At 42.6% G+C, this 123,306-nt stretch overlaps 1 protein-coding gene across 2 annotated transcripts; it reads right to left on the reverse strand.

Annotated features, from left to right (window-relative positions):
- Positions 1 to 8,365: 8,365 nt before the first annotated feature.
- On the reverse strand, positions 8,366 to 116,686 carry LPIN1 (lipin 1). Of its 2 annotated transcripts, XM_084624308.1 has the most exons (21): positions 116,582 to 116,686; positions 85,308 to 85,364; positions 49,260 to 49,460; positions 47,558 to 47,653; positions 45,192 to 45,517; positions 43,991 to 44,110; positions 35,256 to 35,385; positions 33,030 to 33,345; positions 30,756 to 30,849; positions 29,843 to 30,033; positions 28,567 to 28,660; positions 27,219 to 27,288; positions 25,656 to 25,748; positions 24,249 to 24,328; positions 21,670 to 21,814; positions 19,973 to 20,121; positions 18,835 to 18,921; positions 17,930 to 18,082; positions 12,522 to 12,636; positions 11,355 to 11,458; positions 8,366 to 9,766 (listed from the first exon to the last, which is right to left on the reverse strand). In XM_084624308.1, exons 1-21 carry the CDS (start codon positions 116,657 to 116,659, stop codon positions 9,607 to 9,609), a joined length of 2,859 nt encoding a protein of 952 aa, XP_084480434.1. In that variant the 5' UTR covers positions 116,660 to 116,686; the 3' UTR covers positions 8,366 to 9,606. The 2 variants fall into 2 exon arrangements, with proteins under 2 accessions (XP_084480434.1, XP_084480435.1); XM_084624309.1 differs by lacking the exons at positions 85,308 to 85,364; positions 116,582 to 116,686 and adding an exon at positions 65,819 to 65,891.
- Between the last annotated feature and the right edge of the window lie 6,620 nt (positions 116,687 to 123,306).

Raw genomic sequence — 123,306 nt, forward strand, 5'->3', positions numbered from 1 at the left:
TTTTTAATATAAGTCAGGGACAGGTCATGGCTTCTGTGAATTTTTGTTACTTGGCCGTGAACCTGTCCATGACTTCTAAAAATGTCCATGACAAAATCATACCCTTAATCATGACTTGATCACATTTATAATGTGCAAGCAAAAAAAAAAAAAAGTCCAGACCAGTTAGACGATTGATAGATAGAGAGATATAGTTGGTGCTTTAACAGGGAAAGTGGAAGCAAGTTAGGAATTGTAGAAAACTGCAGAAAATTCATAGGGGAAACCTAGGGACACAAGGAGAAATGTATGGCCAGCAGTGTTAAGGACAATCAGGAATTTTTATAATATATTAGGAACAAAAAGAATCCTGACAATGATGTTGCTTCATTAGTAGATTGAAAAGGCAGACGTGTTCAATAAATATTTCTGCTCTATATTGGGGAAAAACAGATGATATGGTCTCTTCATATGGTGATGAGAATGCTCTTTCCATTCTGCTAATATCTCTGGAGGATGTTAAACAGAAGCTATAAAAGTTGGATATTTTTAAAGCAGCAGGTTCAGATAACATGCATCCAAGATTTTTTAAAAGAGCTGGCTCAGGAGCATGCTGGCCCATTAACATGGAGTCTTGGAGCACTGGAGAAGTTCCAGGAAATTGGAAGAAAGCTAATGTACCAATTTTTAAAAAGGGTAAACAAGGATGTACCAAGTAATTATAGGCCTGTCAACCTGATATTAACCCTGGCCTAGCTAATGGAGCAGCAGGACTCAAGGAGGGTAATGTAATTAATGGAACTCGACATGGGTTTAGAGAAAATAGGTCCTGTCAACTGTCTCTTTTTGATGAGATAATGCATTTGGTTGGCAAAGGTTATAATGTTTATGTAATATATTTAGACTTCTGTAAGGCATTTGACCATTGATATTTTGACTGAAAAACAAGAATGATATAAAATTAAGATGGCACACATTAAATAGATTAAAAACTGACTGACTAATAGGGCTCAATATGTAACGATACATGGGGAATTTAGCGTCAATTGGGTTTGTTTTCAGTGGGGTCCCACAGGATTGGTTCTTGGCTCTCCACTATTTAATATTTTTATTAATGATCTGGAAGAAAATATAAAATCAGCACAAAGTTTGCAGGTGACACAAAAATTGGGGGAGTGGTAAATAGTGAAGAGGACAGGTCACTGATTCAGAGCAATTTGGATCATTTGATAAACTGGGACCAGGCAAAAAAAGATGTGTTTTAATACTGCTAAATGTAAATACATCCATCTAAGAATGTAGGCCATATTTACAGGATTGGGGACTATAGGATGGGAAGCAGTGACTCAGAAAGATTTTGAGGTTAATCGTGGATAATCAGCTGAACATGAGCTCACAGTGTGGTGCTGTGGCCAAAAGAGCTAATGCAATCCTGAGATGCGTAATCAGGGGAATCTTGAGGTTATTTTACCTCTGCATTTGGCACTGGTGCTGCTGGAATACTGTGTGAGGTTCTGGTGCCCACAGTTCAAGAAGGATGTTGATAAATTGAAGAGGGTTCAGAGCAGAGCTGTGAGAATGATTAAAGGACTAGAAAACATGGCTTATAGTGATAGACTCCATCTATTTAGTTTAACAGAAAGAAGCTTTAAGGGTGCCTTGATTACAATCTAGAAGTACCTACGTGGGGAACAAATATTTAATAATAGACTCTTCAATCTGGAAGAAAAAGGTACAACACAATCCAATGGCTGGAAGTTGAAGCTATACAAATTCAGATCGGAAATAATGTACAACTTTTTAATGGTGAGAGGAATTAACCATTGAAACAATTGACCAAAGGGTTGTGGTGGATTTTCCATGACTGACAATTTTTAAATCAAGATTGGATACTTTTCTAACGGATGTGCTCTAGAAATTATTTTGGGGAAGTTCTATGGCCTGTGTTATGCAGATCAGACTGGATGATCACAATGGTGTCTTCTGGGCTAGGAATCGATGAATCCCATGTTAATGGTACCAATTTAAATAGGATTCTCACCCTCCTCTGCCATACCTCTTCTAAAAGACTAAAACAAAAGCAGAAGTAATCCTCCCAGTTCCTCACCTGGTGCATTAAATTCAAAAACTATCTAAAAAGATTAAAAATCATGCAATTACAGGATCAGTCGCTGAATTAAAGGCTCCTTTAGGATAGTTCAATGTTTAGGACTGAAAATGTAGTTCTCAGTTACAGTTGTGTGAAGCTGAGTGGTAACCTTGACGGAGCTGCTCTGCTGTAACTGACATCAGAGTAAGGCCTTTGGTGTTTATTTTTGGAATACTTATTGGTTATAAATCAAAAGACAAACAATAAATATTGAGACAAAATCAATGAAACTGTCTTTTCTGTGTTAAAAGTGATGTTCTAAAACAAACCTATTTGTTAAACAAATCAGTTTGAAAACGTGACCTAGTTTCAGTTTGCATGTTTCTTTTAACTGTCTCGGAAAAGGCTGTTTATATAATTTTGTAAAGAAATGTGAACTGTTCTACTCCATTTACATTTCTTTGTTCCAAAATGTATTCTCCCTGTTAAGATTCCAGTCGACAAAGAAAAGCAGACATCGTGATTACTTTACAACTGTGAAACTTTAACCCACAAAACCCATACAGAAAACACAAAATGAGTCACAGGAAGGGGTCACTTGCTTGCAAAACTCATTAAAAGCAAGGCAAGGCAAAATGGATTTCCTGTATCAATAAATAGAGTGCTGGCAGTACACTGAACACCTGACATTGCTACAGGCTTGGAAACCATATGAAAGTGTAGCCATTAGAAAACTGAGATCAGTTAGTAACTCTCCAGGCCCCAGTTCAGTAAAGCATTTAGGCATGTTCTTAGGTTCTGATGAAGTCCATGGGACTTAAGTATGTCATTAAATTCTTTGCTGAATTAGAGTCACAATGCCTAGCCAAGCCTTTTTTGAAAATAGATTCATGTGGCATTATGGAGCTGTATACCCTACTTCAGAGTGGTGAGCTGCTATATGGTTTTCTAATTCTATGGACAAATTAGGAGGGTATTGTACTTAATTAAGATTTAAATGTAACGGCACCTGCAACTTTCCTCAGCTGCTTGCAATACCCTCTTAGACTCTTGAAAAACAGATTTGTCCTTGACCAGTTTTATCCTCTCCTACTTGGCAAACCAGCCAGAAAGGGCCTGTTCACCTCTCTCATGCAATGCTCTCAAAGCAAAGCCTGGCACGGTTTCAGGCAAAATGCTTTCAGGCCAAAGCCTGAGCCCAGTGCCTGACTCGAAAAGCCGGGCTCAGCACTGAACCAATGTGCAGTGATGAGAAGGGAAGATTCTACCTCTTAGGCCCCAGAGCAGTCATACAGGCACTTCATGGAGACAATGCTAAACTACTGAATTTGTCTCTGCTCCCCAAGCTCTGTTTTTTTCCCCTCTCCTTGCCCCCATTCCTCTCCTTGCTCCTGCGCCCATTGTTCTCATGCTAGACTTGAATGGCTAAAGTAGCCTTTGCAGGCCCTTCTGTAGCCCCCTCCCAGGCAGAACAAGAGGATCTTGCAGCACCATTCCCTGTGTGCTGTCACAGTGGGAGCCACAACAAAACTGGAGGGGTGGGGAGAAGGAAAGGGGCAATTTCCTGGGTGATCACCTACACTCAGCCCTTCCCTTGCATAGTTGAAGGAAGGAAAGCCAAGGAAAGCCTGGATTTTCCTCCAAAACTGAACGGGCTGTAGTCTGCTGTATTAGACGTCAGCATCATTCATGTGCATTTTCAATGCCATATCTTTACTGTGGATACACACAGAGAAGGTCTTTTAAAATGGTGCCCAGCTTGGGTGTACACAAGAGGGTGAGTTGAAGGCCTCATATTTCCAAGTGCTTATATTTGGTCCTGAATATTGAACAAAGTAGTTTCTTGTATTTGGTTTTACATCTTGCAAAAATCTCTCCCAAGGTATTTGGTGCCATTTGCAAAGCACTTTAAACACTCCAATTGTCTAGACCTGTATATTTAAAGGGAAATGTTCCTTCTTCCATTGTAACACCAGGAGGCAGTTTTAAGTGCACAGCTCCTCTGAAAGTTTGTTACCTCAAACTTTTTATGCATCCTTTGTTCACAGGATATCCCAGGAGCAATAAATAGGTCCTTACAAAGTCTGCTTTGTAAAGGCGAAGGTGTCATTTCTGTGATTATTAATTTGAAAAGCACCCTTGTTTCAAACCCATCTCCAGAACTTTAGGGTAAACTTTTACACAGGTCAGAGCTTCACAGACAACAGAGAGGCCTGGTGCTGCCATGCGTGTGGACTGTCCAAACCTGGCTTTTTTCACAATTTTGAACTGAACTTCAGCTGCTGTAGAACCTTCTTAACTCCAAACATTTTTATTTTTTAATCATCAACTAATGCCAGCCTGGCAGCATGGAGAACTGATTGGTCATTATTTTTTCAGCAAATCCAGCAGAGGAAGCGCAATGCATTTTTTGTGTTCTCATAAATAACAGCAATTAGTTTTCTTGTCTATTTCTCAGCACTGGAACAGAAAACAAAACAACCCTTACTGTGCAGTCCTGCTCCCATTGCAGCCAATGACAGTACTCCTATTGCCTTCACTGGGACATAACCAGACCCTTATGTATCCAGGGTCTCAGTCAAACTTGAAGGATGTGAGTTAGACACCCAGGCCCAGATTTTGAGCTGTGCTCAGGCCAGGACTTGAGGACAGGCGGGATGGATCGGGGTAGAGGAGCCAAAGATCTGGCTTTAGGCCTTTGCAGCTCTGTAATTTTGGATCAAGCCCTGGAGGCCTTTTTGGTCCCTGCAATAAGTTAGCATCAGAGTTGCTGTAATGCAGGAGTTCTCAAACTGGGGGTTGGGACCCCGCAGGGGGTCACGAGGTTATTACGTGGGAGGGTTGCAAGCTGTCAGCCTCCACCCCAAACACCACTTTGCCTCCAGCATTTATAATGGTGTTAAATATATAAAAAAGTGTTTTTGATTTATAACGGGGGGTCGCACTCAGAGGCTTGCTACGTGAAAGGGGTCACCAGTACAAAAGTTTGAGAACCACTGCTCTAATGTCTGCCTGGCTGTTCCAGAAACTAAAGTGCTTTTTGACAGCCAGGACTAGTGGGAGAACAGAGGCACTCTGGCCAGGCCACCTTCAATGCCATTAGCTTTGGCTCCCGGGCTCTCTGCAATGCCACAGGGTGAATACTACAAATGCTGGATGTGACAGCAGGTAACCCTGAAAAAAGACAAGCCATTACTAATGGACACAATTATCACACAACACAATATTCTTTCAAGTTGGCCAAAAGACACAAGGCCACAGCTGACCATTTTTAAGATGTCAAAGAACTGAAATGGCAGAAAATTATTTTTCAGCTGTTTGCATTTATTACAATATATCTTTAATGTCTTTGCATTCAGCACATCAAAATGAGGTGGTACAATGATTTCCATCAGTGCATTAGACAGAGCAAATCCTGTATATAAATAGAAATAGAAATGATGAGCCAAACCAAAATATAAAATAAAACATTCCCCCAACCCCGAAAGCTGTCAATAAATTTTGGCTTTGATATAACTGATAAGATGCGTATATTATCCTCCCCCTCCTACGACCACCCGTGTTGAGTGGGACAGTCATCAGATTCATGAAAATAAACAATAGTCACCACCCCACAGTCTAGTTTATAATATGTCTATTGTAGAAATAGAGCACATTGTGGTTTGGGTGTTTGCATTTGCACTATGTTAGCAAAAAGTATTCTTTCTGTAACAGAAACCACCATTACACTGAAAGCAGGCACCATTTTTCTTTCACGGAAAGAGTAAGAATTCCTTTAACCATTCCACTTTGTTCTTTATGAATGAATAATCCAATTTAAAGATGTAGGCAGACAACTGCCTGACAGCCAAAGCAAACTATAGCGTACACTTAAAAAAATATTATAAAATGGAGCAAAATCTTTTGTTACTAACAGAACAAGCTTTTGATTTTCCAAACTGTTCTCCCCATGAGCCAATTTAATAAATATTAGCTAAGAGTAATATATACCTTTGGGTGTTTAGACGGCTACAGTCAAACTTCGACAGAGCACAATGTCCCCTAGTGTAGTAGGGTCTTCAAACTGAAATGGTTTAGATCAGCTACTCATCTACATTGCCATTTTGTTTCCAATACCAAAAAGTGATTAAAACTGGATTCACTACTTATTGGCACATCAGCAAATAAATGCTATGGACCTGCCTTTCAGATGCGTTTCACTATGGGTGAGATCAATGGGAGTTCCAGTTGCTCAGCTCTGAAAGTTAGGCCCTAAGTACTGCAGGAGGGTAACTGAACTGAGTGCATCTTATCAAGTGGCTGGGAATTTTTTATATCATAAGTGCACTACAACAGGCCATTAGCAAAATAAATACAGACAGGCTATGGCTAATATGTTCATCCGGTAACTCAAGAGTTAATGACAGGGGGGTCATAAATAATATCTACAAAGAATATTTCATAGTTTCATACAGCTTAAGGACAGCAGGGGTCATTAGATCATCCATCCTGACTTCCTGTATATCACAGGCGATTAAATTTTATACCCCTGTATTGAGCCTGTAGTGGGTCATCTCCCCACTCTCGCAGAACGGCGGTTAAAAGCAGCCCTGGCTGCAGCTGGGAAATGGAGTGAGAACAGCTGGGGGAAGCTGAGGGAGTAGCTGACAACAAGTGTGGCCAGCTTATAAGAGGGCCGGGGACCAGGAATTGGGGGGGGTCTCACTCTAGCCCTGGAGTGGGAAAGGCTAGCTGCCTGAGAGGACAGTATCTGAAGCAGGGCAGTGCTGGGGAAAGGCAAGAGGAGCTGGGGAGCTCCAGCCTGGCAAATCCCCAGGCTGTGGGCCTTGCTAAAAGCCAAAGCAGGTACTGGGGTTGCAGAGGTGCAGCCCAGGGATAGTCAGAGGCAGCTGGTCCAACTCCTTGCCAATGAGTGGCCATGACAGACTGCAGTTTGCCCCAGTGAGCGGGGACTAGATGATGACTGGCAGTAGCCACTGAGGCAAGGTGGGTTTAGAGGGTGGGGGGTTTCCCTGGGAGGGGGTACTGCCGGGGCAGAACCTGGAGGTCAAGGGGCACCGGGGTCCAGGAGGGACACGAGGCCTGAGGCAGGTGAGCCACCAGCCTGCAGAGGGCGCTCTGGGCTGGACTCGAGCTAATTCCCAAGACGACCAGCAGGTGGTGCCACACCGGTGTGTCTCGCTTTGCTACAGAGCCTAATAACTTGTATTTGGCTAAAACATATCTTTTAGAAAGGCATCCAGCCCTGATTTCAAGATATCAAGAGATGGAGAACCCACACTCCCATGTTAAAAAATGGTGCCTTATTTCCAATTTGAATTTGTCTGGCTTCAGTTTCCTGCTGTTGGTTCCTGTTTTCCTTTCTCTGCTAGATTTTCTCCTCCTCATATACTGCAATTAAATCACCTCTCAATCTTCTTTTTGCTAAACTAAACAGACTAAGCCCTTTAAGTCCCTCACTCTCAGGCATTTTCTCCATTCCCTGAATCATTTTTGTAACTCTTTTCTGAACCCTTCCCCATTTTTCAACATCTTTTTAAAATGTGGTCATCAAAACCTGTATGACATATTGTAGCAATGGTCTCATTGAGGCTTTATACAGAGAAAATCACATCACTACTCCTAATCCCTTGCTTATACAGCCAAGAGTCACATCATATAAATTACAGTGTGGTTGTACTTAGAGACTGACTCTCTAAAATTGGCACCCTGAGGCCCACATTGATGGTGTCTCAGGGACTCAATACCAAATTTGTTCAGTTTACAATAAAAAAGATATTTGTTTTTGTTTAAAACTGCCAGCCCAGCACACTTGACCTACGAACTGAAAGTCAAAATGTGTTTTTCCTCCTTGTGCACTAATTCTGACTTAAGTACAGCATACATGCACCTGAAATATTCTTTTCGTGGGTGAGAGATCCAGTGATGCTGCACAAGAAGGAAAGTCTTTGGGCACTTGTGTAAATGATTTCTCAAGATGCAGAGCAATGTGAATTGGCCCCTTGACTTTAACATCCAAAATGAGTCAGTATGCAGGGCCAGCAGTTAGAAAAATCCATATTTTGGGGCACCAATCTATTTCCCACTGCCAGTGGCAAAACTTCCATTGAGTTAAATCAGGAGCAGGGTCTAGCCTTTCCTTTTACACTGAGCAAATTTAACACGGGAGAAACTGAAATACACTAAATATGGAATCCCATGATACCATTTTCAGAAAGCAATTATGCTTTGGACATACCCCCAGCCAAATATCTTTAAAAATAAAAAAAGATAATCATTTTATTATTTATCTCCAAACACAAATGTTTTGATCATTTGGCACATGGCCAGTTGCAGTTACAATTTAAAGCAAAGTACTGCAGTACATTATTTGAAAAATGCTCTCAAATGATCTGCAATATTGACTCCAATGCACACAGGTAAAATTTAAGGCATTGAAAAGTAAGTAACATAAAAGAGCAGTACCTACAACCAGTGTCTGTGCAAATGAGAAAAGAACTTTTCAGGTACAGAACTGAAAACAAAAAGGAAGATTTCATTGATGCCAAAGATGGCCAGATGTACTGCAAAGCACACACAACTGAAATCATGAGATGCATCCTTAACCAGCAGCAAGTTCACATTTTAGCCATAGAAAATGCTTCACAAAATACTTTTCAGTTTTGACAAATCCCTTGAAGCTGTCAGCTCCAGCAAAGTGCAACTCAGTGCAATCAATGGGTAAAATCTTGACCTTACTGATGGCAACAGGAGTTTTGCCATTTACTTCAACCAGGCCAAGATTTCACCTAATGGGTCGAATTCTTCCACTTGTATACTTACACTTTGCCTTAATCCAAATGCTTTTGGATTAAGGTACTGCTCAAGGTGAGTAGGGATGACAGAATCAGATAACATGTTTTTATTTCCCTTACTTTCAATTCACAGTGTGCATTATTTATTTCCCAGAAAAAAAAAAGCCAATTTAAACCAGCTAAAGTTTTGTCCCAATAACTTTATACAATCCTATGCTTGTTTGGGAGGGGATTACTGTCCGTTCTTTTAAATGAGGGATTTTTAATTTGACAGAGGTTGCAACCTGTACAGACAGACATACAAACTGGTGTCAGGGTGTTGAAACCCTGCCCTTCCCATCCTGCTAAATGGAAGGGGGTTGTGGCTCAATGGGAAGGTGGCTCATGGCAGACATGGTGTGGAAAAGGTTGAGAACCACTGGTGGGGTTTTTTAACTAAATCTTATCGTATTTTTAACTGAAAACCAGTATCATTGCACTTGTAATTGATCTTTTTTTTTAAGAAGACTGTTGCACATTTTGAGCATGTTGGCTGAGAAGTTGGAACCACCACTCCCATTCCTAATCATTGGAAAGGTGACTTTAAGCATGGAAACACAGTTCCAAATTTGCTTTTAACAAATGAATACAATGCTCACAATAGCACATATTCCAGCTGATCTGTCCAAGGCAAAAACCAAGCTGTGTCCTTTAAATACAAGATGACCAGTCCTTTGAACTGAGGCCAAGAGGCTGTAGGTGAATTTAAGATGAGGATGGAAGAATATCCTGGTTTTCAAAAGGTGGTAGTGGTTCCCTCCAGTACGTGAACTGACTGTAGGTATCAGAACAAGGGAAGTCTGAAGAATGGCTTCTTTTCAGCAAAGGAAACAGGTGATCAACCACCTCACAGAGTCTGACGTAACTGGGGGGGAAAAATTACTGTTTAAATCATCTCAGATTGTTTATTTATTTTGATTTAAAAATAAAGATGCCCACCTAAGGCTCTAGGAACCCTAATGCATGTTACCAATACAATTTAAAGCTCATCTGCATGAAATGATCAGTCCAACCAGCTGGCTTCCACCCCTTCATCGGCATTCATTTTGAGCAGTGATGTTCAAAGGGTTATGTGTTGGAAAGCAGAGTTTATCGCAGCTTATTTTGGAAATGGTTAGGTGGTGAAGCCCACATAGAAGAATTATTTATTAAAAAAAACCCAACCATTAAGGCCCAGATTTTCAGAAGTGACTAGAAATTTGGGGTTTCTCCTTTTCTGGGTCCCCAACTTGAGACATCCTAAAGAGGCTTCATTTTTTTCCAAAAGAGCTGAGTACTCACTCTCTGACAATCTGGCCCCTTTCAGGTGTCTCAAGTGGAGAACCCAGGATTGCAGGCACCCAAAAATCATTAGTCACTGTTGAAAATTTGGACTAAAATGTTTATGAGGTTTCAGTGTCTCAAACCATATTCTTTCCACCTGGCTGACTCACTGCAGCATCCTGACATTTATCAGACCACCACATTGTAACAATCCTGCTACTGTTCCAGGATTGCTCACGTGCAGTGACTGTAGCGTGATAACTATATGCACTATTTCTTTTTTTCCCCCCCTCTACCTGTAACTCTATAAAATGATTTTTTAAAAATGTCTTTGTAACCTGCTGTGAACATTCTGTGTACCTCTCAGATATAAGGAGTACGAACCTCACTCACACTAGTGAGCAGTTACTCACACAAGTAGTGTTACTGAGTCAATGGGAATGCTCTTGTGAATAACTGTCCACCAGTATGAATAAGAGGTTCACATTCTGGCTCATAGACACTAAGAGAATTAAAGGGACACACACATTTAAATCTACATTTGTCTGATTTTTTTTCTATCCACTATTGTTACCAGTTTACCCTTAGGTTCCTATAACTGAAAGAGAAAAATATAGTTATTTATATTTGTTCAGGGCCTGATTGTAGAACCCTGCTCATGTGAGTAGTTCTGTTGACTGTAATGGGATGTCTAGTGTGTGCAAGTGCGTTTAAACTCTGGAAAATTCCCATTAACTTCAGTTGGACAGGGATTTGTGTATAGCCACTTTTAGCTGTGCCCACTGTATAGTTAGTTTCAGCTTTTGTTTGCCCAAGTCTTTTGCATAGAAACCCTGACAAGGGGAAACTTTAAAGAAAGAATTATTTAAAGATCACAAAACATGGCAGAGGGACTCGGAAAACTACATTTAACTTATTTTTTAAACTGACTGCACTAGAAGCGGACAGCATCCCTATAAGCAAATTAAAAAAAAAAGATTTTATTTTATTTGCTGGCTCAGTGAGTATCTTTCTTGTTAGTTCAAATAATGTCAAGTGGAGACTTGGTATTAAAGTAATCAACTGTTATATCAATCCAAATATTTCATTTTAAACATTTCGAGGAAACCTTTGCTAAAATAGAGCCAAATAAATTCTTGGTTTAACTCTCATCGTCAACTGATGAATTTGGCCCATGAAGTACTACTTACGATGAGATGTTGGTTTTTGCATGCTCTTGTATAAGTTCTCCTTTGGGATTAACTGTGAATATTCTGTTTAAAGAGACCCCCACTTGCTTGTAGGAATAAACGTCCTGGCAAAAAAGAAAAAACTTAAACTTAAAAAAAATTAAACCATACTTCTGCCTTTGCACAATACATTTTATTCTTTATAGAATATATAGTGCAGAATAATATATAAAGAATACTGAAGTGCAAAGTATTGGTACTGAATATACGTGTTATCCTGCATCAGAAGCTCTCATAGCATGTTACTAACATTAACTAAGCCTAACAAAATCTATAGGAACTAAGAGCTTGTCTACATGGTGCATTAGTGTGCACCAGGGAAGTGTAAATTCTTGTCCAGCATGTCATACATTTAGTGGCCCATGTGGACCCTGCTGGCATGTACGACAAGTTCCCTAGTGCACATTAACATAGTGCTGTTTGTAAAATGGTTTCTGTTAATGTGCACTAGGGAACTTTTAGTGTAGGGCAGCAAGATCCAGATGGGCCTGTTAGCATGCTACACACTAGTGCAGATTAGAATTTACTCCCCACTGCTGTGCGTTTATGTATTCTGTAGACAAGCCCCAAGTTATCATAATTACTAGAGGAGATTAAACAGACACAGGGGTACAATTTTCAAAACTGGCTAAGTAACTTTGGAGTCTAAGTCCCCCTGACTTTCACCTGCCAAATTTTGCCTTGGTTTATACTACACCAACCACACGTTGCTCACTGGGGTTGTGCTGTGTGAATGGGAGTGGAATTTGGACACACATTTCTAACAGCGCCGAAGAAAAGCATTGTTCTCAGTGTTTTCAAACAACTTTACAGATTTTAAATACAGTTAGGCTGTCAATGACCTGGGATTGCTGGGACTGCTAACTTATGCAAATACATATGTCTCTACTGCTACCTTGCCCTCCATGTTTGTCTCTTTATTCACCTATTGAATATCATCCACATCCTAAACTGTGAAGTCTCTGACAGAGAGATACTGACTTTACATTATTCGTTTTTACAGGGCCTAATAAAATGTGGCCTTAATTCCTATTTGAAGTCTTGAGGCATTACCACAAAAGAAATACTGAATAACAACAACAGCACTTTTCCATTTCATCGTCAAAAATAATTGCAGCTATTACTTACGGCAGGTCTGTTTCCAAAGGCAGCATAAAAGGGTTCTGTGTTCGGATGAAACAAATGTTTGATGTCTGTCAGACACTGAACTTTAAATTTTTCTGGCTTCTTTTCTATCACTTCCCTAAAATAAAAAAGGAGGTATTTCATAAATACATCCCCTATTTTATTTTTATTTTATGTAATACATTTCATCTAGTCAGATTCTAGCACTGAAAACGTCCATACAACTTCATTTAAAGCCAGGGCTCCTATTAAATGTAGATGTTTGCACAGATAAAGTTCACAGTAAAAACAAGCCTCCTAAACAAAGGTACTTTTATTAAAAACAGTGTGGTAAAGATGTGGCTACTAAACAAGGGTAATGAAATATAGACAGCTGTCAAGGTTTCTTCCTCACTCTGAACTCTAGGGTACAGATGTGGGGACCTGCATGAAAACCTCCTAAGCTTACTTTTACCAGCTTAGATTAAAACTTCCCCAAGGTACAAATTATTTTACCCTTTGCCCTTGGATTTCCACTGCCACCACCAAACTTTATGTGGGTTCCTGAAAAAACGGAGTTTGGACACGTCTTTCCCCAAAAAATCCTCCCAACCCTTGCACCCCACTTCCTGGGGAAGGTTTGGTAAAAATCCTCACCAATTTGCATAGGTGACCACAGACCCAAACACTTGGATCTTAGAACAATGAAAAAGCATTCAGTTTCCTTACAAGAAGACTTTTAATAGAAGTAAAAAGAAAAGAATCACCTCTGTAAAATCAGGATGGTGAATACCTTACAGGCTAATTAGTTTCAAAACATAGAGAATCCCTCTAGGTAAAACCTTAAGTTACAAAAAAGACACACAGACAGGAATATTCATTCTATTCAGCACAGCTATTTTCTCAGCCATTTAAAGAAATCATAATCTAACACATACCTAGCTAGATTACTTACTAAAAGTTCTAAGACTCCATTCCTGTTCTGTCCCCGGCAAAAGCAGCATACAGACAGACACAAACCCTTTTTTTTTTTCTCCCTCCTCCCAGCTTTTGAAAGTATCTTGTCTCCTCGTTGGTCATTTTGGTCAGGTGCCAGCGAGGTTACCTTTAACTAAGGGGTTTACTCTTCCCTTTATATTTATGACAACAGCAATTTCTAAATAAAGATGTATGGTATATGTAATATAATGATATAAACTGCCTTACTGAAAACTACAGAATGGGTCTATAGATTATAATGGCCTTCCCTTTGTATAGCTTCTCTACGCTCTCTCCGGGATTTAAATTTCACCATGTACCAGATCCAAAGGACTACCTCCAATTAAGCTACTTCCACTGGCAAGGTCATCCATCAATGACAATTAGAGGTAAGTAAAGACAAATGCATCTTCTAATTCTCTTTAGTGCTTCATTACGGAATAATGAATAGAGGAGCCAGTTCATCTCTGGGCTGCAGCCCTTTCACAACTGCCTTTCTTGGCAAAATGGGACCAAACAGGTGACAGAGTTGTCCCCGAGCGAATTCCCATTAGAGAGAGAGAGAGAGAATCCTGCACATGCAGAGTTGGTGTAGCTGGCCCTGCATCATTCCACATAGCAGATCCCAGCCCAGGAGCACACCTATGGAATGCTACCAGGGAAACTGAGGCATGGCTGGAGTGCTGTTGGACTCTGGCTATTGGCAGTTGTATGGGCGGAGCAACAGGCAGCCAAGTACAAGCTAGGCCAACCTTCAGGTAGCTCTAAATTGTATCAGGAGTTGAAGCAGCTCCCCAGATGACTCAGGGATCAAGGAGGCAAAAAGGTGGGAGGAAAGCCACCTTTTCCCAACCCACACAAACCCTGAGCCAGAACTCCCCAAAAGCCATGCTGGTTAAATCTATCACTAAGAATGGATTAAGTTTAGAAGTGTGAGCAACAAGGGTGATGTCGTGGTGGGAGTCTACTATAGACCACCAGACCAGGGGGATGAGGTGGACGAGGCTTTCTTCCGGCAACTCACAGAAGTTACTAGATCGCACGCCCTGGTTCTCACGGGAAACTTCAATCACCCTAATATATGCTGGGAGAGCAATACAGCAGTGCACAGACAATCCAGGAAGTTTTTGGAAAGGGTAGGGGACAATTTCCTGGTGCAAGTGCTGGAGGAACCAACTGGGGCAGAGCTCTTCTTGACCTGCTGCTCACAAACCGGGAAGAATTAGTAGGGGAAGCTAAAGTGGATGGGAACCTGGGAGGCAGTGACCATGAGATGGTCAAGTTCAGGATCCTGACACAAGGAAGAAAGGAAAGCAGCAGAATACGGACCCTGGACTTCAGAAAAGCAGACTTTGACTCCCTCAGGGAACTGATGGGCAAGATCCCCTGGGAGAATAACATGAGGGGGAAAGGAGTCCAGGAGAGCTGGCTGTATTTTAAAGAATTCTTATTGAGCTTACAGGGACAAACCATCCCGATGTGTAGAAAGAATAGTAAATATGGCAGGCGACCAGCTTGGCTTAACAGTGAAATCCTTGCTGATCTTAAATACAAAAAAGAAGCTTACAAGAAGTGGAAGATTGGACAAATGACCAGGGATGAGTATAAAAATATTGCTCGGGCATGCAGGAGTGATATCAGGAAGGCCAAATCACACCTGGAGTTGCAGCTAGTAAGAGATGTTAAGAGTAACAAGAAGGGTTTCTTCAGGTATGTTAGCAAGAAGAAGAAAGTCAAGAAAAGTGTGGGCCCTTTACTGAATGAGGAAGGCAACCTAGTGACAGAGGGTGTGGAAAAAACTAATGTAATCAATGCTTTTTTTGCCTCTGTCTTCACGAACAAGGTCAGCTCCCAGACTACTGCACTGGGCAGCACAGCGGGAGGAGGTGACCAGCCCTCTGTGGAGAAAGAAGTGGTTTGGGACTATTTAGAAAAGCTGGACGTGCACAAGTCCATGGGGCCGGATGCGTTGCATCCGAGAGTGCTAAAGGAGTTGGCGGACGTGATTGCAGAGCCATTGGCCATTATCTTTGAAAACTCATGGTGATCGGGGGAGGTCCCAGATGACTGGAAAAAGGCTAATGTAGTGCCTATCTTTAAAAAAGGGAAGAAGGAGGATCCGGGGAACTACAGGCCAGTCAGCCTCACCTCAGTCCCTGGAAAAATCATGGAGCAGGTCCTCAAGGAATCAATTCTGAAGCACTTAGAGGAGAGGAAAGTGATCAGGAACAGTCAGCATGGATTCACCAAGGGCAAGTCATGCCTGACTAATCTAATTGCCTTCTATGATGAGATAACTGGTTCTGTGGATGAAAGGAAAGCAGTGGACGTGTTGTTCCTTGACTTTAGCAAAGCTTTTGACACTGTCTCCCACAGTATTCTTGCCAGCAAGTTAAAGAAGTATGGGCTGGATGAATGGACCATAAGGTGGATAGAAAGCTGGCTAGATTGTCAGGCTCAACGGGTCGTTATCAATGGCTCCATGTCTAGTTGGCAGCCAGTATCAATTGGAGTGCTCCAAGGGTCGGTCCTGGGGCCGGTTTTGTTCAATATCTTCATAAATGATTTGGAGGATGGTGTGGATTGCACCCTCAGCAAGTTTGCAGATGACACTAAACTGGGAGGAGAGGTAGATACGCTGGAGGGTAGGGATAGGATACAGAGGGCCCTAGACAAATTGGAGGATTGGGCCAAAAGAAATCTGATGAGGTTCAACAAGGACAAGTGCAGAGTTCTGCAGTTAGGACAGAAGAATCTCATGCACCGCTACAGACTAGGGACCGAATGGCTCAGCAGCAGTTCTGCAGAAAAGGACCTAGGGGTTACAGTGGACGAGAAGCTGGATATGAGTCAACAGTGTGCCCTTGTTGCCAAGAAGGCCAATGGCATTTGGGGCTGTAGAAGTAGGGGCATTGCCAGCAGATCGAGGGACGTGATCGTTCCCCTCTATTCGACATTGGTGAGGCCTCATCTGGAGTACTGTGTCCAGTTTTGGGCCCCACACTACAAGAAGGATGTGGAAAAATTGGAAAGAGTCCAGTGGAGGGCAACAAAAATGATTAGGGGACTGGAACACATGACTTATGAGGAGAGGCTGAGGGAACTGGGGATGTTTATTCTACGGAAGAGAAGAATGAGGGGGGATTTGATAGCTGCTTTCAACCTGAAAGGGGGTTCCAAAGAGGATGGCTCTAGACTGTTCTCAGTGGTAGCAGATGACAGAACAAGGAGTAATGGTCTCAAGTTGCAGTGGGGGAGATTTAGGTTGGATATTAGGAAAATCTTTTTCACTAAGAGGGTGGTGAAACACTGGAATGCGTTACCTAGGGAGGTGGTAGAATCTCCTTCCTTAGAAGTTTTTAAGGTCAGGCTTGACAAAGCCCTGGCTGGGATGATTTAATTGGGGATCGGTCCTGCTTGGAGCAGGGGGTTGGACTAGATGACCTCCTGAGGTCCCTTCCAACCCTGATATTCTATGATTCTATTCTATGATTCTATGAATGACTCACATGCAGTTATTTTGTGACAGCCTATATGTCACTGATACTAAAAGCATTTATGTGGGGAGATAGATGGGATACCCTTTGGCCAACTTTCTAAAATATATGCAGAAAGCAATAACATTTGAAGATATCTGAGATGGAGAGTGGAAGGCAAGGAAAGCTACTCTTTTATTATCCCTAGCTACAACATATCCAAGGTTTCCCATATTTAGAGTACACTGAGTGATACTGACTGACACATAGCAGATTGTCAGTAGAACATTTCAAAGAACATCCCATTAACAATTTTAGTGAAATAAACCTTTTCATAGCAGCACTTAATAACCCACAATATTTTCAGTAGTCACTTAACAAGCTTCATTGAAGTAGAAGTAGATATTAGTTTCACTATCTGTGTGACATGTTAAGCTATGTGTTTAAAAACTTATTATATTTGATTTCCGTGTCCACACAGTTTAGTTTCACAATCAGAAAGAACCACATTCTCTTTATAATATTCTGTGATACGGCTGAGTAAAATATGCATTTCCACATGAAACTGAATGTGACATTTTTGTTAAGCAGCTCGTCAAAAACCACTGGAATTGATCCAAAGTCTTCTGTAAAAAACAATTCACATAAAACATGTACACTGTCTGACAGACATTGCACATTGATTGCCATTAAAAAGTCAGCATTCATGAAAGTACCGATAACTAGAAATATCCATGGTAACTGTGTAGTGAACAGGTGGTATCTGTTGGCAAATGCTGATTTTTTTAATGGCTACCACTGTAAAATGAGACCTGTCTTAAGTAACCATCTAAGATACTAGCAAACTTTGGTTGCCTACTAGAGGTTGGTCTTCAACGAAAGGCTGCACCAACTCCTATTGGAAACTTTGAGAATAATTTAAAGTGGTCACATAAGAGGTGAATTTTGTATTGGGTACAAGCTACTACCTAATGATACCTGTGAAAGGCTGAGAACAAGCTGCTTGGACTTAACAACACAGGTCCTTGAGGTAGCACTGTTCCTCGTTCGTTGACCCAGTGCAAATATCCTCTCGTCATGTCTGCCATTCCTATAGCACGTGCCGAGCAATACAGAAACTTGTACCCATTTCTATTACACAAACAAACGAGGAAGAAATTACTTTAAATAATAAGCTGGACATTTTCACAATTGTGTGATATTTTATTTGCCTAGGACATAAGCCATGACTATTAGAGATTCAGATCTTTAACCTCTTTCAACCATAAGAACTCACAAATTATTACTAAGGAGTAAAAACATTACAAGCCAGACAGCAAAAATCTGCACAGCTCCAATGAATTCACTGATTTATACCAGAAGAGGAAAATCTATATCAGAGATTTGTATGGCCCCCACATAAAATCTGGCTCTGTGTATTTGCATCACATCCCTCACCATTTACTGAAATGAGTCCTCTTAAGAAGAGACATTATGCATCCAGCAACAATGTTGCATCAACCTTACTTTAAATGGAACCCACCTGTGGGGCTTTGTCATAGCAAAGGCCCTTATCTTGCATTTTGACTACCATAATCCTATCTCTGACACTGATGCCATCAACCTTCCCTCCTCCCCAACCCCCATCAGTTCTTTGCATCCCTCTACAGGTTCTCCCTTCATCACTGCATCGAGCACAAGCTTCTTGTCCTCTCTTTTAAGGTCCTTCACCATTTAGCCTGATCCTACTCATCCTGTCCAATTTCCTGTTGTGAGTGTAATTTACACATTTCCTATATTCACTATTCTTGTAAATAGTTGCTGGACACCTGGAGCTGTGAACAGGAATCTGGTTTTGCATTTAAATTGAGAGAAATTAACACAAATATTTGCTGAATACTTACTGGCTCACTTTATGGTACAACTTTGCAATCCCTTGGTGCGTCCAATCCTTGCCAAGAGTGGGCAAAATATGGCCTAAAGTATCTGACCTGAATAAAGATGGGGAAAAACAGAGCAAATGCACTGCAAGAAATAACTTCCAAAGAACAGGCAGAGGCAACTTCAAATTTTTTTTAAGGAAAAGGTGGTACTGATTCATGCCCTCCTAAGCATTCATTGGCTAGCAGAGCAGGCTGATAGTCTTTTGGCCTGAGATTCAAGAGATCAGGGTTTTAGTCCAAGATATGGCACAGATCTTTTGTGTGACCTTGACAAATAGCTTAATCCCTTTGGTCCAGATCCTCAAAGGCATCTAGCGCCCATTGATTTCACTGGGAGTTAGGGCACCTACATTCCTTTGAGGATCTGGGCCTCAGTTCACCATCTAGAAAATAAGGGAAATAGCTTTACTGGTTCCAGTGACATTCCCCGTTGTAAGTATAATGAATTTAGTATTACTATTTATGTTATGTAGCACACAGAGGCCCCAACCAAGACAGAGGGGTCCATTGTGAAAGGCATTGCACAGATACAATCAGACAGTCCCTGTCTTGACAAGCTCACAATCCAAAGAGAAAAGACAGACAGAGTGTACCATGGTGGTGGGATGGAAAACAGAGGCACAAAACGGTGAAGTGACATAGTCAATACCCAATCAGCTCAGTAGCAGATATAGACCCCAGATCCCCTGACTCCTATTCTGGTGTCCTGTCCACTAGATCACACTGCCTTGTCCCACTGGATTAGCTCTGAAATTTGTCATATCTCTAACACCAGAATGAACATCACTCCAGCGTGTCTCACAGATGGGACGTGACAATGAACTCATTAATGTGTGAGGTGCACAGATACTACTGTGATAAGCACCACAGAAAAGCCTATAAGTAACAAACAGATCAACAGTATGGCACATACCAGCCTTTAACAATCCAGTCAATGTAACAGGATTGTTTTTTACTTCAATGGAAAAGCAGGTTAAACATGAAAATTCAAAGCCTGAACACAATGGTCCCTTGCCCCAACCCTACGTCAATAACGATTTTTTGAGCCTGAAAGAGATATTGCCTGGTAGGTAAAAACTTGCCTCGTTTGTCATCTTACCTTGTGATAGTTCCATCGATGTCAGAAATAATAACCTTGTCATCCCAATTCCATAGGTAGATGGTGCCTTCACAGCGGCACGTGCCTTGATATTGTGTCGTAACACTAAAGATCACATCATTAGGGCCATTCTTGAGCTTTAGACTTTTCTGTGAAATGTTATTAGCAAGATCAAATTGTGCAGGTGAAATGGACAGAATAGTATAAACACAAATGGGAGAATGCTAATTGCCTTAGGCATGTGTTAATCTCCTTCCTGTCATGGGACTATCTACTGAATAATGGAAGCAGAGTTTGGCTGCAAGGGCCATGCTGTGCCCTTGATTCATAAGCTGAATTAAAAACAATAAGGAGTTCTGCTTTGCAATCAGTGTCACAGTACGGCCTGAAGTGATCATGGCAGCAAAAAAAGACTGGCTTAAAGCCCCTGCAAAACTACTGCATCTGAAAAATAAGCCCCCACAAGCTTTGTATACCCCTGCTCTCAATTTATATATCCCTGCTCTCAATTTGTTACAGAATATGACCAATAAACCATATCTGTCTCTTAAGGCAAATTCTGGACCTCTTGCCATCTACAGAGAACACTCTCACTTAGCCACATGGGAGTGGTGGGCTGCCTAATGTTGTATTCCACAAGTATGTTTACTTCTGAAAATTAATTAGTTGTGTGTGTGGATGTGAGAAAATGCATTTTCCTAAATAGCCATATTTTCCAAATCAAATATTAATACCCTGGGCTTGAACAGCAACAGCAGCATTTATCAGCATTAGTCACAATACCTCTGTGCAGAGGAACTGAAATTAATATGGTCCTGGTCACACTAAATTCATAAACAGCTCTTTTAGAAGCTGCTGTCTTCTGTGTGTGTGCATGTGTGAGGGGGGAGGGGGGAGGGAGAGAGAGAGAGAAAAATACACACACACACACACACACAGAGCGCCTGGCCCCTTTAAGCCAGGTAAAAGAGCTGGAGCAGCATAAAGGAGGCTTAAACGCCTCATTTCCAGTTGGTGGAGGATTCTTCTTGTACACAACAGCCATAAGGCTGTCCTCTGAGAACTCCCTTACAAAACTTGGCATGGGGGCATGCTGGGGACAGGAGTAGAGTCAGATGGACTGTCAGGGAAAGGACCATAGCACACATCACTGTGCTAATTCCTGGCAGCACTGCAGGCCGTCAAGCAGTTCAGGGACGCTGCCCTAACTTAGACAGTCCCCCAGCACTGTCTAAATTATTCCCAGGGCCTCTTCAATCCCAAAGGCAGACCCGATAGAGAGGGTACAAAGGTCCCTTAAAACCACTCACATCCACACCTGGGCTGCCAGTTCTGTGCCACGCCTCCTAGAGATACAGAATTTCATCCATGACACAGAAGATTCACAGACTTCTGACATGGGAACTGTTGGGTGCTAAGCAAACCAGGTCCCTTATTTTGGTGTCTTAATGCAGACTTCAGAGTTTAACTGTAGGCTGCATTTTGGAAGACCTCAATCTCCTGATTTGTCAATACAACACCTTTTCCATTAAGCATGAGATTTACTTCAAACATTAAGACATTTTTTAAAATTTCATAAGGCCTTGTAGTCAGCACAAATACTAAGAGTTTGTTAACCCTGTGCTAGCCTGAATAACTGCATTGTGCCTGTTGAGCTAGAAATGACATTTCGGAAGGAATATGTAAAAATAACTCACAAGCTGGTCAGAAGTGAGTCGAAGGGTCTTTTTGTAACTGATTCCTGATAATAATGAGAGATGACTTGAGTTTGTTTGTAATGACCCAATGTTTGGTTTTGCAGCTCTCGGGTCTTCATCACTTGAAGAAGATTCATCCTTTAGTCTGGAACATCACACAGACAGAAAACGATGCTATCATCTCTCAGTAAATGCATTTGGGTAGCCATTAAAAATACATTAGCACTGACACTGACTAAGTCAATTGATTCTCTGCTTCTAAGTACTGTCTCTTGGGAGGTTATTTACAACATGACTTTAGAAATATATCAATGAAGTACTGAATTCTCATTCACGCATGTCTTCCATTATTCATATTTGGGTTCTTCGAGCTATTCATTTGTCTGTATGCTAGTATTGTCACTTTAAGTTAACAGACTTAAATTACAGTCCATGTTGACTCATTAAAAAACTCAAACAAGGTATAAAATCGGTTAGCTAATGTGAGCAACTACAAAGAAGTTTCATTCTAAGGAAATAAAAGAGAAAAGAAAAGAATATATTTAATCTATGAAGAGTTCAGCAATTAGAGAATAAACCCAGAACATGATTAATGCAACTTTCTAATGGAAAATAACCTGCACCATCCATTCTTTGTGAAAGCCGCAATTTTTGCCAATGGGATTATATTTTTACTGACAACTCTGGCAGGATTGCCCTACTCAAAATGTTAAAATGAAATGCCAACAACTTTTTGTTCCTGCGCATTATATTAGTTTACGTATGCATCATTATAAAACTATTTTTCCTACCATAATTGTTTTTAAAAACCTGTCAAGGAAAATTTTTCACATAAGAAAGAATTTTAATGGTAAACAGAACTGTCATATTAGGTGGTAGTTTCAAATATTCTTAACATACTGCCAATGTGATCTTTAATATATCACCGTTCACATTGTTTTCTGTCACAGCTGGGTCTGCGTGTTGTTGGGAAGTCCTGACCCTGGTGTCATAAATACTGCATGTTGTGATGGGCAGCATTTAATGCTGTAGCCCGCCTGACTCTGTGGTTGCTATATCTGGCCTAAAAACTGCTTGCTACTCAATATTCTATTTACCATAGAATGGTTTTCAGCGACAAATCCTTCCTGATCTGTTTCTGAAGTCGTTAAAACTCAAACACGAAACAGTAATTAAAGAGTGAAGTGTGATTGAAGTTCCGATATTGCTTCAAGGCTGGGTCTCTAAACAAACATGTAAGGGACAAAGAACCAAACATTACTGATGAGGAATGTGTCCTCTCAGGTCCACTCATGGATCTTGCAGTTTTGGGATAATGTATGCTATTGAGGCAGCAGTGTATGTGCCACACATTTAACCTGCCAGTCTCTGGTCTCCAAAACAAAAGGTGGCTCCCAGTGCTTAATTTGTAATGAAAGAGGTGCTGGGGCTCAATCAATTTTTTTTTACATTAATAACTGATGCAGCAAAGGTGCTGGAGCTGTGAACTGCGAAGCCTAGAGGTGCTGGGGTACTGCCCTGGCACAAACTAACCACTGGTGGCTCCTCATTCCAGCTAGTTCTCCTGGATTGCAATGTCAGCCTCCAAAAAGCTCAAGCTAATTTGGCATGTGTAAGCTATAACTGAATCTGGATCTTACTACCCCCTCTCCAGCTCTGGCAGATCTGAGTGAGGACAGCACGGAAGCAGGCACTGCTGTGTTCATGGTAAGCCACTCGGTTGTACGTCCATGGGATTTGGGCTGTGCAAAAAGGAGACCAGGCAGGAGACAGCTACTGTCTGCTACTTCATCCCCATGGGACTTCAGCAGGTAACTTAATGCTGGCCCTGCAGAATCCTCCCTAAGTGGAGATTCAGGGGCCAGCAAGAAATACTACAAGAGCCGCATAAATTAGGAGGATCTTCTGGCTTTGAAAACCCTTCTTCTGCTTCTCCCTGGAAGAAGTAATAGAAAGCTGTGGAGTTTCCTGTCCCCTGCATGACAGAGATGGAATAAGAATCCCTCTGAAAGGAACAACTTATGCTCCTGAGCCTCCTCAGGTATGTAGAAGCAAACAGCGAGATGTCAGACTGCAAATCTTCATAAATCAGGGGATATTACAAGGATCTAGGACATTTTGATTTCAGTGAGGTGCAAAAAGCTTTGGAAACATCCGCCCGATTTTTATTTATTTGTAGGTGCTTCTAAACTTCCTGCATATAGCTAGGATTGAAAACAGAAGGGCTAACATATAAGGAGAGAGAGAGTAGTCATGGAGATGCCAGAACAAGAAAGTCCAGTTTTACAGACTTAAGTTTGGAAAAGGCTCATTAAAGTACTGCAGACCCACAACCTGGCCCTAGATAGAATCCCCCACACTTCATCGGCTTAGGCTTTATGGAGGTGAAGTGGATTTTACCATGGGTGAATTTCACCAACATTAAGGGATCAAATATAGAGATAGAATAGCATAACAGATTACAAATCTCAACCAGATCTCATTATTTCCCCTGCTCTGCCATTGAAAAACTTGAAGTATCCTGCTTTCATTTTTAAATGATCCAGAGTTACTTTGGCTACAACCCTCTTTTTGCGCACCTTTCTGCAATGCTCATTTGTGATAACTCCTCTTCTGTAGTAAGCACATTCCCACTCAAATCTTGTGTTGGCTTGGTTTCCTAAAACACAGTTATGAGAAGTTGTGAATTCCATAGTAGACAGAAAGAGGAAATATTTAAAGGAAATAATCTTTTTGGCTAAATCCTGCTTGCTTCACTCATGCAGGTATTCCTATTGCTTTCCCCAAGACTATAAATGTGAGAAAGGCAAGCAGGACTTGGTTCTGTGCATGTATATGATTAAAAAAAAAAATCAAGGGTTTACTGTACGAAAATTTTTGCACAGAGCACTATCATACTCGCAAGTATCAACCACAGCAGAAACTGAAATTTGTTTTTCTTTGGCAGATACAGAGAGAGGGCGGATTTCAAATGGCAAGAATTGGTGGCAATTGTGGGACCAGTAGACACTCACTGCTCAGAAACTCCATTAACAAAATCTGCTAACCAAACCTATTTTGGGCAGACTTAGCTCTGACAATTTCATCTCAAATGATGAAAGTTACAGGAGGCTATCATGGAAACAAATGCACAGCAATAACTAAAGCTTTTTCTATCTAATTGCAGCTGTCACAGCTCAGTTTACAAAGGAACACTTCCAAGGCGGCAGTCATAGAATTCAGTAAGTTGCAGAAGAATATGGCAAGAAAAAAAAATTATATGAAGCTCATAACTAAAGTTCACAAGAGTGTCTATTTTATGTAAACTTAGAAAACTCAAGTATCAGATATTTCAACTTTTTAAAAATTAAATGAAGACAGATTATCAGAAGTTTTAGAGATTAAATATGTTGAATGGGCAAGAGAACAGTGGTTATTATAGCACTTACACAGTGCTTCAATGTTCATAAACAGCTTTGAAGATATAATTAAAGCACCCAGTCCCCAGAGATTGTTGAAGAATGGGCTGTTGAGGGATTAACAAAAAGTGAGGAAACACATTTCTTTTATTTTTTCATCCAAATTTAGCTTTTGCTGTAATTTTCCAACAAGCTCTAGTAATAAATATTATTATCCTTCAAATGTGGAAGCAGAACTGTAGAAAGGGTGAGCAACTTGCCCAATGACATACATTAAGTTAATCGCACAGCCAGGATAAGAACTCAGCAGTTCTTGGTCCCCATGTCCCTGACTAATCTATCAGATTATGCTGCCAAAGGTAGATGCAGTGAATACAAATGTAGAAGTGAAATAGACAAATGTTTTAGCTAAGGGCCTTATCCACTGAAGTCAATAGGAGTCTTTCTATTGACTTATGGGTTTTGGATTAAATGCCTTTCTTGTGTGTGTCCTGTCTGTAGAAGCACAACCTCTAGAGGATGCATATGTAAGCTACATGAGATTCAAACCTCTGACAAAAACTACCTCCATCTGCTTTTTAAACTTACCTCTTTGACAGTGCTATTCCTTCCTCGCCATGAAAACCACCATCTTCCGCCTTTCTTGGGCATCTTATCCCTCATAATAGATTCCACAGTGGCCTGTGATAAATGGATGGTAACATAAATAATGGAACAAAAGAAAGGGACAACCTGACACATGCAAACAAAGGAAAATGAGGAACACAATTTCAACCAAGGATAAACAGAAGAAAAGGAAACATACTGTCTGTGGGCCATAAATTTTATAAAAGCAAAACCTAATGGCATCCAGAACTGCACTGAAGTAACTGAAGCACGAATACTTGAGGAGTTTTTAAAGGAAAAAGAAAAGGAGGTCAAACCAAAAAAGAAAAAGAAAGCATAAAATGGCATTAGTATAATGTCTAGCATGGGTAAATAATCGTCTGATTTGAGGTTGTTTAATGAAAATTGTAAGTTACAAAAAATATAAAAAAAACAGGTGATCAGCTTTTGGAAGAGGTCTCAGGTGCAAAGGCTACAAACTAAAGGGAAAGATGATGGGTTACTCTCTCTAAAATAAAACTAACATTTGTAAAAAATTTATCATCCCTTTGTGGGGAGTAGTGGGGTTACTATTTTTATAGGAATTTAGAGATGACACATGCTGGATTGACAAGGACTAGACCCAACAGTTATTTATCCAGAGATATAGTGTGGAGGGCAACAGCGCATACTTCCCTTCAATAACTCAACACCCAACGTGTCTGATCCATGATTTGAAGTGATCATTTCCAAGGGTGAAAGGATTTCGTTTGCACACCCATGAGCCCTTGGCCTCTCCACTAAAACTACAAGGGTGTCAGTGGTGTTTTGCAACCTGCCTATAGGACTACTAAGGGAGAAAGACATTTTTATGGAAATATATGATGGCCTCTCTTCATTTAAGGTTGCAACCAGCTTTCCACTGTAAGCCTGATTTTGCCCCTCCTCTCCAAAGATCAGTGCAAAATTGTGTAGGTGATAAGGGATATTATAAGACAAACCACAATCAAATCTAAGTTCTATTAGTGGTTAGAAAGATGAGAAGCAGAGTTCAGCTACAGCATCCATCTCTCTCTCTCTCTCTAAATATATTAGGTTTTTCAAAGGCTCCCCTTTACTGTTGCATCTAAAATGCATAAGAACATAAGAATGGCCATACTGGGTCAGACCAAAGGTCCATCTAGCCCAGTCTCCTGACTACCAACAGTGGCCAATGCCAGGTGCCCCAGAGGGAATGAACAGAACAGGTAATCATCAAGTGATCCATCCCATCACCCATTCACAGCTTCTGGCAAACAGAGGCTAGGGACACCATCCCTGCCCATCCTGGCTAATAGCCATTGATGGACCTATCCTCCATGAATTTATCTAGTTCTTTTTTGAGCCCTGTTATAGTCTTGGCCTTCACAACATCCTCTGGCAAGGAGTTCCACAGGTTGACTGTGCGTTGTGTGAAAAAATACTTCCGTTTGTTTTAAACCTGCTGCCTATTAATTTCAATTTTTCATGAAATGAAAAAACGCCACAGCTCATGCTTTCCCAACTGACTTTCATGTTCAATCTCACCTTTGGCAAAGGTTTCTGGAATGCTTGCATTGCCAGTAGAAGTGGAGCAGCTGTGGTCCAGTTGTAGTACCTGGAAATCAAAAAAGTTTGTGTACTGTTACATTTTGTAATACCATCGATCCCCATCCACAGCCTAACAGTAATTGCACAGTCAGTTAAAGCAATGGAGTTTATTTAAACTAAAGAATAAAGCCATGAAGTTCAGATTTGGATCTGCAAATCTATGTCCTACTTAGACTACTTTGGTTATGTCTACTTATTAAGGCAAAGTTCCAGTAAAATGTTAACATCATACTTTACTTATTCAGGATGAGGTTAATATTCAAAGAACCTGGTTAAAGACTCTGGCTTGCTGGCTGGGGAATCCTCCTCCTCTGAATTGGTATAAAGGGTGACCAAATTCCCAAATATCTATCCTCACCTTGGCGCTTCCGTTGTGTACGTACCTAGTGTGAAAGCTTTTCCAGTACAAGGACAGTGCATATTTACTATACCACAATTCCACAGGAGGAGAAGACACATAGGAGATCATGAAAGAAAAGCTAAGCCCCAAACAGAAACTGTAATTCTCATCCATTCCTCATATCTGCACCATAGCTCAGGGACCTACATTTTCTACAAGACACCTGTGTTGCTCTTTGCCCCTTCAAGGCACTGTACAAATGTTCAGGTTTGAGTTCTGTGAGGTGCTGACTTTCTTCAGTGGTGTGCTGAGGGCTTGCAACTCCTATGGCACTTAGGAAGCTAAATCCTCAGTGGTGCTGCCCAACTACCCATGAGAGTGAGGTCTGCACAGCATCACACTCGAGGTCTCCAGCATCTTACCTAATCAGAACTTCCCTAATTAGTCCTCTTCTCACTACACCCTTGTGAGGTAGGTAAGTGGTATTATCCCCATTTTACAGATCAGGAAATCAAGGCAAGAAATTAAGCAACTTGTCCAAAATCACAAAATGAGTCAGCAGAGAGATGAGGGAATAATATATTCAGTGAATGTAGGTTCTTTCTCTGCATATAGAATGGCCACAGGCCGATCATGATTTCCCCATAAGTATTCATCATTCAGTTGTACTGAATGAATGTCTTAGCAAGGTTTATAGTCCATTTTATTTTTACTCTAGGTATTGAGTGTGAACACTGTCAGCATTCAATACTAGCTCTTTGAAATCCAAATTAGTTACTTAATTAACTATAACTGGCTTTGAATCTCTCAGGGTTAATCTACAGTAGGAAAATGAGTACCCATTTGTTCAGCAATGGTGCAGCTGGTGTAAGCCCTAGGGTAGCACTAAAAATTTGCAAGTGCTTTTTCCACATTCCAGACTTTTGCCTGCTGAAATGTACTTACTTATTTCCAATCTTAACCACAAGGTTGGGGTCGTCAATGATAGCAGGATTGTCCACAAACTTCTGATACGTTACTGCTTGTTCTAAGAACTGATCTGTTGGAAATATTTAAAACATACTCCCATAAATACAGTATTTGCAACAGGACAACCTACCCCCCATAACTAGCATTAAAACATCCTGAAGAGCTAAGCTGCAGGCTCAGGATCAGTCCTTCACGACACGGGTGGCAGAGACTAGCAGTACTATGGAGACAGGGCTTAGATCTCCAATCTTGCAAGTGCTTAGTATTTCCTGTGAGCTGCTCAGTGCCCTTAACTCCTCACAGGAGGTGCTCAATGAAAGCTACGGTGATCAGCACATTGCAGGATCAGGCTTTTCACTCCTGGGAAAGGATGTACCTCTTCCGTGACCTTCTCTGGCTAATTAGGGAACAGGTGTTGATGGACTCGATGCAGAACTACAGCCCCAGCCAGAAACCTGATCAATACTTGCAGGGCCTGGAGGAAAATGAAAATTCACCCTCCTGGACAAACACCCCCTTCCCCTCCTTGCCTTCAAGAATCACAATTATTTGGATTATTAACAATATAATAAATAGAACTACTTTATCATAAATTACCCTCTGTATGGAATATTTTAACTTCTAGTTTCTAAATAGTTTCTAGTTTCTAAAAAAACTTCTAGTTTCAGAGCAGTGTCAGTCTTAGATATTTCAATGGCTCCCAGGACTCGTATCTGAGCACCTCAAGGTCTTTGATGTATTTATCCACACAACACTCCTAAGAGGTAGGGAAGAGGTGTTATATCCATTTTACAGACGGGGAACCAAAGTGCAGAGAAACTAATGACTTTTCCAAGATCACACAGGAAGTCTGTGCCGAAGCTGAAAATGGAACCAACGCCTTCTGAGGCCCAAGCTAGCACCCTAACCATTGGGCCATTCTACCTGTCCATGGTAGTGACAACTGTGAATTTATCATCAATTATACACCACAGTAATAGGCATAATAAATGGCAAATGCACCCTTTTATTACAGTTGCATGAAGTGAACCTGTAAATACAGTAATTTCCAAAATATATTACATTAAGTTAAAATCAGTAATATAGTATTAATAACCCCAGAACTTGACATTTTTATGCAAAGGAGAAGAGCTACATACTCCCTCAGCCTTAAATTCCTACCTCTAGCCACAAGAGGGTACTGTTTCCTTTTTAACAGGAGTTGAGAGTTGACTAACAACATGTAATCATAAGGTATAGGATCATTCTGTACCTTTTGTTATCTCTTTGTTGTCGCTAAGACCTCCACAGAGTGAAATGGCAATTGAAGGCAAGTCACTTATTCCATCTGAGATGCCTTCAACACCACTGTCAACACCTGAACTTCCACCAGAGTGAGGGGACTGATTGGCTGACCGTGGTCCATTTTCATTTGCATTCTTTCCGTGTGCAATATTATCACCGCTGTAGGGATGAGGAGGGGGAGAACAGTCTTTCAGTCCTCATTGTTTTCTGATCTGTATCATTCCCAAATTCTCTCCCTTCACAAGCCCAAACCCAAACTGTAAACACACTATAGTATGATCTGGGAAGAGGATCATACAAATGTTAAAAGAAACTCTAATGGAAATTAAACCAAAATGATAATGATATATCTGGGGAGAAAACACATTGTCATAAATAAAGGCATCATATGTGTCATCCAAAAATAATTTTCTATCATTTGTATTTCTAGGTGGTCAATCACTATAGTACAGTTAGAGTAATATAATGATATTAATAATACTAAACTTTAGGTGATTTCAGGTAACAAACAAGGTGAAAAGCATATTGTGTATATATCTTTTATGCTAAGAGCCATATATTCATGGATCAAGGGCAGTATAACACCCAATAACGTTAACGGAAATTGCACAGCAGTCTGAGACTAATATATAATGCTTCGCATTTTCTATCACATTTCTTATGAACAAGTATAGATCTGTTACAAAGTTTCAAGAATCCCATCTTTTCTCTGCATAATTTTAGGTATCCTTCCCAACATCCTTTTTTGACCTAGACTCTCATTTAGCTGAATGTTACTTACAGCCGGTATTCCTATAATCTTGGCACGAGACCTGCTAAGAATCTGATGGGAGAAGATGGAGATTTAACTAATATAGTCTAATCCAAATAAATAGTTATACTTTTTGGGGAAATAAAGAGCAGCAGCTGCTGGATCCATGTCGGTGAGGTCATCTAAATAGACACCATCAGCACCAAGATGCCGGCTTCGTTTATCTGTCAAACACAGAGTAAATAAATAATAAATTGGTGTCTTCAAAATACACAACAAGAATTAAAAAAAACCTTACATCTTAAGGAGCTATAAAGCACATAAAGTATGTGCACACAATTCATAGTTAAAAGAAAAAAGGATTATTTACAATGAGACAAAACTGCAAGGCCAATAGTTTCACAACTGGCCACTGATTTTCTATGCCTTAGTGAAACACCAAAAGGCTGATTTTCAGAGGTGCTGAGCACCCACAATTCCAACTGAAGTCAATGCCGGCTACACGTGATGTCTCATTGGGATACCTAACCTGGATACCTCTTTTTGATACCTAACAGGTGAGGGACCAAAAGAAACTTTACAATGGTGTGGTTTTGCTGGAAGAGGAATTATTTAAGTTAAGCACCAATGTTGACACAAGGACAAATGGATACAAACTGGACATCAACAAGTTTAGGCTTGAAATTAGATTAAGGTTTCTAACCATCAGAGGAATGAAGGTCTGGAGCAACCTTCCAAGGAGGACAGGGGACGCAAAAAAATCTAACTGGCTTCAAGACCGAGCTTGATAAGATTATGGAGGGGATGGAATGGTGAGGTTGCTTACAATGGCCTGTGTCTCATCTGTGACTGCTAATAGCAAATATCTCCAACGGCTGGAGATGGGATACTAGATGAGGAGGGCTCTGCGTTCCTACAGAGAATTTTTTCCCTGGCTGGTGTGTCTAGCTGACATGCTCAGGGTCTAACTGATCACCATATTTGGAGAGGGAAGGAATTTTCCCCCAGGTCAGAATGGCAGAGACCCTAGAGGGCTCCTTGTACCTTCTTCTGCAGCATGGGACACGGGTCACTTACTGGTTTAAACTAGTGTAAATGGTGGATTCTCTGTTATGAGTCTATTACAAGAGTGGATGGATGAAGTTCTGTGACCTGCAATGTGCAGGAGGCTAGACCAGATGATCACGATCGTCCCTTCTAGCCTTAAATTCTAACAGTCTATCTTAGGTACTTATATGGCCCCCATCACCATGTTATCTGAGCATGTTACACACTCTAATATATTTAGACTCGGAACATATCTGTCCAGGTAGAAGTGCTATTGTTCACATTTTTCAGATGGGAAACTGAGGCACGGAGCTGCTAAGTGACTTGTTCCTCGTGACAAAGGGCAGGGACTGGAACACAGGTCTCCCAAGTCCTAGGTCAGTGACATGGCCACTGAACCATCTTTGCTTTCCTGCTGTAGCCACTTCTATAAGAGTGACTGCACAGAGGGTGAAATCCTGAGAGTCTTACTCAGAGCTGTGACCTCCAGTTTGCATCCTTTACTCAAAACACACAATTCACTCCCTGAATTTCTGACGACTAATCAAAGGAAGGCAAGTGAAGGACCACAAATGATTGCATACTAGATGGAACACCTCAATCTTACCTTCACAGACACGGAACCCCTGGGGAACTGGTTGAGAAATGTATCTGTAATAATGTCTGCTCATGTAAAGACTCCAGCACCCTGGAGAATTTGGGATCTACCAAAATACATATTATGAATGTGTAAACTTCACATGGAGATTATATCCCTTATCAGAAAACAATCTAGCATCATCTTTGGAAATTAGAGAGGAATAAAATGGACACAGTTATATTCCAATTGAAGATTATGTGTCTTCTGAACACAACAGAAATTCCTTGTGTGTGACTGGACCATTCTGCTTTGTGGTATGTGTGATGTTTAAGCAAAGGACATGTTGCAACTTTGTTTTGCGGCTGAGACATTCCACAAGCTAGCAGTGGCACGGTTTAGCTGTAGGGCAGACTACTGGTACAGTTGAAAAGGAAACCTGTAGCTCAGACCACAAAATTCTGCAACCCGTGGGTTTGTAAAATAGGGAAGAATTTACTACAAGTTTTGCAGCGCTGCTTATCTGCACAGATCTGCTAAGTACAATAACCAAGGAAGAAAATTATTTCTCTCGCTGTCATTCCAGCTCTCTTTGAAAAAACCCACTCCACACATACATGCTCAACTGTTGTTTATGTTAAAAGGCATATTGCTCTCATTTCAGGCTCTCCAGAAATGCTCTGATCTTATGGATTAGTTCATCTGGCTACAAAGTGCCTAATCACTGTGGGATCTTGGTGCAATATCATGTGCATGGATTTGCAGGAGCAACTGCTTTACCTTTCTTTCTAGAAGGGGAATCTATTTTGCTTGCTTGCTGGACTAAGCAAGCTGCAGCTTGTTTGATTTCTTCATTTGCAGGCAGTGATGGTGCAGCTGCTCCTAGAGCCTCTATCTCTGGTTCATTTATCTCGGCTGGCGCTGGCTGGGAGTCATTTTCATCGGAAGTCGCAACAGCTGCCTGTCCAATGGTAGGTAAAGCAGTCAAGCTGCTTATCTCCTCTGCAGACTCACTTTGAATTACCCGAAAATGAGTGCTTTCCGAAGGATTTACATTCACCATGCTGGATTCCTTTGCCTTGAGTAGAGAAGTGGACTAGGAGAAAAAATGAACAGATCAGTATAATGAAAGCCCTTGAGAAAAAGAGAGAACCAGACACAAAATACAGGTTTCAGAGTAGTAGCCGTGTTAGTCTATATTCACAAAAAGAAAAGGAGTACTTGTGGCACCTTAGAGTCTAACAAATCTATTTGAGCATAAGCTTTCGTGAGCTATAGCTCACTTCATCGGACACAAAATAGTCAGAGTTTAGCCTGGTCTATTCACACAAAGCTCTACTTTCCGCTGCCCTGTATGGTTTTGATTTCAATGGGAGGTGAAGGCATTCTGCATCTCCTAGGAAGCGGAATAGGGCCCGTAACACTTATCATTTCCATGCCCACTAAAACCTGATTCTCAAGTAAACCAGCTACAGCTGGAAATCTCAGTTAGTTGAATCACTCATTCTTAACAGCCCAATTAAATAGATGCTCTGTCTGCAGAACTCCTGTTGATTTCAGAAGGGGAGCTGCACTCAGTGGTTACAACCCTAGGACTTTAGTGAACAAACACTTCTAATAAAAATGGTGGCTCCTAGTGATTCTCTGAGAAGCCATGCTCAGAACAACTCCTATTAGCCTGCCCAGGAGCTAAGCCCCGTTTTTCTTTACTTGGTAGCGCTGCTGCTTAGTAGAGCAGCTGCCAACAGACCACCCGGATCTTAGTTTGAGTCTTGATTATGATAACGTTCAAGGCATACACACCGCAAGGCTGTCATGTCAGAGTCAGCCTATTGGTTAGAATATGCAACAGCTAGACATGCACCATCCGCTGCCATACCCCGAGTGCCAAACGCTGCATTTACTTCAGCGCTCACTCACTGTTATGCAGCTCTAATACTTTACATAAAATTAATAGTTGTTACCCATATATCCAACTAAGAGGCATCTTTACTATGGCTTTGTAAGCATATGGATCACATTTTCAAAAACCTCTTAAGTGACTTTGGAACCTAAGTCTCATTGACTTTCAATGGGATGTAGGCTCCTAAGTCACTTAGGAACTTTTGAAAATTTTATTCTGCATCATCTGTCCATAGGGCAATTGTGGGACATAGCATTTTTGTACCTGGTTGTTTCAGTCACTGATGTCTCTCGCTATCTATAACCAGTTACAGGTGGGGCTATGAATTTCAAAATCAACTGGTGACTTTGGGTGCCCATCTGCAGACCCCTTGAAAGGGCCTGACTGTCAGAAGGTGGGTGCCCAGAACTTTCTGAAAATCAGCTCCCTTTAACATACTTCAAGATGGGCACCCAAAATACCTAGTCACTTTTTTCATGAAAACTTGGCCAGGAATGTTCTCTATTTCAGTCAGTAACAAATATGAACAACATTAAGTACCTTTAATTCTGTGCACAAAGTGTTTACATGCAAAGTCTTCCTCATTTAGCAGAAATGTTTGCCTACATAAATATTTCCTGTCTAGGCCAAGCCCCTAACTTGCCATTTCTTCCCCTGCAATACTTTAAAGATCCAAACCTTCTACTCTGTTCCAACAGCTAAACTCTTGTCCAAGTTGTCATCATCTCCCATATCAATCAGTGCAACCTCATCCTCTTGGACATTCATTCCAAAAGTCCACAATGCCCTCTCCAGCCCATCCCAACTGCAGCCTCTAAAGCAATCTTCCTAGCCCATCCATCAAATCGCATCACCATCCCCTTTTGAATTCCTCACTGGCTCCCCCTTCTCTATCTCATTAGATATTAATTTCTTGTCCTCATCTTTCAAGACTCAACATAATTCAGCTCTTAATCCTGACTTTGATTTGCCTGTATGAAGTAAAAGCCTAAAATCAAACACATATATCAGCTATGTGAAATACTGCACCTGCATGTACATGTGCCCTATTAACAATACACAGTAGATATTGGAAGGAATGAAACAGGAGTGATGTTTGATACCTTTGCAGCTTGAGGTAGTTCTCCCCAGGCCCAGTGCATTTGTGGGTTATTCTTCTGCATCCCCCTGTCCAAGGATTTACTGACTAATTCTGAATCGCTCTTAGGAGTGGGAGGGCGTGAACTTGAGGGACTGGAAAACAAAACAAAACAAAATGGTACTTATTAAACAGCTAAGTAAAAGCAAAGCATAGGCCAAGCTGCATTATGCAGCATTCTTGTTGTATAGTATCTGTATTACAAATGTCACCACAATATGCTAGGCACCTTCCAAACAGTCACTGACCCAAAGAGTTCAAAAATCTAAGGAGCTTAGCAGCAAATCAAAGATGTGGAAGAACGACAAACCATTTCAAAATAACTATCTCAGACTGGCTCTCTGTGCACCCATTAATAGCTGTCAGGTTTTGATAGGCATCGGGGTCTTGAGGAGGAATTTGAAGGTGGTGGGGGTACAGACTAGTTCAGGGAGGGCATCCCATGCATAAAAACACATGGAAGAAATAGTGATAATTAGTAAATTACTACTCTGTGGCACCACCAATCATCTTTGTTTAATGCAATAAAGTCAGTCGTCAATAGTACAAATGGTCAAATCAGCCACTAATCAGTGACGGTTCATAGACTCTAAAGCCAGAAGGGATGACTCTGATCATCTAGTCTGACCTCCTTCATAGCACAAGCCCCTCAAATTTCATCCTGAATTCCTGCATCAAGCCTGTAACTTCAGGTTGAGCTAAAGCATATATTTTAAATACACATCCAATCTTGATTTAAAGACTTCAAGTAATGGAGAATCTACCACATCCCTGGGAAAGCTGTTCCCACAGTTAATTACCCTCACTATTAAAAATGTGCTTTTTACTTCCAATCTGAATTTGTCATGACTATGACATTTCTTAACCTTTTCTTAGATCAACTAAATAGATGCAGCTTCTTTAGTCTGACTGTTTTCAGATAACAATTACTTTGCACTAACACAATGGCAGATCTTAAAACTTGACAGTTTTTCCTCTGATAAATAGACAAGGTTACCTAATTATCTGCATTTTGCCATTACAGTTTCCTGTGCTTGCTATAGGAAATACCTTAAACACTGCAAATGCTAAGTTCCTCCAGCTACAAGTAATTAGTTATTTAAGAAAATCAGCACATTTGTGGGTCCTTGCTGTAGAAAAAAAATTTCCTATTGATTTCCAAGCTCTTTACAATCATTAATCAATGCTCACCACAATCTCATCATTTTACAGATGGGGAGATTAAGATTTTTAAAGATATTTAGGTGCCTAAAGATGCAAACAGGCATCTAGTGGGATTTTCATGGGAGTTATGCACCTATGTACTTTTGAAAATCCCACTGGGGCCCACATCCACAAAGGTATTTAGGCTCCTAGCTTCCATTGATTAAGGCCCAGGTGTCTATCTGCATCTTTAGGCACCTAACTACCTTTGAAAATCTGTCCCTAAGTGACTTGCCCAAGGGAACACAGTAAATCAGTAGCTGGGTTAGGACTTGAACCAGCAATCCTACTAATCCACCTTTGTCCCCCACCCAAAAAACCAAGAATGCATATTGTATCTACATATATATATTCACTATTTTGTTTTGTAAATGTCTGGCTTTGCTTAAATGCAATTTAGATATAATAAAACTTAAAAATGTAGAAGGCAAAAGATGTCCACATTCCGAAATTCTTTTCTATAGAGCTCCCCTTGTAGATTAACACACAAACACTAATGTCACTTTAAGAAGTGCATAAGAATTATAATTAGAATGTTTGGAATGTCTGGGCCTCTTAAATTAAGTGCTGTAATATCAAATCAGAAACATAAACATGCACCAGGAGGCAAAGGAGAAGAAAAATTGCATTTGCAAAAAAAAAAAAAAAAAAAAAAAAGATATTAAAGCATTCCTACTATCCTACTACTTAGATTGCTTGGAACATGATGCAAAGGTTAGTTTCCCATGCCATCTACAAATAGCGAGCTAGGGTTGGTGTTCTTACCATTCCGAGGTGAGCTGTCATTTCCTTAGAGTGAAATCTTCTGACCCTCTTCCTGCCCACAGAAGTCCCAAAACTACCATGCACTGGGAAGCAAAAAGCTACATAGTGCAGCTCTGCAACACACCGTGCCTTTGGAGCCATCGCAAAAAAAGACTTTAGGAGACTCCAAGGCTGAGAAAGAACGTGAGCAAATAATGCAAATGCACTGTCTCTTTGCAGCATACTACTACTGCTCTGCTTGGAAAGGATTTTCTCTTCCATGGATGTGCATAGTCTTTTTTGGGCCATAAGGTTACTCAACTGAAGAGAGAACTCTTCCCCCCATGGGTAGGGATTGAGCCTGGCAGAATTCTATGAAAAATCACCAGGAATTTAAATACCCTGATCTGTGATGTGGGACTCCTCCTGCCTCAGCGCTTCCCCTGGGCTTACAATGAGAAACTCAAGGACTTTTTTCTTTACATACGATGTTCCCTTAATAATGTTAAACCGCTCCTCCCACTGACCAACACCTCTCTGACCCATGGTTTATTAATGAAGGCACTAGCTATGTTTATGAGCTCATATGCATATACTTCTGCCTTCACACCTCATGTATATTTCTGCCATGCTGTGGCTGCTTAAGACAGTGTTCACTGCACATAGCTACGGTCAAAATCAATTTTGATAAAGAACTAACAAAGCTCATGATCACATTGCACATTGTCTTCAAAGATTTTTGTTTTGTTTTTTACTGAGTTGGGACAAATTACGTGCCAGAGCAATGGAAGAGTTTTGCATGCTTCAATCAGGGATGAGCGGGACTTATTCAAGATCAAGACCATGTAAGACTGGTAATCTAGTGATTGTGTTCTGCCATGTAGGAGACCTTCTAGATTCATTTCCCACTTCTAATTTCTTGCTCTGTGGCTTTGAAGGGGTCGGGAATATTCTTCAGGTAATGTACTAAACTCCTGAGGAAGGCATGTCTTGCATCAGTCAGTAGCCTCAAGAATATTAATGGCTCCCAAAGGAATCCCGATCATGTTTTAAAAAATGGTGATCATGACATGAACCTCAAGGCTAGGAGGTATACGTCAGAAGGGAAATAAATAAATGGAAGGGTGGGATGTCAGTGGGAGAGGGGTGGAGATTAGAGAATGATGTTGTAGACTATGGGGGGGATAAATTATAATCCCACAAAACAGACTGAATTTAGCCAGAAGAAACTGTTACAGAATCTATGTAAAAAATACTATGCTCTTTCAGGCAAAGGGAACCATATAGTATGATCTGAACTTCATTAACGGAGTAAATATTTGGAGAAGACTGAGAGTTCTCAAAATAGTCCACTTACCATCACAGCAAGGTGATGTGCACCGACAGGTCAGGCAGTATAGCAAACGTGGGAAATTCCTCTGGCATACAATAAACCCTAGTGAAATTATTATTATCTTTGACATTTGTTATGTGCACTGCAGTAGCGGCATGAAGGCAGGACCCTATCATGCTAGGTGCTGTGCTAACAGATATCAAAATAGAGTCTCGGCCTGAAGCTCTTACAATCTAAGCTGTGATAAGAGGTGGGGGATATGACAAACAGATGGAGAGACCACAAGGAAACAGTGTGATGGTTGTGTACAAGGGAATAAGCAGCATTCACAGCACACAAGCTGGCTGATCAAATGCTAAAAGGAGCTATCTATCTGTTTCTCGCTGACACAGAAAAGATGCATTTGAGCACAGGAGGGAGGTGTTTTTGGTTATTTAAAGTGGTGTTGTGCTTGGAAAAACGACACTGTAAAACGGCATTGAGAGCTTCCATCTTTATAACCACCAACCCGGCAAAGACTGCCTGAGATCTGAGATTCAAACCAGGCTCTTTCCTTCTCTCAAATCAACATCAGTAATAAAAGTTCTATAGGTTGAATTAGGCCCTGTTATCACTGGGCAACCCCACTGTTTTCCAATTAAGCCCTTGGTGAGACTTGTGAAATTCCATTGTCTTCAATTAGTTATTACAGATTAAACCATGATTGAATCATATCCAGCATTCTGTTGATGTTACACAAGAAGGAATGGAAACCTTTAGTCACTGTCATGTCAGCATCCTTTCGTCTACAAGAGACAGTGGGAATTGCCGTCTATGATGTAGATGGTTTGCAATGTCTCATGTGACTGAATAGTCCAATCCAAGATTTGCATGATCTTTGGCAGTTATTGCAAATGTATGTATCTTGATTGGGAACTGCTTGCTTCTTACAGGCTCTTTTGTCTTCAAGCTGTAGGAGCCAGCTTCTGTCATGGACTTTGATACCCTGATGGAGACGATGGTGCCACTTTTTATGATCACTTGCCAAGATTTCCCATTGGTCAGGATCAATCCCAAATTCCTTTATCTCTCACTTGCATTTGTCTTCGTAGTGAAGCTTGGGATGTCCTGTTGTTCTTGTTCCCTCTGATAGCTCTCCATATATCATGTCCTTGGGTATGCATCCGTCTTCCAACCTACTCAGATGGCCCAGCCAGCGCAGTCATCTTTGCTTGAGTAGGGCTGTCACAGCTGGTAAATTTGCCCTTTGAAGAACCTCTGTGTTGGTGACTTTATCCTGCCATTTGGTGCTGAGTATGCGGCGTAAACAGAATAGGTGGAAACTGTTTAACCTTTTCTCCTAATGAGCATAAGTTGTCCATGTTTCCCCACCATACATGAGAATGCTGAGGATACAAGCTTGGTACACTAGCATTTTGGTCTTGATCGTAAGCTTTGAGTTGTTCCACGCTCTTAGTTAGTCTGCCAAAGGTGATGGCAGCCTCTCCAATGCGAACATTTAGTTCTTCATCCAGTAAGAGGTTGGTGGTCACTGTAGAACCTAAACAGCTGGACTTTTGGACTACTTCTAGCTGGTTTGCATTTAAGGTGATGGAAGGATCTTGTGGAGCTACCTGTCCTAATACAACAGTTTTCTTAATAGTGATGGTGAGAGTAAATGCCTGATAAGCACTTGAAAGGTGGCCCATGATTTCCCGTAGTAGATCTTCATCATGGGCCATGCGGGCAGCATCATCAGTGAATAGAAGTTCCCTTATTAGCACCTTTTTGACGTTGGTCTTTGAGTTAAGTCATGATAGATTGAAGAGTTTCCCATCCGATCTTGTGTGGAGATACACTCCATCTTTCACGTACTTAAATGCACAGTTCAAAAGTACTGAGAAGAAGATTCCAAAGAGTGTAGGGGCAAGAACACATCCTTGCTTCACTCCGCTTTCCATCTCAAAGCTGTCTGAAGTGGACCCGTCAAACTGGACAGTTGCTCTCATGTTGCTGTGGAATGAACATATAAGACATGACAGGGCTGGTGGGCATCCTGTCTTTTCTAGTGTTGCAAATAGACCTGCTCTGCTGACTGTGTCGACTGCTTTGGTTAGGTCCACAAAGGCCATGTACAATGGTCAGTTTTGCCCTTGGAGTTGACTCAGAGAAAATATGTCTATAGTTGATCTTCCAGCCCTGAATCCGCACTGTGATTCAGGGTAGGCACGATTCGCCAGCTGCTGTAGGCGCAATAGGATGACTTTTGGAAGTCAGAGCTTATACACACAAGGAAGAAACATCACCAGCGAATCGCTGGGCCAAATACCAGCTCCACAGGTCCCGCCAGAGCTAGGTGCGGAGCCCACGGTAGGGGAGCGAAGCAAGGCCACTGATCTGCTGTCCAGCGGCCAGGCTCCTGGAGAAGACGGCACCCCGGCGGAAATCCTCAAGTGCGGGAAAGACAGCCTGCTACACATCTTCATCAGCTGTTATTTAAATGCTGGAAAGAGGGTGAGGTACCACAAGAGATGCATGATGCAAACATCATCACTCTGTATAACATTGAAAGTGAAAAGGGCGACCGCAACAGCCAAAGGGGTGTCTCACTAGCTACTAAGTGTAGCAGGAAAAGCTTTCACAAGTCATCTTTTAGTCACTAGAGTCAGCAGATACTACTCAAATGCCATATCCCTTGAATGTTATGCAATCTATCGTAGATACTTACTGTGGTGATAGGAGGGTAAATGCACTGAAGATTGTGAGGTGCTCAGATACATGGTCCCCAACGTCTCCGTGAGGTAAGGAGGTGCTATTATTCCCATTTTACAGATGGGGAATGGTGGTGCAGAGAGGGTAAGTGACTTGCCCATAGTTACATAAGAAGGATGTAGCACAGTAGAGACTTCAATCTAGGTCTCCTATGTCCTCTGCTATTGTCCTATGCACTGGATCATCCTTCCTCTCTCTAGATGCTCTCTCCCAAACAGTCCAAAGTACAGAAGAGCTTCCACCCCCGACCCAAAGAATGAAGATCAGAGGACAAGAGAAAAAGGCTTCCTCACTCACGCCACCCCCTCTTTTGTCTGATTAAGCATCATCTTGTGCGGGGTTTTAGATTTTTCATTTTAAAATACTCTGGTATCACAGAGGGAAAGCAAACTCTGCAGGAAGGCCCTGTGTTCTATGAAGTGGAAATGATTTTTGTTTTTAAGCTACAGAAAGCCCGAAAGGAAATATCTGTATTAATTTCAATAGAACTACAGCAATTGACACCAGCCGAGGAGCTGGATAATTTGTCCTTGGATGTTTCCTTGGTCTTTTTTTCCATTTTTCTAATCCTTTTTCTCATTATACTGATGTTATATTACCCATCATAGTGTAATGCAGGGCTTCTCTGTGCAACTTACCTACATTCAAAGCCCAGGTAGGAGGTAAGTAAAGGCAATTCTGCTATCTTGCATTTTCCTCCCAAGTGTCTAGGTTAGTAATAAGCAGCTTTGTAAGTTAGGCAAAATTTGCATATTGTTAATGCATTAAAGGATTAATCACACACCCCAAAAGGGGAAGAATAACTCCTCTACCTGTCTATAGCAGGGAAGTGAGAGGATTGATGAGGACAAGAACTAGATAGGCCTCCATCTGCTGGAACAGTGAGATGGGAGGATGGCCCTGTGCAATCAAAAGGCTTACTGGATAGCACGATATATTGAAAGAGAGAAAAACTGGGTGTCATTATTCAAAATAGGTGCTAATTAACACAAGCTCTTCAGGCACTCAAAAGCCATTTGAAAACAGGACTGTACATCTCAAGTTTTCAAAATCTAAGCATTGCAGTCTAGAAGCACAAAGGTAGCATACAGTTCAAACTAGCCACCAAGTCTCCACACAGAAATAGACTTCATTGGAACCTCACTGTGACCTGTGGAAAGAGGACTTGTCTGACATCAACTGAACAGCTTTGAGGCTGTTCCTCAGGAGGAAAAAATGCAGTCCAAATTGACACACTTTGATTCTAATGTATGCACACCCACACTGTGTGTACACAAAGAGTATTAAACAAGAAATGCATAAGGAATATATGTATATAATATGCTGTATGTATATGTGTATTATCTATAATGAACATTCCATGTTACAGTCACCTTTGTCACTAAAGAAATAGTTTTTTGAAATAGACATAGGAAGCTTATTTTCTTGAATCATAAAGAATCTTGGTTTTTTATATATTAGGGCCCAATCTTGCAAGTCTTGGAAGGATCAGGCCCAAAGTAAAAAAAATACAGTTTGAGCGTTGGCCTGCTAAACCCAGGGTGTGAGTTCAATCCTTGAGGGGGCCATCTAGGGATGTGGGGCAAAAATTGGGGATTGGTCCTGCTCTGAGCAGGGGGTTGGACTAGATGACCTCCTCAGGTCCCTTCCAACCCTGATATTCTATGATTCTATGAAAATAGACTCATGACTAAATTCACTAAAGTCTTTCTGTGTAGCATGGATTCAACTTCCACTGAATGTTCAGCCCTCTATATGGTAATTATACAAACCCATTGACATCAATATTACTGCACATGTGAGTAAGTGCTGCAGGATTAGATCATTGTTTCTGGACAAATGAATTTTTGGTTTAGGGCAGCATGATTCCCAACTTCAAAGATCAGCACTGGGCATGTGATCAGATTAAGGCAACAAATATTCCACACAGCATATTCCACATTTGAAGACTGGAAGTGAGAGCAGAGTTGCCCTAAAGCTGTTGCATACTGTCTGAATTCAAATGTAGAGAGACAAGGTGGGTGAGGTAATATCTTTTATTGGACCAACTTCTGTTGGTGACAGAGACAAGCTTTCAAGCCACACAGAGCTCTTCTTCAGGTCTGGGAAAGGTTCTCCCAGCGTCACAGCTAAATGCAAATGTGACATTGGGAGTACCTTTCCCAGACCTGAAAAAGAGCTCTGTGTTGCTCAAAACCTTGTCTCTCTCACTAACAGAAGTTGGTTCAATAAAAGATATTACCTCACCCACCTTGTCTCTCAAATATCATGGGACTGACATGGCTACAACTATACCACATATTCAACTGCAGAAGGTATTCATCTAGTAGTTGATAGTGATAATGCTTGACTCAACAAGACTTGAGAAGGCAGCAAGTAGGACTAAGGGCACGTCTTCACTGGCAACATTGAACATGGCTTGTGTAGTCGCAGCCCATCTCCATGAGGGGAAACGCTCCCAGAGCTGGGAGCACGACTCCCAGCGCTGGTGCACTGTCTATACTGGCATGTTACAGGGCTGAAACTTGCAGCACTTTGGGGGGGTGTTTTTTCACACCCCTGAGCAAGGAAGTTGCAGCGCTGTAAAGTGCCAGTTTAGACAAGCTCTAAGTGAGGAAGGGGAGATTGTTTAAAAAAAAAACTATATATTCTACTTCTATATACTGTACCTCTGAAGGGGTGACCACTCTCCATCTGAATGGGTGTATGGTACAGACTGCGAAAGCATACTGATTGCAGAAGCATTTATCTCAGACACTTCTTCACTAAACATATCCGTAACAGATATCCTGAGCACAAAAACAAACAAACTGGAAGTTAAAATAATGCCTGAATATTAATTTTCCTCATATCTCAGTTAATAGAATAACGGAGACATGTTCTAGTAAGAAGACATGCAGATGTTGGTACAAAATCAAATAGTGGGAGAAAACCACAGTCTCACTCATACCCTGTAGTTCCACAGATATCATTCTTCTCGTCACTCTGCTGTCAATTTCCTAGGTTAAAACTCATTCTCAGGACCAGATGCTCTTCAGCCATGTGTGCTGCTGGGGCGGGGGGGTGGAGGGGGGGAGCTGAAATCTGAAGAAGTGGAAGGGGGAAGCAATGACTCTGCTACATGCTACTCTTGCCCCCTGAATCCTCAACATCCCTTCTGTACAGACTGTGGAAATGGGGCTTCTCTGGTTCAGAGTAGATGCATGGGGGATGGGAAGTGCGTACAGTAGGAGGGGACAAATCCGAAGCAGCAATCACTGTACGTCACAAGCTTCCCTCCTATTCTGCCAGATTTCAAAGCAGAAATGCACCCATGAGCTACTGTTGCTCTAAAACACAGGTAGGGAGAGGAAAACAAGGGAGAGCTAACTGCAGAGCTGAACAAAGGGGACCAAGAGAGGACCCACAGAGAGTTTGGCTCTCCATGCTTGTAACTCCAGGATCTATGGGGTTAGCCCAATGATAGCTCCAGTAATTAGTGGATCTGGATATTCTGGATTAATCATCAGAATGTTTTTTATCCACTGTATGGACACAAAATATAGGTCAAATTATCTGCTGGTATATATCAATGCAGAGGAGAAATGCTAATTTACACTAGCTGAGGCTCTGGTCCTGGGTATCTATTAGACTCCTGTACCTATACATTACCAGGGAGTAATAACCAAACTAAAAACGGGTTTTCTCCATGTTGGTTTCAGATCAGAAGTCTCTTGGATTTCATAACTAGTTTTGAGGGCTTGGTTATTAATTCAGAAGGACATCTTTACACACACATCCAAAAAACACCTGAGTCCCCTCTCTGTGCAATACATGCAAGAAACATTTAATCCTTTCAATCTGGCATTAGATCTGCATTATAAATGATACCTCATATTGTCCATGGGCTCATTCTCTTCCTCTGAACTAATCTGTATAGAAAACATTTCTTCATCTTCTGATGTGTCTTCTCTTTTTAAACTGTCAAGTTTATGGGTAGATTTCCTCCTCCTCTTCCTTCTTTTCTTCACAGAGACACAAATCGAGGCGCTTTCTATAGCAGACTGGGAAGCAAGACTGGGGATTGATACCTGTGAGGATCCAGTGGATTCCAGATTCCTCACCCTGTCTATCAAGTTCCTCTTCAGCTGTGATTCCATCAGAGCAGCTCCTTCTGATAGAATGGGGGATGTAGCGAGGTGGTAAGGAATTACCTCCTGAAGACAAAGAAATCAAAAACAGGGGATATATTATTCCCCCCCCAGTCAAAAATATAGGTCTAGCATCTGAGCCGAATGGTCTGTCCATTAACCCAACTGACTATCAAAACAACTCAGGCCCAGAGTGCCCCTTCTCCATGTGGGCTCTCTAGGCTTCAAGCCAGGGGGAACTGTTTTCAGGGTGGCAGCTCCTAGAGGAAGCAAGGGAGGGTACCTGCACTAAGGGGTTCTTCTATATAGCTAATACTGGCCCATCAGTAGCTCTAGTCTCTAGCCAGTTGATACTAGATATAGGCCAGAACCAGAAGACTGGGTCCAAACAACATAGAATTTTGGAGTAATGGCTTAATGGCTCAGCACCCTCTGTCTCTCTAATGGACCTGAACCAGAATCCTAGATCCAAACCTCCACAGACTCTGCTCTGGATCCATACCCAAAGCTTGTGGTTCAGGCCCATCTCAAATGTTAACACATCAGAATAGAGACATTGGGCTAGACTGTGCCAGGCCTCAGCATGGATGCAAGGAGAGGCCTGAGAAGCCTCCCCACACTGTCCCACCCAGAGGCACAATTACTGTCCCTACACTCCTGGAACACAGAGACTGTTTCTGCCGTGTGCCCCAACAAGCTGTAGTCTCCCTGCAGGGCTAAAGGAGGGCAGGAAGGGAGGAGGCAGAGCCACACCCACCCAACAAAAGGCTCATGGAACTACCCAGGTGCACAGCGGAGCATATGCTGCACCTTGGAAGGTACATTCACTTCCACACTCAGTTAGGGCTCTGCCTTGTAACACAATTGTTCCTTTCGCTTTTCACACAACTTGAACATAAAGTAGGTGACTGCTTAGGTTCCAATTGAATGGGAGCTTCGCAGGCGCTGTGCACATCCCAGGGCAGAATTCAGTGCTTATTAAGTGATGGAACCACTATTTCTTAAGTGAAGATTCATAACTTATGTCCTGGTCATGCCCCCGTGATCTGCGTATAGATCACACCACTCTCAGGAAACAGTAGGCTAGTAACCTCTGCATCAGTGACAGGTATGACTTGAATCACACAATGTCAAGATTTCATGGAGACCAGAAATTTCCCAAAGATTCTGTTTATGAGGTGGTTATATACACTAAATAATATAATATACACACCCCAGTTTATTCTGTATTTTATCTAAAACACATTTGGAAAGTTTCCTAGCAATCTTCTTTATCTGGAAATGATTGCTACCATCTAACATATTTAGATGTAAAGACATGGGGAGAAAGAATGTTCATGGATGCAATTCTTAACTGAAGTTAATGGGACTGAACTGGTGCATCAGGGTTTAAAATTTTTCTCATGCTGGAGAATCAAAACAATTGTTGCATACTCCTAAAGCAAATACCTTTAAAAGGTTACCCCTTCTCTACCTTGTGGGAAGTGTCATCAGCATTAGTGTGGGCCTCATTTAAACTGCATAGCAGTTAATCACAGAGTCTCACAACAGGAGTTCTAATTTAAGTAGTATTCAGTGCGAGTAATGGGTGCAGAATCATACCTTTAATGAGTAACGAACACTTTAAGACCAAATGTTTAAAAGGACACATGCACTTTTGCATAAGGACAATGCTCAGTGCACACACACACACACACACACAAATCAGAGATTTGTGCAAGCATAGGCCTAGGCAGTGTAAATCACTGATTTACAAGTGTGCATTAGGCAATGTATTTGCAGATATTTGGAGTGTGTTAAAGTGGGTGTATTTTTGTACCTGTGTGAGCATACACACACACACACACACACACACATATATATATTTGGGCCATACTTATTATTTGACAATGGGCTATGCCAAGCTGTCAAAATTTAAACCTGAAATGCTAATTTAATCCAGTACCAAACTCCTCTATGAGTTGCTGTGCATTTTTCTATCAGAATGATACAGTTACACATACACTAGATAGAGGCATATTTTTAAACAAAAGCCCTAAATTCAAAATCGCTGCCACAGTGTATGCATCAGAATTTTGACAAATGAAAATTATCTTTGGACATTACCTGATCATTATCCATTTCCTGTACAAAAAATGCCTCTCCGTTGTCCCCTAGTTTCATGTGCAAATCTACAGATTCTCCATTAATTTCTATGTCAACCTTGGGGGAAAAAACAAAACAATAAAAATAAAGTAATCATAGGTACAGAGGAACTGCCATATCAAGTCCATCTATTGCTCTAGCCTGTCCCGGACATTGGTCAGATGCTTCAGAGGAAGGTGAAAGAAACCTACAGTAAATAATTATGGGGAAAGCTGCCTATTGGGGTAGTATCTTGCTAACCTCTGTTAGTTAATGGTTGACTTGCACCCTGAATCATGAAGGTTTTTATCCCATATTAAAAAAATTCTGTATTTTATCTAATGTAACTGTAGATGTTTCATTAGCCACATAAATTTCTAATCTCTTTTAAATCCTACTGAGCTCTTGACCTCAGTGATATCTTGTCATCAAAAAGTATCACAGACAAATTGTACATTAAGTGAAAATGTATTTCCTTTTATCAGTTGTAAATGTATTGCCTTTCAAGTTCATTAAATGCGCCCTGTCCTGCCACTATGATAAAGGAGAAATAGGAAAACCTGATTTGCCATCTCCATACCATTCATTGTTGTTCAATCACTGTCATATCCCCTTTCTAAATAACCCCAATCTTTTCAATCTCTCCTCCATGCCAGAAGTATCTCTATGCCTCTAATCATTTCAGTTACCCATTCTATTTGTTATATCATTTTTGAGATTAGGGTGACCATAACTGAACACAGTATTTCAGGCCAGGGCACCCAACTGATTTACATAAAGGCATTATCCAATATTATTTTCTATCCACTCTTTATACACATTTTCCCTTTTGACTCAGAAAAGTAGTGAGCAATAGTTTTCACTCAGCTATCCACAATGACACTCAGGTCTGTTTCCTTAGCGATTTCAGTTAACTTAGAACCCAAAATGTGTATAAGTAGTACAGATTATTCTGCCAAATCATCATGCATTTGACACCAGTGGCTTTCATTTGACATGAGGCTGCCAGTTCTCCTAGCTTTGTAGGTTCCTCTGAAGTCCCTGACAGTCTTCTCTAGCTTAGAATAACCTAAATAATTTTGTCATCTACAAATTTTATTACCTCACCATTCACACCTTTTTCCAGGTCATTAATAAACATGATGAACAACAAGGCCCTAGTGTAAAACCATGAGAACTTAATGTTAACATAGGTCTGTACTGTCAACCTTTTGCCATATTGAAAAGGAATTTTGCAACAATTATGGAAAGCATTCATCATGAGCATGTATAGATTATTATTTAACAGAAACTACAGCAAAACTTTAAAATTTAGCTATAATGAGAGGAATCTTGAGATGTACCTGAATTAAAATATTTGTCAAGATTCCAACACTATCCTATAAATATCATTCCAAGTAAAAGTCTAAATGTAGACATGGAAACTGTATTTTCAGTCAATAAATTTGCCTAACTGTAGTTTGGTTCGCAGTTATTATGATCAACTGTCTACACATTATGCATTAAAATAACGTTATCAGTATCAACCACTTTAACTGAACCTTGAAAATACAATTTAGGCTCTTTATAAAGACCATTTAATGAAAGCTTTGACTGCTACATTGTAACATCTTCTGTACCTACATGCAATGAGTTCACACACTGAGAAAACAAGAGAAAAGTAACAAGATTTCTGTTTTCTTACCACTTTCTCTCTAGAACGCAGAACCCCCATTTTCCCAAAGCGCACATGGAAAGGGGAACACTGAAGATTTCCATCTGGCTGACGTACAACAATTATATCAATACATCCAGATAGCGTGGCAGGATTTAATCCCTTGTAGAGCTCCTTCACAGTAACAAATACTTGGCCTGCTAACTGCCCAACGTAATTCATGGTTTGTGCCTGGAAAGAAGCATACAGAAGATACGTGTAGTCAACAAAATCTATGGTATTGTCAAGACTTCTGAACAATCCAGAAACCTTTACATTCCAGCAATGGATTATTTTATGTTAGAAAAGAAATGATTTCACACAGAATGAGAATACCCAGTCTAATTTATTTACAGTGGCTGTACTTTTGAACAGACACTAAAAAACAAAGTACAGCTCAGAGTTATAACTACTTCCAAAACTCCAGAGAACAGCTGTGTTCTAAACCACAGTCAGACCTTGAGACTCTGCAACTCCCAAATATTGCTCCAACTGTATCTAAATTGACAAGCTTTTTTTGTTCCATATCCCTCCTCCACAACATCACTTTCTTTCGTTTTCAATATTGAGTATGCCTTGCCTGTATAGTTGGTCTGGGCAAGTGGGTTGCCCCTCAGCTGGTCCATTTCTCCCACCACCATTTAAGTCAAGAGCAAATCTCCCACTCCAGTACAAAGGGAGAGAGAGAAACTTCATAAGACTTTTCCTGTCAAAAAAATAGTATGTGATCATGTAATTGGATGTTTTTCTAAAAGATCTGCTCTAGCAATTATTTTGGGGACGTTCTTTGCCCTGCGTTATACACGAGGTCAGACTAGATGATCACAATGGTCCCTTCTGACTTTGAAATATGAATTAAACACTATATCATAATGCACACATACTAGGGGGGCCCAGCCTGTTATGCACCCACTTTAAGGTATTTTCATCTAAACAGCACCCCTAATTTCTTATGAGAGCATCATGTGGGACTGTGTCAAAAGCCTTACGTTCCAGGTATCAAAGTTAGGTGGACTGGTCTACAATTTCTGGGTCCTCTTTTTTTGAAAATAGTACTGTTTGTGCTCTTCCCTAGTCCTCTGGGACCTCACTTGCCCTCCAACCATTCTTGAAGATAATCACTAATGATTCATGGATTACTTCAGCTAGTTCCTTGAGAACTGGAGGGTGAATTTCATCTGGCCCTTCTTACTTAAATACACCTAACTTATCTAAATATCCTTTAACCTGTTTTTCCCTATTCTGGCCCAAGAATCTTCCCCCTTGTGTTAATACTAATTGTCTTAAGCATCTGGTCACATTTAACCTTTCTAGCGAAGACTGAAGCAAAAAAGGCATTAAACATCTCAGCCTTCTCTGCATCACCTGTTATTTGCTCTCCTTCCCCATTAAATAATAGACCTAGATTTCCTTCCTCTTACACCTAATATATTTATAGAACCTCTTTTTATTGCCCTTTATTTCCCTTGCTAGGTGAAACACATTTTGTGCCTTCGCCCTGTGCCTTCGCCTTTCTAATTTTGTCTCTGTATGCTTGTGCTATTCTTTATACTCATCCTTAGCAATCTGTCCATGTCTCCATGTTTTGTATGATTCCTTTTAGATTTTCAGGTCATCAGAGATCTCCTCCACAGCATGTGCAAATTGAGATTTTTCAGAGGATTATAACTTGATCAAATTTTGGTGGATATCACAGGGACAGCAAAAGGCAAATCCCTAACAAAAAGGTCACCAACTTGCCAAATTTCAAGTCCCTGTTCCAAAGAATGTGGATACTACAGCTTTTCAAAGGAGAGGTTGTCAGCATTTTTAACATGGGCAAAACAGTGTATTTTTCACTAACTTCATTCTTGGAAATGGCTTCCCATCCCCTCCCCTGAGCCTGCCATGCCCTCGCTCCTCCCACTACCCCCCAGAGCCTTCTGCACACCACAAAACAGCTGATTAGGAGGTGCAGGAAGGGAGGGGGAGGTGCTGATCAGCAGGGCTGCCAGTGGGTGGGAGGCGCTGGGAGTGGGGATGAGGAACTGATGGGGGGCTGCTGGCGTATTACTGTGGCTCTTTGGCAATGTACATTGGTAAATTCTGGCTCCTTTGCAGGCTCAGGTTGGACACCCCTGATGTATAACATTCTCTGACCATGAGGAAATCCTCTTCCATCTTTATGTGTATTTTCATACATCCTCATTCATTTCCAAAATGAAGTCCAGGCAAACTGGATCTGATACTTTTTAAACTGCTGGCCACCAGCTAGAGCTGATGAAAACTATGGAAAAGTTTTGGGATTGTTTCAAACTTCTAACAAATGCTGTAGTGGTTGTACGTTCAGGGCATGAAAGGGGCACAAGGCTATTTACAGCATGAAGTAATTCAGAATTCTGACTGAGATTCCCAACCACATTTAATTTTTAAAGAGCAATACAACCAAGAGTTATAGTCTGGGACCAGGGTCAGTTCCAGAGAATGTCAGCATTCCAGGAAACATTCCTCAATTCCCAAGGAGGCTTCATGTGGGCTTGACCATGTGTTTTACTCCAGTTGCTCCAAGAAGTCTTTTACTCGCTATCCAGGCAGCAGTTCCAAGAACAAACAACTTCAAGCTCAGGGGATATAACCCTTAGTATTCCTCACACTGAATTTAGTGGCCCTCTGACCTCCATAAGAACACACTGTACAAAGACATAATCTTTCTCTGTATGGTAGTGGATGTCATACCATATGAAAATATTGTTGCTACTGGGAAAATATAAAGCCATTCCGCTCCAAGCTCATTAAAAAAATCAAAGAGAAATTATGCTGACTATCTGCACTGCTTCTGTTAGAATTTCCCAATTTCTGTCATTTTGTTCTTTGTACTGAACTAGAATGTACTGGCAGATCTGTACCTTGGGACAACAACATGTAGCTACAATGAAAATAAAAGCACTTAGCCAACTTTTCCAACTACCTGGTATCATTTTCAACCTGAAGAAACATGAGCCTAATTCTGAAAGCTGCTGAGCATTGTCATCTCGCTTTGACTGTAAGGCACATTCAGCATTTTGCATTGCAAAACTGGGATCCCAATGAAGACACTTTTTCTGGTAGATGAATAGGTCAAAATCAAATGGTTAGCTGTCATATTAAATATTTTAGTAACCTACACCAGGCTGATCTACGTAAGCCACCACCACCACCTCCTCATTTAAATCTCTTCTAAAAGTTCACTTCTCCCACATGCCCACAATAACTAAGTTCACTGTCTTAAATCTTTTTTCTCCGTTTTATATATAACTATAACTATAAAATGAAACCTTTAAAAGGAGCCACCATAATGTCCACATACTTTTAACTGAATTACTTTATAACCATGTTTCTGTATCCTTTCTGTGACCCCAATTCCCCACCATACTGTTCTTCACCCTCACTCATTAGGTCACATCAAAATGTAGATTGTAAAGTCTTTTGAGCAGGACTTCTGTTCCTTCTGTAAGGGGCCTAGCACATCTTCAGCTGGTCTCAAATAATGGATGGGATTTTTCAAAAGCACACAAATCACTTAGGAATACTAGTCCCATTAACTTTCAATGGGAGTTGTGCTCCTAAGTCACTTGGTGCTTTCTGAAAATCCCATGCAATAACAACTTTGATAAGATTGTGCCGGTACCCAGGGTTCTGAGGCTCTTACCACCACCTGTACTTAGCGCAAAGTAGTTTTATCTATGCAGGCTGTGGATTAGCTCCCCGAAACTAATAACCTCTGGCAGCACAAGCACTACCTTCCAGGCCTTCACAGACCTCACTCTCTCTGTACAAGTAGGGATAGGCACACACCAAGTCCTCTGGGTGTTCCCTGTAGTGTCCAGCCCCTTATCTAATGAACACTCATAGAATTATCAGGCCTGCTGTTCCCAAAGGAACAGTACACACCAGCTTGTAAGAGTCAACTCCTGACCAGTAATTTGCTTAACACCAAAGCACTTAAGCTATATTTATAGTGAGCACAAGGATAAGTTTATCAAAAAACAGAGATTCAGTGAATAAGAATATTGGGAACAAATGGTTATATATAAAAACACAATCATAACATGCTTTCTAGAGACTAAACTTAGCTAACAGGTTAACCTCCTCTCTAAAGAAGCTTATCTCACCCAAAGTTCTTTTCACCGTTTTTAGCTAACTCTAGTTGAGACCACTTTTTCACGAAGCAAGTCTGCCATCCATTTACTTCCTACGTAAGGAATGCCCAGGCATCTCCTTTGTATCCCCAAATATACTCAAGCAAACCTTTTATATGCACCTCAAGATAAGGTTCTCTTCCCCTGCTGTGTTCCTCTTCCTGTTAGTTTAATTCTTCATTTGCATTCATTTCAGATTGGTGGTAAGGGACCAATTGTGAATGGGGCAATAGTCAATGTATACATAGTGAAGAATGCAAACTAAACCAACTAGAGGCTATCCACTGCATCCAGTGCATCCACTGGAGGGGTGCATGGTCGGTCACAAGGGTAAACTGTTGTCCCAGAAGGTAATAACGTAGTGTTTCCATGGCCCATTTCACAGCTAGGCACTCTCTTTCAACCACGGCATACTTCTGCTCTCTCGGGAGGAGTTTCCTGCTGAGGTAGAGGATTGGGTGTTCTTCATCTTCGATAGGACAGCTCCCAATCCTACTTCAGATGCATCTGTCTGTAAAATTAATTCTTTGTTGAACTCTGGGGCTATAAGCACGGAGTTTCTGTAGAGGGCTGTCCGTAGATACATGAATGCTTTCTCTGCGGCATCTGTCCACTTCACCATGTCTGGACCCCAGACTTTTATCAGGTCTGTCAGGGGACTCGATCTGGTAGCAAAATGGGGAATAAATCATTGGTAGTACCCCACCACACCCAGGAATGCGTGGATTTGCTTTTTCTGACATGGCCAGGGCCAATTTTGGATAGCCTCTAGTTTGTTTAGTTTGGGCTTGACCATGCCCCTTGACCATGGCTCTTTGGGCTTGACCATGCCCCGAGGTATTTAGCCTCAGCTAGCCCTATAGTACACTTGGCTGGGTTGGCTGTGAGGCCAACCCGTCTTAATGTGTCCAGAACCACTTCCACCTTTTCCAAGTGAGTTTCTCAGTCAGGGGTATGAATAATCACATCATCCAGGTATGCCGCAGCATAACTGGTATGGGGCCATAGGAGCTTGTCCATAAGACAAAGTGGCAGGTGCCCCATGCAGTCCAAAAGGAAGAACAGTATATTGAAACAGACCCTCTAGGGTAGAGAATGCCATCTTTTCTTTCGCATCTTTGGCAAGGGGAATCTGCCGGTATCCCTTTGTTAAATCAAGGGTGGTCAAAAATTGGGCATTGCCCAGGTGGTCAACTAACTCATCAGTACGGGGCATGGGGTATGCATTGAATTTGGATATCTCATTCAGCCAACAAAAGTCATTACAAAACCTAGTGGTGCCATCCAGTTTGGGCACCAACACAATCGGGCTTGACCACTGACTGTGGGACTCTTCGATGACTCTCAGCTCCAACATCCTTTTTACCTCTGCCTTGATCTCCTCCCTTTTTGCCGCTGGGACCCAATAGGGCCTTAAAATTACCTTTGCCCCAGGGTCTGTGATAATGTGGTGATATGCTTCGGTGGTCCGACCTGGTTTGGTTGAAAACACATCCTAGTATCGGTTGATCATCTCAGTTACATCCTTCTTCTGGTTTGGTGTCAGATCAGTGGATATCCTGATCTGCCCCTGCATGTTATTTCCCTGGATTGGGGTCTCTTGGGCCACTACACACGCCTCTTGTTGGCTTTAAGAGGTTAATGTGATAAATTTGTTCTTGTTTCCGGCGTCCTGGCTGCCGCACCTTGTAGGTTACTTCCCCCATGGGTTCAACCACTTCATAGGGCCCCTGCCATTGGGCCAAAAGCTTGCTTTCTGCCGTGGATACCAACACCATTACCTGATCCCCTCGTTGGAACTGTCAGACTTTTGCCTGGCGATTGTAATGGGTTCGCTGGACCTCCTGCGCCTTTTCCAGATGTTCCCGTACAAAAGGGGTGACCTGGGCTATACGTTCTCACATCTGCAACACGTGGTCAATTATATTTCTCCCCTCATTGGGTTCCTCTTACCAGATTTCTTTTGCGATATCTAGTATGCCACGGGGGTGGCATCTGTATAATAACTCAAAAGGGGGAAAACCCAGTTGAGGCCTGAGGTACCTCCCGGATTGCGAACATAAGGTAGGGTAGTAGGGTGTCCCAATCCTTCCCATCCCGACTTACCACTTTCCTTATCACTGCCTTGAGGGTTCGGTTAAAACTTTCTACCAGCCCATCGGTCTGCGGATGATAGACTGAAGTTCTCAGGGAGGGGATATGGAGCAGCGTACAGAGGTCCTTCATTAGCTTCGACATAAATGGGGTACCTTGGTCTGTTAATATCTCCTTTGGTAGCCCCACTCGGGTAAAGATCCCCACCAACTTAACTCTTTAGCCATCATTTTAGAGGCCGCGTTCCGCAGGGGGACGGCTTCTGGATAGCGAGTAGCATAATCCAGAACAACAAGTATATATTGGTGGCCCCGAGCTGTCTTCTCCAGGGGTCCCACTAGGTCCATGGCTATTCGCTCAAAGGGGACCTCTATGATGGGAAGGGTACTAAAGGTGCTCTCAAGTGGGGATGGAGACTGTGCAGCTGGCACTCTGGGCAGGAAGCACAGTACCTCCGCACTTCGTCATATACTCCGGGCCAGAAGAATCATCGCAGGACACATGCCAGGGTCTTCTCTACCCCCAAATGCCCCCCAAAAAGAGGACTATGGGCAAGACTTAATACTGCATTCTGGCGTTTTTGAGGTACTAGGATCTGCTGTACCTTCTGCCTCTGTACTGGTGCAACGTGGTATAAGAGATTCTTCTTTGTTATGAAGTAGGGTCGTGGTCCCTGGGTTTTCCCTTCCACGGGGACCCCATCTATTTTGGTCACCTTCTTCCTAATGTTGTCGTACCTCGGGTCTTCAACCTGGTCCCATCCAAAATTTCCTCTCCCAGGGCTAATCTGCCCAAGTTCTAGGGGGCCAGTCTCTGTTGCCTCTACTGGTTCAGAGGCATTAAGGTGTGGGACAGACTCGGGTGCTTCTCCCTCCTGGGTGGCCTCCTTTTCAGCTGCTCAGGTCCACCTACCTACAAGAGCGACCCTCTGGCTTTGGGTCAGTATTCGGGTTCCCAAGGCCTCAGCTGCCATCCTTTCCCTTTTTGACTTTCTACCCTGTCTGGGAGTGGAGAACAGATCTGGGGATATTTCAAAGAAGATTGGGGGTTGACAGTCTACTGTGGATGCCTCACTGACTTCAGGGTTTCCCCCTTTCTCCAATTCCCCTACCGGGAGTAAGTCTCCAAACCCTGGGAAGTCCCTCCCTATGAGCACCGGGTACGGGAGTTTAGTGACTACACCTGCTGCTACCTCAGTAGTGTTCCCCTGAATCTCGATTTTTACTGGGATGGTGGGGTAATAACCAACTGTCCCAGGGACGCATGTTATCCCCATACGCTTAGCCCACAGCAGCAGATTACGCTTCACGAGCTTCCCCAAGACAAGCATGATAGCACTCCCCAAATCTACCAGTGCTGTGGTCGCTACCCCATTTAGCTTCACTGGTCTGGTGTACATATGTGGGGTTAGTGAGACCCCCACAAGGTGGATTAGGGAGCATGTGTCTGCCCAGTTCCCCAGGTTATACTGCATAGGCTCCTCAGCATTGGGACACTGTGCAGCTATGTGTCCCCACTCCCCGCAGGCGTAACATCCGTATGGTGCCCTAGACATTCCCCGGTCTCTCGGTTTGGGCAGTCTAACATCATGACCCTCTTCCCCCTCAGTGCTCCGACTCTTTGTGGATTCTGGTGGGCCTTCAGCCCCTCTCTTTTTCCACCTGAGCTCTCCTGGTGGCCCAGTCACCCGAGCTCTAGGGCTTGGTGCTGCTAGTTTAACCCGGGGTGCTTCTTCCTCAACTGGAAGGGTCAGCTCCCTCACCGTCCTTCGCCTCTCTACCAGTGCGACAACCTCGTCGTAGGTGGAGGGTTCGTTCTGGCTTACCCAGGCACGAAAGTCTGGCGGTAGTCCTCTCATGTGCCAGTTGATGACCAGAACCTCAAGTATCTCCTCTGGATTCCGGGACTCAGTTCGCAACAACTTTCGTGAGAGATGGATGAGGTCAAACAATTGGGACCACAGGGTTTTGTTTTCCTGGTACCTCCACTCGTGATACCACTGGGCCTGCATTGCGGTCGTTACCCCAGATCTGGCCAGGATCTCTGCTTTCAGCTGGGGGTAGTCTGCTGCAGCTTCTTCAGGCAGATCATAGCAGGCCTTCTGGGCCTCCCCACACAGGAATGGGGCAAGGATGCCAGACCACTGATCTTGAGGCCAGGCCTCCCGTAGGGCTGTCCTCTCAAAGGCCAGGAGATATGCCTCTGTGTCATCCTCCCCTGTCATTTTCTGCAGGCAATTGCTGGCCCATATGATCCGGCATCCCATCATGGCCGTGATTCATCTCTGTAAGGGCCTTCACTTGATTTACCAGTTCCCGCAACATAGCCCAGTCTTGAGCAGCCTGGTCCATCAGCAGGCGATTAGTCTCTTGCTGCAGCCACACTGCATCCTGCTGCCTGGACACAGGTAGCCTCCTGCTGGGCAGCCATGGCTTGTATCAGTGCCCGCACTACCTCGTCCACTGTGGTGGAAAAAAACCTCCTTTTTTTCTTTTTTTAATAATAATAACGCCCTCCTTCTTCCGCCACGCTGTGCACACTAAATGCCACTTCTTTCACCAGTTGTGACAGAGTTCCTCCTCTGCCTTGGTGGATCCTGCGCTTATTAGCGGATTTTCTCGCCAGCCCTCAGATTGGCCACTTTCGTGGCTCAAATCTGCCGTTCACTCAGTTAGCCTCATCACCGGCCAGCATGGGGAAAGGAAGAAGAACAATCCCCACAGTCTCTGCTGATCCACCTAGTGGATCGGAGAACAGGCCAGAGACCATCCCCTCTGGTGGAACCCACAGTCCAGTTCAACTCCTCCGGTATCAAGTAGGGAGTTGGAGGGATGGTGGGAACCTGGGCCCGCCCTCTACTCCGGGTTCCAGCCCAGAGCCCTGTGGATTGCAGCTGTCTACAGTGGCTCCTGTAACAGCTGTGTGACAGCTACAACTCCCTGGGCTACTTCCCCATGGCCTCCTCCCAACACCTTCTTTATTCTCATCACAGGACCTTCCTCCTGATGTCGGATAATACTTGTTCTTCTCAGTCTTCCAATAGTACGCCTTCTCACTCTCAGCTTTTTGTGCCTCTTCTTCCCAGCTCCTTGCACGCACCACAAACTGAAGTGAGCTCCTTTTTAAACCCAGGTACCCTGATTAGCCTGCCTTAATTGATTCTAGCAGCTTCTTGATTGGCTGCAGGTGTTCTAATCAGCCTGTCTGCCTTAATTGTTTCCAGAAAGTTCCTGATTGTTCTGGAACCTTCCCTGTTACCTTACCCAGGGAAAAGGGACCTATTTAACCTGGGGCTAATATATCTGCCTTCTATCACTCTCCTGTACGAAGAAACAGCATATCATAGAAACCTTAATTAGTAAAAAGCAACAGATTGCTCTGGCTACTCAGATGGTTAGAATGATTCTAAAGATTGATGATATTCATAGGCTAGGAGAATCTGAAGAATGAAGGCTGAAAAACAAGGAATAAAATGTAATGGAGCCACAGCAGTAACAAAAATTAGTGGGATCTCAACAGTTCATCTTTTATTTCTTGACAACTTTTCTTTTTGTTTTAGATATTTTAACTGCTAGTTTTAAAGACAATAAAGTACCATTTAGCAAAAAACAAAAAAAAATCACTCTCCTGTAGCCATCTGGCCCGACCCTGTCACAATAGATAGATGGTGTGACAAAGTTCCTCCTTTGCCTTGGTGGGTCCTGCGCTTATTGGTGGATTTGCTTGCCTCAGAGATTCTCGGCAGCCCTCAGTTTGGCCACTTTTTCTAGTGGGTCCAACTTGCTGTCCACTCAGCTAACCTCATCACTGGCCAGCATAGGGAAAATGGAGAACAGTCCCTGCAGTCTCTGTGTCCCACCTAGTGGGTCGAGAACAGGCCAGATCCCTTTCCAATTTAGACCTTCCCTTCTGGTGTTTCTCACAGACCAGGTCAACTCCTTCTGTGTCCAATCAGGAGTTGGGGGGATGGGGGAAACCCAGGCCCAACCTCTACACCAGGTTCCAGCCCAGGGCCCTGTGGATAGCAGCTGTCCACAGTGTTCCCTGTATCAGCTGCGTGACAGCTACAACTCCCTGGGCTACTTCCCCATGGCCTTCCCCCAGCACCTTCTTTATCCTCACTGCAGGATCTTCCTCCTGAAGCCTGATCACGCTTGAACTCTTCAGTCCTGCCGCAGCATGCCTTCTCACTCCCTGCTCCTTGCGCGCCCCCTACTAACTGATGGGAGTTCCTTTTTAAACCAGGTGTCCTGATTAGCCTGACTGCCATAATTGAGTCTAGAAAGTTCTTAATTGGCTCCAGGTGTCTTGATTAGCTTTCCTGTCTTAATTGGTTCTAGCAGGTTCCTGATTGCTCTAGGGCAGCCCCTGCTCTGGTCACTCAGGGAACAGAAAACTATTCATCCAGTGGCCAGTATATTTGCCTCCTACCAGACTCCTGTACCCCACTCATCTGGGTCTGTCACAATGGCTAAACATCTCTTGTCTGACAGAAAACCTATTTTCTGGTGACTAATGCCTTGAAATAGACTTCAGTAACATATTCTCAGTATACATACATAACTCCTTACATAGTATCTGCACATACATTTCACAATGATATTGATGAACCAGAATATACAAAGCAGAATCAGGAGATTCCTATAACCCCTCTGCGCTCCCTGTTGCCATTAACAAGTTCTTGAGTCAGAAATATGTTGCACTCAGAGTTGTCTGGCAGGCTGTTAGAAGATGATCTGTAGCACGTTAAAATGCAAAGCAAACCAAAAGCTCAATAAAAAAAAAACAACACACATCTACAGAGATGTCTTTTTGCTATATCTGTACAACACCTAGCACAGTGGACCGTCACCCATGAATAGGGTCCCTAGAAACTATAACAGTATGAATAATAAACAACCGTTAATAATAACGTATACTATCCCTTTAATAAGTAGGAACTTTTCACTAAACCAGTGCAATGCTGGAAGGGGCCAAAACCTGAGGACAAATCCTCAGCTGATGTAAATCGTCATAGCTCCATTAAAGTCACCGGAGCTGTGACAATTCCAGCTAAGGATCTGCCCCACTCGTCTCAGTTGTAAGGATGTAAAAACTACAGCTCACTTCATCGGATGCATAGAATGGAATATATATATATATATATGTACACATACAGATAAGTTGGAAGTTACCATACAAACTGTGAGAGGCTAATTAATTAAGATGAGCTATTATCAGCAGGAGAAAAAACTTTTGTAGTGATAATCAAGATGACCCATTTAGACACTTGACAAGAAGGTGTGAGGATACTTAACATGGGGAAATAGATTCAATATGTGTAATGACCCAGCCACTCCCAGTCTCTATTCAAACTCAAGTTAATGGTATCTAGCTTGCATATCAATTCAAGCTCAGCAGTTTCTCCTTGGAGTCTGTTTTTGAAGCTTTTCTGTTGCAAAATTGCCACCCTTAAATCTTTTACTGAGTGGCCACAGAGGTTGAAGTGTTCTCCTATCGGTTTTTAAATGGAGAGTTGGGGTAGGTTAAATACCAGTGCAGATACACAGGTTCTCCCAAACAACAGCTTTGGCCTCCATAGATGACAAGCGATATGCTCATTTGGGGGCGGGGACTGGAGTAAACTTCCTGGTATCACCACAAGGAAGAAGAGGAAAAATCCTGCTGCCACCCACTCAAGTGAAGAATAAGGAGGAAACTCCACCTGTTTGAAGTATGGATCACTCACTCACCTATTCAGAAATACACTATGTAGGCCATGATGACATGACCTTATAAGCTCCAAGTATGGTATGCCTGGCTTTAAAAATTAATATCTCATTGCCAGCATGACAGATAAAAGAAGTTTGCTTTAGACTATTCTGTAAATAAGATTAAGCAAGAAAAGCAACAAGAAAGGCTGGGATATTAAAAATACGGCTTAATCATAACATATTTTAATCACATACCTATTAGCCAAAGCCAGTACCAAAGGCCTCCCCAGCATGGTCCAGGGGCAACAGCCTAGGAGAAAAATCAGGCCCACCAACTTCCTAGCTGCTGAAACATGCCCCTACCACACCCACACACTTCTGTTGTGTTTGTCTACCGGTGCCTAGTAATCTGCCCTCTGTTAATGTATTAGGCCCAACCATTATTTTTCAAATATCAGAAATATTCTGCAGTTCAACCCTAGTAAATAAAGTTCCCTAGTTCACTTCTGCATTTCCATGTTTGAAATGCAAGTGTAACCCACACACCTTCTGGGTGTGGTGTTCTGTCCCATCTAGTGGCACTGAGACCACTTAGAGCAGGGGTGGCCAAACTTTTTGGCCCGAGGGCCACATCAGGCTGCGAAACTGTATGGAGGGCAGGTAGGGAAGGCTGTGCCTCCCCGAACAGCCTAGCCCCCGCCTTCTATTCGCCCCCTCCCACTTCCTGCCCCTGATTGTCCCCCTCAGAACCCCCGACCCATCCAACCCTCCCCCCCCTTTTCCCCTGACTGCCCCCTCCTGGAACTCCTCCCCGCCCCAAACTGCCCCCCCCCCAGGATCCTACCCCCTATCCAACCTCCCCCCCAGCTCCCTGTCCCCTGACTGCCCCGACCTATCCACACCCCCACCCCCTGACAGGCCCCCCCAGGTCTCCCAGACCCTATCCAACCCTTCCTGTTCCCCAACCCTTGACCACCCCAGAACCTTCGCCCCTAACCACCCCCTGCTCCCTGTCCCCTGACTGCCCCCTGGGACTCCCTACCCAACCCCTTTACCACCGCGTGTGTGCGCCGCCGCCACCCCCTTACCATGCTGCTCAGAGCAGCAGGAGCTCGCAGCCCCGCTGCCTGCACAGCGGCGTAGCTGCAGGGGAGGGGGAACAGCAGGGGAGGGGCTGGGGGCAAGCCTCCCAGGCCAGGAGCTCAGGGGCTGGGCAGGATGGTCCCATGGGCGCGGGCCGTAGTTTGCCCACCTCTGACTTAGAGAGAGAGAAAGAGAGAGAAAGAAATTAATGAGTCTGCTCTACAGCCTTTGCTAACAGCCAGTTGGCCTTTAGCTCATGCTGTAGAGGCTCATACACTGAGGTCCCAGGTTCAAGCCTGCCTGCCAAAAACCAGGGTCTGCTGATGTTACACAAGCACATATCAAACAAGAATGCCTTTGTGCAAATACTTGTATTTCTTTATCTTACGCAAACTGTGGATCAAGACCCAAAAGTGGGTTGCAACCCCATTTTAATGGGGTTGCCAAGGCTAGTGTTGGCCAAGGGCCCCAGCAAGTCCCAAGCCCAAGCCCCACCACCCATGGCTAAGGTTACATGCCCCCCACCTACAGCAGAGCCCTTGGGCTCGGTCTCCGGTCTCCTCCTGGGGTCATGTAGTAATTTTTGTTGTCAGAAAGGGGTCACATTGCAATGAAGTTGAAGAACCACGGCAATCGTTCATTGTAATAATGTCCTTTAGCTTGTATGGAGTTGCCATCATTTTCAACATCGGTCATTCCAAAAGCCCAAGAAGTCCTTCAGTTTGAAAATGTTGATGTTATATAAAAAATGTAGTACTATGTTAGTGCAGTACTATGTTTAGTTAAATAAAAAATGCAGTACTATGTTAGTGCAGTACTATGTTTATAAAAGCACTTTAAACCAAAAAAGCGAGCTCAATCAAATTGGAGAGTGGAAGTTTGCTAGTGATGAAACCTCGTGTGCAAAGACAGGAAGGAGGGTCAGTGGTTAGCATGTTAGCCTGGGAGTGGAGTGACCCAGGTTCAACTGCCTCCTTTACCACAGAGGCCTTAGGCACTTAGTCTCTCAGTGCCTCAGTTTCCTATCTGTAAAATGAGGATCAATGTGGATATTTCTCTTTCTCTCGGGGCTGTTATTGGGATAAATACAGTAAAGATTCTGAGGTGCTCACATACTTTACCAACGGGGTCAAAATAAATGCAACAGATAGACAGCAAAGTACAAATTAGTACATGAGATTTAGAAACTTTTAAAATAACTGGAGAAAATACAGCAGGCTATATTCTGGTGCTGATCCAGGCTATTCCACTGAAGTCACAGGAGTTTTAGAAAGGTAAATCAATGCAGAATGTGGTCTGGTGATCCAAGAATAGAGCATATTCAACTCTGAGCTGGGACCTCTCTGTGGCCTAGTGTCCCTTTCTTTCAATTAAGTTGTATGGTTTATAATAATACAAAGTAAGATTTGTCTCTTAGCCTTTGACTCTATATTTTCTGGATTTAAAGAGTTTCAGATCAAACCCTTATTATATTTTGAGTTGTTCTGGTCATCATTTTGTGTGTGTGCATATACACACACATACCTACACAGCATACACATATGATGTATGAAAAAAAGCCTAGTATCAAATCCTGTTCATCTTCCTGACAACCCAATGTCACACTGAAGTGAATGGGGTACTCACATGAGTCAAGAAAGCAGATATTGGCATGCAGTTCACATCCTGGGCTAATAACATGAAGATTTTAGTTTAAAAACAAAGCTATTAGAGATCTAGGAGCATCAGAAATCCATTAGTGTTCCACTGCTCTTATGTTTCGCACCCTTACTCTTGAGATTGTCAAATAATTTTGCAGGGGATTATTTTTTACTTGATTTTCATTTTTAAATTCACTCCAAGAATTTATGCCACTTTTAAAGCAAGCAGAAATTTCCATCTGACTTTATAATTGAAATGCTGACAATGACAAATCCTTATCTACAGCTATTTAAAAGTTGCTGACATATATATTTTCTGCCATGGTAATGAAAACAAGCAAAGAAACAACAAAACAGAACAAAGTGGAGTTTAAGGGGTCTGTTGGTAGGCCAATGAGTTTACATATGAAAGAGAAAATCAACTCCAAAGCATAGTAGTTAAGGTTTATCACATATCAGTGGTGAAAACATCATCTTGGTTATCTAAGTATTATTAGACAGGCTACTACATAGTAGTGAAGCACACTCTTGTTTTATAATAAAAACATAATTCGCACAAAATATAGCATTTCTTCAAAACACAACACAAATTCTTCTCACGTAGCACAGTCTCAAAAATGAGGGTGAATATAATGACATTCATATAAAACCTTATAATAAAGTACATAATGAAAGTTTAAATCCCTCTTCTTAAAGGACAAAGAGGATCTATCGCTCAAAACAACTGCTAGTTGTTACAGAAGGAAAACACCACAAAACAAAAATTGAAGTTCAGTTTTACACATTCCACTACACAAATTCCACTACCCTCAAACCAGCTTTTACTTACCTTAAATCTATGCCTCACCTGGCCTGGTTATCCCCCTTTCCTTTTCCCCTCTCATCTAAAGCTGGGATGTAGTCTAGTGACATTAATGTAGCATGTTTCTTCAGTAGATCTCAAAGGCAGGTAAAGACATATGGGAAAAGTGAAGCACGGACGGGTGAAGTGACTTGCCCAAGGTCACACAGTTAGTCAGTAGCAGAGCTGGGAACAGACTCCACGTTTCCTAACTCCCTGCTCAGCTCACAGCTGCCTATAGGGGAGTCGGGTACACTTTGCCGAGAATAAACAACTAAAGAGAGAAACCCAGCTCTCTCCTCTCCACTCATTTTTTGACTGAGGCAGACAGGGAAAGAGGATTTCTCATCCTAGCCTTTTGGGGATCTGGTGGAGCACTTTCTAAAGCCTAACATTGATGGTTCCAGCAAGCCAATTTAAAATTAAACATTCAGATGAACCTGAACACAGAATTTAGCTGGAGGAAAGTAAGCTATATCATTTCTTCACAAGAATTATTATTTTCACTAAAATTGTTACTAAAACCAGACCCAGAATTAAGAGAAAAAGCTAGTGCTCCAGGCAGTTCAGACCATCCAAGGCACGGATCTGAATCCAAGCAGGTGAGAGAAGGGACCCCCAAGGTCATGGCACCACATGCCAGAGGAGGATGAAAAGCCTGCCTGGTGATGCTAGCTTAAAGCTCAGGATTTCAATACCCCAAAGCAGTTAAAAACCCAGCTCTGTCTTTCCCATTGCCCCACCCCAAATCCTCCTTGTGTTTTATAAACTCCCCAATTCCTCCTTTTATCATCGATTCGCCGCACCTCCCCCCCCCCCCCCAAACAGAAAGCATCAACAGCTCCCAGGACCACAGGAAGGCAAAAACACATCACACATACACAACACCCCACCCTCACCCCTTATTCTCCTTTAGGGCAAAGAAGGAGGTAGGGAAGAATATCAAGACAAAGCACTGAGTAGCTCCAAAGCTTGTCTCTCATCAACAGAAGTTAGTCCAATAACTGATATTATCGCTCCAAGAGGAAGCTCAGTTACTTACTGCCTTGTCCTGGGACTGTCCTTTGTGTGCAAACAGCTTGCTGCAGAGATGTCAATTGACCTCACTGGCTGGCTAGTGCCCGCCCTAGAGGAGGGACCCACAGGATACAGACATGGATAGGTGGGGGGGGGCGAAAGGGGAATCAGGAAAGCTTCAGAAAAGCAGCCTTCAGCCTACACCGCAGCAGACCTATCACGTGTCAGTCGCTTGGGGCCTGATCCTGTGAATGTCCCGGACACCCACTGCTGCATGCAGTGTAGATGCAGTGTAGTGTGGGCCCCAAGATATTAAAGAGACAAGACACAGAGCTCTGCGTGGCTCGAAAGCTTGTCTCTCTGACTGACAGAAGTTGGTCCAATAAAAGATACTCCCTTACTCACCTGGTCTCCCAAACACCCACTGACATCAGTAGGAATTAAAGCAGCCCAGCATCTAATAGTAGGGACTCAGCATCCCACCGGATAAGGCATTTGGGGGCTGATCCAAAGCTCCCTGAAGTCAGTGACTCTTCTCGTTGACTTAATGGGTTTTGGATCAGGCCCTAGGTAAGGAAACTGCCTCCATGGGTTTTTAATGTTCACTCGGTTTTTTTTTGTTTTTTTTAAATCTCACAATTCAGGGCAGACAGATTTTGGTGTGTGGGGTGCATTTCAAATCTGCCTCCCCTGCTGGAAAAGTCCTACAGAATGTAATGGGATGAATTCAACAGGGTTCATTAGAAATTAAACAGAGGTCTACAGGCATGACGCTGAAATCCTATCAGTGGGATTATATCAGGGACGTCTTTGGCCAAATATACCAAAAGGGGTTATACTAAAAGTTACATTCTGTGCAAACACCGCGGGGGAGGGGGGAGCAAATGCGGGACCTAATTTTATACATTGCCCAGACATAAAAAATGAAGAGCTCAGGAGAGAAAAACCCCAAATTACAGTTCACCCTCAACTGACAGTCCTGGGGGGACCAGCCAAAAAAAAAAAAAGCAGTCAGCAAGCCAACAGGCCGGGGCATTAACTAAAGGGGGGGAACCCCTCTGTATCAGAAACCTGGGGCGTTCGCCTTTTGCAAGTGCAGTTGCTCATCATATGGCGCCCCTGCCAAAGCGACCAGATTAAGGGCCCAACCCTGCTAGTTTTCCACCCACAGGACTAGCCCTGGGAATCACAAGAGACAGGGTGGGAGATCATGTCTGTGACTGGACCAGCTTCTGTTAGTGAGAGCCACACGGTCTGGAGTCGCACCGCGCTGTTCTGGGAATCAGGGCACGTCTGTGCAGGAGGGTGCAGCCTCTAAACGGGCTACCCTGACTCCTTTCTCCACCAAGAACTACCAAGGGGCTTCCTTTCGGGGGGAAGCAGCGTCACGTAGCACGTCACCCGCGCTGCTCTCACACCCCCATGGCTCCCGGCGGCCGCCGTCTGGAGTCCCCCTGGCGGGGCCCTCGCCGCCCAGGCTTGCCTCCGCCTCTCGTATTGTGACTCAGCGCTAGGAGGCGGAGAGCTGAGGTGATCCCGCCGGCCAATCAGGAGCCTGCCTGGGCTCAGCCCAACGCAACTGGGTGGGAGGTGGCAAATCGGCGTCAGCTGGCCGGCGCCGGGAGTAGGGGGCTGGCTTGGCATGTTGTTTGCAGGAGGGGGTTGTTTGGTTTGGGTTGGGTTGGGTTGGTTTTTTTTGCGGCGGGGCTATGTCGTGTAAACGGACTGTTCCCGAGCGGATGGGGTGGGTGGGGGTGTTATATAACCATTGGGGGGGGCAGAGCTCAAACCCGAAGTTGCAGCCAGTGGCGTGATTTAGCCGTAGAGTAAAAGTATTGTGCACAAGTTCTGAGTGCTTCAGTGGGGTTGTTTGTGTGAGTGAGTGTGTGTGTGTGGGGGGGGGTCCTTTGCAGATCCATGCTCTGTGACACACTGATCTCTCTCACCCCAGCAGCACTCAGTAATTAAACCGTGGCCAGGTCCTTTCCCGGTTTCCCAGGACGAGCCCAGCTAGACACGTGCATCTATCCTAGCTATCCAGTGCGAGAGCTGCGGACACCCCGCGGGTGTGCGCCTTCGTCACCTCTGCTAAGTGCATCTTCATAGCTCTGTGATACGAAGATGCAAATCATGCAAGGGGCGAGCCACAAGTTGCTAGGCTGCGGGGGAGCCAACCAGACAGGATTGGGCAGAGGCCGGGGTGAAGAGTCACGAAGGAGATTGAGAGCAGAGGAAAGGAAAAGGAAGATGGGGACAGAGAGAGGAGAAGGAACTGGCAGTCAGCAGAGGAACACAGGATAGAAGTTGCAGCGTTCTTCTCTGTGTACCAAATACAGACTCTTCGCATCACCAAGGACCTCAGGAATCAAACTTCCAAAGTTGTCTTTTGAGGGGAAGGAGCCTTGTGGCTTAAGCACAGGAGAGAGTGTCAGCAATCTGTGTTCTATTCCTGCAACAGCCACAGACTTCTCTGTTACTATCACCAAGGCACTTACACTTCTCTGTGTCTCCATTTTCCCATCCGTGGAATGGGAATATTACTAATTGTTGGTTCAGAGAAGTGTGGTGAGGCTTAATTCATTAGTGTTTACAAAGTGCTCCAAGATCCTTGGAGAGAAAGCAAGATAACTTCAGAGTGTTATTTATAATCTTACCTTAATGAGATTGAAGGGGGGGGGAAGAATTTTGAACTGGAAGAACTCAGAAGTCTTAGAAGGCCTCGAGGAATGAGGTTCTCAAAGTTTTATCAAGTTTAGACAACATTCAGAGATGACCTCATGGATCTTCTATTTATGACCATGCAAGGGACTTTCCTTCCCATTCATGATCAAATAACATCTCTGTGGCAATGACAGCAATTGCTTACACGAAGAAGTAATATCAGGGAAAAGATTAATGTATTGTAGGCTTTTTGTAATACAGTTTATCAGTTGGAAATGAGGAAGAGAATCAGCATCACCACGTGACCAGCCAACTCTATGTGGGCCACCAGTGGACCACATCATTGATATTCTAGGGGGAAAGGTATGGAATCCTAACATGCATAAATCTTCCTGTGATACCACCGGAAGGGAGTCGGTTCCAAGAGCACAGGTCAGCCAAGCTAGTCGTCCTTAAAGGTGATCATTAGTATTCACACTGTCTGAGCAGACACACTATGAGAAGATTGTAGTGTGGTTGAGAAGTTGTGGGGATATATACAAAAACAGTCCACGCATCAAATCAGGTTATTTTTCATAAATTTTTCCATGTATAATATCTATTGTTCTTTTTTGCTTAGCCTATAGTTTTGAGAGTTAGGAATAGTAATAATAATAATTTAACAATATCTAGTTCTTATATAGGGCTTTTCAACAATAGATTCCAAAGCACTTTACAAAGGACATCAGTATTCTTATCCTCATATTATAGACAGAGAAAACGGAAGCACAGAGAGATGAAGTTATTTGCCCAAAGTAATTTAGCAGACTGCTGGCAGAACTGAGAAGAGAACCCAGTCTTGAGTTCCACTCCAGTGTTCTGTCCACTAGGCAACACTCCTTTCAATTCCACCCCACGCTAATCTGATGATTTACCATCCTTATTTGTAATGGAATATAAAGTAGAAGGTTTTAGCCTAATAGTGATTCCATCTCATTAACCCACTATTGTAATATATAACAGAGAGAAAGTGTGAGAGAGCCCTTTATGCTGAATTACTTATACATTCAAAGTAGGGGGTTGCTAACCATGGTAAACACATTTAAATGAGGTTTTAGGAAGAATCCCAAATACTGAAGGTCTGTTATGGTGAGCTGGCTGTGATAGTATGCAAAGGAGAAATTAAAGGGGAAATGGAGCAATGAGGATGAGAGAGTGTCCAGAAAGTAAGGAGAAGATAGACTATAACAGTTTATACAGAGACAATGAGGAGAGTAAACAATGGTGCGTAGCAAATGATAGCAGAGAAGAAGGAGAAAAGAAGAAGAGAAAAACAGTGTTGGGGAAGACATTAAACTGAAGAGAAGGGTTAGAGGCACTGTCCGCACATCACACACATATGGACATTTTGTAAAGGAGAGACAACTTTAGGTTTGAGGAACAAGAGGGTCACATTACCTTTGGTATTCTAGGGCCAGATTTCAAAGCTACTATTTTATATGTGCAACTCCCTTTGCAAGCACAGAATCCAGGCATGTGCAAAGTTCGCCTTCAAATAACTACTCAGTAACATTTCAAGTTTTTCTTAGTTTTTCAGTTACGTTGGGAAAGCACCTGCCTGCTCTCTCCCCTAACCCCTCCTCCTAAAGGTTTCAAATTCTAATCCGTCCATCAGACTCATCATCTCTGGCAGCACGTCTTTTTCTTTCCACTAATCCCTTCCCCACCTTTGCTAATCCTGAGGGAGCCGTGATGCTAGTGCTCAGACAGCTCACCACCAAAACTTAATTGCTGGATGTCACTGGACCCTGTGCAGCCTTCCAGACTCCCTCAAACTCTTGTTTATTTCCTGCTCCTGCACTTCCCAAATTAAAACTATGCCATTGGTTATATCTTTGTTAAAAACCAAAATGAATCACGATTCACACAAAGAAATAGCTAAAAAGCTTATTCATTCAATGTAACATTCAAGGAAAAAGCCCTAACAATATCTTACTGTTCTCTGAAGTTAACTCTTAGTCCTTTTGGTTTTGTTTCCCACTCTTATCCAATCCTTTACCAATAGACAGTAGTCATCCCAGGCCTTGAGACATACCAGTACATAATTCCAGCACTGACATAGATGTGATTAGATTTTGGTCTGCACTCTGCTGTATCAGCATTTAGAATCTAATCCATTATTGGCCTGTCCTTTGAGAGGATGGACATCATGTAACTCCTCTGTGCCTCAGAGGCCAGGATTCCTGCTAGTCTTCCAATCCTATAGCTTCCACAGGGATGTAGTGCAGCAAAACTTCTGTCCTTCCATGATCTCAATTCACTGCTCCTTTCTACTTCTTCTCTGCTATCTTTTGCTACACACCATTTTTACTCTCCTCGTTGTCTCTGTTTGACCTCTTATCCTCTATCTCTTCCTTACTCTGTGCTCTCTCGCTTCCTCATGATCTACTTCTCTTTAATTTCTGGAATTCTAGCTTTGGGAATTATGGAGTTATGTGCTCAAATATTTAACATGTCTAGCCATATGCTGCTTGGACTGGGATAACCTGACTGTGACTTCCACATTTTTTAAACACAGTCCAACCATTACACCATTATGATGATGTGCTTTGTTAATATTTGCACTTCCTACTCTTTAGAAAAAATATAGTCCTGATGCAAATATAATACTGCAGAGACAGCCACGTGCTTGCAAAGCATCTCTAAATTTACATTAACAGCAGAACAGCATCCTGGTTCTTCAACCTACTGTTTTCTGTTCTTTTTGGCAGTCCCTTTGTCCTGGTTGTTCTGGACTTTTCAGGCTACACCCATGGGACAAATTCTCCAGTAACTGAGCGTCAGATTCTGATGCCCTTACTCATGTTGCACAATACATTATTGAACAAGTAGTCCTACTAGTTTCAATAAGATTTCATGAGTAGTAAGCTATTTTGCTACCTGTTTGAGTGAGAGTATATGAATCTGGCTCTTAGACCACACACAATCCATTGCCAGACTGTAAATCAACACATAATTGGCTCTGTAACGCTGCTGTTCCCCAAGATTTATTGTTGAAGGTGGTAAGAGTGGTAGTGACATGGGTTTGTGTCCCAGGATTTGAATCTGAATTCCCCCTACCACAACATTAAAAGGCGGTTCACATTAAAGATACTGATGTTGGCCCATCTCTTGTTCTGACAATAAAACTGTTACAATTTTTAAGGGCACAAGAAGGTTAAGAACACTCAGTCACAGATTCCTACATGGCAATAAACATATTCATTTACAGGGAGATGTCAAAAATTTGGATCCAAACCTGGGTCACTATACTTTCCTGGAAGGTGAGCAAAATCCCAACTCAAACGAAAAGACTCTTTAATTTTTATAATCGATAATTCCCAGCATTCCTCCCCTCTAAAGCCAGAGCTCGCCTTTCAGTTCACAAGTTTCTAGCTATTCGTGGATTTCCAGATGTTACACTTTTAATATGCATACTGCACATGCATTAATATTTTCATTCACTACACAGGGATGCTTGGCCTTCAGTAAATTTATAATGAATTCATAGCCAAAGATGGAACTAGAATCTGCGGCTAACCTTCTCTCTTACTCAGACCAGTATATAAATCCAAAGTAGCGAAGCTGATGTCAATGTATATGGTTGCTCTAGTTTTACGTTGATGTAAGCATGCAAGAAGAATTGGGCCCTGGACTGCAGATTTCCTAGATAAATGCTCCATCAATTGAAAAAAAGGAACAGCTAGTCTAACTCGGATAGGTTCAAGAGCAGTTGTCTAATATCAGATTTTGTCCCTCATTTGATTTAGGTCACGGCAGCACCTGTCGCTGCAGTATGTGAATCTTGGCATTTAATCTGCTTCTCAAATGTCTTATTTATTTGAGGACTGCTTAGAAACATGTTTCAGTAAAAGCTATTTAATTTTGCAGGCTTCTAAAATGTTTTTCCCTCTTTTCTTTAGTGCCTTGTTATCAATTTTCATCCCCTATCCTTAAAAAAACATTGCTTTGTGGACCCAATCCTACTCCCATGGATTCCAATTTCAGCTGGCTGGAGCCCTAAATAGTAAACAGCTTGCTTTTAGAAAAATATATAAAAAACATTAGCCCTGCCCCATCTTAATACAGTATTATCTTTTTACCTTATTCCATAGGAAACCATCTGGTCTTCTGTGTTGTGTCTAAATTGTCAAATACTAAACAGGCTAAACCAACCACTCCAGATCTGCTTTGTCTTTGTTTGAGATCCGGGCACTCCATGAATTTTAGCTTTTTGACTTTGTTTTTCATATAGAGACATTTCTTACATTGTACATTGTAGTCTCATAGCCTGCTTCATAGCAGACGTATTAGACCAGGCTCTTCTGTCACCCTCTCTTCTCTTCCTTGTTTCCCTCACTTCTTTGGTTCCCCATATCGTCCCTATGTCCTATGAAGAGCTCATTGTTGAGAGGAGTGATTGTGACATCACCCTCAGGGGGACCATATCATCGTCAGAAATATTGTAAGTCAGAGTGAAAGGGGGTGGAGGAGAAGAGCCAAGATAAAAAGGGAACAAGAGAAGAACATTTTATCAAATTAAAAATTATAGTTACTTTCCCAGGAGCTGTTAAAATTGGAGTTAGCCACAGGACCAGAGCAAGATAATGTGTACAAAACAAAATGCTCCCCTACAGTCATACTAAACTTATTTCACTCCCATGTGGCTCATATTTCAGAACAATATGTGTTTTAGCACAGTCAAATGTAAAGTCATACATCTAGGAACAGAGAATGTAGCCCGTATAGAGAGGATGGGGGACGTTATCCTGGGAAACAGTGACTTTAAAAAAGATTTGGGAGTCGTGGTGGATAATCAGCTGAACATGAACTCCCAGTGTGATGCTGTGACCAAAAGGACTAATGCAAACCGTGGATACCATAAAGTGGGGAATCTTGAGTAGAGGGTATTTGTATTTGGCACTGGTGCTACAACTGCTGTCATATTATGTCCAGTTCTGAAGTCCACAATTCAAGAAATATGTTGAAAAATTGGAGATGGTTGGGAGAAGAGTCACGGGAGTGGTAAAGGATTAGAAAACATGCTTTATAGTGATAGACTCAAGGAGTTCAATCTATGTGGCTTAACCAAGAGAATGTTAAGGGATGAGTTGATCACAGTTTAAAATTACCTATATAGAAAACAAATATTTGATAATGGTTTTTTTCAATCTGGCAGATAAAAGTGTAACAAGATCCAGTGACTGCAAGTTGAAGCTAAACAAATTCAGATCGGAACTACGGTATATATTTTAACAGTGCAGGTAATTAATCATTGGAAAAAATTACCCACGGTTGTGGTGGATTCTGTATCACTAATAATTTTTAAATTAAGATTGGATGTATTTCTAAAAGATATGTTGTAGTTCAAAGAGGAATTATTTCAAGGAAGTTCTGTGGCTTGTGTTACACAGGAGGTCAGGCTAGACAGTCACAGTGGTCTTCTGGCCTTAGAATCTAGGATAACCAGATTAGATTTTGCACTGTATGATGAGGGATTTTCCTTTCCTTTTTTTGCCCTTGCAAAATAGTTCCACAAAAATTATCTATAAGGAAGCTAATGGGCCACTTGAGAAGTTACCTGCTCAGAAAGTTACATGACTTGAAGCTACGGGTTCTCAAAGGAAAGATTCTGAATCTTCCCCCAGCTCTGCCACTCAGCTTAGAATGTCATGCAAACCTCATTGAATCATTTATCTCTAGCATCCTTAAAGAGGTTTCACACCAAGAAATGTCTTTAAAAACATCATGCTCCAGCATATTTGATTGCTGGAACAGGAAAACATAGTCAAATTTTTACTTCTGTGGTCCACAAATGACCAAAGGAAATTGTCATAAATATAAAGGGAAGGGTAAACCCCTTTGAAATCCCTCCTGGCCAGGGGAAAGCTCCTCTCACCTGTAAAGGGTTAAGAAGCTAAAGGTAACCTCCCTGGCACATGACCAATGAGGAGACAAGATACTTTCAAAAGCTGGGAGGAGGGAGAGAGACAAAGGGTCTGTGTGTCTGTCTATATGCTGGTTTTCTGCCGGGGATAGACTAAGAATGGAGTCTTAGAACTTTTAGTAAGTAATCTAGCTAGGTATGTGTTAGATTATGATTTCTTTAAATGGCTGAGAAAATAGCTGTGCTGAATAGAATAACTATTTCTGTCTGTGTATCTTTTTTTGTAACTTAAGGTTTTGCCTAGAGGGGTTCTCTATGTTTTTGAAACTAATTACCCTGTAAGATATCTACCATCCTGATTTTACAGGGGGGATTTCTTTATTTCTATTTACTTCTATTTTTATTAAAAGTCTTCTTGTAAGAAACTGAATGCTTTTTCATTGTTCTCAGATCCAAGGGTTTGGGTCTGTGGTCACCTATGCAAATTGGTGAGGCTTTTTATCCAACATTTCCCAGGAAAGGGGGGGTGCAAGTGTTGGGAGGATTGTTCATTGTTCTTAAGATCCAAGGGTCTGGGTCTGTAGTCACCTAGGCAAATTGGTGAGGCTTTTTACCAAACCTTGTCCAGGAAGTGGGGTGCAAGGTTTTGGGAAGTATTTTGGGGGGAAGGATGCATCCAAACAGCTCTTCCCCAGTAACCAGTATTAGTTTGGTGGTGGTAGCGGCCAATCCAAGGACAACGGGTGGAATATTTTGTGCCTTGGGGAAGTTTTGACCTAAGCTGGTAAAGATAAGCTTAGGAGGTTTTTCATGCAGGTCCCCACATCTGTACCCTAGAGTTCAGAGTGGGGGAGGAACCTTGACAGGAATGTTTAAATTAGAGATGAAAAATCAACACTGATGTAATTCCACTTGCATCAGTGGAGTTGCACCACGGATGAACTGAGTCTCAGCACTGTAAGTAATAATGCCCAAGTTACACAAGTGGCAGCTGAATGCTTACAAACGCTTTCTGAGACTTGATAAAAGTCAAAGCATTGCATTGCTCTGGTTTGTTCTCTTCAACCATAGCTCAATATTCCTGAGCTCATAAGTCCAGTGGTGTGCCCGCTCAGACAAAACACCTATTGACATCTATAGAGGTTTTCAAGAATGCAAGATCAGAGCCATTGGGTACATATCTAGCAATGTCATCTCAGTCCTCTTTTAGGAAACAATGTGGCATCTTCCACAAATGCTGTTCTGGCCAAACAAAGTGAAGGAAGTTTCTTTCACAGGTGTTAATCCCACGCATGAAAAGTGAAGCATATGCCTGGATATACTACATTTTGAAAGCACAGCATAGCAAATCAAAAGTAAAACAACATTTATACTGTTCATTAAACAATCTACAAGAAAACAGTACAAACCTTTGTTTGTGGGCCTTCAGGGTTAGACAAAGAGACACTATACTTCAAGGAGTATAATATTTGCTTTACTCTTCCCATGTCTACTCCCACCTCTTGAATAGTGGGTTTAATGCTGGAGGGCAAGTAACATTTGATAACTGACTCCCCTGAGAACCTTGCTGCTTTTATCTCTCTCATGCCCTCAATTTCACTGGGCAGTTCTGCTGCTGGCACTGAATTAGCCTACCCAGCTGCTTCTAATATTTTGTTTAGCTGACTGACAAATAGTTTCTGTCACCTGTGCATGGTTTGTTCACTGTTTTAAATCATCATTATGTAAAACAATATCCCTTTTCAACACGTTTTAGTAGTAGGCAAGAGTTTAACAGCAGTAGCCAATTTAAGATAACACGTAGGTCTTTTGTATATTCAACCTTTTCTTCTATTGTAATCGGCTGTGCATTGTTAAGGATCTAGTAGTGCTCCCACTGAAGTCAATGGTAAAACTCCAATGGGACTTTCAAATGACGTCCCTGAGTTTTACAATGTAAGACTCCCAGCCTTTTTTGCCTTTTGCTCTAACACTAGCATTCCTTAGCTTCTTAATACAGTCGAGTACACAGACATGCATGCTAAGTGTAGTAGTATCTAGGAGAGTGACTTAGCTCTGTCCATTGCTTGCCCATGTCTGGGCGAAGCAGGCTTTCTTCTTCTACAACAGACATCTAATGAGCTTGTCAGGTATATTGCACGTGTGCCACTAGTGGTAGGATCGGTAGTATAGACAGGACACAGGTGCTTTTACCATCCTGCCGTCTAAGGGGGTAGGAAAGGACAGCAGGATTACTGGGCCTCTTGAAGATTCCTTGGGTTTGTGAAGAGACCTGAAGGAGGGATGACAAACCCTTGTCCAGGGAAGAATTCGGAGATGTGACTTTCATACAGCTTTCCTCATCCTCAGCCCTCTTTTATGACTTTTACTGCGAGAGTGGGGGCAGTCTGGCCCTCTGTCAGTTGTGCATGGTTTCACCTTTCCCTCACACAAAAACATCTTAAGAAATTTTGCTCAATCGAAAATAAATAAATAACCGCGCACACCCCTCAGGGCATGAGACTAAATATGAGAGATTTCAACTCCAAAGAAAAGTCTGCTTCATCCCTGCCCCAGCACAGGGGGAAAGATTAGGTAGCTTGAAGCTTCCTTCTTCACTGGATGTGGGGATCAATGCACCCACTGGTGTAGGCTAGAGCAATCCTCACCCTTGCTTCAGTGGGGGTTTGCAGAGGCACGGAATATCCAGGTTGCAGGTCTGCTCTGGCCACAGCCTTTCCTACCCCAAATCTCCTGTAGTCTGACATCATTCCCATACTCCTCCCCTAAGCCCAGGGATGATACGGAGGTTCTACTGAGCTGTCATAACTGGCTTTTGCAGCTGGATATAGATTAGAAGTTGATCTAGTCCAATATCTTGTCATTGACAGTGTCAGAACCAGATGTTTCAGACACTGGTGCAAGAAACCCTGCATTAGGGAGTTTAGGGATACCGTAGAACCCTTATTTTACAAACTAATTGGGGTTTGAGGAGTTCATAAAAATCAAAAATTTCACAATGCTGAACATCTCAAAATTACAGCAGGTCTGGTGCATACATTGCCAGATGGTGAACATCATTGCTTTCTTTTTGTCCTTCAAACCATTGCCAAGCAATTTCCAAAGCATTGAGGGTATCAGAATGCGTAGTTATGTTGACTTCTTCTTTATCAATCTCACTTTCATTGTGTGATCATTTTTTCCCAATTGGGAAAAATGGTTCATATAACTGGTTGTTCGTAAAACTTGCGTCCGTAAAAATCAAGATTCCTCTGTAATTTGCCTCAGTGAAATCCGGCAGCAGTGTGTTCTACAGGCTATTTATCCATTTTGTGAAAACGTATTCGCATGAAAAAGGATCTTAGGCCTAAATATCTGGTCTTTTCTTTTTGGTCCTGCCTGAGATCAAAGCTAGCTTCATCCTACTGTTCCTGAGGTCATATGTTTTAGAAAACCTATGATTATTGAATAAGATAATTATCAGAATTATGCTGCACTCCTAGAAACAAGTCTACACATGGTTCAGACACAGAATTAGGTCATCCAAATCTCAGACATGGAACAATAGGTGGAGTCAACAGCTCTTCACTAATTCTGAGGAATCAACTAAAAGACAACTAAAGACCTTTTCTAATTTGTTCTTGTCCAGACATGTTCAATCTCCCGCTTTAGCTTGGAGACTTGCTTAGTTTCTAACAGTCACTGGTGACTTCAGGTTATATCTGCAGCACAGAGTTCCCTGAATTTATCTATGCAGTTCAGCAACTGGAGAAAAGGTGATTGGATAGAATGTACTGGGACACTGTCTACCAATTCTATCTAGTCTAAAAAGCAGAGGTGGGGCAAGCCAGACTTGGCTTTGTTATTGCAGAAACCCCATTGTCATGTTTTGATTTTAGAAATCCAACTGTTGATGCTAAACCCACAGGTTATAGGAATATAGAGAACTTTACCCTTTCCTAGCTTTTCTTGCTCACATGTGACTAGAATTGAGCAAAAAAAATCAGAATTTTCATACCACTGGAAATTCCAGAATTTCAGCATTTGAATTGGGACAAAGTTGAAATATCAAGTTTTTTTTCACAGAACAAAACTTTCAGAAAAATTTTAATTTGGAAATATTTGATGCACTATGTCTCTAGGTCGGGGTGGGAGACTGTGTTGCACCATAGGAAATGTAATCTGGCCACGAAGCCTGGCCCACAGGAAAGAAAGGGCCATCATATATTCAAACAACTCCTATAAGGCAATGTGCCACCATAGAGAAATGCGTTTTAATGTTGAACAGATTCTAAGTGAAATGTTTTGGGTCAGTTCAGCAAACTGAAATATTTCAATTAGGTCAAACTGACCCAAAACAAAATATGCTATATCAGTTTTCCCAGGGGAAATTTTTTAAAAAATCTGCAACATACAATTTTTTGCATAAAAAATTTCAATTTTGCAGAGAAACTGCATTTTCCATCAAAAAATAATTCTAATGGAAAATTCCCAACCAGCTCTATTTGTGATCATAATACTGATACAATACCTCCTCTTTGTAATACTTGCCCATCTCCTAGGAACGTGATAAAAATAAGACTAAAAACACATAAGCCCCATCATTCACCTTCTGACTATGCCTTTGAGAGCAAAGAGCCAACCACACTCACCACAGACAAAGACATAACTGCACCCAGAACCCTAAGATCAATATTGCAAACAACTCAGTAACAGCTGGCAGTAAACCAGCACCAGCATTCTAAACAGGCAGAGTGTTTGGGGAAGCTCAGTTGCTTTGATGTGGATAAACTTTAGACAATTACCCCACTAAGCCCTGCAGCCCTTCATCCACATCTCCAACGTGCTCCATAACAGATCCTTCTTCTCTCCTCAGCAAGCTCCTGTCCCCTCTAGTTCATTGGCATAAACAGCAAATCTGCTCCTTCATCTGGCAACTATTAAGAACATATCACCTCTTGCCAAGAGGGCCTCTTGATCTTTTCTCTGTCTCACAACAAATAATTCCCCACTCATCCAGCTGGCTCTCAGGCCCCCAACTTCCTAGAGCCCTGTCCAGAGTCTTCAAAGTCAGAATGGGAGAAGAGAAACCTCTCTTAGAGGACCCCATCTCCTCAGGTGAGAGGGAAGAAGAGGCCTTCACAGCTGGGGACACATCCTGAGGGAGAGAGGAAGAAAGAAAAGAGAGCCCCACCCAGAGACCTTGTCTCCGGGTTATGATGGGAGAAAAGAGTGGAAGAGGACTCAGGCTCTCAATCCCACAGTGTATTAATTTAGAAGACCTATAGGTGGCAGCTCATTGGTCTTTAAACCTCCTCATCACCACAACATCTTCTGGAGAAGATAGTCCATAGTAAAGGGGCAGTGTGCAGTGACTCTGATCCAGGGAGAGGACTACAGAGGGCTGGTCTGGGGGGGAACATGTCCCCATTTTCTCCCCATTTTACCCTCCAGGACCCCCTAGGAATTTTCCAAGAACTGCAGTTCTGCCTGCTGTGCAATAAAGAAAAAGGCTATGCAATGAGGAAAAAGCTTCCCCACAAGGGTCAGGCATAATTGGCTCTGGGTCTATTTAATTCAGTACATAATTAAAAAGTAATTGCAAGCACTTGCACGTAGACACAAAAATAAAGAATATGGATGTCAACATTCTTAGTGAGGAATGGGAAAATATTTACCACTGATGCCAATGACTTTGAGGGTGTTTATTCTGATGTGCAAGCATTTTTCTCAGAAAGTACACTTGTCAAGGTTCCTCCCCCACTCTGAACTCTAGGGTACAGATGTGGGGACCTGCATGAAAAACCTCCTAAGCTTATCTTTACCAGCTTAGGTCAAAACTTCCCCAAGGTACAAAATATTCCACCCGTTGTCCTTGGACTGGCCGCTACCACCACCAAACTAATACTGGTTACTGGGGAAGAGCTGTTTGGACGCGTCCTTCCCCCCAAAATACTTCCCAAAACCTTGCACCCCACTTCCTGGACAAGGTTTGGTAAAAAGCCTGACCAATTTGCCTAGGTGACTACAGACCCAGACCCTTGGATCTTAAGAACAATGAACAATCCTCCCAACACTTGCACCCCCCCTTTCCTGGGAAATGTTGGATAAAAAGCCTCACCAATTTGCATAGGTGACCACAGACCCAAACCCTTGGATCTGAGAACAATGAAAAAGCATTCAGTTTTTTACAAGAAGACTTTTAATAAAAATAGAAGTAAATAGAAATAAAGAAATCCCCCCTGTAAAATCAGGATGGTAGATATCTTACAGGGTAATTAGATTCAAAAACATAGAGAACCCCTCTAGGCAAAACCTTAAGTTACAAAAAAGATACACAGACAGAAATAGTTATTCTATTCAGCACAATTCTTTTCTCAGCCATTTAAAGAAATCATAATCTAACACATACCTAGCTAGATTACTTACTAAAAGTTCTAAGACTCCATTCCTGGTCTATCCCCGGCCAAGACGACTACAGACAGACACAGACCCTTTGTTTCTCTCCCTCCTCCCAGCTTTTGAAAGTATCTTGTCTCCTCATTGGTCATTTTGGTCAGGTGCCAGCGAGGTTACCTTTAGCTTCTTAACCCTTTACAGGTGAGAGGAGCTTTCCCCTGGCCAGGAGGGATTTCAAAGGGGTTTACCCTTCCCTTTATATTTATGACAACACTGGAATCATTTTCTTTAGTGGAACTATGCCAGGGAAGGCTTTGGCTCTCTCTATGCAACAAACGTTCAGTTTGATCCATTTTACATGATTCATTTAAACCAGGGGTGGCCAACGTGTGGCTCCGGAGCCATGTGCGGCTCTTCAGAAGTTAACATGCGGCTCCTTGTACAGGCACCGACTCTGAGGCTGGAACTACAGGGGCCCATTTTCCAATGTGCTGGGGGTGCTCACTGCTCAACCCCTGGCTCTGCCACAAGGCCTAACCCCACTCCACCCCTTCCCACCCCATTCCCTGAACCTGCTATGCCCTCACTCTTCCCCTTCCCCCCCAGAGCCCTCTCCATGCCACAAAACAGCTAATCGGAGGCGCGGGGAAGGAGGGGGAGGCACTGATAGGCGGGGCTGCCAGTGGGCGGGAGGCACTGGGAGCAGAGTGGGGGAGCTGATGGAGAGCTGCTGACATATTACATTGGTAAATTCTGGCTCCTTCTCAGGCTTAGGTTGGCCACCCCTCATTTACACTATGAAATAATTGGAAGCTTATCAGAGACTTGTTTCCATTCCTGCTGCACTTCCCTTGGTTCCCATGTAAATCTACCAGCTAGGAACAACTCTTTGTCCTTAAGAACTTGATTTTAGTTATAGAAGATAAGCTTGTTTTAATATTACTTGCTTAGCGCTGCCAGTATGATCAGCACTCTACATCACATATAAATAAAGATAGTCTCTATGCTGAAGAGCTAACAATCTAAAAATGTTTGAGCCAGATTCTTAGTTCATGCAAATCAGCATAGCTCCACTGACACAAGTCAAGTTCTGCTGATTTACATCAGCTGAGGATCTGGCCCACTATTTTGAATATTTTGTACAAGTTACTTTAAAAATGCATGTTTCTGTATTTAACACCACATTGATAAAACAATAGAAAAACAAGAAACAGATGCAGAAGTATCTACCTCTAGAGCACCAGAATAACACAAAGGCCTTCTCAGAAAACAGAAAGAAAATAAAATTAATAGAATAAACAAACAAAATCTTATCCACAGATAGCTCAGAGTCATGACAGCATACATGACTGCCTCTGAGCTACACTTTTTGGACATCCAGGTTTTCCCCATCACACTCACATTCTGCAATATGGTCATAACAAAACAAAGCTTCCTAAGTACTCAGAATGGTGATAGCAGATGTCAGTCCCCTACAACCATAGATGACAGCCCAGCTCCTTCTCAGAATTTTCATTGAAATATTCTCCGGTGTGGATGGAATCATGTAATCCAATGACTGCACAGGGGCCTGGGCCAAATTACAATTTGACTCATTTAATTCTGTTTACCTTAACTCCCCTTGTGAATCCAATTGTATATTGTGTTCTTCCCTTCCTGTTCCAAGACATTGGGTAGCGTCGTGGTGTGCTTTTAAGCAGATGACATGTCTCATTCCAGGATCAGGTGCACTTTAGTGTACAGAGTGATTTTTTGTGTGTCAAATGTTTTGAGATCCTCTGTTTCCTAGAGCAGAGTGGGGTTTCCTAATCTCCTATTATTTCATTTCAATGCAACATTTAGAAGGCAGCTATTCTTAAAAGACCACTTCTCCCCTTCTGTTCCATTTTGCTATATATAACATTCCAGTAGTACACAGGACAAAAGGTGAGGAGTCTAGCTATATGGAACAACAATGATACCAAAGAAAGAGGAAATCAAAATCTAACTCAGACAAAACATACATTCATAATGTATTCCAATACTACATAATTATAGAAACGTAGGGCTGGAACAGACCTCGAGAAGTCATCAAGTCCAGCCCCCTGTGCTAAGGCAGGAACAAGTAAACTTTGACCATCCCTGACAGATGTTTGTCCAGCCTATTCTTAAACACCTCCAATGACGAGGATTCTACAATCTCCCTTGGAAGCCTATTCTGGAGCTTATCTACATTTATAGTTAGGAAGTTTTTCTAACCAAATCTCCCTTGCTGCAGATTAAGCCCATTACTTCCTAGACTACCTACAGTGGACATGGAGAACAATTAATCAGCCCTTCGCATATTTGAAGACTGTTATCAGGTATGCCCGCCTGCAGTCTTCTTTTCTCAAGACTAAACATGCCCAGGATTTTTTAACCTTTTATCATTTTTGTAGCTCTCCTCTCCAGTTTGTCCACATCTTTAAGTGTGGTGCCCAGAACTGAACACAGTACTCCAGTTGAGGCCTCACCAGTGCCGAGTAGAGCAGGACAATTCCCTCCTGTGTCTTACCTACAACACTCTGTTAATACACTCCAGAATGATGATAGCCGTTTTTGCAAAAGCATCATATTGTTGACTGATCTTCAATTTGTGATCCACTATAACCCCCAGATCCTTTTCTGCGGTACTACAAACTAGCCAGTTATCCCCTATTTTGTAGTTGCATTTGATTTTTCCTTCCTAAGTAAAGTACTTTGCATTTGTCTTGATTGAATTTCATCTTGTTGAATTCAGACCAATTCTCCAATTTACCAGGGTCATTTTTAATTCTAATCCTGTCCTGCAAAGTGCTTGCAACCCCTCCCAGCTTTATATCATCTGCAAATTTTATGCTTTGCACTCCATTATCCAAGTCAATAATGAAAATATTGAATAGTACTGGACTGACCCTTGTGGGACCTCACTAGATATTCTCTTCCAGTTTGACAGCAAACCATTGATAACTACACTTGGAGTACAGTATTTCAGTGTGCAGAATAGCAGAAATAAATTCTCCATTCTTATAGACCAAACAAATATGGGCACTGATGAGCTGCCAAAAGCTGAAGAACTGGTTCCTTCAGTCACTCTGGGTCTTTGGCGGCACTTCGGCGGCAGGTCTTTCAGTCGCTCCGGCTCTTCGGCGGTACTGAAGGACCCGCCGCCGAAGTGCCGCCAAAGACCTGGAGCGAGTGAAGAACCAGCCACCAAAGACCCGGAGTGCCGCCAGTTGAGTAAAAATTAAAAAGGGATTCTCAGGGGAGCCTCCCCAGCTGAGAGCTCAGGCAGGCCGGACAGGACAGTCCTGCGGGCTGGAGTTTGCCCACCCCTTTAACAACTGGTTCTAAACCAGCTTCAAAATTTAACAACTGGTTCATGCGAACCGGTGCAAACCGGCTCCAGCTCACCACTGAATATGGGTGCATATCACAAGTGCAGGTGAGATTGTGTTGGAAGGTTTGGAATCTCATCTGGCTGCAGATCCACATTTTTCCAGAAACTTACTTCACTTTTGGGGTGAAGAGGTTAGATCTGGAGCATTGATTCAGACTTTCTTTAGTTACCAGTAATCTGATTTCCAGAAGCTACAGTATCGTCTGAGCTTCTCTCTAGCATCTGAGCTCTTTTCCTGACTTGTTCTGCAGGAGTTTTGGATTCCCAGGTCATTGCTTTGTTTACCTAGCTCATCCACTGAGATGAAGGTCCAAATCTAACCCATTCCAGCTCTGGTCCACCTTAAGCTTTCTTTCTGTCTATTCCAGTCATCCACCTGTCCACAGCATCTTCATTCCATTGTCAATCCCAGATTAAACATATAGGGCTAAATCATCAACTGGTGTAAATTGAAATCCTGACCCCAATCTGTCCTGTCTAAACAAAAAGGCTGCTGGGCTGTACAAGCCATCTGGCCTGCACAGAAGGGGCATCGTGAGACAAAGATGAGTCAGCCACAACACCCGAGAGCAGAGTTGTTCCCTAGTAGCTCTGGGTCATGGACTTCCCATACCAGATTTCAGACAGTCCTGCCTCTAAGCTTCCTGCCCCTCAACCACAGTGAGAGTATTTCCCAGCAGCATTTTATTTTTCTTAAGAAATATATTCGAAAGACACTGACAGAATTCTTCCGTTGTTGCCTCGATCTTCCTGTTTTAACGGATCGCTCCTTGTAATGGCAATGCAATGGTGGCCCTGACCACGCCTATGAAGTGGAACTCTCCCCACATCATCCCTGTTCAATGGTTCTCGTGTCTGATTCTATTCTCCTCTCTCAGGGCAAGTTCTTCAAAGTTTCCCTGCTGCTGCCATTTTCCCCTCCCCTGCTAGTGACAACCACATTAGGGGGTCACCCGTTTTTGCACAGCCTCACCAACCAGCAGGGCGGTGTTGGTATCTCATGCAGACAGCTATGTTGGGATATGGGGTGTTGGGATAATGGAAGCTGGGGCAGGAGCTGAATGTGGGCCTGTGCATCTTACTGCAGACTGAGCCACACAAGGCCCAGCACCAGCCCCACCTGTAGGTACTACAGTTAAAATAAATAGCGGTAACAATTGAAATCACACTCACGTTCAAGTTACAAGTCCAAACGTTTCGGATCCAGCCAGGATCCCTCATCAGTGGAATCTAAAAGAAAATAAACAAAGAGAAATGGTGAGAAATAAAACTTAGCAATTAAAATGGGTTGGCACATCCATGCATCAACGAACTCTCTTTGGAGTCTCTCTGCTGTAATACACGTCTCCTCCTGCATCTTTCATGGGGTGTAAGACACTTATGTTGCCATCGTGTCCATTATAACCTTTTAGCTACATTGAAAACAAGTTTCAAAAACTTCTGCTTTTTTCTCTAGCTCTAGAAGTCCATTTTCGCAACCAGTGTACAATGGCAATGTGCCACACAAGTCAGAGTACCTGGGAGCACTGGACCTCTGGCCTAATCAGACACCCTACTCTTTTGTAGGGTGCTCTGGCCAGTGCAAAGGGTAGAGGCCAAGCTGTGAACCCACATGCTTTGCTTTTGCATCCCATTTGAGGACAATAGGGAACAGATTCGTTCCTCCAACCCAGCCCACATTCACTGCTCTGGCAGAATATAGGGGCCACTAATGCACCCCAAGGGGGCAAGGAAGAATTCCCCCAAAGCAGGCACAGCATAGGACTGCCATAGGTATTTCAGTCCCCTTGGAGCAGCCCAGAAACCAGAGGGTGCAAAGGTGATGTAAAGCCATCTCTGCCCCTCATCCCCCAGGGTTGCACCTTGTGTTCTGTGCCTCCAGGAGGTGCAGCACAGAATTGAACCCGAGGACTGTGTCTAGCCCCAGCACAGGAATACAAGAGAGTGGGAAAGGTTCCTGGCACCCTAGCTCACCGCCCCCCCCCCATCATCTAGGCATCCATCCATGGCATTTAGCCCTACATGTCCTAAAGATCAAATGCAAAAATGTTGTTAATGTTTATTCAGCTGATGTGTTGGATTGCTGCTTATTCCACAGTTCATAGTTTTCTCCCTGTCTTGGTCCACTCTTCATTGTCTTGGTAGGTTGGCACACGTAATAAAAAAAAAACAAAAAACAAGGAAAGAACTCACATTTAGTCCTTCAGGGCTCTGATCAGCGTAAGCATTAGTGTGGTTCAATAAACTTAGCCCCTGATCCTACAAGGATTGATGTATTCACTTAACTTTATGGACTGTAGGTGAAATCCTGACCCCATTGGTGGCAGTGGCAAAACTATGATGGTACGTCTCATACTGTGTAAACTTAAGCAGATATGTTAGCATCTGCAGACTCAGAGTCTTAGGGTTGCAAACAGCATCTGTAGCTTGGACTTCTTCTGCAGGAGTAATATTTTTAAATTAGTGTAGAAAATAATCATTTCATGTATAAAGCACACTACAGCAAAACATGATACAATGAATTAAAACGTAATCAAAATATTTAAAAGCCTCCCACTTTGAAAGAGATTAATAGAAATGAGGGAATCCACTAAAAAAAGAAGGGAAAAGGGACTGGAAGGAAAGGCACTAATCATATGGGATCCATAAATGTGGTGTTAACTGAAGCTGAGCAAATCCTTTACAACATTTTTCCATCAATATTAATTCAAAATCAAACATAGCCGAGTTTGCAGCCTTTGTGTGTTCTGCAAACATTCAAATTCGCAAGCTTCTGACGCATGAATGCTTTCAAAAAAATTAATATTACCCTTTAATAACATTATTTCGTTATACAACGCCCAAAAGTGTGCTAGGAACCTTCCAGAGCAAATAAAAAGGCATGACATGATTCCTGTCCTAAAGAACCTAATTTGGACATGCCTACGCAAGTAAAAACAACAATAGGGGGAATCAGAGACAGAAGAACAAGAGTCACAGTAAAAGTTCACCCAATTCTGGGTAGGTGCCATTCTTAAAGATTCCATTAAACATGTATGGGTATTACAAACACATTATAGATAGATACATATATTTGGATAACACAGCCTGTGGGTGACCGGGAGCAGGGAAAGTGAAGGAGAAGCTGTTGGAAGGGAGGTAGTCCATTTGCAGCTTCTGGGGACAGTGAGCACAGGGGAAGGGTTTGGGCTGTGGGTAAGATCCCAACCAGGAGAGTAGGGGGCCTGACACTTTCCCCTCCCACACTCCCTGTTGTGAGGGATGACGGCTACAACAACGCCCCAAACTGAAGGCGGAGGGCGGCGGGTAGGAAGTGGCCCAGGGAGAGCTGGTCAGGTGCACCAGAAAGAGGCGTCTGAGACACTCCATGCCCTCTCCCCCTTGGGCCTTGAGCTGGGACCTGGTGGAATGGTAGAGTCTGGGTCCCTCTTCCTTCCCCTCCCCCTCCATTTGGGGAACAACGGACTGCAGTTTGACTGCTGGGCCCACTGACCATCAGGCAAGTCCATCCCAGGACTTTGTGGGTAGAAAGACAAGCCGCAGCCTGCCCACTAGACCTGCTGGCCTCCAAGTGAACCCTGCTCCACATAGAAAGTGAGTTTTAGAAGGGATCTGAGTGATGAGAAGGTGGTGGCTCGGCAAATAGCTCTTTGGTGTGTATAATACTACCTTGCACTTCCAGAGGAATCGTCTATTTAAGGATTACAACATGATGTTCTCGCATCAATGTACTGAACCCCAGAACATCCATGTGAGGTCAGTAAGTAGTATTAACCTCATTAACCTCATTTTCCACGTGATGAAACTGAAGCACAGAGAGATTAAATAATTTACCCGAGGCTACACAGAAAGTCTGTTTCAGAAGTAGAAGCAGATCTCTCAACAACCAGTCCCTGCACCTTAACTATAAAGCCTGCCTTCTCCTCCTGATGCTGTGTAAACACTATACAAGATGATAGGAAAGAGAAGGTTTTTTTAAACAGCATGTAAAGATTAAAAGACCCAGCTCAGCATCTAATACAAAAATCAGGGAATTAAAAAAAACATGTATTATAGACAAAAGAAGATGAAGCTATAAAACCCATTCTTGATTTGGCTGATGATGCTTTTGAATGAATGGAGAATACTAATATAAGTAATTTTAGTGAACTTCGCAAAAAGAAAAGGAGTACTTGTGGCACCTTAGAGACTAACCAATTTATCTGAGCATAAGCTTTCGTGAGCTACAGGTCACTTCATCGGATGACGTGAGCTGTAGCTCACAAAAGCTCATGCTCAGATAAATTGGTTAGTCTCTAAGGTGCCACAAGTACTCCTTTTCTTTTTGCGAATACAGACTAACACGGCTGTTACTCTGAAACCTTAGTGAACTTCATAATTGCCCCCTGTGAGAGGGGGAGTTCAGACTTGGTCTAGTGGAGCCCTGTCCCTGTTTGAGAGGCATTGGCAGGGAGGCCATGCCCTGTGTCCTTCTACTGCCTTTTCTGGACAAAGTTTCTGCCATCTCTCTTGATTTTCTTTCCCTCCCCTTTGCTACAGTTCTTTTTTCCTTCTCAAGCTTTTTCTTCTCTGGGTTTTTTTAAGTGATCTCGGGGTGTTACTTTCTTTTCACTCTTGTTTCGTAGCTCTCCCTGCCCTATTTCCCCATTCTCCAGAAGGTTACACGCTGTGTGAAGTGGTGGATCAGTTTGTGCCTCCATAGGGCTAGGCTACAAGGCTCATGCCACTGAACTGAGTTCTGCAAAAGCTGAGAAATTTTGGGGTGGCAGATTGCTACCTCCACATGTAGCCCATTCCAGAGAAGTTGCTTGCATGTCTGAGTGCATTAGGGGCTCGGGTGGGACCAGGGAGGGAAGGCCGGTGGCTTGCACGGGGCTGCCTGCTTCGTGACCCAGAACCCAGGACCAAGTATACAAGGGGTGGTTCCTGAATCATGCATATTTATCCACCCCTACTGTCCTCTTTCTCTGCCCTGAACCTACTGGACTAGTCTGGGGCCTAAATAGCTTAAAAACACTGGTCAGTTGAGTTTAATTATTTTTAAAATAAAAAAATGTCTGTACTTATTAATGGGTTAGTGCTTTTTACCAGCAGTAATGTTAAAAAAAAATGTTCTTAATAAGTTAGACAAGCCATGAAGTAAACACATTTCCGAACCCCTGTAGCAGGAATTGCCACTGGCAAACATAATTGTTCATTAGTAGAAGTCAACAGTATGTTGCAATCAAGTGAGTACAACATAGTACATACAATAGTACCAACTGCCTTCCAATTCAAATCCTATGAAAAACATGAAGTAGGCACAGTCCTGAAAACATTCTGTGTATACAGATGTATCAATCACGTGGCAGTCTGGGATCCCCGCCTCTAGTTTAAGGGCACAGTTCAATACCAGTTGACAATCCGTTTAAAAGTCCAAGCAAATAATGTAACTTTCAGATACGAAAATCATGTAGCTTAATATTGTGGTTGAGTATTATTTGATATCTAGGTCCAAAGATTTAATCAAACATAAAAAATGCTTGGCTTATATCCCAGCCAGCTTACATTTCAAAAGCAACACTAAAGCAAAGATTTTATTATTATTATTATTATTCAGCACCGCCACTAGTGGGGAAATTTCGCATCTGCCAAGTGGAATCTTGTTGGCTCCCCTCTTTGTCAAGATATAAACCCACCACCTAGCTTTCAATAGGCTGAGAAAATGAAATAGATAGAAATAAGAATGATTTTAAAGAAGATATGATGCATCAGATTCTGTCTTCAGCTACACCAGAGTAAATCCATGGTAATTCTCTTGATTTCAGACAAAGAAGAGTGATTTTGTGCTTAAGGCAGCAAAATGGGACACAAGAGATCAGGGTTCTGTTTCCAGCTCCTCCTCTGAATTCCTCTGTGACCAGGGGCTTGCCATGATCTCTCCATCTTTCAGTTCCCGACCTGTGAAAAGGCAATAACTCTCCCCTGTCAACTGGTATGTTGTGAGGATAAATTGATTAATGGACATGAGAGAAATCTATAAATACTCTGTGGAGTACTAGAGGTGTGACAAAGCAGAATTTGTCCTGGTGGCCCTCATCCTGCCATCCACTACAATGGTGCAGCTGAATGGCTTTAACACCTAGTCCTATGTAAAGAATATTGCAGTAATCCAATCTCCAGGTGACAAAGTCAAGGATAACTGTAGTGCAGTCCTTGTTCAAAAGGAAAGTCTACAGATAGGCAGATATGGTGGTGTGGGGCAGGAACCCTTGACCTCTGTTCTTCCATGGGGATCCAACAACATTCCCTCTAGTCATTGTTTTCAAAGCAGATTTATATCAGAAGAGTGTTATAGGTGGGGGAAAATAAGAGTAGGAAGGATGCTATATGTAACACAGGTGATGTCCTGCTTATGCCATATAGCATGCAGGAAACTACCAATATTTAATACATCCCTACATATTTTCATAGCAATAAAATCAGATACCTAGTTCTTTGAAATGTGTCCATCTACTAGTAGTTCCCTGCCCTTAGGCCAGATTTTAATTCATTTTGTCAACCTTCCTCCTCTTTCATGACACTGCATTAGTCACTCAGATAGAAAATGCTCAAATGGCTCACTAAAACGTCTGTGAATGACACATCTATTCGCGTGTGATAGTCAGCATTTCCTCATCCTCCCCAAACCATTTTGGTTATACAGTGATTTTGAAGATGCAGCTAAATTGTCAGGCTTAACACCTTCCCTGCTACATCCATCTGCTTGTTTCTTGGCTACCATTTTAAACAGTGGCGTCAATAGAATGCTACTACATACCAGGTATACAGGGCAGCACAGGAAATGAGTGAGCCGGATGTACTGTACGCGTACCTGGTACTATAGCATTTAAAATCTTTATAAACCTTTTGCCCATGGCTCACCTGTCTGTCAATAACTTTAAAAACAATTTTACAGCTTTCCAGCTCTCAGGGATCCTTCCCCGCCCCCCGCCCCTCCCCCATCCCCCAACATGCACACACTCATACGCCTCCATTCACACACATACACAAAAAATGCAGCTATCCCTTCCTGGAAACTTTGGGGAGTACAGAGAAGAAAGAGCTGCAGAGCCACTGGCAAGAGTGAGGATTAGCCAGTGGAAGGCAGGAAGAACTCCCACAGCAGAGCCAATCTGAGGAAGGGGGACAAAGTGACCTTGGTGAGGTGGAGTAGGGTGAAAATGACAAATAACTACATGAAACAGATCATCTCAGAAAAGGTTATTTTCTTCAAGTCAGTTGATGCAAATAAGTGAACCGGGCTGTTTCTAAACACAGTAATCGTCAAACCTTTTATATACAGGTTCTGGACTAGAACCTCCACAGGTGTAAGCTGGTGTAATACTACTGAAGTCAACAGAACCATATCAATTTACACCAGCAGAGGATCTGGCCTTATGTAGCCAATCTGGAGAATACATTTATTTTCCCTGTGCTATTTTATAAACAGTGTGGACCAAATTCATCCCTGCTGCAATTCCCTTGGCATCAGTGCAGTTACACCAGGGGGTGATTTTGAGCCAGTGCCTTTAAGATTGTAGAAGGAAAAACAAGACATCTTGAGAAATATCAGGTGACTTAGGGACATACACTCTGGTCAAACAGGCCAAACAGCTGAGCTAAACCTAGATCCGTGTTTATGTTTACAAGCTTGAGAGGTTTGTGACATCCCCAAGCACCATAGCATCCTGATGTAACAAAAGAATTCATCACTGTAATGCCGATACTTAGTTGTACTGTTCTTGAAATAACACAGTGCACTGTTTGTTTATATATTCAGTCTCTAGTAAATTTTATCATAGGCAAAGCACAAATGCCTTATGGAAGCTTGCTGGGGCATGTAAAATAAGAAAAGGGGCATTTCTCTATATTCATCTGTTTTTCATGTGAATCTGGGCACGGGTTTTAGCACTTGCTGAGTCTGTGCATGGGATCAGGAGCGAAACAGCAGGAGGCTTTGTTTCACACAAGGGAAACGTGAACAAGCCTTTAATTTTGTGAATGGAGCCCTTTGTCGTTTTGTCGATTGCACCTGTTTCCATAGTGCTGTATAAACGTGCTGGAGGCACGTATGAGGTAATGGGCCAGATTTGAGCTAGGAATAATGGGGGTGGGACAAGCTGCTGGAACACTTTGTCTGGTTGCTGGTAGAATTTTAAAAAGACAGTTTTCCTATTCACTTTGGTCTGGTAGTGATGTTCCCTCTGGCCTGTCAGTAGAGCACCTGTTTAGCTGGCCCCAGATATGACAGTTCATACGGTATATTAGTAACCACAGTTTCTTATGCCTCCCCGCCTCCCAACCAGGGAATGAATCCAGTAGATCTTAGGTTGTAGACATCCTGGCCATGTCCCTTCCCTCCTGGCCTGTCTATCGACCCTTATCAGTGTTCCCATGTATCTCACACTCTTGTTCTGTTTCTCCCAAGACTACAGAAAATCCCTACTTGGTGTCCTAATTGCAGTTTATCGTCTTCATGTTTCCAACAAACCATTTATAGGGTATGTATTTCTCAACTGACCATAGTTTGTTCCATCCAGTAGAGGACAGTGGTTCACATAAGCTATCCAGCCACACTGCAGTCCTCTGCCACACAAAACTGCATGAGGGATTTTGAGACCACAGAATGTAGCTACCCAAATTAGAATCTAGCCAAGAAACCAAATGTCAAAGTGTTAAACAATTCCCAATGATCATTCACATTTTTCTGGTTAAATTCTTCTTCCCATTTGATTTGGCTCACAATTATTTTCAGCTTTGTGAAAGTGGCCCCTTTTTAAAACACCGAGTATGTATGTAACTTGTATGGACTTTATTATGTTTGCACATTATAAATGTGATCAAGACTCAAGCCATTATTTTTTAGTTCTGTAATCGGTTCCTCTTTATCTGTTGCGACAAGATATAATATAAAATTCCCCCAATTTGGATGCAACACCTTCTGAGTTGGGAAATTCTCATCTACAATATTTAGAAATTCCAAGGATGTTTTAGTGCTGGCAGCATGAGACCACCAGCCTATGTCACTCAGATATAAATTCCCCTTGATCATGAAGCTTCTTTTCCTACACGTTATAGAGAGGTGTACAAGGACCCCATCATCTGGTTCTGAGTGTGACTTGGTGATCTAGTGAAGTGTGTAAAAGAAGGCGAATATTTACTGAGGGTAGCATGAGCGGATGTAGTTTGGAGCTAGGGAGCAATATTTTGTAAGGAAACATACATGATTTTTTTTTCTTAATAAAATCTCAGACTAGGAAATCTCAGACTGAGAAATATTCTTCGGGAGATGTGGTGAAAACCCTATCAGCTAAAACATTTAAAATTAGACTAGAGAAAGTATGTACATATACTGTAGGAAATAATGCTGCACTAGCCAAGGGATGGGCTAAATGACCTAATAGGCCTTTTCAGCCCTAATTTCTGATTCAACTGTTTCAGACATCAGTGCAATGTAGTGACTGTATGATGTCGTCTGGACACTGACACTGAGTAATTCAGTACTTTTCTGACAATAGATGCAATAAACAAAATGATTCATTCATGAAGTAATCAGGTCATTTAAAACTGTGCTAATAATTAATCCCTCCCTATTTATTTAGGAACAAAGGGTGCGGCCCCCAAGTCCTTCTGCTTTTCCATTGATGCCATCTGGGACAACCTTCCTTTCCTTCTTTCACTCCCACCTCCACTCCCTTTCCCAGGCAACCCCTTATTCACAGACTGTTAGATTCAGAAGAACTCAGGAAACGGATGCATATTTTCAGGAAACATCAGGCAAGAAGCTACACGCTACTAGTAGTTCCCTGCTTTTAGTGCAGATTTTAATTTGTTTTGCCATGTCATGAAGAGCTTTCTCAACCATCTGTTGGGTGATGCAAGCATTGTAAAGCACTTGCCACTGCATCAAACCGCAAGCCTAATTTTTGTTAATATCTTTTTTCATTTTGAATTAACCTGTTTGTTTCACTAGCTTTTGATTTCTGAGCTATTTAACTGTATTGAAGGTCTCAAGTTTTACAATCAAGCTTTTGGTAATTAGAGAAATTTAAAATATTACCCACTTTGCACAATTTAAATGTCATATTTAAGCAACTGTGGCTAAAAATTATTTGATCAATTGCCTTCAAACTTTCCAATGCCCTCTGTCCCCCAGATGTTTAGTATACCTTGAAAGTAATCACAAAAATACCTATTCCATGCAAAGTTATCATGGTAATGAATATAGGGCTTTTACTGGAACTCTGGGAGCAAACTTAACTATGGAATTATTATTGAGTGGTCCATATTCAGGGTAATTTTTATTGCTCTATAACTCAAAATCAGCTTGAACAATTTTCTTCAGACTTTTCTGAAAAAATCGCAGTTGAGGTGCCATTCTGAGAAAAATCCATTGCTACAAACACAGGCAGAATAACTGAATAAATCAAACAAACATGCAAATTTGGACTTCAAATCCTCTACATAGTGTAGAGCTAAGAAAAACCATCTGTCACAATGGTGAAGTTTAGGACTCTTATGTTCTCACTATGCTGCGACTAGACACCAGAAGGCAAACTGCTTAAAAGTACAGTATAACTGCTGTAAATAGATACAATAATTGTTAATTACTTTGCTTAATTAATCCTATTTTCCTGCAATAGAGTATGTCCAGAAGTGTTTAGAACTTGACTGTGTGGAAAGTTTGGAAGGGTAGTAACAAGCCATTTTTGGAGCTAGAGGGAAACAAAAAAATTTTAGACAAGTGAAAGTATCAAATCAGAGTGGTAGCATTAAAATGAGTTTATTAATGTTTGCAAGGAGCTTTGAGTTCCTTGGATGGAAGGTACTATAGAGATGTAAGTATTGTTTATTATTTAAATACTGTATAAATAATACTAGATGATTAAAACCAAATCTCAACATTTTTGAAAAAGGAAAGTACAAAAATTATAAAAAATATCGGGTGAGAACCTGGGAAAACTTAAAAACTTGAAAATAAGCCGAGCCAAAATCTGGGAAGCAAGGAGGAGGAGGAAGCCCACAGTCTAATGAGAGTTCCAGCTCATGTGATGTATTTCTCTCACTACAGTTGTGCACTATGCAATACTATTTCTGAGAAAAGGAAGGTGATCGATATGAACCAATCAAAATACAGTACAGCTCTGCTGACTATTAAAACATACATTCACAACAACAGGAGGACCTCTGCCCTCGTTTGCTAAAGTTCTCAGCCAACAGTATTTCAGCTCATTGAAGAGTGGTGACACAAATCTGCATACATGAATATGTTTTGGAAATCTTTAAAGACATGTCAATAAAATGACTGTTTGGGGAAGAATATAGTAAGTGAAGCAAAAGAAAAACAGGTGCAAATTCTGTGGTCTTTACTTGCTTGTGTGTGTGTGTGTACAAAAAAATCTAATTGTAAATTAGGCAAAAAAAAACCAGAAAACAGGCTACGTCTACACTGCACTCCAGGACAGAGCATGGGGGTTTGGAAAGCAGTGCACACCAAAATGCTTGTCTGTAACTCCCAGGTGTGGACATTGCAGGCGTGAACTAAAAGATTCCTAGTTCCCGTCAATATAGTTCTACTTGAAGAGGACTATGGTGCCACAAATTAAGACACTTTTAGTTGACTCCCTCATTGTCCACATGGGGAGTTACAGAACAGCACTTTGGTGTACACTGCTATTTACACCCCCTGTAGTCTGAACTGTCGGGCAGTGTAGACGAGCCCATAGAGTTTTACTTGTTATTCAAGTGCCTAGTCTAGTCTATTTTACATGGTCAACCTCCTATCATTTCTCTTGTCAGGCTATTCCACACTTTCCAGCCCAATATTTTCCTTCAGTAACCTGAGTCCCCTGCATCATGGGTCATTGGTCGGTCCATATCACTTACACTGGTATCCATCTTTGACATCAATCACCATCTAGTGTTGTGTCCACACTTGTCTTTGGGGAAATATCCCACCATTGATTTATCAGGGGTGCAGCTCCACAGGTGGTCACGCCAGCAGGAGATTTTGAGAACAGCAGCATTGACAATTTGGTATTTCTACCACCTTGCTACCTACAGCTGCTCAATGTGGGCTTAGTAGTAATAAGAAACAAAACAAAACACAACGCTGAGTGGTACCTTGTCTACTCTAGTGCTCCTGTTGCTGATTGAGCCACGACAAAGTTGGTGAAACAGTGCCAGAGTTTAAATAGTTGGTGTACTTAAGGCCAAATTGTGTCACATGGGATATCTGGCTTTAGGAATGTCTTTGGGCTTTTCATTCCCTAGGCTTGGCTGCACCATGGAAATGAAAGGTCTGGACTCCTGAACTACAAGCCTACTGTAGCTACCGGTGAAGTGGCTTTGATGACAAGACCAGAGACCTACCTTCTTTGCCAGAGGATACTGCCACAGCCTCCACTGTGGGTGTGGGTGGAGAAAGAGAGGAGGTTTGCATGCATAATGAAGTCACAATGGTCTTCAGGACTCCTTCTGAATCAGCTTTCATTCAGGGATTTGCAATTTAAGGGAACACCCATTCTCAGAGGAATACAGGAGTAAACAGCTCAGTGAAAAAACAAACACTTCCTAATACTCCATGCAAATATGATCTATTTTAAAACTAGCTCAGAGGACCAAGAGGCTTAAAAAAGAGCCTGCACAGTGACAGCAAAAATATTTGCTTAACCCAAGCTGTAGCATATTTGTTCTCATTTTGCTCTTTCTTTGTGTAATACCTGTAATATAATCCTCCTTATGTGAAGAAATTCCCGCAGAAGGCAAACACAGAGATCGAGTGGCTCATGCTTTATTTCCAGCTGACCAAAGAGGACCATACTTTTGCACCCCTTATTATGATGATGATGCCAAAGATTTCATGATGTTGACCAAAAGTGCTATCAATTCAGTGGAAATGGACAAAATGTTTCAACTGTGCTGAAATTTGTTATTGTTGAAACAAGTCTGACTATTCACAATGTCACTAGTGCTCATAATACAAAATATCCAATGTATTCTTGTAAAGAATTGAACATAAAGAGCTTGTTTCTCTGCTTCTACCAGTGTACAGCCCCAATTCAGTGAGGTGCCCAACTTTAACTATATTGGTAGTTCTATTAACTTCAGCAGGGGTATTCATATGCTTAAAGTATCGGGGGTAGCCATGTTAGTCTGTATCCACAAAAACAACAAGGAGTCTGGTGGCACCTTAAAGACTGACAGATTTATTTGGGCATAAGCTTTCGTGGGTAATAAACCACTTCTTTGGATGCATCTAAAGAAGTGGCTTTTTTACCCATGAAAGCTTATGCCCAAATAAATCTGTCAGTCTTCAAGGTGTCACCGGACTCCTTGTTGTTCATGTGCTTAAAGTCAGGCACATGTTTAAGCATCTTGCTGAAGCAGAGTTTAAGCAGAAGTAACTCCATTACAGGCAACGGAATGACACTGGAGTAAAAGTGGTGTAAGTGAGCAGAGCATCAGAGCTGGAGATTGGCTTCAGTGCTTTGGCCAATGAAGGAACCACCGAAGACTACGCTGCAGTAGAGATGGGTAGAAACACTGATTGTGGAACATCTGATGAGGCTTTGCCCGAAGTGGTCTCCCAGGGTTCAAGAAGGCAGAATACTCAATCCTCACAACAGCCTCAGAGCACCAGTCGTCCCCATTGCCACTGTATCCACCCACCCAAGCCCTGTGGGGGCATGAGGTGTCAGCCTCAGTCTTGGATCAACCAGCTCAGCTTCTCCCTCCCTCAGTCCTCCCTTCACAGTTGTATTCAGGGTCCCTTAGCCCCTAGAGGTGGGGTGTCCTTCCATGAAGGGTCCCTACATTTCCCCTCAGGTCAGGGCAGGCTCTTCCAGGCCTCTGGAGGTGTGGCGGGATTAAGTGAATCAGAATGGGGATTTATACACTATTACATGAATACCGGTGCCACCCATAACACTGCCTGGGCAACCTGTGACAGACGTACTTCTGGCCCAGCTTGTGACGTGTTTTCTGTAATATCCCACTACTTCCTTTTCCGGAAGTTATGTCCCCTTTTCATTTTCCTGCTCTGCATGTCTCCTCCTTGCCCGTAGGCCAAAGCACTCTCCCCAGGTGTGGGAGTGCTGCCCGTATGACACCGAGCCAGCCCCCTCTGAATAGCACTACAGCATGGAGTGGCATGAAGGTGACAAACCGGGCAAACACAACATGAAAGTCAGTGCAGATAATCAAAATGCAGTTGGTTTTATCCTAATTATTAGAGCTCATCATCAGTGTGTTGCTTACAGAAGAAAAAAACAACCAGTGAGGCTTATGTTCTATTTTATTGTTATGTATTATTTGTATTACCGTAGCTCCTACGAGCCCCAGTCAGGGGCCAGGACCCCAGTGGGATAGGCACAGTGCAAACGCAGAACAAAGAGACTGTCCCTAGATCTTCCTTCTGTGTAAGTGTGTGGTTCCCACTGTCCAAGGAAGCTGGACAGACACACTGAGAGATGTACAAGGGTTAGCACGCAAATGACTGCTGCTGGTCAAGCGATTCCCTGGCCACACTGAGTCAGCAGTTTTACTAGCCAATTCCAGGGATCCCTGGTGTGACAAGAATTGGGCAGTCATTCAGGTACGCAGCCTGACCCCTGAGATACGTAGAGTGCTGAAGTTGAAAAGTTCACTTGATCCCGTGAGTTCATGCCTGGAATGTACTGTCCCTTTGCAGTGAGTCAGTGAAGCCGTCAGGTGACATGTGCTCACTGGCACTGGGTGGGTTCTGGTTACACTCAGGCTGATTCAAATGGGAAAATAAGTCCACCTTCAAAAACAGAAAACATACCACCCACATTACTGAGCAAGTCGTGTCTGTGTTTCCCAATAGTTATAAACTGACATCATCAGTTTAAAGAGAGTAACAGCTCCACTGATGCGTAAGAACATTGCAATAGGGTTCCTAATGAGTTAACTTCATTTAGTGCCCGGGCAGCTGGTGCCACTTTAATAGCACATGATGCTGCTTCAGAAGGTTAAAATAGATGCCTTGGTGTTGACAAAAAATGAGGGGATGGGGAAGGGGGTCATCATTAAACTCATTGGGCGAGAACAAGGGGTGCCCTGGGATAGTGCAGCACAGCTTTGGTGGAAAAAAAGATGTGGCTTTCCATCACCTTTCTGCCCCCCAGTTCCTACAACTATCAGGAGATGGTTCAGTCCAGGGCACACCTTAGAGCATCCTCAGGAATCTTCTAAATTACACTGGCTTGTAACGGCCCCCGAGGAGCCATTATGCTGGCAGGGTTCTCCAGAGCACAGCAAGTGTACTCCAGACACCTCCATCTGCCTGCAACACCTCCCTTATGCCTGGGAGGTTTGGGCAGGTTTAGCAAAGAGCCAGCTTAGCCAGCTTTGTGTCACTCATGGATTTCTCCATGCCAGGAGAAGCCCCAGCTGCCCATTTAGGATTGGCATGAAAGGATGATCAGGCCAAAGATCAGACCCATTACTAAAGCTGATAAACATGACAAATGATTTACAGAAAATCAGACATGCACAGTACAGCTGAATAGAGCATAGCAAAGGGGATGATAAAAAGCTATTTTGCAAGGGTAGGGGTAGGTATGTGAGAGCAAGTACTCCCTTCTGTTTCCTCAGCAAACAGGAGCACAAAAGCAGTGGATCTAGGCGCATGCTACTGTCTTAGGCCTTGTCTACATGGCAAAACTGTACACACTAGAAAGCTACTTTTAGTGGCAAAACTCAGCTGTTTTACCGACAAAATAAAGCCACCTCAATGAGAGGCATAAAGTTAAAGCGACAAAGCGTCAGTTTAGAAACACTGCTGTTTGTTTTGTCAGTGGAACTGGCTTTCGCCAGTATCCCACAATGCCCGCCATGACCACTCTGCTCACTGTTTTGATCTCTGCTGCCCTGCAAGCATGCGCCCCTCCCTATCAAAGCCCGGGGAAGTGTCTGACAGCTGAGCATGCTGTTCCGTTTGGAGAACAAAGAGCAAATCATTGGAATGCTCCTGTTCTGCCCTACACTAGGGACACAGGGGCAGGCAGGCTGCCGCTGCAAGGAGCAGCGTGTGCGTGTAGGAGTGGGTGGGGGATGACACTGTGTGCTGCTTTGACATTCCTCAGCATGGAGAGCTCAGAGCTGCTCCCCACAGCTGAGGAGGCTGTGGGAGAACTCGCAGGGAACCACAGAACCATAGGCAGGCAGGCAGAGTAGGCTGCTTTGGGAAAGACTGCTGTGCCAAGCAGAGCTGGGGGCTGATGTGCCTCAGGATAGGTCAGTCAACCTGCTGTCTCCCCAGAACCAGACACACCACTCTCCTCTCCCTCACACACTTGAGTTAAAAAAAGCAGCTGTCAATCTACTAGGATGCCCCTGGAACGATGGGATTGAGAAACCTGCATCATGTGACCCTGTACCTGCCCCATGAGGCATTGCAAACCCTTCCCAAAGCACCCTGAGGCCAGTTGCATAGTGGAATAGCTACCACAGTGCACTGTTCTCCGTGTTGCTGCAAGAGCTGCTAGTGTGGATGCGCTCTGCCAACACAAGGAGCTAGTGTGGACATGCAATAGCGGTTTTTATTAAAGCGCTTTAATTAAAGTGGCATAACTTTTGCCAGCAAAACTTTGTAGTGTAGACAAGGCCTTACTCTAAATCCCACAGAAACCACCACAATAACAAGTGCAATATCTGAATAATAGAGTAGACTAGATATTGGCCTCTGTGGTTGGGGACTTGGTACATTGGGATGGCTGCATTGACTGTATCAACTTCCGCAACTCCTCGGGGATATACTGATAACTGATTTCAGTTAGAACTGGCTTCACCAGCTTAACTTATTCCATTTCCCCAACTGCATCATAAAAAACCCATTTAGGGCCCTATCCAATTCACATTGGTTTGAATAGGAGTTGGATCAGGCCCCTTACAAGAGATCACCAGGACTAACCACAGCTGGGGGAAGCAGGGGAGAATGGCTCTTTCCAGACCCAAGCTGCCACGTGAGCCAGGCATCAGGGCCTGTCTCTGACCTTTGGCAGATCACTGATAAAGTTTGCAAATGACACAAAAATTGGGGGAGTGGTAAATAATGAAGAGGACAGGTCACTGACACAGAGCAATCTGGATCTCTTGATAAACTGGGTGCAAGCAAAAGCTGGGCATTGTAATATGGTGAACTGTAAATGTATACATCTGGGAACACAGCACATAGGCCATATTTATAAGATGCGGCAAGCAATGACTCAGAAAATGATTTGAGGGCCATGGTGGATAATCAGCTGAACATGAGCTCCCAGTGCAACACGGTGGCCAAAAAAGGTAATGCCATCCTGGGATGCATCAGCAGGGGAAGCTTGAGTAGGAGTAGAAAGGTTATATATCGCTGTATTTGGAGATTGGTGCAATCACTACTGGAATACTGTGTCCAGTTCTGATGTCCACAATTCAACAGTGATGTTGATAAATTGGAGTGGATTCAGAGAAGAGCCATGCGAAGGATTAAAGGGTTAGAAAACGTGCTTTATAGTGATTGATTCAAGGAGGTCAATCTAGATAGTTTAACCGGGAGAAGGTTAACAGGGGACTTGATTGCAGACTATACGTACCTACATGGGGAACATATACTTGATAATGGGCTATTCAATTAGCAGGAAAAGGTATAACGTGATACAATGACTAGAACTTGAAGCTAGACAAATTCAGACTGGGAATAAGGCATAATTTTTAACAGTGAGTGTAATTAACCATTGGAATAATTTATCAAGGGTCATGATGGATTTTCCATCACTAACAATTTTAAAAGATCTGTTCTAGGAATTTTGGTGGGGGGTGCGGAGGTGTGTGGGAGTCCTATGGCCTGTGTTACACTGGAGGTCAGACCAGATAATTACAATGGTCCCTACTGGCCTTGAAATCTGTGAATCTTCAGATCCACAGGTTTCCAGGACACAGCAGCATTCCACTTCTGACAAAAGCCAGGCTAAAGGAACATGTCACCTACAAACCCTTTTCCGCTTTTTTCAAGTTGCCCAGCCAACCTCAGCATGCCATAGCCAGCATGAAACATGATCCTTTGGAGAACGGAGGTGATGTGTAGGAACAGTAAGTGACATTACTAACATAGTGTGCCCATAGTCAAAGTACTCCTGGGGGAATTCTACACCACTGCACACACACAGAAATCATGTCCTCTTTCTGAGGGGGGAGCAAAAGGAACTTCAAGAACAGTCACACACCCCTCCCCAGCAGTACGGGTGTGTAGTTTTGGGCACCCAGAGCAGCTGGCAGAGAGGTAAATCACTGGTGGGGGGATGGGGATGCCCCGGCCGATGCCAGTTCAGACCCACCCTCCCCATCTGCCTAACTCCTGTGCATCCCCCTAAAGCACACCTCTTTGCACCCAGAACTCCCAACCAAGTTCCATGCACCCAGTCCCACCACCAAGCCACCGAAAATAAATACAAATTGGGAAACATATCAAAACCTGATTTACCAGATTCTTAATGGGCTTTACCAGTTTCACGCTACCGCAGGGCTTTATGACAGCTGAGATGCATGATATGGTGCGTGGCTGGTACACCACGACAGAACAGAAACAAATAATCGAATAGCAGATTGTGACCTTTCCCAGCAACCTAAACATTCTAGATCATGAATCTAATTGGAGAACAGAAAGAAACCCTCTTATGAACAAGTGGCCAATGTACTGTATGACCAAACCCAGAAAATGTGCTAGAAATATGACTATTGCATAACGGTATGTGATTAAATGACTTGGGCCCCGACCTAGCAAAGCAATTTAGCATGTGCTTAACTTTAAGCATGTGAGCAGTCCCATTGACTTGAACAGGCCTACTCAGATGCTTAAAAGGTAAGCAGATGCTTAAGTGTTTGCTGAATTAAGACTCAAGTCACTGAATCATGTACTATGTAAGGACTGCAGAATTTACTAGTTCTTTTCTGTATATTTGTAACCTGCTTTTCTCTCCCCTTTCCGAAAAAAAATAAAGAAAAACAGGAAAATATAAAAACACTCTTTGGCATTAATGGGACCAGGATTTGCCTCTCCACGCACACAAACAGCTCCAAGCCTTTTCATTTGTAAATTTATCTCATTCACCAGCACTGCTATTGTCAAGGTTCCTCCCCCACTCTGAACTCTAGGGTACAGATGTGGGGACCTGCATGAAAACCTCCTAAGCTTACCTTTACCAGCTTAGGTTAAAACTTCCCCAAGGTACAAATTAATTTTATCCTTTGTCCTTGGAATATCCACTGCCACCACCAAACTCTAACTGGGTTTACTGGGAAACGTAGTTTGGACACGTCTTTCCCCCCAAAATCCTCCCAACCCTTGCACCCCACTTCCTGGGAAAGGTTTGGTAAAAATCCTCACCAATTTGCATAGGTGACCACAGACCCAAACCCTTGGATCTGAGAACAATAAAAAAGCATTCAGTTTTCTTAATAAAAGTAGAAGTAAATAGAAATAAAGGAATCACCTCTGTAAAATTAGGATGGTAGATACCTTACAGGGTAATTAGATTCAAAACATAGAGAATCCCTCTAGGCAAAACCTTAAGTTACAAAAAAGACACACAGACAGGAATAATCATTCTATTCAGCACAATTCTTTTCTCAGCCATTTAAAGAAATCATAATCTAACACATACCTAGCTAGATTACTTACTAAAGTTCTAAGACTCCATTCCTGGTCTATCCCCGGCAAAAGCAGCATACCGACAGACACAGACCCTTTGTTTCTCTCCCTCTTCCCAGCTTTTGAAAGTATCTTGTCTCCTCATTGGTCATTTTGGTCAGGTGCCAGCGAGGTTACCTTTAGCTTCTTAACCCTTTACAGGTGTGAGGATTTTTCCTCTGGCCAGGAGAGATTTTAAAGGGGTTTACCCTTCCCTTTATATTTATGACAGCTATGAAATTCTTTCCTGAGTAGGCCATGACCACATGTCCACCTTTCCCTGTCCATACCAGGCTATGCTTTCCATGGGAGTGTACACATTCATCCCTCTGCAGAGGACTAGCGCAAGGCCAATGCACTAGTTAAGTGCTTCTCAATTGCATTTTGAGGGCTTAATTGGGAGGCAAATGTTTCACGGATCTTATCTGGGCCCTTAACAACATGTTCTCTGATCTGTCACCCCACCCACCCTCAAATCCACTCACTGGCTTCTTCTTTTCTGCCTCAGATTCAAGGTCCCCATCATCACTTTTTAAGCCTCTATTCTACACTGTCCCTGCCTCCATTTCCTCCTATACCTTCTCTCAGACTCTACCCTCTGTCCGAAGCCTCCATCTTTAACACAGCCTTTCTCCCAGAAACACAGTTAGGCTCCTATTCAGCAAAGCACGAGCTCACCTTTAAACATGTGAGTTGTCCCATTGACTCCAGCGGGATTACCAACAGTCTCAGAGTCAAACACTTCCTTAAATACTTTGTTAAACTGGGTCCTCAGTCCACAAACCTGACCAGGCTCAATGTGCCTATAAAAATGTTCCTTTCTCCTAAAGCTGCCACCATGCATAAAACACTAAATATCTAAAATTGACTATTTTGTTCCCCTTCTCTGTTAACCTATCACCCATTGGGCAAGTGGTGCCAGCCAGAAATTAGAAACATGATCTAGTCTTGTTCTTGCAATCATAAATATTGGTACAGTATGTCTGCCAAACTTCTATTAATAAATCACCTCTCTCTCTCTGCCACTGGGTTATTCTATGATAAAAGGCCAGTCCCCTCCTCCTCCTCTTCCCTCTTGTTTGTACTTCACAGATTCTCAGGGACTGCTTTCAACACTCTGCTAGCTCCTAATCTATTGAAATGTGTCCATCATACCCACTCTCTAAGCCAGTATACATCAGAGGAGGAGGAATGTTGAAATCAATGGCATTACTCACATGAGTGTTACAGGATCAAGCTCCTTTGAAATGTAATGCTGTGGGCAGAATATGTACAAACAAGCAAAAACATCGTAAGATTTGACATCAACAGGAATTGACCTATGTACACACAACAACAGAAAGAAGATGACTGTGTATATTACAGGAAAAATACATCAACAGTAAATTGTTAACCAAATAATTCCTAATCTAAGTCAGCTATTATAAAAAGACTAACCTACATCTCACAGAAACTTAGAACCCTCTGGAAATTTCTTCTAGGTTTCTTTCAAACTCTATGTGCGAGAATGTTCCGTGCTCTCCTTTTAATCTTCCAAGTACTCTCAAGGAGAGACTTCAAAAACAGAGTAATCAAGTTGTCCCTTTTCACTCCTGTCACCGCTCACCAAGTCTCAGCACCAATAACCTTCTCAGTGAGTTCCCAGCTCCACATTGAACTTGAGAGCAGTTAGTCTCGCAAATGAGTAAAGCATGCAGTACGCACGTGTACGCACACACACAACTTGAAAACAGACTCACAAATGAGTAAAGCATGCAGTACACACACACACAGGAGCGCGTGCGTGCTGCTGTAGAGATGCTTTGTGGACATCTCTTCAGGTTCTATTCTATCAGCTGGAGTGCTCCTACATCACAAATCTAACACAGGAGTGCTGGATGAAAGCAGAGTGGGCAGTGAATTTGAAAATAATATAATTTCTTTTTCACTCTTCCTGTTGCTTTATCCTAATGTTAGTTTTTATACTTTTCCATAGGGGATGGGAGTTATTTTGCAATATACAGTATATTTAATCATCATCCTCATCCCTAGCTCTTATATAGCTCTTTGCATCAGTAGGTCTCACAGCACTTTACAAAGGAGGGCAGCATCATTATCCCCATTGTACAGATGGGGAAACCGAGGCAAGAGAGATGGCTGACCTGACCAAGTTCGACCAATGGTTGAACCAGAATAAAACCCAGGTCTTCTGAAACCCAGTCCAGCATGATGCTCACTAGGCCACATTGCTATTGTTTACGTGTCTGTGGTACCTGAAAAGCATCTCTCTAATATACACACAAATGAAAAGCTTTAAAAGAAGGACTTTGTAAGTGCTCGGCCATTTTTTGTCCACACAAAAATGTTCCATGAATAACAAGTAGAACTGACTTTCCAGGAAAGATACAGGCGGACATCCTCAAGACAGGATGACTTGAAAGCAGAAGTTGGCAGAGCAAGAGTGAGTTAAAAATTTACCCTGAAGTGAGAGCCCCTCACTGTCTAGCTAGCTATCTTAGCTACTAACATGGCTCCCATCACTGTTGCATCAAGCGTCTCACAATTTTTAATGTGCTTATCTGCACCACACACCTGTGAGGTAGAGAAGTGCTATTATTCCGTTTTACAGATGAGGAACTGCTGTACAGAGAGACTAAGGGCAGACTTTCAAAGACCCATAGGAGGGATTCACAAAGGTATTTTGACACCTAATTCTAATTGAAATCAAGGCTAGTTTAGTTGCCCAACCAGCTTAGATGATTTGAAAATCCCACTAGGTGGCTAGCTACATATTTAGTTGTCTAGGGACCTTTAAAAATCTTACCCTAAGTGACTATTAGTTCCTGCAGAGAATTTTCCCAAATAATAATAAGATATTAGTAATAAATAATAAGGTTTTAATAAAATTAAATATACAGGAGAAGGCAGAAAAAGTGGCAATACTTTCATTTTATAGTTTTATTACTGTTTTGACAAAAAATCCACAATTGGAGCTTGAATTTGTGTGTACAAATTCACCTTTAGAACCCTGCATCTGATTCTTGACAGGATAACTTCTCAGAAATTATGACTTAACAGGGTATTTCACAACTGTAGTAGCTTGCTACTTGCATAGCTTCAGCAGTGCAAGGTTTTACTGCACAGAGTTAGCAAACTAGGCCTCAATCCCGCAAAGAGAACCGTGTAGAGGGAACCTGGCATCTGTGCAGAGTTCCACTGATTTCAGTGTGGCTCTGTGTCTGGTCAAGGGTCTGCCCCCATAATTCACCTAACAGGGTCAGAGCTCAAGTGTGGAAGTTGTATATCTGTTAGATAGAGACACTGATATTAAGACTTTGTAAGATTGTTTTGTACCCTCAGTGTTTTTACTATGAATGAAACACTCATATCCCAAAACATCACTGGGATTCTACTCTTTCTTCTAACATAGTGGTTTTCAGCCTATGCTCCATGGATCCCTGGGCGGGTCTGCAGACTTTGTCTAAGATTTCCAAAGGTGTCTGCACCTCCATTCAAAAATGTTTAGGGTCCGCAAATGAAAAAAGGTTGAAAACCACTGTACTAACAAAAAAGAAGATAAATTGACATCAGCGAGAAATAATACATGTAGCCACTGGAGGTCACTTTTGTTTCAGCTATATTGAGCTTTAGAGCACTTGGTCTATCAAAAGAGTATTAAAAAGTCAGAAGGGTGCATATGGAACTTTATCAGGCAATGTTCATTTAATTCCAGGCCATTTTGTGACCCACACATTTGGTTTCTTGTGAACCATTTTTATAAAAAGGCTATTTTCATCAAAACCATTCCAGCTTTCAGAGGTTTGAAACATAAATTTATTTTTGCTTGAAAGCCATTTTGAAATTTAAAAAATTAATAAATCATATTTTAAATTCAAACATAGGAACAGTTTAGATAAGTGGTTTTCAACTTTTTTTCATTTGCGGACCCCCTAAAAATGTCAAATGGAGGTGTGGACACCTTTAGAAGTCCGCAGACTCCTAGAGGAGTCCATGGACCACACTTTGAAAGCCACTGTTTTATGGTAACAACAACCTTTTGCAGATCCCTTACACATAATCTGCAGACCCCCAGAGGTCTGGGGACCACAGGTTGAAAACCACTGGTTTAGAGTGAAAATGAATCTATGTAAAAATTGGTATGTGCTTTTCGTGGAAGTGGATCATTATTGAAAATCATTAACAAAATATTAAAATCTCATGCTTGGTTTGTGCATCAAATACTGTACGCACATCTACCATTTAACTCAAAGGCTACAAGTGCAAGACTGATGCTGCAAATGAGGAAGAGAGGAGAAAAAGTAAAACAGTAATACAGTGTATACCAAAATAAGAGTCAGATCCTGCAAAATCATACCCCTACCAGTAGTCATTATTCATGTGATGAGTGTAATTGACTTCAAGGAGATTACTCACATGAGTAAAGTTCTGCTGGACCAGTCACTACCATTTGGTTAGTTTTCTCTCCTTTGATTTTTATTTATTCAGGACCTCATGAATAAAAAATATCTCCACTACAAAAAAATTAAAACAAGGGGCCCTTGTGGCATCTTAGAGACTTAGGCCTTGTCTATACTATGAAATTAGATCGATTTTATAGAAGTCACTTTTTAGAATTTTATACAGTCGATTTCATATGTCCACACTAAGCGCATTAAGTCGGCGGAGTGCGTCCTCACTACCGTGGCTAGCATCGACTTACAGAGTGGTGTACTGTGGGCAGCTATCCCACAGTTCCTGCAGTTTCTGCTGCCCATTGGAATTCTGGGTTAAGCTCCCAATGCCTGATGGGGCAAAAACATTGTCACGGGTGGTTTTGGGTACATGTTGTCAGGCCCCTCTCCCTCTCTCCCTCCGTGAAAGCAACTGCAGACAATCATTTTGCGCCTTTTTTCCTTGGTTACCCGTGTAGACGCCATACCACGGCAAACATGTAGCCTGCTTAGCTCACCATCATCGTACGTCTCCTGGGTGCTGCTGGCAGACACGGTACTGCATTGCTACACAGCAGCAGCTCCTTGCCTTCTCGGAAGATGGTGCAGTAGGACTGATAGCCATCATATGTCTCCTGGGTGCTCCTGGCAGACCTCAGTGAGGTCGATCAAGGGCGCTTGGACAGACATGGCTATCGTCCTCTTGGAGTACCGAATGGGAGCCAGAGACTCCAGGTCATTCTCTTCTTTAAGTTTCGTCTCATGGAGATTCAGTCCTGCCTGGAATATCATGCGAGCTGGAGGCTTCTGCCTCAGGCTGCTCTTCCAGCTGGCAGCACAGCGTGGTCGCACCTACCCCAGCCTACCCCTTGCTCCCATGGCTCATGAAGCCTGGACAGTAGTAAGGAGCAGTTCAGCTATAGGCTGAGCAAGTGCAGAATGGTGGCAGAATGTGCCTTTGGACGTTTAAAAGCTCACTGGCACTGTTTGCTGACTAGGTCAGACCTCAGCGCAACCAACATTCCCATTGTTTCGCTGCTTGCTGCGTGCTCCATAATATCTGTGAGAGTAAGGGGGAGACGTTTGTGGTGGGGTGGGAGGTTGAGGCAAATCACCTGGCGTCCGATTTCGAGCAGCCAGACACCAGGGCGATTAGAAGAGCACAGCAAGGCGCGCTGCGCATCAGAGAAGCTTTGAAAACAAGTTTCATGACTGGCCAGGCTTCAGTGTGACAGTTGTGTGTGTTTCTCCTTGATGCAAACCCACCCCTTTTGTTGATTTTAATTCCCTGTAAGCCAACCACCCTCCCCCCTTTGAAATAAAGTAACTATTGTTTTGAAACCAGGCATTCTTTCTTTATTAATTGAAAAAAAAGGGAGATAACTGACAAGGTAGCCCGGGTGGGGTGGGGGAGGAAGGAAAGACAAGGCCACATTGCTTGTTGTAGCCACACTACAAATCAAATTGTTTGAATGACAGCCTTCTGTTGCTTGGGCCATCCTCTGGAGTGGAGTGGCTGGGTGCCCAGAGCCCTCCTCCTCCCCACCGCATTCTTGAACATCTGGGTGAGGAGGCTATGGAACATGGGGAGGAGGGTAGGCAGTTATATAGCGGATGCAGAGGGGGGTCTGTGCTCTCGTTGGCTTTCCTGCGCTCCAACAGACGCTTCATCATGTCCGTTTGCTCCCCCATTAGCCTCAGCATCGCATCCTGCCTCTGCTCTTCATGCTCGCTTAATTCTTTCCTGGCCTCTGCCACTGAATACCTCCATGCATTAAGCTGTGCCCTATCAGGTATAAATACACAGCACCTGAAAAGATGGGAGTTGCCTTTCCGCGTGGGGGGTCAGTGGAGGCCAATTTAGTTAGGGTGGAAGTGGCCCATTTCCAATAGTTGACAAGAAGGGGAGAATATCAGCAGAGGGAAAATTACTTTTGTAGTGACCCAGCCACTCCCAGGCTTTATTCAGACCTAATTTGATGGTGTCAAGTTTGCAAATTAATTCCAGTCCTGCAGTTTCTCGTTGAAGTCTGTTTTTGAAGTTTTTTTACTGAAGAATGGCCACTTTTAAGTCTCTTATTAAGTGTCCAAGGAGATAGAAGTGCTCTCCTACTGGTTTTTGAATGTTACAATTCTTGATGTCTGATTTGTGTCCATTTATTTGTTTGTGTAGAGACTGTCTGGCTTGTCCAATGTACATGGCAGAGGGGTATTGCTGGCACATGATGGCATATATCACATTGGTAGATGACTGGGAGTGGCTGGGTCACTACAAAAAGTAATTTTCCCTCTGTTAATACTCACATCTTCTTGTCAACTGTTGGGAATGGGCCACATCTACCATGATTGAATTGGCCTCATTAGCATTGGCTCCCCACTCAGTAAGGGCTAGTGCTCAATAGGATTGGGATTAATTCTTGTATGGTGTTTTACAAAATAAGCCACTAATTACATGAAATAATATTAAATAATAAGCAGTGGTACAAGTCACTGTTGCTGTCCCATCACACTGATGAGGAGTTTATGGTGTGTGTCAGGAAATAATATTAGTGGGGAAATAAAGTTAAAATCCAGATGTAACCTTTCCGCCAGGCGGAGCTAGCAGCAACAGGGCCGGGTTCAATACCTTTCCACCGATACAAAACAGAACCGGCTTAAGCCCCCCCCCAGTAACCTGGGAAAATTACACACCACCCCTGGGCACCTCTGAGAGGCAATACTTCCCCACTCACAAGCATAGAGTCTGAGTGTATAAAAGAAACTTTTAATAAAAGGAGGGAAGTAACTCAGCGTTAATTTGGAAAAACCCACAAACAGAGTTCATAAACATAAACCATGAGCAAAAACGCAATCCCAAGTAAAAAGAAAAGGAGTACTTGTGGCACCTTAGAGACTAACCAATTTATTTGCCACAAGTACTCCTTTTCTTTTTGCGAATACAGACTAACACGGCTGTTACTCTGAATCCCAAGTAAGTTGGGCAGTGCCCTTTTCCCTCAGGTTCTTAAGTTCAGCAACCCAAAAGTCCCTTTAATGTACCCGTCCCTTCTCTACACCCTGCATAATTGCTGTCCTTGGTCAGTGCAGACCCAGAGTTAAGAGGTGCACCTGCAGAGTTCACCTCCCACCCTGGGTAGAGGTAAGGAGGCACCTTACTTGCTCCACTGATCAGGCACTCGACTGCAGGCCACTCGCTGTGCCTCTCCACCAGCCACCCTGCTGGCCACTCCCTGAGCCTCTCCAGCCACTGCTGTGACCTCTGTACGTCAGTCTCTTAGTGATTTACAGCTCAGCTCTTTGCAGGCTGAAACACTACCCCATCTCAAGTGATTTCAGCTCTGATTGAGCATTTAAAACAACAAAAGAAGCTCCTAATGAAGCCTATTTAGCTCTTTCTTTGAGCATTAAGGAGGAACAGATTAAACCAGACCAGGGGTACCCTTGGAGAGGGTTTGCAATCCTCCTGGCTGGAACACCTGTCCCCACCCCTCTTACCTTCACTGTCTTAACCAGGTCTTTTCAGCTGAAAGTGTCACCCCCTCATTTGGAACAGGTTAAGCACAGTCTTGCTTCCTTGTATTCCTACAATAATTACAACATTTTGGTAACAGCATTTCATTACCCCTGCATTCAGTACTAAAGTGATTTGTAACCCAGCACCAGCCAAAGTTGATTACTTTGAGCAAAACACTCTATTTGCTGGATATTTAAGCAGAGCAGGAGCAAACTGTATTTACATAAACACACCCAAAGTCTCTCTCTCTCTCTCAGCTAGCTGTCAGGGAAAAATTCATTCCCTGCTTACAGAGATAAAACTTTCTCCGATTCTCTAAAAGTTTCAATGATATGTTGGAAAAAAGTGCCAGGGGAAAATTGACAAGGGTAACAGATATGCCTCTCAGAAGGAGTGTGTCGAATCCCTGCCACTTCCTTTCTCCTTTCTTCAATTTGTAGATGTGTTGCATGTAGACTATAAGCTCTTTGAGACAGAGAACAGATCTATTTGTATCCCTGTAAAATCCCAATCCAATGGAAACCATTGCATTGATCACAATGTGGAAAAGACCCTAAAGCAGCGTACAAAGTTTTGGTGCTCTATAAATACTGATTAAAACATCAGGTTGCAAGACCTTCCTGAAAGCAGGTGTCTCTATAAACATCTAAATAAATGCATCTATAAAATACTTCCTTGCCTTCCTCACAGAGTCCTGAGACTGTGCTTGTAAAATGCTTGTGTGGTATACTCAGTTATTGCTAGTGATCAAATCTACCTCCAGTGCCCAGCCACAGTGACTATAACCTCCTGCTACTCAGTGACCACTGCAAGGGTTCTCCATTAGCTCAAGGGATAAAGACCTGTGGTTTGGTACTTGAACATTCTTGCACCACTGCCAGCCAAGGTGGCTGTACAGATAAAGCTGCAGTTTGTTACGCAGTTTGTTACGCAGTGATGATTCAAAGTGTGGTAACTGGGTTCTTTAGTAAAGTATTCTGAAAGTATTATGAAAGAGACTGACACAACTTCGACATCCCTTCTGCCCCAACACCTTAGGAGCCAAACAAAGAAAATACGAATAAAATGTAAAAACAAAACCAACCCCACTGCCTCACCCCCAAACAGAGCTTTTACCCGTCAATGCAAAGAGCCAGAGACTCTGGGACATCCACTAGGGACCGTGCTGTTGATTTTATGTGCAGGGTGCTCAGATACTACGATGATGGGCAACAGGATAAAACCGTGAAACCAGATGTACCCTACACACTTATATCGATAGAACTACATCGCTCGTGGGTATGAAAAATCCACCCCCGTGAGCGACACAGTGAGACCGATCGAACCCCTGGTGTAGAGAGCATTATGTCAATGGGAGAGCTTCTCCCATCGACACAACTACTGCTTCTCCTGCAGGTGATTAACCACGCTGACGGGGGAGGCTTTCCTCTCATGATAGGTGCATCTTCACTTATACACTGCCGTGGCACAGCTGCATTGGTGCAGCTTCACTGAGGCACCATTTTAAATGTAGACCTGCCCTGAGACAGTCAGAGAATTACATTAAGGTTCGCATTCCGTAGGAAATGGAAAAGAATTGCTTCAATTTTCAAAGATATGCAAACGGTTACATTAAATGAAAGAGAAAATTTTCTACGTGCATTTCTTTCACACCTGCACCCGTAAGCATTATATGGCGGATCTTCACAAAAGTTGTAGGCAATTCACTTCTGAAGATTGGTTGTTGCTATCAAAATCCCTCTGACGAATCTAGGCTTTTAACACTTCATGTTTTGAGCAGAACTCTCAAATGTGACAACTGTTCATGTCCTTGGAGTTTCAGAAACTGGCCAGGAGGTTCATGTTGCACTGAAGTCACTTGTGACATTCAGTGCCTTGCAAAAGACGCCTTCTTTACCTCCAAGATGCTTGCAGATTACAGTGATTTTTTGTAAGAAAAAACCTGGTACATTTCCATCCCCTTGCAGTTCCCTCTTTTCCTATTCAAGTGTTTGATCACTTCTCAGCCAAGCAATTCATTTTTCCACAGCTTGCATCTTCATTTGCAATATATTTTATAACGTTTCCTATAACGCAGCCCAAGAAAATCACAGGGACAACACAGAGATCTACAAAGCCTGAATTCAGTGTCTAGGCTCCTATCCAATGAATGGGGAGAGATAGGTGCCTTCAACTACGAACACAAACACAGCATGCCAGGCAGGGAGCCACCTAATCTAGCCAATGGGAGATGCTGACCAGACAAGTAAATATTACTTGTCACAGGTTAAAACCAAACCAAATCAATAATCATCAAAAACGGTAATATGGTGGCTGTTCACTGGAGTGAGAGAGGTGTGGTATCCTTCCAGTTTGCAAGTGTGGTCAGGTGCCCACATCACGGAAAAGACCACCAATTGGCACTAAGGGCTTGTCTACGTGGGGAAGTATCCCAAAATAGCAATTGCTGCATAGCTATTCCACACTAGCTCCTCATATGGACACTGTTAATGCAGAATAAGAATGTCCGGAGTACCTTTACTGAGCTTTACATTCACAGCCTAGCTTAAGTCCCAATAGCTTCCCCAGGTAGACAAATTCCCAACACCCTTGAGGCCAATTTCAACAGCTGCTCAGATACCATAGAAAAGAGCATATTATAAAAATCCTAAATAGAATAGACAAGAGGCTAGCTATTGACTGGGTGTAGAGATTAACTAACCTAGACACCTGGGAAGTGTAGGAATCTTACACTGCCCTTCCCCATGTTCTGTCCATACTGCAGATAGATAGAGAATTTCAGTCCCTACTGCCATCTGTCTGGCATCATTCCCATGAGAGTTTCCACCCAATTCAGAAGAAAAGATTGTGTAGTACTCTAGTAGCACAGCTGCAGCAAATCCTTCCTTATGGTCAGGAGTTGAGGGCAGTGGGAAGGATGTCAGCAGACACCATTAGGGACCTTGTAATGATTTCCTCCCCTGCCCACAGGACGATGGGAATGACTGACCCTATATCAGTTTTTTCCCTCTCTCTACACTGTGCTCATTTTGCAGTTCAACATATCATCATCTGCTGCATTATAAACCCAAATCCAAAGACCTGTTAATGGCCATGTAAACACAGCTGTTGGACTTACCTGGGGTTTTAAAAAAAAAATGTAAGATATGCCAGAATCATAGGCTGAATAATTGTGTTGCAACTTAGTCTTCTAGTTCTATTGCCACTGAATCTGAATTTGAGCAGTTTGAAAGCAGGGGTCCTTGAATAATCCGGGGGCCCATAAAATACATTAGCATAAAGGTAAACATCATTTAGAATTTTCTCCTGAAACAATGTTTGTTGTAACTGATAGAAAATAATCAAAGAGGGCAAAGAGACAGAACTAGTTATGCAAGATTCTAATCCATAGTCCATCCTTCCTACTTATCCTATTACTGAACAACAATGGTGGTTTGTTAAGCTCTTAACTAGATTTCCATTATAAAACTGAATGATGGTTCTATTTAAATTCCTAGACCATGCTCAGAGACATGTTACATGCTGTCCTTCCAGTGATGCATTAAGTGACATAATTTGTCTCTGTTTTATGAGATTATTTCTCCATTCCTCTCCCTGAAAAGGAAAATTATGTGTGACCTCTCTCAACATTCCTCAAGTAAAAATAATCCTTTTGCATGAAATTTTATGTGTGTGGTCTCTGCAGTGAATCAGAGGAAGCATTTTTGAGGGTATTTCTAAAAGTGAGAGAATTTTCACTTTTGGGAGATTATTTTTATAAAATACCATATTTCAAAATAAAAAATAGCTTGTCCTAGACACACCAAATGTGCATTATTATTCTCTCTTCTGTTAGAATGAGCATCTTTCAATATTTGGGGGAAGGTTTGATCATGGAGTTATTTACTGTGGACTTCTGAATCTTTCAAATACATGAGTTCTCTTATGGATGCTAAGGTCTCTATAGTCTTCTGCATCTCCTAAGAGATCTCTACAGTTGAACTAGTCACCATACTCCTACTGAGTGTAAGCACTTCAATAAGTTAGTGGAGGCAAAATTCCCACACTCTTTAAAGTTCTCAGTAGAACTTCAGGTTTAAGAACTTCAAGAAGGCAACAGTAGTTCCTTTGAATGAACTATAGTGCATCTGTTGCAAGCAGAAGTTCAAAATATGCACAGTTGTCAACTCGGTGCAGAATAAACAGTTCCGTGTAGTAATATTTGTGATATTTTTCCTTGACAATTAAAAAAATGCTAAGGAAATTCCAAGATAATAACTTTATCTTAAGTTAAGTTTGTAAATACATACCATTTAAGAAATCAGCCTTGGTAGAACATTGGTGTTATACATTAAAATTAAAAGCCAGGACATTTTTAAATTTAAAGATTAACAAAATTAACCCTTCTTTAAAATCTGGAAATTCAGAGTTATGTTTCTACAAAAAAGTTGAAACTGACGTTAGAGCATTGACCATCTTCTAAGTATACAACAACCAGCAATGCTTTATTCAGCCCACAGGTTCTCAAAGTGAACAGTACATGCACAGCATTGCTTGCCCTGAAGTCTCCAATGTGTGGATCCGCAGCATGATTAAGTAACACACCCTCCCCCCTTTTCAAATATATTTGTAAATGTCTGTAGGTGGAAATAGAAATGAAAATCAAATAATCAGTTAAACACTCACACTGCTGTAGAAAAGTGGAGTAGATGCTCATTCTACTCTGTCTGATATATGGGGTTTTATATCATAGTTAGTAAAACTCTTCTACTGCTTTAAAATGTTGTGTATGTAGACTTAGATCATAAGGCCTTACCCAAGACCAGGAAGATTCTGCAGGGGTTCCTCTGTGTCCTGCGTCTCTGGACGACATCTTGAGATAATTTTCCTCCATTCCCAGGGAATTCTTTACCCAGGAATGCTAAAACTGGGATTTGCTTTGGTCGTAAACAAAAATGCTGCGTTCAAGTAATAGTTGTTGACAACAAAGATCCAGAGAAAATAATTTCTCAGTGCTCATGTTTGCTTGCTAATTTTACCTGCTCAAGTTCTTGGAACCGCAGCCAGAGCAAGAAACATGAGCCCAATAAGCTAGTGCACATTTTCCTTTCAACTGACTCCTCAAGTATTCCAATTAAGTCACAAGCTTCAGTGGAACGAAGGCGGCTTTACAGACACAAAACACCTTCCAGCTGGATGGTTTTTTTCTTATTTTGAAAGGGTTTTTTCTGGGCAGGCAATTTGCTGAGCTCCTCTAACTGTGAACAAAACTCCATGCAATTTGCATTCTGCAGGCATTTTAATGCTTTAGACATGTCTTTTAAATTGGCTCTTACTGTCATAACCCAGTCATGCTCTCCTACACAACCCCGGAACTCCACAGTTTAAATGTGGTTACATGGGTGTAACTGAAGATAGATTTTGGCCCTTAATGCATGCCTGTCTATTTGATTTTGTAGTGTGGATGCACAAGTGTTTCTTTGTCAGAGCTAAGTTTAAAGAGAAATACAACTTCTTAAAATGCTGGTTTTGAGTATGCCCAGCTGGGGAGTGTGCAGTTTCACAAACACTTAATGTAGTCCTCCTTTTGAATCCAGATAGCCTTTCTCCTGGCTTAAAGCTTCAAACTCTGCTACTTCCAGTCCAGCAGCTGAACTCTTTTGCAAGTCCTACCAGTCAGAAACTTGATAGCAAATTAAAGATCTCTCCTAGTTTCATGCCAATACTTTCAGTGTAGTTTATAAAAATATCTTTCAACTACAGTATGCAACCACTGAACCAAGCACTAAGCTTCTATTGTAGAAGCACAAAACCAATCAGGAGTAGAAAAATGTTAAACTCAATTTTCTCAGCTATAGAAGTAGTAATAAGAAGGACATAAGTACTTCAAGTACAGCAGCTTTTCCTAGCTTTGGTGATTCATAATATCAGACCCTAGAATCACATTGTTCAGATTACACTCTTGCATTTCTATTATATTCTGTGTTTAAAAAAGGCCTACAAGGATTTTCTCCAAAGAAAGTTTTTTCCTGTTTGCTCTTTACTTGAGAAATATCAGGAATGTCACTTCAAGTTTTGCTGGTGCTCTGAGTGTTGATTGTGAGCTTTCTTAATTGAAGATGCAATGGTGTTTCTAATCTTTAGCAAACACAATGTTTCTCTCAAGAGTTTCAGAGGTTTGAGATAAATAGCTGTTAAAAACAAAGTTCAGCAGTTTGAATAAAAATAATTTACACTCTTAATTACGTTTCACTTGTTTGATGTCTCTGATGTTTTAAAACTACTAGTTCCCAATATAGAGCCTCATTTTCTGCTCCCTTGTACCTTGGGTTATCATTTGCATTTGTGAAGAGGGATACAGTATACTTCCATTCTGATTTGATACCATTTTGTACCCACTGTTCAGAGCTGGAAAAGAGCAGGGCCCTTTTTATCAGGAAAATCAGCATAGTCAAGGCCTGAATTCCTAATATTAAAAACTAACGGGGTTGGGGGGAAGGGGCTATATTTAGTTCTTCTTTATACATGAATTTATAAATATTGCAAATCCATTGTTGTTCCTTCATAGATATCTTTAAGTGTGACCTAGATAAATGACTATCAGACTCAGCCTGTCTAACTTAAGACAAAATTCTCCAAGATTTCAGGGAGATATTACCTATGTATGGGTGACTAGAGGCCAAAGCTAACCTACTCCCATTGAAATAAAAGGCAGTTCTGCCACTGACTTCAATAGGAACAGGATCAGTCTCTTGGCCCTTTACGTTTATTCGACACAGTGACAGCTGGAATTCCTTGTCTCACAGGCTCAGTGGCTGTCTGTTCAGTGAAGTATGCTAAGATGATTTTCCGGTATGTCATGAGGGTTGCTTTTAAATCTGCCAGTCTGACCCCTTCTGGTTTGAGCTTTATTAATGTCACTGTATAAAGTGTTGAAATAAAATCGTGATTGAATTAACTGAGCCCAGGATCTATGCATTGGCTACTTCATTTATCTTTCCATTCAGTTGTATAACTTCACTTGCTATTTATAGCAAGCTATTACAAGATACTCTTAGAATCAATTATGAACAAACTACCGGCACCACCAGGGAAATGCTAAATGCAATGACAGCCTCAGCTCCCTGGATGGAGGAGGCACAAAACTTCCCAACGTCTCCATAGCAAGCACTTCTCTGTAGATTATAGCCCTAGGGTGAGGTAGCTCTTTTCACTAACCAAATACGCTCTGTGACTGTTGCTTGGGTTTTGCTCAAGAGAGCGTCCAAAGGAGTGGATTCCACCTCCAAAGAGTTCTTGTAAGATCCAACCCTTGAGGATGTCAAAGTCAGATTCAAGACTCACTGAATTTGTCAGACCACTCTGTTTATTAGCAAAGTGCTTTGCCAATGCATCCAGATATATGTGAGCCTCCTGCAAAAGCTCAAGCTAACTTATTTATACAGATAAGCCAAAGCCAATTTAACATAGGAGACAAAAGGAAGCAGAAACTGACAAATATACATACATATCTTATTTGCATACTAACGTTTACCAATCTCCTAGCTCAGTAGGAGCTCTAAGTTAATTAGTCTGAGAACCCATTGTCTCACACTCCTTAATGTTTCTCTTCCTGACAACTATATTTCAACAAACTCTTCAAGCAGCATTTCTTTAATGAATTATAATTTCAACATAATTCGTTTTACTTTCACAAGGAGGACCAACAAGATACAAGCTGACCCAACCTGAGTCCCTCTGCTGCAGCCCTCCCCACTTTGCCCATCACCCTGGAAGATCAGTAGGGGGCAGATACCCACCTTTCCTCCAATGTCCTACGCCCTGGTCTTCCCGCTGAGACAGTCCGCTGTCCATCCACAGGTGCTGAAGAGCCTCCTGCAGGGCACCATGAACTACCACCTGGTCAGCTGTCCAATATCCTCCTGCTGAGGGTCTGCAGGGCCACACTGCTCTACAACTCTGTGTCCACTACCCTGGGTTTACAGAGACCTGGTCTGCCATTTTCTCCAGGACATCTGTTCCTATGCCAAATGCTGAACACTGCCAGCCTGAACTATGAGAGATACTGTCCATCTACTGTCCCATTTGGACCAGGAATATCATGTCTAGAAAGAGGACCAAAAGGCTGTTCTGGCTGTCCTCTCTGGGCTTAGCCCTCCCCCTGTGGCTTTCACAATGGGAGAAAGACACAGTGGTACAGTCTGTGCCCTCCTCGCTAGTGTGGACTGCTCTGGTACCCAACACCATCCTGAAAAACTTCATCCAGGCCTGGGACACGCTATTTGCATAGTGGTAGTACTGAGAGTCCCCAGCTGAAACTAGGGTCTCATTGTGCTCTCCTTGCACACAGTCCCTACCACAATCTAAGTCAATAAGACAGACAAAGGGTGGAAAAGGAAGTGGGGTGAAGTGACTTGCTCAAAGTGATAGAGCACATCAATGGTAGAGTCAGGAATAAAACCTAGGTCACCAGACCACACTGCCTCACAGACCATACATGCAGTGATCCCTCCCTCACTACGTTAAAGGGATGGGGGGGTACTCAGCATACACCTAGTGCCTGCCTGTACAAGACACCATTATTACAGTCTACACCAGCTTTAGTTCCATGTTCCAAAGGACAGTCCAAAGCATCAGGCTCTACCCTCTAATTGTTAACCTTTATGCATAAATCTTTTGTTTCTATGGCATTTGCTGTGTTGGCAAGACTGTGTACCTGGTTATGTGTAAATAGGTATGCTGCGTAATCTCCTGAAGTGTTCCCTTCAATAATAAATCAGGAGCAGCGGCACAGGAGCCAGCAAACAGAGCTGAAAACAGGGAGTTTGAGGGAGACATGTGTGTGTGGTGTTCTGGTGTTTGTTTGGTTTTGGTTTTGCTTGCTAGTGTAGATGGAAAGGCTATGACAGATACCAAGGCAGCAGTGGTAGTGAACCAAGGAATGGAAGGGACAATGAAGATGACTGGATGTGGAACCTGAAAAGAACTTCATTTGGATGAAGTGCCGCCTGATGGAGCGGATGGAAGAGAAGATCTGAGGTTTGGAGATGCAAGTGGAAACTATGATTGAGTTTCAAAGGGGATTTGAGCTGATCATGGAGGGAAGGGAAGAGGAAGCTGAAGGAAAAAGTCAAGACTTTCAGATGGAAGCTGGACTGAAGAACTCAGAGGGGAAACTGCTGGGTGAGGAAAGTGGCCAGTAGACGCATCTGACTACGAGAACCAGGCAGAGGAAAAGATTGGCTAGTGAAGGAGAAAGAACTCAGGAACAGGTTTGCTGAAAATGAAGGAGGGGCACAGCAGGCAGTACCTGAAGGTGGGAGGGAAAGAGAGAAGAGCAGCTAGTCCTTAAGAAGAGGGGAAGAGTCAGTGGAGGTACCCAGAGTTCAGAGCCCCAGGAGAATGCAGAATGACTCTCAGGAGATGGTAAAGGAGAACAAAAGACTAGAGGTCTTGCAGCCAGAAAGAACAAGAGGAAGGCCAGAGAATCACACCGACACCAGGAGAAAAGGCAGATCTGTGTGATTGGTGACTCCCCACTAAGAAGCACAGACAGGCCTGTCACAAGAGCTGATCTGGCGAACAGAAGGGTCTGGGAGCTAAAATATGGGATGTGGACTTGAGGCTGAAGAGGATCCTAACAGGAGCACGAAATAATCTACTGATTGGCCTTCATGTCGGAACAAATGATACAGCTAGATTCTCTCTGGAACATATCAAGGGAGACTATGCCAGGCTGGGGAAGATGCTTAAGGAAATGGAGACTCAGATGATCTTCAGTGGGTTCTACCTGTCCCTACACAGGGAGAATGAAGGCGAGACAAGATTATGATGACCAACAAATGGCTCAGGCTCTGGTGCTATAAGGAAGGCTTTGGGATGTTGGACCACTGGGAGGCATTCATGGACAGAGGACAGTTCTCATGGGGTGGCCTCCACCTGAGTAGGGAGGAAAACAGCCGTCTGTGATGGAGAAGAGCTGATTAAAAGAGTTTTAAACTAGGAACTCGGGGGAGACGGTTGGGAGATGCTCATGTAACCACCACCCCTGATTCTAACACTGAGTAGGAGAAAAATCAAGAGAGCAATGGAGAAAGAAACAACAGTGGGTAGGAGAATGGCTAATGTCAAGCAGGTATTTGAACTTGGGTCTCCCTGCCTAGGAGGTTGCCCTAACCACTAGGGTAGTCTCAGTTTCTCAAGCTGAAGCTGTTCCACTGGGTTTAAATACTGTCCATTGGGCTAGAGAGTGAATGAGTCTACAGCCAGCCCATTACTGCACTAACCCAGTGTTCCAGACCCATTGCTCCAGTGACGAAGCATGCTAGCTTTTCTGGATCCCATTCTTAGGTGTCTAACTTGCCCCAAGCATTGCGCAGAGAGCCTGGGGGCCTAACTCAGAGCTGTGGATTCCATTGGGCAGCAGGACACCTAAAGTTAGGCATAGAAACACGGCGTATTGAAGCACCTATTATCCCCTGGGGAATCTCACCCATAGTGATCAGATACAGGAACACCATAAACTTCCTCTTCATCACAGAGGCCAAACAATCCTGTCCTTCATGGGCTCCTGCCCTCTTTTCAGGGTCTCGCCCCTTTCTTTCTTTCTGCAGGGGCTTTCAATAGGCATTTCCTCCTAATGCAGAGAGCTGATGCCACCCAAGGGGCCCAAATGAGGTGTAGGGGAACCTGACCCCTCCAGTGTCCAGGCCACACAGCAGAGCAACCATTAGCTCCATTAGTCCACACCACTGTTTGCCCAGGTGCTTCTGCATATCCTCTTTCTCAGGTCCTTTTTCCAGGTTTCTGCTGGACTCTTCAAGTTTTTCCCAGTTTCTGGGCACTACGAGTTTGTGTTGAATCTAGCAGAGTTCAATCAAATTAACCCTGCACCCATCCACACAACAAAGCCATTTTTTTTCAACATAAAGGGCTCTTAAATACTATTTCTGTACTCCTCCCCGACGAGGGGATTAGCACTGAAATCGACATCACCGTTTCAAATTAGGGCTAGTGTGGACGCAATTCGAAGGTATTGGCCTCCAGAAGCTATCCCACAGTGCACCATTGTGACCACTCTGGACAGCACTCTGAACTCTGATGCACTGGCCAGGTGTACAGGAAAAGCCGCGGGAACTTTTGAATCTCATTTCCTGTTTGGCCAGGTGAGCTCATCAGCACAGGTGACCATGCAGAGCTCATCAGCACAGGTAACCATGCAGTCCCAAAAGACTCTGAAGATGGGGTACTCTCCGCCATGCCTGAGGATTTTGCGGACAGGGAAGATGAGGAGGACGAGGACGAGCTTGAGGAGAGCACACAGCACACCGTTCTCCCCGACAGCCAGGATCTTTTTATCACCCTGACTGAAATACCCTTCCAACCCAACGAAGCCGGAGAAGGGACCTCTGGTGAGTGTACCTTTTTAAATATAATACATGTTATAAAAGCAAGCATTTTTTAATGAGTATTGAGCCCTGAGGACTTGGGATGCATTCGTGGCCTGTACATCTACTAGAAAAGTCTGTTAAGATGTCTGGG

This window comes from Lepidochelys olivacea, assembly GCF_965140295.1.
Source record: "Lepidochelys olivacea isolate rLepOli2 genome assembly, chromosome: 3".
NCBI classification, from domain to species: domain Eukaryota; kingdom Metazoa; phylum Chordata; order Testudines; family Cheloniidae; genus Lepidochelys; species Lepidochelys olivacea.

Excerpts from the sequence above, each read along its gene's own strand:
- LPIN1 (XM_084624308.1), bottom strand. The coding sequence starts at position 116,659 with ATGGAGGAAAATTATCTCAAGATGTCGTCCAGAGACGCAGGACACAGA. Across the intron at positions 25,749-27,218 it reads TCCAGAAACCTTTGCCAAAG|GCCACTGTGGAATCTATTAT; the intron begins GTGAGATTGAAC and ends CATTTATCACAG. Across the intron at positions 18,922-19,972 it reads ATCGATGGAACTATCACAAG|GTCAGATACTTTAGGCCATA; the intron begins GTAAGATGACAA and ends ATCTTTATTCAG.